This window comes from Haliotis cracherodii, unplaced genomic scaffold, assembly GCF_022045235.1.
Source record: "Haliotis cracherodii isolate W230 unplaced genomic scaffold, xgHalCrac1.p SCAF_3, whole genome shotgun sequence".
In the NCBI taxonomy this organism is placed as follows: domain Eukaryota; kingdom Metazoa; phylum Mollusca; class Gastropoda; order Lepetellida; family Haliotidae; genus Haliotis; species Haliotis cracherodii.
The window spans coordinates 2,867,092-3,011,270 of NW_027266286.1; the positions used below are offsets into that span (position 1 = coordinate 2,867,092).

The 144,179-nt window shown below is 40.8% G+C and overlaps 6 protein-coding genes across 10 annotated transcripts; 3 read left to right on the forward strand and 3 right to left on the reverse strand.

Annotated features, from left to right (window-relative positions):
- Positions 1–2,741: 2,741 nt before the first annotated feature.
- On the reverse strand, positions 2,742–5,720 carry LOC139473785 (ras-like GTP-binding protein rhoA). The gene is made up of 3 exons (XM_071256543.1): positions 5,609–5,720; positions 4,195–4,367; positions 2,742–3,777 (listed from the first exon to the last, which is right to left on the reverse strand). The coding sequence occupies exons 1-3, from the start codon at positions 5,631–5,633 to the stop codon at positions 3,346–3,348; spliced, it is 630 nt and encodes a 209-aa protein (XP_071112644.1). The 5' UTR covers positions 5,634–5,720; the 3' UTR covers positions 2,742–3,345.
- A 9,083-nt stretch (positions 5,721–14,803) lies between these two features.
- LOC139474621 (ras-like GTP-binding protein rhoA) lies at positions 14,804–17,554 on the forward strand. Its single transcript, XM_071257705.1, has 3 exons — positions 14,804–14,892; positions 15,580–15,755; positions 16,556–17,554. The coding sequence occupies exons 1-3, from the start codon at positions 14,868–14,870 to the stop codon at positions 17,015–17,017; spliced, it is 663 nt and encodes a 220-aa protein (XP_071113806.1). The 5' UTR covers positions 14,804–14,867; the 3' UTR covers positions 17,018–17,554.
- Positions 17,555–21,515: 3,961 nt separating this feature from the next.
- LOC139474669 (charged multivesicular body protein 2b-like) lies at positions 21,516–28,197 on the forward strand. Its single transcript, XM_071257765.1, has 8 exons — positions 21,516–21,693; positions 23,197–23,288; positions 23,557–23,598; positions 24,084–24,185; positions 24,666–24,716; positions 25,015–25,117; positions 25,593–25,699; positions 26,402–28,197. Exons 1-8 carry the CDS (start codon positions 21,660–21,662, stop codon positions 26,507–26,509), a joined length of 639 nt encoding a protein of 212 aa, XP_071113866.1. The 5' UTR covers positions 21,516–21,659; the 3' UTR covers positions 26,510–28,197.
- Positions 28,198–29,961: 1,764 nt separating this feature from the next.
- LOC139475873 (protein Son-like) lies at positions 29,962–57,129 on the reverse strand. Of its 5 annotated transcripts, XM_071259082.1 has the most exons (14): positions 57,038–57,129; positions 55,694–56,551; positions 53,566–53,927; positions 51,733–51,798; positions 49,854–50,162; positions 49,517–49,614; positions 48,910–49,070; positions 47,395–47,706; positions 42,533–42,643; positions 41,815–41,937; positions 36,135–36,282; positions 34,779–34,847; positions 33,733–33,848; positions 29,962–33,221 (listed from the first exon to the last, which is right to left on the reverse strand). In XM_071259082.1, the coding sequence occupies exons 2-14, from the start codon at positions 56,525–56,527 to the stop codon at positions 33,105–33,107; spliced, it is 2,826 nt and encodes a 941-aa protein (XP_071115183.1). In that variant the 5' UTR covers positions 56,528–56,551; positions 57,038–57,129; the 3' UTR covers positions 29,962–33,104. The 5 variants fall into 5 exon arrangements, 3 of the variants coding, with proteins under 3 accessions (XP_071115183.1, XP_071115184.1, XP_071115185.1); XR_011654029.1 differs by lacking the exons at positions 29,962–33,221; positions 33,733–33,848; positions 34,779–34,847 and adding an exon at positions 38,541–38,630 and having other exon boundaries at positions 36,198–36,282; XR_011654028.1 differs by lacking the exons at positions 29,962–33,221; positions 33,733–33,848; positions 34,779–34,847 and adding an exon at positions 38,541–38,630 and having other exon boundaries at positions 36,218–37,716.
- A 17,730-nt stretch (positions 57,130–74,859) lies between these two features.
- Positions 74,860–105,213, reverse strand: LOC139475934 (mannosyl-oligosaccharide 1,2-alpha-mannosidase IA-like). Its single transcript, XM_071259147.1, has 11 exons — positions 104,576–105,213; positions 100,543–100,758; positions 97,616–97,696; positions 85,930–86,024; positions 85,280–85,403; positions 82,620–82,713; positions 81,738–81,853; positions 80,374–80,482; positions 79,757–79,861; positions 78,252–78,424; positions 74,860–76,793 (listed from the first exon to the last, which is right to left on the reverse strand). Exons 1-11 carry the CDS (start codon positions 105,197–105,199, stop codon positions 76,584–76,586), a joined length of 1,947 nt encoding a protein of 648 aa, XP_071115248.1. The 5' UTR covers positions 105,200–105,213; the 3' UTR covers positions 74,860–76,583.
- A 17,085-nt stretch (positions 105,214–122,298) lies between these two features.
- Positions 122,299–126,450, forward strand: LOC139474548 (GSK3B-interacting protein-like). Its single transcript, XM_071257606.1, has 3 exons — positions 122,299–122,510; positions 123,997–124,196; positions 124,828–126,450. Exons 1-2 carry the CDS (start codon positions 122,313–122,315, stop codon positions 124,159–124,161), a joined length of 363 nt encoding a protein of 120 aa, XP_071113707.1. The 5' UTR covers positions 122,299–122,312; the 3' UTR covers positions 124,162–124,196; positions 124,828–126,450.
- The last annotated feature ends 17,729 nt before the right edge of the window (positions 126,451–144,179 follow it).

The following is a 144,179-nucleotide window of genomic DNA, read 5'->3' on the forward strand; positions in this document are numbered from 1 at the left end:
AACATTTTCTAGCTGATTCTGTAACAAATTTGAAGTTAACAAATCCTCCCCTGAACAAACCATCATCTACAAATAGTCAAGTTTCAACAAAAACGTTTGTCTTGATAGTAAACAACGCTGGGCTAATGACACTTCTCTGTGGAGTACCATTATCTATGATGTGCTAGTCTAACGTTCTGTGCCAATACGCATGTTAATATAGACATGTCTAACCTCGCCGACAGCCCAAACCAATCTCCCACATAGCGAAAATTATTTCGATACGAGTTGCGTCCCTTACATGTACTGTCACGTGAGACACGATGTTGGCGCGAAGAAGGAAAGTGCGAGGCTGTTCAATCAGACGTGAATCTTTCAACCGAATACAGAAAGCAAGCATAGAGGGATTTTAATGTCGCTTCAAGATGTTGCAGGACATATGACAAGGTGCGAAGACACCATTGCCTGGTTCCATTGTTGGTTCGCGCACGCTTAGTCCAAACAATGTGCTACAAGTATGTAGAATATCCGCTTATAGGTGCCACTTGCGCAGCGTCCTCAATTGCGAATGTGACTAAAGACGGAGCTCAGTGTCGCCCAATCGCAGCCCCCCCCCACTCCAAATAAAATTCTTGTCAACTATTATAGAATAGACTGACAATAGCCTTCAAACATTTGTGTTCAAACAAATTCGATTGATAACAATGTGCTTCCTTTTTCATTCTCTTCCTTTTACCTTTACAATGACGTAATGTGATTTCACAATCTCTCTCTCTCTCTCTCTCTCTCTCTCTCTCTCTCTCTCTCTCGGCAGTATTTTACAGACCGCTGTTATATGGCAAGACTGGTGCTGGGTATGGTGTTAAACGATAAATAAACAAATAATAAACATCTAGCTAGTAGTGCACGTAGCAATGGCTGAACAACTGGTTATGGGCGAAAATAGATCCCAGAGTGCAATGCGTGTAGCACGAGCTGACAACAGTGTGGATCGAGTTGTGAAAATGTACGACCTGAGTGTCATCGTACAATACACAGCTGGTTTGATATAACTGTTATATGGCCGTGTTAGTAGTGAGTGATTATGGTTTTACGCCGCTTTAAGCAGTATTCCAACAGAATGACGTCGGGGGACACTAGAAATGGGCTTCACACATGGTACCTACGTCGGCAATCGAACCCGGGTCTTAGGCGCGACGAGCGAACGCTTTAACTACTAGGCTATCCGACCGCCCTGCCGTTTTGATAACTTTCACTCATCCCATATAGGTGTGTAACCACAGTTCCGAAAGTTACAAATCTAGCGGTACGTTTTACAAAATGGCAAGAGAAATGGACAGAAACCAAACACTAGATATCACGTGTTATAGTTAATGCTTGTCTAAGGACAAGCTCTCGTGTCCCGGGGAAGAAGACACACACACCCCACACACCACACACACACACACCACACACACCCACACCCCGATGACGTCACGATGATCTACAAAACATTTTGTTGCAATTCATTGTGGTGATACCATATATTGGATGATAAATATTAGTATCAACCTAGAGATGAAAGTATCACATGATTAGCACCCATACCTCAAAGATTGGGTGCGTTAAGACTGACGATGGGTATAGCTCACATTTAATGTCCCGGTGCATTCACACTATAGCCACGTTTCCTTTTGACTGCATCCTACATTCGACACCTAGCTATTAAATTTGATACGCCCATGTCTTTCAGTAGATGGAAGAAACATGTACTCCAGCGACCCATGTTGTATAGCTTACATAGAGCTCACTGCTTCGTGTGTATACTGTCTATAGAATATCTTGGGCGTGAACCCCCCGCTATTGAATATGCGCCATTCATACTGCAGCGCGCGTCGTTGCCACGCCAACAAACTCATTGCTGAAGGAGAAGACGACACACCCAACTGTTACAATGACTCGACTATACCACGCACATGAAGCGTGATTATTTAATCATTCGATTTAATATTGACATGCTTCAGTTGAAAAGTGCAATTCAAACATGCTCGTAATGTAAATTGAGTTTGTATGCTGGCAAAAGACACACAATAATGATTGTGCGATGCAGTGAGTGAGTATGGTTTTACGCCGCTTTTAGAAATATTCCTGCAATATCATGGGCTTCACACCTAGTGTACGTATGTGATTAGCTCAAAATCATGAAGTAAAACAAATACACTATGTGAAACAAGGATACCGACATTCACATTTGTTTGTTTGTTTGTTGTTTAACGCCGCACTCAGCAATATGACGGCGGTCTGTAAATAATCTAGTCTGGACCAGACAATCCAGTGATTAATATCATGAGCATCGATCCACGCAATTGGGATTGATGACATGCATCAACCAAGTCAGCGAGCCTGACCACCCAATCCCGTTAGTCGCCTCTTACAACAAGCACAGTCGCCTTTTACGGCAAGCATGGGTTGCTGAAGACCTACTTAACCCCGGATCTTCACGGGTCCAGTATACCGACATTCACAGTATGCGACGTTATTTAATATATCTTATAGATGTATCCATGTTAAACTGCGGAGCGGTATCTCTGTTGTATAGCACTATAAAACCTGCATGCTAGCACTATAAAACCGACATTAGTCCGAACTAGTAGAAGCAGACACACACACACACACACACACACACACACACACACACATACAGACATTAATACAACAAAGTTAAAGGTGTATGGAATAATAATAAATTTCGTGCGAAAGAAGATGTTCATTAAATTATTTATTCAATGTGCAATGTAAAACAGGTGCTGTATAAATAAATAGCCTACATCGGGAATGCATAGCACAAGAGCATTTACAGCCAATGAGAAGGGAAATAATGATTCTTCAAATTCTTTGTGTTCGTGCTGCTTCCAGTGAAAAAGTCTTGAAGTATAAATGCACAAATCATTTCAATCTTAAGTGAACGAGATCATATTGTCAATACGTGCACTTAATAATCACGAATATTGTTGTACCAAGGACTCGCACGCCTTCCCTGGTATACCATAAACACGTGACACAAACTCCACACACGGTCACACCCGGTGGGTTGTGAAGCTTATCCAGGAGCACGTCAGAATGTTGTGGATTTGTCCAATCGTTTTTCATTCAGTTGACTCCACATCATACAGATACCTGACTAGGTGCTATGTGTACCTGTGTTTTCGTCGCGACCCGACATGGTTTTGTGGCGATCCGACGAAGCGCTGTCTTTGCCATTTTGACAACACCATTGTTGCCAGTATCTCTTCCTCAGGACACCAGGGCGTTTTGAATCGCCCAACACACGGACACCTTCGGCCATTTTCAAAGCCAGCAGACAACTTGATCCAAACAACGTGAATGTCAGTTACCTCTCTTCCGAAACCTTCGAAACAGTTTCCGACTCTTTTTGGACGTCATAGACGCCGTGATGGCGTTCTCAAACACCTGCCTGACACCTTCATCTGTCTTAGAGGAGCACTCCAAATATCCCACAGCTCCTATTCTGGCAGCCATTGCCATTCCTTCTCGATATTTCACAGGTCCTTGCTTGATACAGGTCACATTTGCGTTTTCATAGTCTTCCCTCAGGTCCGATTTGGTTCCTACCAGTATGATTGGTACATTCCCGCAGAAATCTCTCACTTCCGGCACCCACGTGTGTTCCACGTTCTGGAGACTGTCTGGGTTGTCCACGGAGAAGCAGACGAGAATCACATCAGAATCTGGGTAACAGATGGGGCGCAGACGATCATAGTCCTCTTGCCCCGCCGTGTCAAACAGCGACAGTTCAACCTGGGCAACAAAGATGATTCATTAGACAATCTGAGTTATTGTTATCTATATTACTGAGGCCGTGAACGTCTCTTTCAACTATATAACGAACGAGAAATGTTGAAGTGGATATCTCAAAATTGTAAATATGAATAACCTTTGTTGACATCGATTGCAGAAAGTACATTGTTTTGACAATATTTTACTAATTTAGATTTGGTTATATCCGATTACTGTATCGTAGACCAAAAATCGTTTTGAGGTTGGCGGGAGTTGTGGTTTTCTTCAGAAAAGGGTGGATCCTTACTCATAATATCAATCACTGGATTGTCGGGTCCAGATTTTAATAGATACGCACCGCCGTCATGCAGCTGGAATATTGCCGAGTATGGCGTTAAGCAAAGAAAGCAAACTCTCTCGCAAGGACAGAATACGTACTGTTTTATTCTTGTAGAGTACCTCTGTGACGTCAGAGTCGAACACGGTGGGGAGGTAACCGTTGGTGTGGAACACTCCTTTGTTGAATCTGTACAGGAGGCAAGTCTTGCCGCACTCCCCGTCGCCAACAACCACCAGCTTCTTCCGGATGATGGAGTGACCCTCCTCAACCTCTGTAATATAAACACTTGTTTATACAAACACCTTTACAAATGTCATATAATAAGAGTGAGTGAGTTCGGTTTAACGCCGTTTTTAACAGTATTCCGGTTATATCACGGCGTGCAAGCTTCATGTGGGAGGTGAAGCATGTCTCAGACGCTTACCACTTTAGTCAGGCCCATGACTTCGGGCATTGTGCTGACAAACCTGACGAACCGGGATTCTAACTCACATGCATAGCGAATTGCGGCGCTTTAGACGATTGGGTCATCCGTGCCCCTTTTAGAACAAGTCCTTGACATTACAAACAACTCTCAGTAATATATACAACAATCATTGTTTATGTCGAACCTTAACAATACAAACACCTCTGAATAGTAAACATCCACAAGAAAAAGCAGCTGTAGCATTAAAAACACTGACACATGTGGGTGACACCCTTTATTGAAAGGAGGATTGGGTGGGGTGGGGATATATGGTGTGGCCTTTTCACTGTGACCTGTCAGTTTGGGTGTATTACAGGTAGAGATGACATAGCATGATATGTGTACAATGGGTTACAATTTACACCAGCGTAGACAGCTATGTCCATATGAAACTCGACTATCTCATTTCTATGTCAGCCCAAACAGCTTGTGATTAAACGTCTACAACACTTTCACAAAACAATGTGATGATATTAGTGAGTGAGTGAGTATGGCTTTTCGCCGCTTTTAGCAATATTCCAGCAATACCACGGCGGGGGGACACCAGAAATAGGCTTCACACATTGTACCAATGTCGGGAATCGAACCCGGGGTCTTCGGCGTGACGAGCGAACGCTTTAACCACTAGGCTACCCGACCGTCCCTATGTGATGATAAGCTGTTCGTGGCAATTATCAAAAACTCCCATTCGTAATGGCGTAGAGGTGTGGCTAATGTAGATGTCTTTGTTATCTATGTAAAGTATATATTAAATATAACAATATTATTTCATAACCACTAAGCTCTATAAATCTGGAATATTACTTATTTTATAAATGTGTTATGCAAGTCAACACTGCTGGGTCTAAATTGAATTCCGATAGTCCTGTTAAGAATCAAAGAAAAGTCTAATTTACATTAAAATATTATCTCTTCACATGTGTAGCTGAATCCCAAACCAAGCAACGCCCAGATTTTGCAGCTTGATAGGTGTTGCTATCTACATTACAAACATTAAACAAACATTCAAACATGGTATTACACATCGTATTTAAACTGAAACTCACCTGAAGGTTTCACACATCGAAACATTTCTTCTATATTTAATCCCCGCTAGAGTATACATCGGTACAGCCCTCCTCGCTTTGTCGTTGACTGACATGAATCCCACACCTAGCCGTCTCCGGGGTATATATGCTACAGCTGAGTAGCCCAAAATAGCTCGCAATATCATTGGCTCAATGGCGACCATGTTTATTTCTATCGCAGGTAGTCGCAAGATGGATATAAGCAATAATACATTCATCCGAGGTTAGTAAGATACTGCAAATAGTCACACGTTTACTAATCATACTAAGTATATGAACGTATTTATAGTAAAGTTTCATTAAGGCTTGTACACGTTGAGTAACTGCTGGAATTGTCGCCGGATGCAAAGGGAGCTAACTCTAATTCGAAAGGCGTTTCCCTGAGTGACTTCGCGCTGCCGGGCCCTGGTTTGGGTGTGGTTGTTTTCGCATTGTTCGTGTTGAATGATGACACGTGGAGCCGTCGGCTGAGAGATTTACGACAGGATTTAATGCATACTGACTGACACAAAGAATAACATAAGCAGAGAGGGAACCGCCCTGTCGGAATCCTATACATAATTTACATGCTCTGTCTGCACAAATTATTTTATTCAAAAGGAAAATGATAGTTTTAGAAGTTTAAGTGATACTCCCTCTCTTGGATTTCTTTTGAATTATCGGAAGATGCTATCGAATTATTGGGACCTTGCTATGCTTTTTCTCCGTGGTCTGGTGAATCGCTCCCATCAACGTATTTATTAGAGCGTACAATAATTACAAGGGTGTTGTTATTAAACCATAGGATCTAAAGTAGCTAAACATGTTTCGTGTGTTCACTGATGTCAACAAAGCTGGACATGGTGTAACTTATTAATATACGTATTCCCATGTGAGACGACCTCATCTTTATAATAAGCTTTAGGTTTTTTTCTGATTATCAATCATGTATATGTCAGCTATGGTCTTAACAACGGGGTTAATTAATCATGATGTGTCATTGACGACAGTTTAGTATGAAGGGCAACGTACATTAATGTGTAAAATTTATTCCAGCACGTATGCAGCCCCTGGCTGTTCATAATTGTTTAATTTACATAATTTAAATCCAGAATAGTTGACATGCATACTTTGTCATAGGGCGAGGCTGAATTATAGTGTGATGATGATGATCATGATGATGATGATGATGATGGCTTTAACGCACACAGCCCGGTGTGGCCCCTCATGCACCGAAAAACTGGGGTGGTGCACCTATGCATGCACGCGCGTCTATAAGACAGATCCGGGGTGTTTGTTTGCAGACATCAACACAATGGATATAAAAAAATGCGCGTCAGATGAGGTTATTTTGGTGGTCTTTTGTATTTTGGTCGTCATTTTAGGACTGTTAATTTAAGGAATATTTTTAACATTTAAGACAACTGTTGAACCATGTAACCAAATTGTGAACTTACGTCACATGAAATAGGAAGGTCTAGATTTCTTGGAGGGAGCCGAATGTAGACTACGACATCGACATCGCCATTATGAAACTTGGTTTAAGACGATGTTCACGTCGTCCGACATGTCGGAATATACCGAACAATGTTGGAATAGTATAATATGTCGGGAATATACAATTTCATAACTGTCCAGCATGTTGGGCATGACGATTTTGATGTAGTGAAACATATTGATATGTGAGCGAATTAATTTTGTATAGTGTCCTAATTATGTAACTGTCAACATTATTTCACGAGACCGATAGTCCGTATTTCTGAGTGTAATCTATTCTTTATACCACCCATCGTCATTTTTCTGAGAGAAAATTGGCAAAATGCAGGACTCCTCATCTGGAGCAGCGACATCAGCTCGTGAATGTTCGAAGCCCGTTTCTGGTTCCCACCGCCGTCGTATTGCTGGAATATTGCTAAAAGCGGCGTAAATCCATACTCACTCACTCACTGTGACATCGTCGTGATTAATGAATGACGCCATCTTCCATTATTTGCGACAATGCTTTCATATGACGTCACGTTGCTATGGATCTCTTCGCAACCAATGAAAACAATAGAACAATTGGAAAGAACAAGCCAATCAGCATGAAGACAAGATCATATGGCTCATTGGAGAGTTACTACATAATTATTTTCTCACTTTTGTATTAAAATGTTCCCCTACGCAGACTCCCTGGTCTATACTATAGTATGGGGTTACGACAGTCGTAACACTAAAAAGGCTTTGTGGATCTGCGCCCTGGGATTCCCCAACCTTAGTGGAGGGTACGACGTCGTATTGCAGCACGCCTGTACGTCTGCTCACCTCTCTGCTGAATGAAACTTACATCCGCCATGTATGACTTTTATTACTAAAAAATATTTAAAAGTTTACAGTATGTCATGAACATATTTCACACAAAAAGGGTGACGGCGACTTTAAACATATGACGTGCAGTGTTAAATGTTCTGGATGTATGACAGTCGGAGGTGGTTATGGCATGTGGTCTCGCAAAGGCGGAGATATTCAGCAAACATGGCGGCGAATCGTGTTTGTTGCTGGGAGGTTCCAGTTGACGAACTTGGTTGCTGGAGCTTCTAGATCCTCTTGGATACTGAAACATCGGGTGAAGAAATACGAGATGATCATCAAGGGTGTGATTTCGTTAGAGTTTTGCCTCTATTCATCTAGTGATGAATGGGTACCCGATAGGGCAGATGGTAATGTGAAATGTGTTGTTTGGTTGCATACTCCCAGTTTAGGAATTTAGCCGCAGGTGGACTTTCTAATCTTCCTCAGTAGGGGGGGGGGGGGGGGGGGGGGGGGGCACGGGGGGCCTAGTCGACTAAGGCGCCGCGATTCGCTGTGCAGAGTTGCGTCCCTTGGGCACGCCAGAAACCTATGATTGTGGGTCCGAATCCCAGTTCGCCCCGATTATGTTTCTAGGTTTGTCAGCACCATACCCGTGCTCGTGGGATTCACCGAAGTGATAAAGTCTGATACCTGCATCACTTCGGGCTTTCCTCCCACATCAAGCTGATCCGCCGCGATATAACTAGAATACTGTTAAAAGCGGCGTTAAACCCAACTCACTCACTCAGTAGGAGTGATCGTGAAGTTTGAATGTAGATATAAATATGGCCGCGCAATATTATATTATAGTGGATGGTATATACACCCTGTCGTTTCTGGGTGAATGTAGGTATTATATTACGGCAGCGCAATATTATATTTGTGTGGATCGTATATGCACCCTGTCGTTTCTGAGCGCAATGGCATTTACATCCGTGACGAAGGGAGTACCATCGAAGGAATATATGTGTTCTTTGAGGGGTTGTCACGAAATTTTCCTTATCAACGAAATGAAGTTGAAATCGTTTTAGAAAGCTGACCTCTGATTGGCTCAAGTACCCTTGCATTCTTAATTTACATTTGTTTGTGTGTTTGTTGTTTAACGCCACACGAATGTGTTTGGGGATGGTAAATACCCTGTAGTGGGAATAAACATTCTATTTAGCGAGCATCGGTGAGCTAAATGGCCTGTCCTCATCTGGCCTACACCTCATATCGCCCACACTACTATCAAAACAAATTTATGGATGAGTGCACATCACACTTGTACCCTTATCCCTCAAGTAAAATGAACTCTTCCAACAAGATAACACAGAATGTAAATGACTTTTGATACTTTATTTCATTTTGTATATGAGATCATCTTCACAACTCAAATGTTTTCACAACATCAAATATCATAAATACACATATATTATCATAGCACTGTACAGTTATATCCATCATCTTCGTGTTTTATAACATTAGCGCTACTTCATTACTAGCAACATTACTGTAACTTGATGAAATGTCCAACTGCATCCAGAAACTGGATCACTGATCTGCCAGCAGCAAGCTGCTGCTTCAGTCTCTCGATCCTTGCATCTCGGTCCACCCAGTCCAATCTGCCTTCTTGACCGTCTATCTGCTGTCTCGATCTTCTTGAGTTCTTTCACAAACTGGAATATGTTGGGATGGGCTCTCGGCATTCTCTTCTTCAGGCCGTTGTGGAAACCTTCAAGGTGGTTGTTGGAGCGTGGACCGGTTGATTCCACAGGGCTCGAGGGAACCTGGCATTGAAGTCCACCCATGTGCTGGTGACGTAGTCGTTGAACCTGGTGATCTGCTGCCCATCTGGTCCTTGCTCCATCACTTCAATCCAGGCATCTTGAACTTCAGCTAGGGGTAGAAGCGGCAACGCTGCAGCTCTTCTGATGTGGGTATGCACTCCTGGGTTGTCGGTGTAATCTCGGGCCAGGCCTCTGTCCACAACTTGTCTCCACAGAGCCTGGGCGTAGTGGGAAAAAAACATCCTCTGTTAAAATGCTCAGGTTGGATTATATCAGGTAAGGTAATGTATATACAAACTTTTAAGATGAGTAGACCTGTTAAAAGTGGATTATAACAGTAATCCTGTACAAACAGTCAAAACAAATTCAAGGATCAGATACCACTATGAAAACATCGGATTAGTTCAAAGGCCCATGTACTCAGGTCATTAATTCATATTAATGAATGAAATCATTAATGGGTTAATGGACAGTACCATTGTACACAACAGGGGTGTGGAAGTAACCATTTGTATTTAGTGTAGGCCAGATGAGGTGTAGGCCAGCTAAATACATAGTGTATACACCAAATACGGGATATTTACCCTCCAAAACACACAAGCGCGATTACATCCTTGTCATATACATGAAATGTCATTCTTAAATTCTGTCGTCCTGAAACCAATTCTCATCTCTTAAAAAAAGTTCCTCGAAATTTCAAGTTTTCATTGAATGTACGCTTTAAAATATATTATGTCAGAAAGTCAATGATTAGTCAGTCTGACAGTGACAACAGATGATATTAGTTCCAACTGAAACCTGGTTTTTAAGACAGTTGCGTTGCTCCATACAGTCAAACTGACAATATTCCTACAAGTGCCCTTTATTAAAGAGAAGATACTCTAACCTTAGTCGATGACACGTCACGTTTGTTTGTTATCTTGCCGAGAAAACTACCCATATAAAACTATAAAAAGAATTGAAGGATTGGAAAGAACAAGCCAACATGTAAACATATTTATGATGTTTGTGTGCTGATATGAGGTATGATATGAAAACTGCCATATGGTATCCTATTCATCATATACCATAACATCAAATTGTACAGCGTATCTATTTGCAAACGAATGCAATACATTTTCACCATGTTTGGAAGACATTGTCACGGGAAAGCTTGCCGAGCAGACGAGAAGAGGACACACTAAGGGACGTAACTCAAATTCAATTTCTTTCCGCTCGGGCTGATATCCGTCGCCGGTTCAAAATGCATTGCTATCTATATGCTGTCTATATCCTGGCGCTATCGCACATGCACATAATGAACTGTATCTATTTGCAAGTTAATGTCATACATTTTCATCTTGGAAGACATTGTCACAGGATTGTTGTTGTTGGTTTGTTGTTTTACGCCGCACTCAGCAATATTCCAGCTGTATGACGGCGGTCTGTAAATAATTGTGTCTGGACCAGACAATCCAGTGATTAATATCATGAGCATCGATCCACGCAATTGGGATCGATGACATGCTTCAACCAAGTCAGCGAGCATGACCACCCGATCCCGTTAGTCGCCTCTTACGACAAGCACAGTCGCCTTTTACGGCAAGCATGGGTTGCTGAAGACCTATTCTACCCCGGATCTTCACGGGTTCATTTCACAGGAAACGGTCATAGGTCAGGTAACGGGGTAACCACACCCGTATCACACACCCTACATACCTGATATGGCTTGTAAATATATTCAATGGGCGATCGATATCGGCTCGGCTGGTAAGAAATTGCAATGATGTCCCTGAGTGCATCGTCTGCTCGTCTGTTCGCCTATCTTCCCAGACAGGATGTCTTTCAAACAAGGTGAAAATGTATTGCATTCACTTGGATATATATGTTTTTTTACAAATTGATGTTGTGGTATATCATAAAAAGGTTATATATGTGTCATACCCCAAATCTACCCTCGACCCCCATATCTACCCTCGAATCCCTTGGGCCCCCGGGCTGATATAGGGATCTCGGGCTGATATAGGGATCTCGGGCTGATATAGGGACCTCGGGCTGATAGGGGTAGGATATCAAAACTATCATACGATGGCCTCTAATTATTACGCACGTGGTGAAGAGAGGTGCATCCAAGGGATATTAAGTTCGTAAGTCACACGTTTGTTCGTTCTGATATCTGCAAAACATACACATCTGTTTGGATGGGCATATATATCAACAACGACACGTTAACGGAATTATTGATTTTGAACAAACCTGAATATCTATACAGATCATCATATAAACTGAAAACAGACGGATCCTTAAACATTAACAGCCCCCTAATACACTGAAACCCTGACATCCGGATATTATTTTGAGCATGTTAATGTTTGATGAACCAATTATACCTCAGTCAGGACAACCCGGGCGATTTCCGGTAACCATCACCATTCATGTAGACACTGTATAATGTATGTTATACGATATATCAACCTACAACAGAGATGCCAACAAACAGATACATTGTTCAATATAATTATCCTTTATTTTAATGTCTGTATTGTTTGATAATCATTAGGCATTTCTTAGAAGTTGGCGGATGACAAAGCAGACCCAATTGATGGATAACAACTTCTTTATTTTACTGTAATGGCGACGTTTCGGTAAAGATCCTTATACCGTTGTCAAGCTTGATCTTTACCGAAACGTCGCCATTACAGTAAAATAAAGAAGTTTTTATAAATCGGGTCTACTTTATAATTTCTATGTGTTAAAGTTTTTAGCCGTCATAACAACAACCACATCCAGTGGACACGGGTCTGTTGCCGGTTGGTGAGTTTGTTAACCACTTAAATGACGTGATGCATTCAACAAAACACTTCCTACTCCAACCATGAATTGCCATGAACACACTGGAGATGGAGCTGTAGACGCAGATACAGTATGGTGGGTTAATCTGTTTGAACAGTGTACGTATTAATGAACTCCGGCGTATGGAGCAGGCCTGTCCTCATCTGGCCTGTCCTCATATCGCCTACACTACTATCAAAACAAACTTATGGATGAGTGCACATCACACTTGTACCCTTATCCCTTAAGTAAAATGAACTCTTCCAACAAGATAACAAAGAATTTAAATGACTTTTGAAACTGTAATTTCACTGAACTTAAACAGTTTATTTTCGTGCCACGTGTTTTTTTTTACATTATGTTACAAAAGTTGACACTCATTGATTAAATAAAACATCCGGCCAAGTTGGCCTTTGAGACACGTACTCTGTAGCTATTATTCCCTGTAAGTATTTGTCACTGAAGGCATCAGTAGACCTAACCATTTAATCCACAGTTCTATCTCTCCATTGTCCAACCGTCTCTCTACCAAGACAAAGAGACATGCAAATGAACAATACCAAAACCTGGGGTCATTAAACATGTCCTTTACCAGTAAATATGTCAGCATCTACTTAAAAGCTCCAACGACCTAACAAAAGCAGGCAAACAAATAACCTTCTTGTGGATACCCGCCCACGTAGGAATATACGGTAATGAAAACGCCGATAAAGCAGCTAAACCATCCCTCAAAATCCCAGAAATAAGCTTAAACTTACCCATCTCAAAATCAGAAATTAAAAGTGTAAACAAACAAAAAATCACAAAAAAATGGCATAACCTATATCTAAACTCAAATAGCCAAATCAAAAGAGTGCTCAGCAAACCACTAACCAAACCAAAAATTCTCCATCCATCAAAAAAAATCGACAGAGTAATCACTAAACTCCAAACAGGACACACCAACCCAAATAACCACCTAAAAAAATTTAAAAAACACACTACAGGTAACTGCCCACACTGCAAACAACCAGAAACCCCAGAACACGCACTCATCCACTGCACACACTACCTAACACATCGAACCGCATTACAAACCACCCTCAATCTAAACAAGGCTCTCACTCTAGAAGCAATACTAAACCCACAAAATAAACTAGAAAACTTCAAGGCCTTAGGCGTATTCTTAATAAAAACGGAACTAATAAAACGCATCTAAAACCATAATAACCTACCAAATCAAAATCACATAAACAAACAATCATCCACCATACCCAGCTCCCTTAGTTCTCCTCCCCAACCCCATCGGCATCTATTCCAAATCTCAAAATTCCCAAATTCTATATAAGCAACCCCTAAAGCCCCCTCTTGGGTTGCACAGACCACCCTCGCCCCTTTCGGAAACACATTAAATGGCCTGGCCGGGCCCGTGTGCGAAATACGCATCAGTCGGAAAGCGCACGTTAAATCTCCAAAGTAAGTAAGTAAGTAAGTACGAAGAGAAACATGATTAACTTTTAGTCAATGATGTATGTTGCCGTTATTAAATTTATTCGACCCGTGAAGATCCGGAGTAGAAGAGGTCTTCAGCAACCCATGCTTGCCGACTATGCTTGTCGTAAGAGGCGACTAACGGGATCAGGTGGTCAGGCCCGCTGACTTGGTTGATGTATGTCATCGTATCCCAATAGTGCGTGGATCGATGCTCATGATGTCAATCACTGGATTGTCTGGTCTAGACTTGATTATTTACAGACCTCTGTCATATAGCTGGAATATTGCTGAATGTGGCGTTAGATAACAAACAAAAACAAAATATTGAATTAATTCAACCATCGTTTCGTTACCCTCGATACCCCAAATCGTGAAACATACACCATGAAGTAAGTGTATGTTTATAGATACGTGAGACCCACTATTACCTTCACGTTGACATATAATATGCGGATATCTCATTTGTTACCAATCTTAGTTGAGCGGACCCATACCACGGACATCCTGTTTATGGATACTAATATATATGTTACTAAATATAGCTGTGACGATATGGTACAGACATTTGACTACATGCGTCAAACAGGTATGTTCTAGGGTCGTGGTTAAGGTTATCATAACGGAGCACAATACGATTGCAATCACCTATGCAGGACCACCATTCGCGTTCCTTGGGTTTCCCCTCTGTTAGTCGGTACTAAAAATAGAACAACTTAAAACAGCAGCCAATCAGGGCTTCGGATAAATATAGCCACGCTCGTAGTCTATAAGTAACCGGCTCGTGGGCTGTGAGTTTATTATCAATACATCCAAGAGAGTGACGACATCGCTTCAACATTATACTGGTTTAGACACTGATATACGAAAGTTCGACAATGTTCTGCTGTGTGCAACGACAAGGTAAGAATCCGTTTTAGAGGTTATTTTAAATTGTTGAAGAAAATTACAAAATTATACACGATCAAAACTTTTACATTTTCTAAACATGTATTATACTACATATGCCGTTTTACTGAATTGTTACTAGTGAAACGTATCAAATGTTTTGCGTTAAAAAGATAACGTTCTTATCTCATTTCGACGCTGATTAATGGTGAGATATTGTCGTATTGTAACATAAGAAAGGGTTTTCACATACATCCGATATTATACACACACACACACACACACATATACAGACACACACACACGCACGCACGCACGCACACACACACTCACACCCACGCACACACACACACACACACACATTTCTGACTGTTATAGGAGGCGACTATAGTGGGAATCGCTGCTCGTCTGTTCAGCCACAGATTTGCTGGTCCAGACTAGGTCCAGATTACTTACAGGCCACCCTGACATGACGTGAATAGTGAAGGCTGCGGCGCTAAACAACATTCACTCATTTTTTCATATGTTAAACTGTTATATAATGAATGTAAATAGGATTATAAGAATAAAGGATCAACCGTTTGATCACTACTTTTTTAAAATAAATTTTTGTGCACTTTTTCATATTGATGCTCACACCCCAGTATTAAATCGTTTGCACCTAAGGACCCACATGTTATATTTCGTCGTCTCGTGTTCCAGTGTCTCTGGAGGAGGTGGTGAGTCGACCCCGCAAGAAGCTGGTGATCGTGGGGGACGGGGAGTGCGGCAAGACCTGCCTCCTGTACCGCTTTGCTAAGGACGAATTCGACGAGAAGATCTACATCCCCACTGTGTTCGAGGTGGATGTCACAACAGTTCATCACAACAACTCCGAGGTGAGGATGTAATTCACAATAACTCCTCTGTCTTAATCCTTCATATTTCTGTACGAATTATCTCATAGTACGTCAGTATTACAAAAAAAGGTTTTCTACAACAATAAATGCTGTTATTGAAAAAATACTCCTGTTAAACAAATAACTAACTTGTGGCCGAGTCTTAAAAGTGTTTCTTGTGTGTTGGCTGTCAGTGGCAATGGTATTGAGTTCTGCGCTGTTGAGATGTCGTAATCAGCAAAGTTGTTTATAGAGAAGAAATCACATTAGAAATTACCATGTGACATTAATACATATTTACAGTTTTATCTTATAAATTCAGATCGAGTTCAGATAGTTAAATCGAACTTGAGAAATCAGTTACTCCGTATAACCTACATCTTCCCGAAGCAACGGATTTAACTGATATATTTAACATAGCTTTCGGCCATGGGAGCCGTGCCAATTTACACTTGCCAGAGGGGTACTCAAAGTACGTGATCTAAACTACCAGTTGTAGGACTTTCATTTTGTGGAAACCTTTGTGGCTGAGTGGGTTAGATCGCTGACTTTGTGTGTTGCCTCACTCTGGCAAGTGTGGGTTCGAATCCCGGACTGGACTCAACCCCCCAAAAGTACGAGAATCTGTACTTTACTAAGAAAGTGTTATCCCAAATATAACATCGGTTACATTTGACCACTTTCTTAATGGCATTGTGTATTCACGGACTTATAAAGTCAGTTAACTCCCTTGCCTCGGGAAGATGTATAACCTGACGACAATGTTGTAGATCTATGCTAACATGTCGTTGCTGTATCAGGTGGAGCTGGTGCTGTACGACACAGCAGGACAGGAAGACTACGACCGACTGCGGCCCTTCTCCTACCCTGACACCGACATCGTCCTCATCTGCTTCTCCGTCAACAACCCCGACAGCCTGGAGAACGTCTCCTACAACTGGGCTCCCGAGATCCGACACTTCTGCGGCAATGTGCCCGTGCTGCTGGTGGGGACAAAACATGACCTGAGAGCCGAGACGACCGACAAAGACTCCGTGGACTCCACCAAGTCCAAGTCCATGTCCAAGTCCGCGTTCACCACAGTCCAGCAGGGGGAGGAGATGGCGTACCGGATAGGCGCCGTGGCGTACATCGAGTGTTCGGCCAAACTGAACGAGGGGGTGACGGAAGTGTTCACCAGAGCTGTCGCTGAAGCTATGAAAAAGAAGAAGAAGAAGACTAAAATTGGCTCGAAGGGATGTCCTTTCTTTGCAGTTCGATGATTGAATTGATTTGAGCTGATTTCCAGTCAACACATTTACTGACAATGACAAATAAAAATGAACAGTGTTCATGTGTTCAAGGTGGCTTAGCCTTGTGATCAAAGTGTTCGCCTGTCAAATCAAAGGCCCGTGTTCGCTTCCCAAAATGGGTAAGCTTCGTGGAGACAATTTTGGGTGTCTCCAATGGATATTGTTGAAGTACTGTTAAAACCTGCCTAAAAACGTACTAACTCACTCACTCACCTGTTCAATACTCAGGACGGATTTCAATTTGCAAAGTATGGCATCGTGGTAATATCCAATGATACATATCTACAGGCTTGCCACAAACACTGACGTTTGATACTGAGGAGAGAATGAAGAAGAAGGTTGGTACATCATTGATGACATCGTGCTACAAATAGAATGAGCTTCATCTCTGGATGCCCCATCGACTTGATTTAGCGAGAGTAACACGTGTGTCAAGTGTGTGCTATGGACAGGAGTATGCGCTTCCTCCAACAAGATGTTAAAGGGCATACATGGTTTCATACAGTGTGTGGGGGCATGGGTGGCCCAGTCGTCTAAGGCGCCGCGATTCGCTGTGCAGAGTTGCGTCCCTTGGGCACGCCAGAAACCTATGATTGTGGGTTCGAATCCCGGTTCGCCCCAATTATGTTTCTAGGTTTGTCAGCACCATACCCGTGCTCGTGGGTTTCACCGAGGTGGTAAACGTCTGAGACCTGCATCACTTCGGGCTTTCCTCCCACATTAAGCTGACACGCCGTGATATAACTGGAATAATGTTAAAAGCGGCGTTAAACCCCACTCACTCACTCACTCACTCATACAGTGTGTCGTGTTCGCCGTTGTTTGTTGAGGCACACCTTTTTAAATCCCATTCTTTCGTATGCCACATTCCCTTTTACGACAATCAAAATGGCAATATCCAAAATACCATTAATGCTTCCAGTGACGTTTTGGTGTAATGTAAATGGCGTTACATATTTATTTAAGAATAATCAAAACACCATTAAAGCTTCCCATGACAAAATGTGACGTGACATTTCCCTGAAGTCTTTCATTGAGGTTGTATGTATGTTGTAAAGTATCTGTGATAGTGTGCTTGTGACTTGTGTCTTTTCCGTACAATTTAATGTGTATTCGTCCATCTGTGTAATGGCTCTTGTTTATTGTTGTTAAAAATAAATTATTAATTAAAATTTTATTAAAAGACCTCTTTTACTTCTTACGGTTACGCCCGCCGTGATATTGCTGGAATATTGCTAAAAGCGGCGTTAAATCAAACTCACTCACTCTTACGGTTACGGGGCCACGTGTGGCCCAGTCGTCTAAGGCGCAGCGTTTCGCTGTGCAGAGTTGCGTCTCTTGGGCACGCCAGAGACCAATGATTATGGGTTGGAATCCCGTTTCGCCCCGATTATGTTTCTAGGTTTGTCAGCACCATACCCGTGCTTGTGAGTTTCACCGAAATGGTAAACGTCTGAGACCTGCATCACTTCGGGTTTTCCTCCCACATTAATCTGACACGCAGCGATATAGTTGGAATACTGTTAAAAGCGGCGTTACACCAAACGCACTCACTCACTCTTACGGTAACTGACGACCAGCCCAGCACTGAACTACTCCTGGAAATCTCATTAAGTTAGATCGTTTACCTCCATGCGATACCTTAACGAAGAGAGGTACAGTATCCGTGAAGAGAGTTTGGTATCGGTGTTAAAAACTGATTTTAATGAGATTCCTACTACAGTAACTGGATATCATAAAAATGACCCTGGGTGATTAAATATGACCTTGAAGGTCAAGGTAACTACTTTTGAAATGTACAAACAGCTCACGCCACAAATGATTTGAGATGCTGTGACAAACAAACTGGATGTTAAACTGACTTCACAAACCCAATTTCTGACAACTGCATGTTTCTATTCTTTTTCCAAAATTAAAATCATAATTCAAACTTTGGGATGGATCTTGTGACAAGCTCTAAACACGTTAAAATACATGTCTCATGGTGTCTGGGGAGAAGAGGTTGTCTAGTTCAATACATTGTGCCGCTGTGGCAATCATTTGGAATGTTTCTACACAGAAAGTTCACAAGTTGCGGCCAGAAAGTCAAAGAAAATGTCCTAGAAATATGATATTGATATGTTCAGTATTTTTTAAGAGCGGTTTTGTTATAATTTCACTTTGACGATATAAAAAACAGACACTCGAATTCCTTATTTCCCAATTCCTGTTAACTATCTCAATACATATGATATTCATATTACCAGTTGACATAAATTATTTTGCTTCAACAAAAAGGACTCTCTTTCGAACCATACAATTCTTCTGGCAAAAAAACCAACAGGCACCAGTCAAGCATTAAGAAAACTCCATATACTTTCCTTTCTCATAAAACATATTGAAAGATGTTTGTAAAATAGTCAATCCAATATTGGTATATATTTGTTTTAAGATCCTATGAAGTGCTACGCTTATATATCTCATGTACCTGAGTTACAGATATATGTCTACTGAATTGAAATAACATATATATTTAAAACTAGAAGTTATCTCAATGCAACACATATTATAATGTGTAGGCATGTAAATATTCGCAAGAGAAAACATGTCCAACATATATATTTCAGATCACAAAGAAGTCTATACGTCATTAGGATGATTCATTGACCTTTCAACCTACAGTTGAAGCAGTCTAGAGAATATAGGAAGATAAGACCTGGAGCTGAATCATTAGTAGATAATACATGCATGGTTACAAATAAACACATGAAATCGGTTATACAATCATAACTAAATATACCAGTCAATCAGCAGTGTTTTATATCGGAAGATATACATAGCAGTTGCTATAAGGGTGTGTTGAACATCGACAACAGTAAGGCAAGACAAGGTTACCTCCCTTGGTCCACTGTGGGCGTATGATCGCAGCATGTCTTTTTAAAAGAAATAAACGGCTTGTCACGCTTTTACTTTCAGAGTGTGTAATATGGATTGGGCAATGTATACTTGTGCTCTCATTCACTCTATCGTGACGTTATAGTGTGGGCTACAGAATGAGTACCGGCAAAGGCATTTGAAGTCAATACATGTACGCTTAACACATGCAAAGGTTGTGTGTGTTGGGGTGGGGACTTTGTAGACTAACATCTGGTCTCTAAAATGAAAATATTTTACAGAAATCTCAATAAAATATATTAAAAAGTAGTCCATATAGACTCTCTCCTGGAAGTGTAATAATCTAGACTTGCCAACTAGTATAGACTTGCTGGGCTGTATTAGATACATGTGTTTCAGGGTCTCACGACAAGATGTCCACTTCTAGTCTGGGGGATGTTAGCCGGGGCGTTGTTCCTGTAATTGTGGAATCATAATTCGACTGATGTAGGTATTAACATTTGAGTGAAAACAGCATGGGTCTTGAAGGACATGAATCAAATTAGCCAGGACTGCCAATTGACCGGAGATAAGACCCCCCTTTAACATACCCCATCCTGTCCAATAAAGAGGTGCCTGTTTGTATATATATATAAAATCAGATAGCTTCGCAAAGAATGCAGTGTGATTTATTTAACTGACCTGTGTGTATCATGAACTCAGTATATTCAGTATGTAGTAGTGGGGTGGTATAGCGGTCTGTGTATATCATATACTCAGATACTCAGTGTATATGGAGAACAGGTTGTTTTCTCTGATCAACACTGAGTGTGTGTGTATATATATATATATATATATAAAATCAGATAGCTTCGCAAAGAATGCAGTGTGATTTATTTCACGATAATACATTGTTCTATCGTGACGTCATCCTTTGGAGATTCCAATAATTATGCGCTCGCAACTGGATGACGTGGTATATTGGAAGAGGTCGTTTTGAGAGGGGAGTGCCTAGTGAGTTGTTCCCCATAGATGTACATGGGCGGATACAGCTTTTTTGAAAAGGGGGGTGGGGGGGTGGGGGGGGGGCACAATTAAGATCTATTTATTGTCTTGGGTGGTAATTTATAAAAAGGGGGGTGATAATGAGTGATAATGTTTTTTGTGCCGTTCTTGTAGAAACTTTGCCTCTTGGTGGGCCTTAATTTGGACTTTACCTTCTGAGCACGTTCTGACATAAGGACGTTTTGACCTGCTCGATCCCGACCTAGTTATTAAGAACGTTCAAACTCCCACAACTGAAGGTGAGTTATGGGGTGTATTCTTATGATAAAAGATACAAATAATAAGGTTCAATATATATAAATACTCCACTAGGCTACTGCGTCATCTAAAAATCTTTAAAAAATCATAATCACCGTTCATTTATCAAGAGAGAGAGAGAGAGAGGGAGAAATCACATTACGTCATTGTTAAGGTAAAAGGAAGAGAATGAAAAAGGAAGCACATTGTTATCAATCGAATTTGTTTGAACACAAATGTTTGAAGGCTATTGTCAGTCTATTCTATAATAGTTGACAAGAATTTGGAGTTACTTCCCCTACAGGTGGCGCTGTCGAACGTTATTGAGACACTTCCGGGATTTTGTCGTCAGAATCACATGAAGTTTGGTGGTTCAGTTAAAGTTGACTAACAGGTGTTGCGAATTAGTAATTGCGACTGCTACCGAGAACAACACACGCACACGCACACAGATACGATGGATTTCTTCAAGAAAAAACCTACGGTAGAACGTAAGTTACCTTTATCAGCCGATGATTTTTTTGTGTTTTTCACTCTTCAAATTTCGCTGAATAACAAACTGACAAAGTATTGGGCCGTTGTCCTGAAAACTATTAAACGGGCGGATTTTCAATCCTTAATTATTCTTAGTTTTAAAAGTACAGTAAAGTACGGTTATAACGAACTCAAAGGGACTACTAATTTTAGTTCGTTATAACCGTAGTTCGTTATAAGCATATATACAATATAACAACAGCATATATATAGTTGGGACCAAAAATGTCAGTTCTATATATCCGTCAGTTCGTTATAAGCGTGTTCGTTATAACCGTAGTTTACTGTATCATAACGTTTATCCTCTCGTTACATTTCATTATACCCAGGTAAACACAGGTAGATCATTGTTATCAGCGGATACTATAAAATAGATGGTCTTTGTTGTCAGTTATCAATTATCAAATCATATCAGACCATGGTTATTGAATCCTAAAGAATACTGTTGACATTTTATGCCTTGGGTCCATATATGTTGCAAAATTGTTATATAAACAGGTGTATGTTATTATCATGACATTACCATGATAACTGACAGCTAAAGAATGTGTAAATATTTAGGGCTGTTTATTTGCTAAACAAATAATTAATCTTGCCAATAAGATAAGGGATAAACAAATAAACATCTTACCAATGCATGACCAAGGCTATTATAAAGTTCCATCAGATATGATCATGAGGATCTTGATAATCACAAGCACAATCTAATCAGAATAAAACATTGTCTTACTGTAGGACCCGATCGCGGCTCTCAGCTGGACAAAACATAATCTCACAGACTCATAGAAAGTAGATCCATGTCATGTGTGGACCTTCAAAATAGTTTAACAAGAAGACGATGATAACCCCCACACCCTTCTAGATATGTGCGTAAAATCACAACTCCGCCCAGTTAAACAAAACATAGTCTTACAGACTTGTGAAACGTAGACTCATCTCTGGGATACTTATTTCATGTTGATGTTAAGTATGGTACTGAATCTACTTATCATGATTTGTCATGACTTTTGCTATTCTTTTATTTAAGCATTCTCATATAATAAGGGTACTCATTCAATAGAAAATGGTATTAAAATATTTGATGGTGTACATGTAATATCCAAAACATACATTAAATTTAACAGGTCTTGTTTTCCATCTTTACTTTACATATTTTTTCAAGGGTGGTGGGGTATGGTTAAAGTGTTCACCAACCATGCGAAGGTCTGGGTTCAATGTGAGAAACCCATTTCTAGTGTCCCCAGCAGTGATATTGATGGAATAAAGATAAAAGTGATGTAAACCCCCACTCACTCACCAATGTGTAGGCTATATTTCGGGTTTGTGCACCACATTTCTACAAATTTCATGAGTTTTATCGTCATAAATGTTACAGATTGCTTTCTTTATTTGCCTCATTCGGGGTGTTCTTCATTAAATGGATGTTATTTTTCATTTTATCTTCTAATCAATGTCATCAGAGCAAATTCGCCAAAATGACAGAGTGTTGAAGAAACAACAGAGAGACATTGCCAGAGACAGAGGTGCACTGGAGAGAGAGGAGAAGAAGCTGGTAATTATCTAGAATAGGTCACAGGCATGATTAACATTAGATTTTCATCCAGGTTTTTCAAAACAGATAGGGCGTATTAATTTTTACATTATTTGGTTATATTTTTTTAACAATTTGTTCAATGAATGTAATTCAGATGAGGCATGAAGGTTTGGTATGACTACATGTATGGCGTGTGTCGTGAAGTAAAGACAGCTACACACATTGTGATTTCTTCGTCTTTTTGATGTATGGCGACAATGTGATGAGTTGATATTTTGTATTTCAGGAATTGGAAATAAAGAAAGCTGCAAAACAAGGAAATAGACAGGTAATTCATCCTTCATTTTGTTGAAGATATACATTCACTGAAATGTTGCATCTACTGTATGTGTGTTGTGAAGAGACAGGGAAAGGCACAAAATATGGAAAAACATGTTGTCAGAACCATGTCACATCAAACACTTGTACGACGACTGACAAGTGTCCAATAAGGATTTGCTTTTTAATCCATGAAACACCAAAACGTTGTGATGAGTATACAGAAATAGTATGGTAAAGTATAGGATGTCCTATCAAAAATTGTGTAGTACCAGTAAATGGTGTTTCTCTCATACAGGTAACAGACTAACTCTTTCTTTCTTGCCAACACCGTTCCTTTTTTGTGGATAAAAAATCTGGCTTTTTAAACAATGAATTATATTTTTCATCCGACATATCATGTATATATATATATGATTAGTCACACCTGATTAGGCTGTCATCGTATGTCCATTCAGACAATTTTTCTTATCATTTCATTACTTTCTTTCACAGGCAGCAACTATCCTAGCAAAGCAGCTGGTACAATTACGCAAACAGAAGACAAAATCCTATTCTATGGGTTCCAAAATTCAGTCTATAGGAAATCAACAAAAGGTTTGTATCCATATCTCGTGAGCCAACATTCACTTCATAGTTCCCAGTGGTAACAGAGCAGAGTAGAATGTGTGAGCAGGCGACATCAGGACATTAGGAGTAGACATGTGGTCAGTGAATGTTTGCATTGTGACTCCTCTATACAGCTGCATGTACTTCACTTGGTTTAGAGGGGCAGTTGGGTAGCCTAGTGGTTAAAGCGTTCGCTTGTCACGCCGAAGACCCGGGTTCGACTCCCGACATTGGTACAATGTGTGAAGCCCATTTCTGGTGTCCCCCGCCGTGATGTTGCTGGAATATTGCTAAAAGCGGCGTAAAACCATACTCACTTGGTTTAGCTACCATGATAAATTGTAAATGCAAGATTAGTTCTCACAGCTTCAGAGTTTATTGTCTTCTGTTGAGATCGGGGACTTGAAGTAGCAGCGACACATGTTGGTCAGAGATGCATGAAAGTGATATGTCCCTATTCCTTTGCAGTTGATGAACTCTAACATGAAAATGGCCAGCGCCATGGGAACGACCACTAAGGTAAGTTGATGCATGTCTCCACTTCCAGTGGAAATCTCGGGCACTGGGAAGTTTGATCTTGTGCTACGACTGTCATATATCCAAATCATGGGATTTATGGTGATATGAGTGTGTCATATTCAAAAATAATTTTACTTTCGCATTTTGTAAGACATTTGTTTCCCACTGAATATCCATATTGTGGAGATGCAATGTTTGGTCCTTGTTCCGAATATTGCATGATGTGTGACATACGATGATGTTTCGGCCCGTGTTTCGAATATTGCATGATGTGTGACATACGATGATGTTTGTGCAGACGATGACCCAGATGAACAAGGTGATGGATCCTCAGCAGACCATGAAGGTGATGCAGGAGTTCTCCAAGGAGTCCACCAAGATGGAGATGTCGGAAGAAATGAGTACGTTCAAGCTGCCTTCATTTGTCCTAGGACAAAAAGATCAGCCACAATTTGTCAGCACTTTCCTGAATAATCATATGATTACATGATTCAACTGTTTGTGTGTTCGATCGAACGTTCTCAACGATTATGATCTTTGGTTTTGTCAGGATCGTACACTAGGTTCAGGGCGGCGTTAACGCCAGCTCACAGACTCCTGGAACTGAAATCTCTACTGTAGTCTTCCTCAGCAGTTAATGGACTTGACATTGCGATTGTAAACAATTATTACTTCGGGGGATTTTATGTTGTGTTATTTTGTTTTTCTTTTTTATTGAAGTTAGTTAGTGACATCACAGACCACACCCATCACGTATACAAGAGACTGTAGGGCCATCATGTTACGTCTTCAACTGTTAGTGTTATGCTGTTGTAGATTATGACCTGTTTCATCTTCATTGTGGAGTTACAGTGCTATGCTTTCTATGTGTTGCAGTCAGTGATACCCTGGACGACATCCTGGATGAGTCTGGTGACGAAGAGGAGCAGGACGCCATTGTTAACCAGGTGCTGGACGAGATCGGCATTGAGATCTCCGGCAAGGTGAGAGCCCACTCCAGCTTTCAAGTGTCAATATTGAATTTTATCTCCTTGTCATCATCCCAGAATAGGAGGAGATATAGATACAGTAGACTACGTTTATAACGAACACGCTTATAACGAACACGCTTATAACGAACTGTCGGATATAGCGAACTTATTTTTAGTCCCGGCCATGTGATGTGTATATGCTGTATATACGCTTATAGCGAACTACGGTTATTACGAACTAAAATTAGTGGTCCCTTTGAGTTCGTTATAACCGTAGTTAACTGTACATATATATGGTGGACTAAGTTGAGATGAGGCATACTGTCGTTTTTGTGAAGTCTACAAACACTTCATTAGTAGACACGATGTAAGAAATCTGACAGGTTTTTGTTTTAAAATATATAAGTTATATGCTTGAACATTATTTAGGGACTGGTCTTTTACTAAAGGGAGAGGTGGTTATGGAAAAATGTAGCATGCATTTGGGGTGGGAGTGCCGGGTGTATGAAAAAATGTTACATAAAATGGTAGAGGGGCGGAAAGTAGGGAGTGTCAGCAAAATAGGATACAGTTCAAAGTTTCGTTTTTTTGTTGTTGTTTATGTTGAATGTTGCTGAGTGCAGCGTTAATCAACAAACACAATATGTACATGATTTTGACCCAGATCAACCATTGAGGGAAGAGGAGTAACGCATATTAATGTTTGTTTTCCAGATGGTGAATGCCCCCTCAGCACATGGTGGAGCCTTAGGAGAGTCTTCGAGGAAAAATGCAGCAGATGATGAGATTGAAAAACAGCTGGCAGCTCTCAGGGACTTGTAGTTGAACTTAGCCATATCATGTACCGTGTCGTGTGTCCTCATGGCTGACAGGTTCTATGGGAGACAACTCTGTTGCAATCTATTCATCACACACAGAGGTCACCACAAGCAGCAGGGGAGACACGACAGTTATCCTGATGTTGTATTTTGTTGTGGAAACTTCACATCGATGAGACAAGTCATCATTAGACAACTGCCTTTAAGAACATATTATGTTATTTAAATGTTTGACAGGATAACAAGGCAGGACAACATGCAGTAAAACATGGCAGATGCTGCACGGCCAGACATTAAATGGATTGTCTAACAATTAAGTCATATCTTTACTACCATTTGAAATGTAAATTTATTCCAAATGAATAGTTCCATATTGGTAAGTTATGGTTATCAGTGTTAGAAATTGGCACTGGTCCTGTAGTCCTTGCCAAAGTGCCCAATAGGTATCATAAGGACAAGAAGAAATTTTCCGGTTTTTTTTAAAGGGTTTTGCTCTGTTATCATTATACGGACGAGTGGACTAAAAATGATAGTTTCTACCGCTGGCTATGACAAGATGAACATGTCACACCCATCCAGGACAGCGAGTTTGGGGCATCCCATGTGTCCTGTGTCGAGCCTTCTGGTGTGGATGCCTCTGTTACACTTCGTCCATCACTCTGCTTCACACATCAGGACGTACATCACTGAATCACCTCTCCAGAACAAGGGGGAAAAAACTTTCGCTGTTGTGTTGATCATGACAATTTGTGATGTTGAACAAGGATGTGATTTTTATTCTGTGTTTGCTTGCTCTATTGAATGATTCAAAGTCATTTTAATGTCTGGGTAATTTGTGTATATATTAGAGATGTAAAGCAGTTTATTATGTACCAACATGATTAGGCTTGTCAGGACTTGAGTGGCTGTATTGTCACAGTATGGGGATTATTCCACCCTCTATTGTGAGGTGTTCAGGTCCACTGTAGTTGAAGATGTCAGATGGTTCGTCTTGAACGTGCAGTGCATGGAACTGCCACACGGAGAAAGCAGCTTTCAGCAGGAGGAATACTGTTCAATGCAACTTAAACCCACCTTCTCTATTGACTTTGTATCAGATTAGATGAGATGGAATACATCAAAGGGCATTATACTGATTATCCTAGTAGGTACAATTTTTTTAATTTTTTGTTGTCAAATTGGGTTTGTTGAAAAAATATGTTTGATATGACCAAGCAGCTTCTTTTAGAAACTAATTCAGTGTTTATAGGTTTGTTCCTTTGACCAGCTTGCCTTAAGTCTGTCGAGTGGGTCCTACTACACATCCTAGTCACATCTGTACAGTCTCTCTCTCACTGGAAGCACCCTGCTGGGGACATCAGTATTTTGTTAACTTATTATTCCCAATAATAATCTCCCTTAGTTATTGCCTGTTTTGTAAGCACTGGGTTTTTGTTATTTTTTTGTTGTTTCATTTGAGACTTACACTTGACTTAAACTTTGGATTCCATTTTCTAGGACTATATCTGGGGTAAGATGCCAGAGGTGAGGCAGTTCCCCGAACTTTAGGTACATTGTGATCCTCTGTGGTGCGATATGAATTTCACATCAGAAGGTCATTTATCAGTACAAAACATGTTGGTTTGTTTGTTGTTTAACGCCGCACTCAGCAATATTCCAGCTATATGACGGCGGTCTGTATAAATAATCGAGTCTGGACCAGACAGTCCAGTGATTGATATCATGAGCATCCATCCACACAATTGGGATCGATGACATGCATCAACCAAATCAGCGAGCCTGACCACCCGATCCTGTTAGTCGCCTTTTACGACAAGCATAGTCACCTTTTACAGCAAGCATGGGGTGCTGAAGACCTATTCTACCCCGGAATCTTCACGGGTCTCAAAACATGTACCAATATATATATATGTATATATAGATTATATTATATATATATTATTATATAGATATATATATATCGGTACGTTTTGTATTGATATATGTACCGATATATATATATATATATATGATAAATGATCTTCCGATGTGAAATACATATTCGTATCGTTCAGTATATATATTATATGCTCTTCAAAAAAAGAACCTGGACACTGACTTTCAAAATGTAATATAATGCGATTGTTTCAAAATAGGACACAGAAACCATAATTAAAACACTGTTTGAAGATCAACGTACACAATGTTCAAAACATTAATCGTGTCACCTAGACAGACACACATACACGATACAGTTAATATCAGTATCGGTTGTGCCCACCACATGCATCAATCACCGCTTGACACCGGCGACCCATAGATGCAATCACATTTTTTTTACAGGCGGTTGCGTTTGGATGAAGCTGTAAAATTGATCCCCAAACGCTACGTTTATGTGCTTTGCATGTGTTTTCGCGAATTATAGACACATCATCTTTCTGTTTGACTTATTTGGTTCTCTTTTAATGTAATTATTTTAGATATTTGGCAAAAAGTGGTTTTACATCTATGTCAAGTTTCTTTTTTTGAAAAGTATATATATATATACACATATGCTGAACATTAAACTGTATCTTCTGTAGCTAAGGGTGACAGTTAAAGGATCGGAACATTGAACGTTAAACTGTATCTTCTACCTCTTTGTTCAAAAGGTCGCAACCCAGTGTTTTATCGGCTTAGATGGGCTGCTATTCCTTTTCTTATGATCTCCGATATGAGGTATGAATTGTATCGCAATAAAGAGTAAAATTACTGCCCTAAACATGAAGTTGGTTTCATAAACACATCATGTGAAGGACCTGTTGCCATGGTTACCTACACTATGTGTAGAGCGACAGTGTTAACTAATGTATGTTAGTGGGTTAAGTAAACAAATAAACAGTTGTTTATTCCTGCAAAATTGATGGATTATTCAATCAACAGATGCAATATTAGTGTGTATATATATGTGTGTAAATGTGTACATTTTGCCTCTTACTTATTATCAGAAAAATAAATAATTTTAAATTGAGTTTTTGTCAGTTGATGTTTCAAAGACAAGAGTCAGGGGTATGGAAACTGAAAATGTTTACTTTTCACCATGGAATTCAGGTTAGAATTTGTCCCCAGCATCATATACTGGTTGTAGGAGGTTACTTAATGGATTCGGTGGTCAGGCTCGGTGATTTGGTTGATAGCATGTCATCATGCCTTGATTCCTTGGAGCATTGGTCATAATATCAATCACTGGTTGTTTGGTGCAGTTTGGTCCTCCGAGTGTTTTTCAATAAAACACAACTTTCAACGATGGTTTGATAGTCAATAGACTAGGGCATGGTATTTCAACACATGAGAATACCCCCAAAACTTTACAGTTTTAAAAATAAGGGCATTGTTATCCAAGAACCTGCCAAGGTTTGGCAGACAACACACTAACTTCCTTCAGTAAAATGCCAAACTTGACATTGAGCAGTTTTACCTTGACAAAGACACAACACATTTATTATTTCCAGTTTTAATAACAAATCATTGCAGAGGCCAACTAAATATTGGTAAAAGAAAATATCTTGTGACCTTGGAACACTTGCCAGATGACAAAACCAGATCACTCTTAGTTTCGGACATTGTTTATTCCTCACAATATACAGAGATGCATCCATTTTCACAGAAACACTGACCCACAGAACAATTAGGCCAAAACTAACCTGCTTAATTTGTCATCATTTTCTAGTGTCATTTAAAACCGTTTTAGATCCATGTTAAGAGCAAAATCTTCAAAGTGAAGTCTGGCACTCCCAAGACGAATATTTACTCCCCAGTCAGGTGTTATTGCAACAAGGTCTGGATGCATCACTGAATATATACTGTCAGGGCCTAGAGCGGAGGAGATGCATGAAAGCTTCATGATAATACTGATACAATTATAGTATCATAGGCTGATGTACTGATACGAAACAATGCCTTCTGGTACTGCACAGCACGTTTTGGTGCAAAACATCTTGTCTGCAGTATTTTCACCAATGACAATCAGCCAATCAGATGACACATACTATTTTGGCTGACAACCTTGCAAAATGGTGGCAGCAGACGGCAACATGCCCAGCCAGCCAATACAGGGACATTGTGAACATCATGTCCACTAGACGAACCATCTCCTATATCATTTATCACACAATACCTTTCTCTCCTCTAATGTTTTTCTTCCTGCTTCTGATAGAGTAGCTGGACTTGCTTTTTTATGAATAATAGGTTTGGGTTTCCTAGACTATGTATATGCCAGTCCCAGGACTACACCGACATCATCAGCTTGAGTTGTTTCTGTATCAGGATACAATCGTGTCATACCTTCATTATCATGATGCGTATCATATCATCCTTCACCACAAGAACCCCATGAAACTCCCCACAGTAAAATAATTAGGGGGTGAAACGATACAGCAAGTTCACTATACGATACGCAATTCAACACATAGGTAACAATAAGATGCATGTCGCGATACACATATTTCAGCAAATTGTGTGAAAACTCCTTGACTACAAATATTTCAAATAGAATCATTTTCAAAGCTCCTATTTTTAGTAGACAACTTAAAACGCTAATTACAACACAATTTGCGATATTTGCTTGACAAAATTGCAAGGTAGTCAATAAATGAGTAGTAATTACAAGTAATATATTTTAGCAAATTTAGTGTATCATATTGTATCGATACACAAGAAAACTTACAGTGCACCGATGTATCGTTTCACCCCAAGAATTGATACTTGCAAACAATGACATGGATATGATCCTCTATTCCAAACAAAAGAAAGTGGACAGGGCTCACCAATCGAAAAACTGAAGACACCAGCTTCTGACAAGTACTGAGTTGTCAGAAACTGGGCTCTTATATCCAAGTTCGTTCACAAGCATATAGTAAATAATGCCCATTACACATGTACCACATCACCTGCTAACCTTTCTGTACTGCGGAACCCTTGATCGGGATCTTCAATTATTCCATAATACCGCGACTAATTACTCCTGTGTAGTGAGTGAGTTGAGTTAAACGCCACTTTGAACAATATTACAGTTATATCACAGCGTGTCAGCTTAATGTGGGAGGAAAGCCCAAAGTGATCCATATCTTATGTTAACCACTTTGGTAGAACCCACTAGCACAGGTATGGCGCTGACAGGCCTAGAAAATATACAGAGCGAACCAGGATTTGAACCCACGATCATAGGTTTCTGGCGTACTCAAGGGATGCAACTCTGCATGGCAAATTGTGGCACCTTATATGACTGGCCCCCGTGCACCCTACACCCATGTTAATCTATCTTTATCCTTATCAGAAACCGAGACCTGGTGACCTCAGCTATGTGCACAGTCATGCTGTAGATGGTCTTCGAGGCGCTGACTAATGTCCATGCTCGTTCTCACATCCATCTAAACAAACTACAATAAAACCGCCACGCATGACATCATCACCTTGCTTTCAACATACACACAATCCTGTACAATCAGTTTTGATTCCATCTCATCCACACTATGTACACTACATTTGAACACAACATCTCCAGACTATTGAGATGCATATCGACTGCCACATCCACCATACGGACGTACATTGCAATGCTTCAGCAATATTATGGGTACACTAAAATCATCATTCATGGTCCACACCATGACTTAACTCAACTGGTCCACAGCACCTGGGGGCCTGAAGGTGTACATGACATGAGGAAGCAGCAATGGGTCCCTACAGAGTTCCTCGAGTCTCGGTGTCTAGCCTTGCTGAGATTGAGCCACACACACACACACTGATGTGTGAAATGAACCCGAGTCCTCATTGTGACCAGCACAGAGACCATTAGTCTACCCAACTGTCTCTCCCTCCCCAACCCTCCAGATGTATACAGTCACTATTATTCATGTAGGGACAACAAGCTATTTCATCTACCTTCCTGTCTGCTGCACATCAGTATATGCTAACACATCAGTATATGCTAAGACATCAGTATATGCTAAGACATCAGTATATGCTAAGACATCAGTATAAGCTAAGACATCAGTATAAGCTAAGACATCAGTATATGCTAACACAGCAGTATAAGCTAACACATCAGTATAAGCTAACACAGCAGTATAAGCTAACACAGCAGTATAAGCTAACACAGCAGTATAAGCTAACACAGCAGTATAAGCTAACACAGCAGTATAAGCTAACACAGCAGTATAAGCTAACACAGCAGTATAAGCTAACACCTCAGTAAATGCCTCAGTGCAGTGCCCCTACAGCGATGTTCACATCACGCCACCTCCTAGCCACATTAAGCACAACCTGTATATTTGGTAACTGGATCCAGATACCCAACAACCTTACTCTCACTTTCATTTGCCCAAAAGGAGCACAAGTCCCAGGACGTTTCATTCAAGCCCTCTTCTTCATCTGCCAAGTCAACATTAGTTTCCCCTAATTCTACCAAGACAATGGGTCACTCAGTCCATCTCACCTGGACATGGGCTCCAGGTTGTGGGGCATAGTACCTCCTTATACCCCGGGATCAAAACAATATGTGTCGAAGTACTCGATAGAAATGTGTACATCACTCTTTTGAATGTTCTCCATTGTCAGTCGGGGGAATCAGTCGTGGGGTTTCAGTCCCGGGGTATCAGTCCCAGCTCCTGGAGACACACACTGGCCGCCTGGGCCTTGGCTAGCTTCTTGTTGGCACTTACTGCTGATGACTGGTACTCTACGCCGTTTACAATCACCTGAAACAGTAGAGGCAAACAGATGAACAATCACCTGAAACAATGGAACAATTGCCTCAGACAGATTAACAATCGCCTCAAACAGTGGAACAATCGCCTGAAACAGATGAACAAATTCCTCAAATGGAACAATCGCCTGAGACAGGAACAATCATTTGAAAAGGGAAACAATTACCTGTCAAGGGGGACAATGACACAAAACAGTTGAATAATTACCTGAAACAGTGAAACAATTGCAGGAAAATGTCTGGGATGTAATGTCACACAATGTGACTACCTGATTATCATTTGAGATGCCTGTTGTGAGGAACACACCTGAGGAACACACTGAACACCACCCAATACCTAACGAACTGCTGGCTCCCTGCACCAAGGATGACAACGAGAATGGATCCCTTGACATCCACAAATCTTCAACTCACATCCCATTCCCTTCTTTTTTGCCTTCCAACATTTCAAAAAGACCAAATCAGAGGTCTATAGATCAAAATCGATATTTATTTTCACTAACCTTGAAGAGGAAGCTTTTCTTGTGGTCTGGGCCAGATTCTTGCACAATTATGAAGTTAGGCGGTCCCCATCTTCTCTTGTTGCAGAGTTCTGTGAGAGCTGACACTGGGTGTTTACCTGAATGCAAGTCAAATAATAATAAGCAAGGTCCTGAAACCAATCATTTACTTTCTGTTATTATTCTGAATTCTTATAGAATTGTTCCAAATACCATATATCAGTTTCATGGAGGATTAATTGGTATCAGTTGCCAACAAAGGAATCAATCATGAAACTGTGATCGATTATTTTCCAATCACATACATATTATTTCTATGATTTGTTTGTTTTGTTTGGTGTTTAACACGGCACTCAGCAATATTCCAGCTATATGACAGAGGTCTGTAAATAATCAAGTCTGGACCAGATAATCCAGCGATTGACATCATGAGCATCTATCCACGCAATCGGGATACGATGACATGCATCAAACAAGTAAGCAAGCCTGACCACCCGATCTCACTGGTCGCCTCTAAGGACAAGCGTGGTCGCCTTTAACAGCAAGCATGGGTTGCTGAAGACCTATTCTACCCCGGATCTTCACGACAAGCACGGGTTGTTGAAGACCTATTCTACCCCGGATCTTCACGACAAGCACGTGTTGTTGAAGACCTATTCTACCCCGGATCTTCACGACAAGCACGGGTTGTTGAAGACCTATTCTACCCCGGATCTTCACGACAAGCACGTGTTGTTGAAGACCTATTCTACCCCGGATCTTCACGACAAGCACGGGTTGTTGAAGACCTATTCTACCCCGGATCTTCATGACAAGCATGGGATTCTGAAGACCTATCCTACCCCGGATCTTCACAACAAGCATGGGTTGCTGAAGACCTATTCTACCCCGGATCTTCACAACAAGCATCCCTTTGGTGTTGAAGGTGGCGGCTTTGTGTTCCAGAGCATAGTAAAATATTTATGGCTTCTGCAATCTTGTTATTTTGTGGTCACTCTGACACCTGACAAGTCCTTCACACATTCCACATTAGAGGTGTGGCCACTCACCTGATAAGTCCTTCTTGACACGAGCCACCGTCCCCCCCTTCCGTGTGTTCTCCCCCTCGGATATGAGACCTGTAAGCAATACAACTGTCAATAACAAAAATCCTTGTCTGATAAAAGCCTACAGATACAAGAGTCATCAGGAAATGACATATTCCGCCAGTCTGGTGCAATTTGGAAGTAGAGTTTGGCTACTTATACCTCACTTTTGGTTCACTGCCATTGGTTACCTTCAATTCAGTGAAGAATAAAATAACGCTGTTCAGTATTTTTCAAAATCCCCAATCATCAAAATGCACCAGTTAACCACCATACAGATCTGTGTAGCAAGTTTTGTGTAGGAATATTCAACAGTTTTGGAGTTCTGCTCCAGAAACGAGCACGACCCTCATTTTCAGTAAAGTCCAACTTGCCGTCATAAAAAATCACAACAATCTTTTTTCAAAATCCCCAATCTTCAAAAGGCACCAGTTCACCACTAGACTAATCTGTATAGCAAGTTTCATCTAGAAATATGCAACGGTAATGGAGTTCTGCTCCAGGAAAAGAGCACAACCCTCGTTTTCATGAAAAAAAAATCCTTCCCCAATAAATCCCAGATCATCAAAAGGCACCAGTTCACCACTAAACTGTCCTATTTAGCAAGTTTCAGGAAGAAACATTTCATGGCTTTGGAGTTCTGCTCCAGAAATGGAAAACGGATGGCTGACAGACAGACGGACAGACATGTTGATCACTATATGCCCCTATTTTTCAAACTGGGGGATAAAAACACAAATCATGGATGACAGCACAGATATTGAACTTGAATGATGAAAAAACATAAGTTTTGACTGTCAAGAGTTGTCACAAGCTCCAGACAGTCACAAGTGATGGGGGGAGTTTGCAGGGTGCATATTCACACCAGCCAGATGTATCTATATATCATTTCAAAACTTGCAAAACCTCCAAGACTTCATCAAGTCCTTTGTGTTCATTTGGAAAAGTTACAGATAGTTTGTAGACTTGTTAGAAGACAAGCTCCTCCTACTGTGGGTGAGGTGAAATGGGGTTTAATGTCACGTCCCAGATTATTGCACTTATATAGCGACGTGCATGCATGTGTGCGTGCATGTGGCAGCTTGTACTAGTCCAGACTGATGCCAATTCTAGTGCTAGCTCACTGAGATACCATGCCGCAGTTTAACATGAATACCCCACTCAGACACAGTATACTGACTCCGAGCTGACCAGTCCTTGTTTTAGCCACTTAATGCCGAGCGCCAGACAGGGTAACAACAAGTACCACCCTCCTACTGTGTTTGTTTGTTTCTTATTTAACACCGCACTCAGCAATATACCTTTTACTGTGAGTCCTACCTTTTCTGTCCACCTTGAAGTCCAGCATCAGCGGCTCCTTCGAGCCCTCATTGTTCTTCCCAAGCCCTTCCCCTGGCCTCCAGCCCATCTTCTCCAGCAGCCACTTCCCGATACCCCCCTGTACTGGCGCCGCCTTTTTCAGCTGGTCCTGACAACACCAAGCAAAGGGAGATAAGCCACTTTAACCTCAAAGTACAGACCACCTACAACTCTACCCAACAATGGCCCTACAAGCAACACAAACATACCGTCTCTAGAATAGGAGAGACGGGCATCGTTTGTGACAGTGCCTTGAATGCTTGATTGACTTTTACAATATTCTAACTGCTCAAATGAAATTATTGTCTCATTGTAGAATGTTACGTTTCTTTTGTTATTTTGAAATATTTACAACATATGTAATACCTGTAGTCATGGCAATTGTTTTAATAAAAACAATTTACAAGATGTCAATGTTGAGATGATTTCAGTCTAATCGAACATTCATAGCATGATAAATCAAAATGCATGCATAGAGACAATATTTAGTTTTTTGCCATAATTTATATGAAATTTAACACACGACACTTTTTGTAAAACACACAGAAATTCTTTTTGTCTCTATTCATGCCAAAACCGCTATACAGAAGCAATGTAAAAGTTTAACTCACTCACTCTGTATGCTAAAACTGACAATATTTACTGCAGCACTGATGCAGCATGATACAAAACTCATTGATACGACATCCTGCATTCTTCACTGATAGTATCAATTTCCATCATATGTTCACAACCTAACACTGATAAACATTATTTTTAGGAACAAGGTTAGTCCTGCTTAAAATAATATTAATATTTAGCATTTAAAAAAGTTACATAAACAAATCACAGCTTTAGAAATTGGCTCTAGTCCTGTAGTCCCTGGCAAAATGCCCAATAGTAAAGGTATCATAAGGACTGGTAGAAATTTGTCATTTTTAAGGGTCTCGCTATATGTTATCACTATGAGGACTAGTGGACTGTTAGTTTCTACCACTAAAATCACAATTTTGGAATAATTTCTAACAAAAAATGATGCCCCATGATACATATCAAGTGTTGTGATACAGATCCTATTGAGATTTCAGCATGTCATTCCAGCCCAGCTCTGTACACATTATAAACATCACTTTCATCGTCAGCAGTATCAGCTACATCATCTCAACCTGTCGTGGACAGGTAAACCAGTGGTTGATGGCATGAGCAACAGGTCTTGCCATCAAGGGACAATGACCCACGAGGTCAGCCGTGCCATGACAATATATCACATATGGGGTACTGGGCCATATTCTGCCTCAAAGAGACAAGCTTCATTATTGTTCATTCACCAAGAACTGAAGTGAAATCAGAAATGCATATAAATAGAATAAACTTTCTTTCAAGATCAATAATACTGTTATTCATACACACACATGGAAAACGTCATTTGTACAGATGACAGCCGATAATATCAACAGCCAATCACAAAGGCACACAGTGTGATGAACAGGTAGATTCGAACACAACAATAGGCACTGCTTTTGAAGGAACCTTCTACTCGAAAGGCTGTCTCGACAATCAGTCACTGAAATGAAATGATGTGTGTTCCTTCTCACAGCACTAACACCCAGTTCCAAGCCAATACTATAACATGATGCTCTGTCTTCTACAGACTTAATCAAATTAAATTATTATTAATAAACTTTAATATCAAATCTATGAAACCCAGCATATTCAGGGACTTATCTAGAACCGGCATCTAACAGAGACCCAGCTTCTGACTTTATTACAGAGTGACTAGCCTGGACTCAATTATAGGCTGGCGTGTATAAACATCTAATATTCGAAATACGGTAAGCTCAATTTGCCTGCCACTTAGTTTGGAGTCCTAGAGAAATCCCTGCTATTACTTATATTAATCACTATATATAGAAATATATTATCATTAAATAAGATGCCATGATCCTTGCCTTCTCCAGGTTATATTGGTCATTATGAACTAATCAAGTCCTTCACCTTTAACTAATGTTCTGTAAGGCTAAAATAAATAATAGTCTTGGTTCGCAGGCACCGCCCGCATCATCATAAATTTGAAAGTACCAAAAAATCCTTAAATATTCCAAGTCCAACGGTAATCAAATACTGTATTCCCTTTCTGTAGGGAGGCCTTTTTCCAGGTTGATTGTACACAATTGTTTATAGATTACAGAACTGTTTAATGGTTACATACTAGTTTGAACAACCCCCCAAAAACGAAAACGACACCGCCCTCCTGCACTAGATTTTCAAAAACCATTGCCTGAGAACCAATTCTTTTATTTTTTTAAGCCTACCATTTAAACGTATGAATCTGGAAGTGCCCCTGTATAGTTTGAAGGTAACTGGGTGTTTCGTGCAGCGAGTACTTACCACCAGCTAGGCTCCAGTACCACCTTGTGCTGTACCTCAGCACTAGTATCAACGTCAACCTACACGCCTGTGTTTTGTCAAAACAGAACCCTGCAACAAGCTTCCAGCTGGTCATACCAATCAGAGTTGTCTCCCCTGAACTAAACTTTTGTTGTTCTTGTGCAAGCCTATTACAGACAGTCTTCATCTGATCTTATTTCAGGATGGGAAGTGAGAATTACCTTTTCCAAAGAGATCAGGACTAACGTCAGCTTGAGGCAAGCCTAGGAAATAAGTCTATAATGTTTTACATGGACAACAGTGGCATCGAATACACCAGAGGTCCTTTAGGTGGATAAATTCCTCAGTAGCTGACCATTACAGTAGTTAGTAAAAATAATAAAAATTTGAAGATTTTCTAATATATACAATGTCATGACGACAGAGACACCTATGCAAAGCTATCAAGTTTTTGTCACTTTGGGCAAAATATATGCAAAAGAGAGATGCAAAATATGCAGTGTTCATTTTCAGGGGAGACAATTCTCAGCAGCCTGAATGTGGAGAGGTGGTGGTATGGCAGTATTCAGTGGTACTACGACTGCCCCTGGATTCTTGTCACAAGATTCTCATCAAGGGGATCTGTATGGACGCAGTGATATCAACAGCCTGACTCAAGTGCATCAGGTTGTCAAATTAATATCTAATTTTGAACAGAACCTATTTCTAGGATGTCTGTTTTATATTTACATAATGAAAGTTCATGTAGATAGTTCGGACACTGCCTCCATACAGACAAACGACATAAGGACTCCCAGTATTTGTGTAAATCACCTGTTAAACTAGACCTCCCACCATCAGTACATACATCTCTACGGAGCGGATACACAATATAGATATATACAGTGATATGTACAAAACAGAGTAGCTATATTTTCAGTGATGATAAATGTTCAAGCGCAGGTTATAAGGAGTTGATAGTTTCTGTATTAATTCTGAACCATTTAGGTTGAGTTACAGAGATGCATCTGCATGATAAAATAGCACTGTTTCCAAAACAGAGAAAGCTCTATGTTGTACAGGGAAGCATGCAGAGCTCCAGAAGTTCATGTCACTACTCACTTCAACTACACTATCAAGTCACTACTCACTTCAGCTACACTATCAAGTGAATAAATACATTCAGTTATGGAGTAGAAAGCTTCACTTCTTACAGAATTATTTTTATAGCTATTTGAAACAAAGCACTAAATCTAGTGCAACTGATCATATTTCCAAAAAGAATTTTATGATGAGATAAATGTAATAGTCTCCAACACAGATAATTTCCATAAAGACATACTATATGCAAGACCTGCCTGATGACCGAGACTTAGAGATACTCTCAATTTAAAGCAATATTACAACCATGTCGGGATAAGGGTATCCATCATTAGCCTCACAATATATACCTTAGCAGGGCTAAACATTATCTGTCTAACTAACTAATGCCTAAAACAAATTCTAACCGTTACATCATGATCATATTTTTTTCAGTTAACCATTAATCAAATGTTTTTACCCACAAGTCGTGAAAATGGTTGTTTTTCTCTTGGTATAAGCAAGAAGTGCACAGGAAGTCTACTAGAACCAGAGACTATACAATAGATATGGTCTCTGCTAGAACTAAATAAGTGTGACATTTAAAAATGAGAAGCAGTATTTTACATGAAACTTTTTTCCGCTGGCTATCGTTACTTTTGAGCCCTGTGTGTGACAAGCGAGTCGCTAGCCTATCTACCAACCTATGAGTGAGATAACAACTATGATAGAAAGAAGAGAGGAGAGATGTAAGTGATGGGAGGCCTGGAATAACAGGTGATCCGAATGGTTCAGCCAGACCGGTAATATGCCTCCGTGTCCCCACCCACAGTCGATACAGCGAGAGAGGCATGTTACCGGTCTGGTGGGTCGACAATCTCTTCACTTCCTGGATGCTCGGTGTACCTGGAATGAGACACTTCGAAGCATTCGCTGACATTGTCTGCAAGTACTGGCTTTGCTCTCTCACGTTACCATAGCTTGCAGTATTCAAACAAATTTCCTTAAACAGACAAACTTTAGGTTAACCTCCTCTGAATGATTTAATAATCCAAGAAGCTGAACTAGATCACAAACAGCCTTTTGTCGTTGGTGTCACCAGCACAACCACATTTAATTAAAAGGAAATTTGCAAACATAGCTAATAGTATTCAAACAAATTTCCTCAATGGGCAAACTAGTATTTTTCACATTATCAATAACCAGCATAACCATGTTTAGTATCTGAAGGGATTTGATGTTCTTCCTTTATCAATGACGGAAAATATTTTATATGTCAGACCATGATTAAATCAGAGACACAATATAAGCATCAGGTCAATGGGTTTACTGGATCCCTAAGATCACATTCCCGGTTTTTAGCCATAACCCCAAATAGACCCAACAATTTGAAAGGAACATGACACTCAAACAATATATATCCAAATTTGTTTAACACAACTGTTTTCTAAATACAAGTTTCAGTGGCCAAATCCAGAAGTACCTGCCTTCCAATGTAGCCAGTGACATGTTCCAGAGTGATATAGCAAAGAGATCACTGTTGTCTCGTACAATGATAGTGTCCGAAATAATTGCCTACCATCCTGCCTGTGGCAGGTAACTTTTCTGTTGGGCTGCATGAAATTTTCCTCCACCTGACTATCTGGCAGATGATTTTAAGACTAGTTATGTATTCAGTTTTATTATAATTCCATGTAGATTCTCAAGTAATTGTTAGCATAATTTCAAGTGAATCAAGACGTGATTTGTCTCTTAGTTTTTGCAATTTTTCAAAACTTATAAAACTTTGGAAGGTGATTTCGAAGAAGGGCAGGTAACAGCCTGGTTCACCTACCCTACGGACTTGTTGGGTTTTAAAATTATTTCAAACGCTGCAATGATACAATATGGAAATGCATCCAGAAATTTTCTCAAAATACACACGAACCTACATTACATGAGCTACGAATTTAAGTATTATGTACCACCAGTACATATAATTTAAATCAATATTATCATTTAGGATACAAAAAGGTACAGTTTAATTGATATTAAAGATGACATTAAAGAAATATTTTACGTAACTTCAGCTCTGCATTAAATACCTTCAATCAAATTTAACTTAACCCTACATATCAATTCCTAACTCACATGTTGATGAAGATGCGACAGTTTAGAGAGCAAAGTCAGTACAAGGCCCAAATGCCATCACAGGTGCATGCCATGGGGGGTGTACCTTCTTAAACCACGCTTGATTTTTCTTATCTGGTCCTGCGAGCTCCAGCTGGGAGAGAGGCTGTACTCCGGTGCTGCCGGTGAACTGGCCAGGGAGGAACTTGGACTGGGCCCACTGGCTGGACTACAGACAAACATACACAGTGTCAGGTATTTCAGGAAGAGAAACTACCATATATGTCCGCAGATAAGCCGAATTTTGAGGACCAGAAAAAAAGATTCTGTAGAAATGGGTCGGCTTATCCACGGGATACACTATCAGGAGATCTTTGTTTAGCGGTAACGAAAACTAAGATCTGATATTAATGAGAGATTGGGGGGGCAGGTAATCAGCTGTAACCAGTGATTGTGTGTCATGTTCATTCAGTGTGGATCACTGCTCCAGCCACTGGTTTGTTACACTTCCACGTTACAAACAGGTCGTAAGAGGCGACTGACAGGATCAGGTGGTCAGGCTCGCTGACTTGCTTGATGCATGTCATTGTATCCCAATGGCGTAGATTGATGCTCATATTAAACACTGGATTGTCTGATCCAGACTCAATTATTTACAGACAGCCGTCATATAGCTAGAATATTGCTGAGTGTGGCGTTAAACAACAAACAAACAATCTAAGCTAATTAGTAACACAGAAACACGCATACATAGGATGTTACAGTCTCAGTTGTCATGGATGTAAGGAAACCGATCATGAAATAAGTTTTCCATTTTTATTCACCTTCTCCTGGGCTTTGTGCATAGAGCAGAGGGCCTGGACATCGTACGGGTTTTCTGTGAGCTTCCGCACCAGGGACAGCCTCTCCGACACGATAGCACCGATGTCAATAGGCTGAAATGTAACCATGGAAACACTTGCCTCTTTAATCTAGAAACCATGTTTGATAACAGCACCAACACATGTATTATTACAGGTGACCTGTCATGAGTGAGTGAGTTGGGTTTGACGCCGCTTTGATCAGTATTCCAGTTATATCGCGGCGTGTCAGGTTCATGTGGGAGGAAAGTCATGCTCGCTGACTTGGTTGATGCATGTCATCATATCCCAATTGCATGGATTGATGCTCATGATGTCAATCACTGGATTGTCTGGTCCACACTCGATTATTAACAGGCCTGTGTCTATTTTCACAACAATATTCAGCCTACCTCTGCAGGGGGGTCGGGGAGGACTTTAACTGTCATCATATCTATTTTCACAACAATGTTCAGCCTATCTCTGGAGGGGGGTCCGGGAGGACTTTAACTAAGTCATCATATCTATTTTCACAACAATGTTCAGCCTACCTCTGCAGGGGGGTCGGGGAAGACTTTAACCCTTCTACACTCACTAAGTCATCATTTCTATTTTCACAACAATGTTTAGCCTACCTCTGCAGGGGGGTCGGGGAAGACTTTAACCCTTCTACCCTCACTAAGTCATCATATCTATTTTCACAACAATGTTCAGCCTACCTCTGCAGGGGGGTCGGGGAAGACTTTATCCCTTCTACCCTCCCTAAGTCAACATATCTATTTTCACAACAATGTTCAGCCTACCTCTGCAGGGGGGTCGGGGAAGACTTTATCCCTTCTACCCTCACTAAGTCATCATACCTATTTTCACAACAATGTTCAGCCTACCTCTGCAGGGGGGTCAGGGAAGACTTTATCCCTTCTACCCTCCCTAAGTCAACATATCTATTTTCACAACAATGTTCAGCCTACCTCTGCAGGGGGGTCGGGGAAGACTTTATCCCTTCAACCCTCCCTAAGTCAACATATCTATTTTCACAACAATGTTCAGCCTACCTCTGCAGGGGGGTCGGGGAAGACTTTATCCCTTCTACCCTCACTAAGTCAACATATCTATTTTCACAACAATGTTCAGCCTACCTCTGCAGGGGGGTCGGGGAAGACTTTATCCCTTCTACCCTCCCTAAGTCAACATATCTATTTTCACAACAATGTTCAGCCTACCTCTGCAGGGGGGTCGGGGAAGACTTTATCCCTTCTACCCTCCCTAAGTCAACATATCTATTTTCACAACAATGTTCAGCCTACCTCTGCAGGGGGGTCGGGGAAGACTTTATCCCTTCTACCCTCCCTAAGTCAACATATCTATTTTCACAACAATGTTCAGCCTACCTCTGCAGGGGGGTCGGGGAAGACTTTATCCCTTCTACCCTCCCTAAGTCAACATATCTATTTTCACAACAATGTTCAGCCTACCTCTGCAGGGGGGTCGGGGAAGACTTTATCCCTTCTACCCTCCCTAAGTCAACATATCTATTTTCACAACAATGTTCAGCCTACCTCTGCAGGGGGGTCGGGGAAGACTTTATCCCTTCTACCCTCCCTAAGTCATCATACCTATTTTCACAACAATGTTCAGCCTACCTCTGCAGGGGGGTCGGGGAAGACTTTATCCCTTATACCCTCACTAAGTCATCATTTCTATTTTCACAACAATGTTCAGCCTACCTCTGCAGGGGGGTCGGGGAAGACCTTATCCCTTCTACCCTCCCTAAGTCAACATATCTATTTTCACAACAATGTTCAGCCTACCTCTGCAGGGGGGTCGGGGAAGACCTTATCCCTTCTACCCTCCCTAAGTCAACATATCTATTTTCACAACAATGTTCAGCCTACCTCTGCAGGGGGGTCGGGGAAGACTTTATCCCTTCTACCCTCTTTAAGTCAACATATCTATTTTCACAACAATGTTCAGCCTACCTCTGCAGGGGGGTCGGGGAAGACTTTATCCCTTCTACCCTCCCTAAGTCAACATATCTATTTTCACAACAATGTTCAGCCTACCTCTGCAGGGGGGTCGGGGAAGACTTTATCCCTTCTACCCTCCCTAAGTCAACATATCTATTTTCACAACAATGTTCAGCCTACCTCTGCAGGGGGGTCGGGGAAGACTTTATCCCTTCTACCCTCCCTAAGTCAACATATCTATTTTCACAACAATGTTCAGCCTACCTCTGCAGGGGGGTCGGGGAAGACTTTATCCCTTCTACCCTCCCTAAGTCAACATATCTATTTTCACAACAATGTTCAGCCTACCTCTGCAGGGGGGTCGGGGAAGACTTTATCCCTTCTACCCTCCCTAAGTCAACATATCTATTTTCACAACAATGTTCAGCCTACCTCTGCAGGGGGGTCGGGGAAGACTTTATCCCTTCTACCCTCCCTAAGTCAACATATCTATTTTCACAACAATGTTCAGCCTACCTCTGCAGGGGGGTCGGGGAAGACTTTATCCCTTCTACCCTCCCTAAGTCAACATATCTATTTTCACAACAATGTTCAGCCTACCTCTGCAGGGGGGTCGGGGTCGGGGAAGACTTTATCCCTTCTACCCTCCCTAAGTCATCATATCTATTTTCACAACAATGTTCAGCCTACCTCTGCAGGGGGGTCGGGGAAGACTTTATCCCTTCTACCCTCCCTAAGTCAACATATCTATTTTCACAACAATGTTCAGCCTACCTCTGCAGGGGGGTCGGGGAAGACTTTATCCCTTCTACCCTCCCTAAGTCAACATATCTATTTTCACAACAATGTTCAGCCTACCTCTGCAGGGGGGTCGGGGAAGACTTTATCCCTTCTACCCTCCCTAAGTCAACATATCTATTTTAACAACAATGTTCAGCCTACCTCTGCAGGGGGGTCGGGGAAGACTTTATCCCTTCTACCCTCCCTAAGTCAACATATCTATTTTCACAACAATGTTCAGCCTACCTCTGCAGGGGGGTCGGGGTCGGGGAAGACTTTATCCCTTCTACCCTCCCTAAGTCATCATATCTATTTTCACAACAATGTTCAGCCTACCTCTGCAGGGGGGTCGGGGAAGACTTTATCCCTTCTACCCTCCCTAAGTCAACATATCTATTTTCACAACAATGTTCAGCCTACCTCTGCAGGGGGGTCGGGGAAGACTTTATCCCTTCTACCCTCCCTAAGTCAACATATCTATTTTCACAACAATGTTCAGCCTACCTCTGCAGGGGGGTCGGGGAAGACTTTATCCCTTCTACCCTCCCTAAGTCAACATATCTATTTTAACAACAATGTTCAGCCTACCTCTGCAGGGGGGTCGGGGAAGACTTTATCCCTTCTACCCTCCCTAAGTCATCATATCTATTTTCACAACAATGTTCAGCCTACCTCTGCAGGGGGGTCGGGGAGGACTTTATCCCTTCTACCCTCCCTAAGTCAACATATCTATTTTCACAACAATGTTCAGCCTACCTCTGCAGGGGGGTCGGGGAAGACTTTATCCCTTCTACCCTCCCTAAGTCAACATATCTATTTTCACAACAATGTTCAGACTACCTCTGCAGGGGGGTCGGGGAAGACTTTATCCCTTCTACCCTCCCTAAGTCAACATATCTATTTTCACAACAATGTTCAGCCTACCTCTGCAGGGGGGTCGGGGAAGACTTTATCCCTTCTACCCTCCCTAAGTCAACATATCTATTTTCACAACAATGTTCAGCCTACCTCTGCAGGGGGGTCGGGGAAGACTTTATCCCTTCTACCCTCCCTAAGTCAACATATCTATTTTCACAACAATGTTCAGCCTACCTCTGCAGGGGGGTCGGGGAAGACTTTATCCCTTCTACCCTCCCTAAGTCATCATATCTATTTTCACAACAATGTTCAGCCTACCTCTGCAGGGGGGTCGGGGAAGACTTTATCCCTTCTACCCTCCCTAAGTCAACATATCTATTTTCACAACAATGTTCAGCCTACCTCTGCAGGGGGGTCGGGGAAGACTTTATCCCTTCTACCCTCCCTAAGTCAACATATCTATTTTCACAACAATGTTCAGCCTACCTCTGCAGGGGGGTCGGGGAAGACTTTATCCCTTCTACCCTCCCTAAGTCAACATATCTATTTTCACAACAATGTTCAGCCTACCTCTGCAGGGGGGTCGGGGAAGACTTTATCCCTTCTACCCTCCCTAAGTCAACATATCTATTTTCACAACAATGTTCAGCCTACCTCTGCAGGGGGGTCGGGGAAGACTTTATCCCTTCTACCCTCCCTAAGTCAACATATCTATTTTCACAACAATGTTCAGCCTTCCTCTGCCGGGGGGTCGGGGAAGACTTTATCCCTTCTACCCTCCCTAAGTCAACATATCTATTTTCACAACAATGTTCAGCCTACCTCTGCAGGGGGGTCGGGGAAGACTTTATCCCTTCTACCCTCCCTAAGTCAACATATCTATTTTCACAACAATGTTCAGCCTACCTCTGCAGGGGGGTCGGGGAAGACTTTATCCCTTCTACCCTCCCTAAGTCATCATTTCTATTTTCACAACAATGTTCAGCCTACCTCTGCAGGGGGGTCGGGGAAGACTTTATCCCTTCTACCCTCCCTAAGTCAACATATCTATTTTCACAACAATGTTCAGCCTACCTCTGCAGGGGGGTCGGGGAAGACTTTATCCCTTCTACCCTCCCTAAGTCAACATATCTATTTTCACAACAATGTTCAGCCTACCTCTGCAGGGGGGTCGGGGAAGACTTTATCCCTTCTACCCTCCCTAAGTCATCATTTCTATTTTCACAACAATGTTCAGCCTACCTCTGCAGGGGGGTCGGGGAAGACTTTATCCTCCTGGGGTACACACAGTGGTACACTCACAGCAGCTGTCTGGGCCACTGGCTGAGCTGCTGTTGTATGAGTCACCACAGTTGCTGCTGCTGCTGTTGTTGCCACCACAGGTGTAATGGTTGCAATGGTTGTCGTGACTGGGGCTGTTGTCTTCTCCACCGGCACCCACTGGTCCTCCTTGGCGCGGTGCTGGCTGCCGCTGGAGACCGGGAACTGGAGGCGGAGCTGGGCGCACTGGGTGGCCTTGGCCTGAGGGGTGAGCACTGGCAGCTGCTTCGAGTTCTGCAGGCAGACAGACGACCACCTGACTTATACAGGGAGATATACCAACTCCATACTGACAGGGATATATACCACCTCTGTACTGACACAGGGAGATATACCACCTCCGTACTGACACAGGGAGATATACCACCTCTCTACTGACACAGGGAGATATACCACCTCTCTACTGACACAGGGAGATATACCACCTCCGTACTGACAGGGAGATATACCATCTCTGTACTGACACAGGGAGATATACCACCTCTGTACTGACACAGGGATATATACCACCTCTGTACTGACACAGGGAGATATACCACCTCTGTACTGACACAGGGAGATATACCACCTCCGTACTGACACAGGGAGATATACCACCTCTGTACTGACACAGGGAGATATACCACCTCCGTACTGACACAGGGAGATATACTACCTCCGTACTGACACAGGGAGATATACCATCTCTGTACTGACACAGCGAGATATACCACCTCTGTACTGACACAGGGAGATATACCACCTCTGTACTGACACAGGGAGATATACTACCTCCGTACTGACACAGGGATATATACCACCTCCGTACTGACACAGGGATATATACCACCTCCGTACTGACACAGGGAGATATACTACCTCTGTACTGACACAGGGAGATATACTACCTCCGTACTGACACAGGGAGATATACCACCTCTGTACTGACACAGGGAGATATACTACCTCCGTACTGACACAGGGAGATATACCATCTCTGTACTGACACAGGGATATATACCACCTCTGTACTGACACAGGGATATATACCACCTCTGTACTGACACAGGGAGATATACCACCTCTGTACTGACACAGGGATATATACCACCTCCGTACTGACACAGGGAGATATACCACCTCCGTACTGACACAGGGAGATATACCATCTCTGTACTGACACAGGGAGATATACCAGGTATATATATGTTTTTTAAGTGGCAACTGAAAAGTTGCATTTATCAATCAATATTGTTTCACATAAATAAAGAATTGGCAGGTATCACACATTGGGGTCAGAATAATCACTCTCCACAAGAAAGATATCAATTTTTTGTGCATGTTTTGCCATTTTACTCCAGAATTCAATCACTCTTTTCCAGCCAATAGGCCTCGCAGTGGAAATTATTTGCATGCATTCTTCATGTATACAGGACCCTGTGTTTGAGATGGACTCACCCGTATGTTCATGATGATGTTGGGGAGCGTGGATGGATCCCTCAGCTTGAAGGGGTGGTTGATGAAGGGGCCCTCCCCCTCCTCCCCATCTGAGTGTCGCCCATACTCGCTGTCACTGTCGCTATCACTGTAGCCTTTCTCAGAGATCTTCTTACAGAAATCTATAGGAAATATCATGGGTTACATTCCTGTCAAAGTAAAGCGCTCCCTCAGGAAATCGGAAAGTATGTTTGGTTTAATGGCCTTCTGTATTTCGGTTATATTACAGCCTGTCAGCATACTTTTGACATTTACAGCATTGGTGCAACCAACAAGCACGGGTGTTGTGCTGACAAACATAGGAACATTATCGTGATAATCAGTGTGAATTGAACCCACAATCATGTTTCTGGCAGACCTAGACACCTGGACCCCTCCCTCTCAAAAATGCTGGACCCCGTCTTGAGTGTGTTAAATCAGAATTATTCACCAATCCTGTAGATAGCCTGAACACAGAACCCTTTCAGTCAGGATTTCTACAACCCACTGGTGTCAATGACGAAAAACACACATTGCTCACAGAGTCCAATCTTTCCGTTTCTTATGTTCCTGCTTCTGTTGGACTAACCTGTCAGTTCCTCCACCGACTTGCCCCCAGCTTTGAGAGTAGCGAGATCCACATCCGCTCCCTGTTCACCAGCCTTCACAGCAGCCAGCACATTGGCACTGAAACAGCACAAGACATACAGCAACCTTCCCTTGTCAACGAGTCCCTGTCAGAGTCACAACCCTAACATGTTCATCTTCCCATAGCTGACATTATGGAGTTATATTTTGGCAGGACTTGAAACAAAGTACATTTCTATCCCAGAGTTCACTTATGTATCAGAGCATTCTGGAATCACGGGTAGCAATACAAGCATCGTTTTGTCAAAATAAACCAATCATAACTGATTTCAACTCACATGGCTATTTTCCTGAGCTTGGATTTGTCTATTTTCACACGTAAATCTTTTTCTCGATCAGCATCCTTTATTCGGTCCCTCTCGCCACCTCGCTCTCTTTCACGATGCCGGTACTCTCTGTCATGATGTCGTTCATCGCGGTCTCTCCGGCGGGATTTCTCATGTGACCTATCTCGGGACTTTGACCTTTCTCTGGACTTCGACCTTGACCTATCTCGTGACCTTGACCTGCTCCTTGACCTCCGATGATGTCTGTCTGATCTAGGATGTCCAAGGCCTCCATAACTCCTGGCATCCCGCTCATCGGTTCTGAAAATGCAGATGTTATCATTACACCATGTAAATATTTACCAAAGAAACATTTAAATATTTTGTATTTTAACAACAACAGACAAGGCTAATACAAACAGTTTCCAACTATAGACAAGGCTGATACAAACAGTGGCCCGTGAAGATGCGGGGTAGAATAGGTCTTCAGCAACCCATGCTTGTCGTAAGAGACGACAAACAGGATTGGGTGGTCAGACTTGCTGACTTGGTTGATGCAGGTCATCGTATCCCAATTGTGTGGATCAATGCTCATGATGTAAATCACTGGATTGTCCGGTCCAGACTTGATTATTTACGGACCGCCGTCATATAGCTGGAACATTGCTGAGTGCAGCGTAAAACAACAAACAAACAAAAAAAAAAAAATACAAACAGTGACTTGTCCGGAGACAAATGTCATTTGGAGATGTCCATAATTTGGCAAGTATCGATAGAACTTTCTACTATACATTTGTATACCATCACCAATTTTGAAAAATATCTTCAGGAGACTTTAAATGACTATGTGACAAAGTTTGTTAGTTTGTTTGTTGTTAAACGCCACTCATCACTATTCCAGATATATGACAGTGGTCTACAAATAATCGACTAGTCTGGATCAGACAATCCAGTGACTGACATCATGAGCATCGATCTACTCAATTGGGATTCAGTGACATGCTTCAAACCAAGTCAGTGAGTCTGACCACCCGATCCCGTTTGTCGCCTTTAACAACAAGCATTGTCGCCCTCTTACGACAAGCATGGATTGCTGAAGACCAATTCTAATCTGAATCTTCAGGAATGCTATGTGAAAAGCCTGGACCGTACACGATCTGAAACCCTTTTCTCTCAAAAAGGCAAAACTCTGTGTCCACAGATCCACGGGATCTCCTAAAGCTTTAAAGGGAAACAACACTCCAACTCTCAGTCATCTAGTTGGCACAGTCTTAATTATCCCGCTTAATCGTCAGATGCAAATGAACATGGCTAGCATCATCACACATACTACAAAGAAGTACTATTAAACTGATGAACACTCAGAATACTTGTGTTCCTTGCAGTCAACGGAAGCACTTCTCGGTGTATTGATAAATGTCATGATATTTGTTCATTAAGCAATATTGAAATGCCCTATTGTTGTCATAGATAAATTTTTCCGTTCAGTTATTAATTTACCCTTTCACTGGACAGGCAGCATTTAAAAAATCATTTTGTTGTTCAAAAACAACCTCATGGTGTCAGGCACTGTCACAGTGCTCTTAAACTGCTGATTTCTGCAAGTTCAAAGATCCTTTCGTGAATCCGTTCAATTGGCCTGCAGCCTAAAAAATTCTTAAGTAGAAACTATCGACCCTGATTCCCAAATTGCAATCACAGGTCAAAGCATTGGAATGTGTTTTACACTTGCCCCAAGTAGAACTTGTCACCTTTGACTTTTTATCATCACCTATATGTGTCTTGTCCACTTACATGTTCTGACTCTTGTTTCCTTTCCCCCTGTTATGACTGACACTGTTGATACACACAACACAAGCCAGGCTAAATACTGTTGAGGAGACACGCCTACCTCTCTCTGTGTCGCTCTTTGCTTTTCGTACGAGACCGAGTCCGCCTTCTTTTGGGTGACTTAGATCTGAAAAGATTCCAGCATAGTATCAGCGTGTGAGTCATGACCTGTAACTTATCAAATTTGGACCAGTTTGCTCAATAGCATATATCAGTTTTTCAGGTAAACTGCTTATTTGTGTAAAATTTGCACAATATATCAGTTCCAAATACCAGGGTTTTACCTTGAAATGCAAAAGTGGGTGTCCAGGGGAAATAAACTAATAAATGGTTTCCTTCTATCTATCTCATGTATAAAAAAATATTTCCTACTACAGACTCCATGTCGTGTACCATGGCTACGGCTGTGTAAGTGTAATGCAACATGCATCATGGGAGCAGTGTTGACAAAACAAATGCAGCATCATTTTGTTATTTTCTAAGATGCTCATGCAGAATTTTCTCCTATTGACTTGTTTTTTGTGTGGATTAGATAGATGCTTCATGAGTGATATTCCAGCAATATCACAGCGGGGGACACCAGAAATGGGCTTCACACATTGTACCCATGTCGGGAATCGAACCCGGGTCTTCGGTGTGACAAGCGAACGCTTTAACCACTAGGCTACCCGACCGCCCCAGATGCTTCATGAAGATTACATTCTGATTATTATTATTATAACAGAGTCACATGCATATATTTCTACTTTATCATATAATGGCAGGGTTGCTCAGCAGGATTAAGCCAACAGATAAAAACTATATCCATTGGGGTCATATGCGGATAGAGATGCAAATATCAAAGGTCAAGTAGGGACTACTTTCACTGATTATAAACAAACATAGCGTTGCCCGCGTCATTCGCCGATCAAGTCAGAATTAACCATCGGGAATCTGGATAAACTACAGGGATAATTGCTATCATTATCAAAAGAACAGTCTAATATACTGAAAATCAGTGTCTAACTGTGACGTAGCTAAGGCATTTTATAACTTTTGGCAACTTTGGAGATGTAAATTTCGAAACAATTTTGCGAGGGCACGAGGCCTAGCCGCGAGAGGCAATTAAAAAACAATTGTTGTTTTGCGTATATGTTCCTTCACCACTGTATAAGAAACAGATTTCAGTTGGAACTATATTGGCTACTGTCACTGTCCGACTGACACATAACTTACCCTGTGACGTAATAAATATAAATGCGCGCATTCCAAGAACATGAAGAAAACTCGCAATGTTTCGGTAATGTTTGTGAGAGAGGGAAAGTGATTTTGAAGCACAGAATTAAAGAATGACATTATATGATAAAGAGGTTATCAGGCTTGTGTGTTTGGGGATGGTAAATATCCTGCATTAGGAATAAACACTATAGTGTAAATACATAGTGTTTATTCCTAATGCAGGATATTTACCATCCCCAAACACACTCGCATGATAACCTATATGTCCATTTCAGACCTAATCTGAAATTGCTGTTTTCATTTGAATTGTACTCCTGGAAAGTTGTCAGTACGTCACTGGGAACACGTTTTAACCCCAATAAGGGGATTTCCCATAGTGGCAGAACTTTCGTTTGGGGGATGATTTCAGCAGTTGTTTTCTATCGTCTGTTTTACGCTTTTTCCATTTCCAAATCTAATTTTGGTCAAGTATTTGTGATTAAGTATGCCCCAAAGTATTAAAATCTTTAAAATTGCTATCTTGACTTGCCCTTTAATATGTGAAGTCAAAGTTTAAGGAAATTATAACTTTAGACAAAATTGACGAAACCATCACTGCCCTGTCTCCAGCCCTGTTGCCCCAGACATTAAGGGCACCTGTCCCCAACTAACGGTGATGTACATTATTTCATTTCACCTTGATCGAGAGTGTCTCCGTTTCTCAGAACTCTTGGATTTGTGGTCCTTCTTGTCTTCTTTCTTCCTCTCCTTCTTTTCTTCTTTCTTCTTCCCTTCCTCCGACTTTTCCTTTTTCACATCTTTCTTCCCTTCCTTCCTGTCCTCTTTAGAACTCTTATCTTTGGAATTTTTTCGTTCACCCTTAGCGCTTTTGTGTTTTTTCTTCTTTTTGTGTTTATGTTTGTGTTTTTTCTTCTTCTTTGACTTGCTCTTTCCTTCCTTGTCTGAGTTGGAAAGTGACCCTGTTTCTATAAGACCATCCTCAACTATTTCACTGTCCTCAGACTCCTCGTCGCTGTCGTCGCTGGACGAAGACAAAACCTCACCTGGAAACACACCAAATTACCAAAAATATCTGATTACCAAAATACACAGATTTTTTTTCCTTTCTTCAACTAAAAATTATCCTGATTATCTCAGTAAATATGGAAAACAGACATAGAAGTTGCTTTATTAACCATGTTAACTAAGCACCGTGAATTACTATATGATAAAAGGCTGCCAAATGATACTTTCAGGTGCATATGCAAAAAAAAAAAATCCAACATTGGTCATGTTGAGGGTTGCACCCATCAAGTCTGGGTGAGACATGCCACTTGATGATGGCATCAGCAATGACCCACACAATCAGGTGATGAGAACAATCAGCAATGACCACACAATCAGGTGATGAGAACAATCAGCAATGATCACACAATCAGATGATGAGAACAATAAGCAATGACCCACACAATCAGGTGATGAGAACAATCAGCAATGATCACACAATCAGGTGATGAGAACAATCAGCAATGACCACACAATCAGGTGATGAGAACAATCAGCAATGATCACACAATGAGGTGATGAGAACAATAAGCAATGACCCACACAATCAGGTGATGAGAACAATCAGCAATGACCCACACAATCAGGTGATGAGAACAATCAGCAATGACCCACACAATCAGGTGATGAGAACAATCAGCAATGACCCACACAATCAGGTGATGAGAACAATCAGCAATGACCACACAATCAGGTGATGAGAACAATCAGCAATGACCCACACATTCAGGTGATGAGAACAATCAGCAATGACCCACACAATCAGGTGATGAGAACAATCAGCAATGACCCACACAATCAGGTGATGAGAACAATCAGCAATGACCCACACAATCAGGTGATGAGAACAATCAGCAATGACCACACAATCAGGTGATGAGAACAATCAGCAATGACCACACAACCAGGTGATGAGAACAATCAGCAATGACCACACAATCAGGTGATGAGAACAATCAGCAATGACCCACACAATCAGGTGATGAGAACAATCAGCAATGACCACACAATCAGGTGATGAGAACAATCAGCAATGACCACACAATCAGGTGATGAGAACAATCAGCCATGTCACAGAGCCTTCCCCCTTCCCCCTGACTCCCTGACTGATGGAGTTTCTGAGACCTTTCCTGATCCAAAGATGCCTCAGGCGACCAGGGCTCCTTTTCAAAAAGTGATCTCAGGGCTACGACTTCCAGGAATACCTATAGTTTACAACATAGACTTACGATAGCCATTGTGCAAAGAACAGAGCCATGTTCCACAAAACAGTCTTAGCTAGGGCTGAGTATCATTATACATCATAGAGATCGATAATCGCTTACTAAATATCAATCAATTATCAATAAAAGTATCAGAGAAGGAACTTGAAGCAAATATACAAGAAAGTCACGAAAGAAATCTTCAGATTTCACGCCATTGGTGAGCAGGAACACATTTATGCATGGAGTCTTTTGTGGACATTTGAGATATAACAATAACAGTTGACAATTGACATTATTGGCAATGACAAGTCTGTTTGGGTAAATGTAAACTTTATTTCATCACAATGATTTATGTGAGGTCTTATCAATGGCAACAGTTTCGACAATCGTTAATATTTCTTCCAATCAACGATAATTCCAATTATTAATCTTTTTAGCCAGCCCTAGTGTTAGCACTACATGCACTAAGGCAATTGTAACTCCTATACCTTAGGATGCAGCACTTAAAACAACGGGGCCCTGAATCTGAATGTTACCATGGTTACCAGATGTCACCTCACCTTCCTCCAACACCGCCTTCTTCTTCTGGTCCGTCATGTCCCCTGAGTTAATCCAGTCTCTGCTCTGCTTACTGATCTCCAGCTTGATCCCCCCCACTTTATCTTTCCCCTCATTCACTGTCTCGTCAGTGTCAGCCTTCCCCACCTCAACCCCATGGCTCACAACTTCAACACCAATCTTAACTTCACTCTCCTTCCTAGATTCACTATCCCATCTACCTTTCTTACGTTCACTTTTTGTTTTCTCTTCCACGACATTCACACTCTCTTTTTTTTCTTCACAATCCCACCGCCCCTTTTTCTTGCGTTGGTTCTGTGAAATAGTGTTCCCATTAATCATGCTGATTTCCTCGTCTAACAGTTTACTCATCTCTTCCATGGAACTCACAATATCAGGGTCATTCTGGTTTAGTGTGCTCTGTTCCTCCTTCTGTTTCGAGGCAAGGAAATCTTTGAATAATTCATCAACAATAGTCTGTGAGGGAGGTAATGAGAGTGACTTAGTCCCAGCACTTGATGGACTGGAACATGAGCTTTGGGAGTTTGCCAGATTTGGTACTGTTGAGGTAGACTGATTCCTAACACCAGCCAGGTGGGGGAATTGTGCCATAGGAAGACCCTTCTGTTTGTCATCTATCGTTTTTAGTTTGCTGGCTGGATGAGGGTGACTAGATGTTTTTGTGGTAACTACTTTGGTTACAAGTATACTAGACGGCTGATTGGAATCCTGCAATCTTCTGAGCTTTGACTTTTTCTTCTCACTTTTCTGATCGCCAGCTGTCTCCCCCGGGAGGGGAATGGCATCTAGAGAGGGGACAGATGCACTCATACTTAACTGTCCCCTTCTGCCAACCTGTAACCAAACAGAGATCCAACTGTGAAAATTGATCACGCTGATGGACAGATTAAACTGGAGAGATTTTCTTACTCGCCCCTCTTATTGGGAAAATATAAAGATGAGCATGAATTGCATGATTACTGAACATAAGGTGAGGCCATTAGAGTACAAATTTTCCAAAATATATGAAGTAGTCGAGTTGGTGGTCTATCACCTCAGGTAGAAACCATGCTTTTCGAAATGTCTGCTTTGTGCCAGACAATGTTTTGTTTTCATGCAATGCACTTCTTGATAGGCCCACTTTAAATACAAGAACTTGTGCGGACATTTGCACTGATTTGACGTAACAGAACATGTGATTAAGTCATGTTATATGTCCATGTCAATCTCGAGGCAATCCCTGACCGATCGATCTACTTTACTGGAGTGGAGAATAAAGTAGGCTAAAGTGACAGTTGATTGATAAAATATGTGCGTGTTAAGTTATTTAATTCTGTTTACCTAAAGTGACGGATTGGAGTCCCAAACAACATAATGACAGGCTGCATTATAGCAGCAATCACATATTCACGCTTCTTGAAAACAGAAACATGGCGGAAATACGCATCAAGGTAGGTAACTCTATGCTTCTTGATTATCTCCCCTTATCCAGTAAAGCTGGGGATAAGCACAGGGCAATGTAACTGCGAGTGTCTTTGTTATAATTATTAGTTACATTGTCCTGTGAGACAAGTTTCTCACACGTACACTTTCAGGTCCCAGATCACGTGAGGTCATGACCACGTTCGTCATGAGCATCTTGTGTGAAACTGAGTGAGTGAATGTGGTATTACGACGCTTTTAGCAATATTCCAGCAATATCCCGGCAGGGGACACCGAAAGTGAGCTTTAGTCCTACGCGTTGCATCTATGTGGGGAATCGAACCCAGGCCAACGGCCAAGATTGATAAACGTCACAGTCAAAGAAAGACAGTTAGATTTTTGTAACTGACTGGGAATGCCACATTGACCCAGAAAAAACAATAGGTCTAAACAACAACAAACACTTTAGAGTAAACTAAGGCATTGATTTAAAGAACACACACACAACACACTCGAAACATTGCATGCTGACCATGCCATTTGCACATGGCAAGGGGAACATTCTTGATTTCGACACTTAAAGGGGCACTGATCTAACGCAATTCCCCGGGACTGGTTGTTGCCTTTGTTATTGTTTTTCCCCAGTGAGTACCCGGATGTAGAGCAGAAATCTAGACTAGCTCGCGACCTCTGTTGCGCCATTCGTAAGCGCATTAGTCACTTTTATGGATACCGGTAGTAATAAGAGCGTATCACATTGATCAACAAAATGAAATACAGTTTTCGAGATAATAAGGAAATGTAGGTATCTTTGTGGGTAGCATCGGTAATGGTGACGAAGTTTTGATAAGTCACTTGCTCGGTAATTTTGCGATTTTCGTTTACACTATTTTGACTTGCAACACAAAGTAAATATTTCATCTGAGCATTGCTTTTTTTATAGTGTGTATATTTTTTTACTGTCAAAATGTGTAACATATTTATTTATTCAGTTATTTTACAAAGTGACTGAAAAACATTTCCATCTGTATTATTATGATAACGAATTCCAAACATTTTGATGTTTAATGTCATCACCAAGAGACTGAAAATGTTACGTTGAAAAGTACATTTCTATGTTGTTTGGCTTCTAATCCTACATAATAATCTGTTGTGATGTTTGTAGGCCCTTTTGATCGTCTTAATCAATCTGGACAGATTTTTTAGTAAAAATGACTGAAATATTTAAACATTTTAAAAATTGCCTGAGAGTATCACATTTTACAAATTGACGGTAATCTATACACGCTTACAAAGGAAATGACCTGTGAAAACAACGCCTATCGCGCATTGAAGAATTTCCCAACCAAGACGTAGAAAAACAAGAACGAATCGGTTCAAATGAAGGAAAACAAAATGCAAATACCATATTTACAACTTACCAAATTTATGTGTATAAATAGGCAGCTTCCTTATTCGAGGAATGTATCCGTGAATATCCACACAAAGGAATAATATCCCACTCGTCTGCAGCTATACAAAATAACTTATTCGATGTCACGTGTCTCTGTAACTATCAAATATTCTAAAAGATATATATCGTTTCGGGTGTCAAGTCTCAAGGGTCGGCTGAGAAAGGCCACGTGATAACTATTTTCATTACGTCGACGGTTCCTAAAAAATCCATTGAGTTTGATAACAATGAGCAACCAATCAACGTATTATCAGTTAACCCTTTGAACAAATTGTATGTTGTTTTTACATCGGCACTTCACGCCATGATATGAGTGTATTCCCTTTGTTTTAGTAAACCTAGACATGTAAACACTCACTTTTGACATATCCACTGTGCAAGATAACAGTGATTAATCAATCAACGTATTTTCTGTTAATCCTTTGATGACTAGGAACGATCCGTTGCTTTACAACAACAAAAAGTAACTCAACTGATCATTCATCTCTTGCTGGGCTGCCACGTGCATATTACATAACCTCACTTCAAACCTGGATTTAGATTGAATAATTACCCCAGACACAATAAATGCCAAATGAGAACCTTTGTCAGGTAATCTAAGTGGTGCTACCACTAATTGTACCTGTAATAAATTCATTAACTGAGCATCAAGTGAATGACGACAAATACACAAGTGTAGGGTTATACGAGAAAACGTGGATGACAACAAGGGAGTAGTAATCGTATTATCGACGCAATCCGAAATCCGAAAATGCTTTCACTGCATGGATACTTTTTTTTAGTATTAAACTATAACCATCTGGGGTATTTCCAAATGACGACTTCCGATGAGCTCCGCCGTTCTTTTTGTCTGTTTGTTTAGGCTGAAGAAATTAATTAACATGCGCCCTTTGTCGAATCTTTATAGATCACATTTAACCAATCAGTGTTTATTCAAAAATGCGTAAAACAAATATTGCCTCCAGCCTCCAAGTTTATTTAGCTGTCCTTGCAGACGGTAGCCCAGTCTCTGGTCACGCTCAGGTGCGTTGCGTATCATCCGGGTACTCACGGGGGAAAAAACAATAACAAAGGCAACAACCAGTCCGGGGAATGGCGTTAGATCAGTGCCCCTTTAAGTGAAAGGTCGTCAAATTGCTCTGATCCATTTGTCTAATAGATTTTCGTTGTCTACAGTAGCGGTCTGTAAATAATCGAGTCTGGACCAGACAATCCAGTGATTAACATCATAAGCATCGTTCCACACAATTGGTTGGTTGGTTTGTTGTTTAACGCCGCACTCAGCAATATTTAAGCTATATGACGGTGGTCTGTAAATAATCGAGTCTGGACCAGACAATCCACTGATTGACATCATGACCATCGATCCACTGAATTGGGTTCGATGACATGCACCGACCAAGTCAGCGAGCCTGACCATCCGATCCCGTTAGTCGCCTCTTACGACGAACATAGGCACCTTTTACGACAAGCATGGGTTGCTGAAGACCTATTCTCTCCCTTATACGGCAATTCACGGGTTGTAAACCAAACGCTTTTACCACCACAAGGCTCACAATATATACTTTCTAAGGGACCGACTATATGAATTTCGTTGATGGGTGTCTTTGATATCTTATCTTGAAAATCAATAAATTTGCTTTCTTTTTCGGCAAAGATTTATAACATTTCAAACATGTTAGGGTCATGCAATCTCATTAAAATCAGATCTTAGTTCTCGCTACCGCTAAACAAAGATCTTTGGCTAGCGGTAGCGAAAACTAAGTTCTGTTTTAATTAGCTGGGGGTCATGTGGTTGCAAGTTCATTTCCTACCCTAGTGTTCATCGAAACAATATGGTTTTACACAAAATTATTCAGCCATAGATTACAGTTCACAAACTGTTGCAGGAATGAGAAATGGCTGAATAGACATAATCAAATTAACAACAGTTCTTTCAATTATTTTCCATTACATAAAAAAACCTCGGTATACTGTCCTTTGACCCTCAGTTAATACATTTTTACTCGTGTGGTACTTCATACATATTTTCATAATTCTTTGATATTTGTTTTCCCTAATAATCATTATTATTAAAACGCATTAAAATGTTAAGGCGCTTAGCACCTCATGGTCGACCATCCACTGTATTACATCTCAATTTTGTTATGACGAATTCCGCTAAAAATTACCATTTATTATTACAAAATCATTTGCGAAATTTTGAACAAATTCCAAGCCATATAACGGAGAGGGGCGTCAAAATCGGCTCAACATGGTGTATCCATGTAGTGAACTGGTGTGACGAGTCAACGCTTTAACCTCGCTAGACAAACCCCACCGCCAATGGCTTTGTCGGTTAAGATTATTTATATAAACAAATGTAAAATCAGGTTAGAAGTGCTGGATATTTCATGCAGGTGTTCACCAGAATAGTCGCGTGATGTCATGGTTACGAGTTTAGCCAATCGGGAAACACTTCCGTTGCACGAGTTTTTCCTGCGCGTAATCCAAACTCTATGGATCGAAGCAGACGACGCTTACTTTATCAAATGCACCGGTGCATGTTCAATTAATTTCAACAAGTTATTTAGAATTCATTTAAAATCGAGATCACAATGGGCTTAGACCCCTATTTCTCATGTTTATATTATTCACGCGTTAATTTGAACGCTGCGTTTAAAACGTTGGTATGTCATGTGCATTATGAAGACTTTTCACGAAGAGACATTTTTCAGCTTGATTTCCTGCCCTGTCGTATGTTTTCACTCTGGAGAGGACGTTGAACAAATCGACATGGTAAGTGCAGCAATATGTAAGTAAACAATCTGTTGGTGAACATATATTTATGTAAACGATTAATTGCTGTGGCTGTAACGATTCGCAGATGATGTGATGTTATATTCGATACAAAACAGCACCAGGCCGGTAAGGGTTTCTCTGTCATTTTGTGTGTGTGTGTGTGTGTGTGTGTGTGTGTGTGTGTGTGTGTGTGTGTGTGTGTGTGTGTGTGTGTCAGTGTGTGTGTCAGTGTGTGCTTGCGTGCGTTTGTGCGGAAGGGGGTGCGGGAGCTTGTCCCATGTCGTCAATGAATGAAGCATATTATTTACTGTAAGAATACAGCACGTACATAAAACATATTGATTCTAAATTCTGTTTATGTTCTCACACCTATGTCGTTGGTGTTTTCAACTTAACCAATTACACAATTATAAGTATATTTCAACCGCATTACGACGGAAAGACCAAGGATCGGTTTCACACATTATACCCAATTTGGGTACAAGATCCGGATTTTCGTCACAGGAATGAACGTTTTAACATGGTTTCAAGACCAGTGATGTAAACAAGAGAAAACCGTTTCGTTGCCATCATAATTATGCGGTGTTAAAATACCATTTCTATACTCCACCCAAGCGAACAAGTGGTATATTATTTATCAGTATTTTTTAGATAATGAATGAATGAGTATGGTTTTTACACCGCTTTTAGCAATATTCCAGCAATATCACGGCGGGTGACACCAGAAATGGGCTTCACACATTGTACCCATGTCGGGTTTCGAACCCACATTATACACACACCGATTTAATGTTTTTGATATATTTTCACAAGCAGAATTTTGTCCAACGCCTCCACACATTGGCCAACAATTGCAACATATGCATACATACAGAATATTTGCTGCGAAATGGCCGTTTTAACCATTCACTGCATCTCTATCAAGTCCAGCTCCGCTCTGAAAGGTGTAGTAACATCAATACATGATATTTTCTCTGTGAAACCTGCAAACTGGTGCTTTAATATCAATAAAACTTAGTTATTAATTGCAATAAATACGAATTTAGCTCCGTCGATTCAGCAGTCTTACTCCGACGAGGGTATAGTTGTTTGGTCCGCAAACTAAGTACCAGTGTCTAAATAGGAAGGGTTGAGGTTAGGTGTCACTTTTTTATCAACAAATCTTCACAAGGTAGGACTTTGCTAAACCCCTGCACCCATTGACCGACATCTACATGTATACAAATATTTTTTTTCAAAAAACGAATTTAGATTCAATATAATTGATTTGTTTGGAATTTTGTTTTGTCAAAGATTAATCTAACATATTTGCTGTATTTTATAATGAAATTTGAAATTGCCCAGAATACTGTCGATGCATTTTATGTTCAGAAGAGTAAAGCTAGATTGTTTTTATATTTTGATGTATACAGCTCGAACAGAAGTTTGTTACTGATCGTGATATAAAGATCAGCTGTTAAGGTCATCGGTTGTTTTGCATTGATCACTGTGGTGTTTAGTTGCAGAGTTTAGATCTGCAATGGCTCTGTGAATTCTTGAACTTATTTTGTCTAAATGGGTCGAGTTAGAAAAAGAATGTGCCATTTAGTAATACTTTTAGTGTGAAGGGATTTACAATTTGGAATATAAATTTAGAAAATTTGGAATTAGATGCTATTTTATATTAATGTTTTCGTCCTCTTGCTAAGTTTAAGAGTTTTAGAGTTGGCGATGGCAGATAATAGGGCAGATAATATAAGTAATGTGTTGAGGAAGGTTCCAGTTCTTACCCTCAGGGCTACCTTTAGGGATTACTTAAGAATGGGCCTTCACTTTGTGTGCGTTCACTGAAGTATGAACCTTCATAGAGTGTCCAATCTGAATGAACGTCGGGACTCGGCTGGCGCCAGCAATGACGGCGAGTACGGTGGCTGGTATGTTCCCGTGTTGTTTCAGGTGAACAATCAATTTGCCTCTACATGTGTTTGTGACGGGTGCCACCGGTGGTGCCCCTTTTCACGTACACCTGTATCATCAGTTTCCTCGAGTGATTAACACATAAACACATGCTCATGACATTGTCGGAATCGTAAAATCGACTCTGCTTTTGGCAGAGATTTCTGTTGAATGTGGTAAGGGTATTGTCGCTTTTATGTATTTGAAGAAGAATGGGGGTAGGACTTGGTGAATTGTAGTAGGGTCGGAGGCTTCAGATGAGACTTCAGTGGTGGAGGTTGAAAGATGTTGGCGAGTCGGACGTTGTGCTGATGCTGATGCCGAGACGTTGCTGTCGCTGATAGTACTTGCTACGGCCGATAATACCATGAAAAATGAATGAATGAATCATAATGAGTGCGTCTTTTAATGTTTTGGCTCCAGCCCAGATGCGTGAAACCCTATCATGATCAGTTCGTCTCGTATGTTTTAGCTTCAGTTGTGACATCCCACTTCCTACAATGACGGGTTAGCCTTTAAATGTATTAGTTCCATTTAAGACGCGCCACTTCCTATTATGAATTTGAGTTCGTGCGCCGAGAATAGGGATTAAGGCTTTCCTAAGAAGTTTGACCAAGTGATGGCCACATAAGTTAAATAATAATTGAGGAAGTAGTCCGAAAATATTGATATGAGTTGGACGTATCAGCAAACGTGTGCATGGGAAGCGGTCATTGCCATAGAGGTTGAGACACGTACAGAAAGATAATACTGACTATGCTCCAAGGATATTGTGTAATTTTCTAGATAGCTGCGAGCTTCACCTGTGAGACTGATTGAATACAGCACCTTACATTTAACTTAATATAACACAATAATTACTATTACCACAGTTAACTATCATATAAATATTGAGGAAAAAATGACCAATTTTACAACTATGACACTATTAAAATGAGTTGTACTTTAAGTGTTTTAGCTCGAGTTGAGATCCATCAAAGATGACGGCATACTTTGCCATAGATATTTTTCAAACAAATAATCTGTTTTACTTTCAAAGATTGACGTTTCATTTTGTTATACTGTGTGAATTAAATTGACACTACGAAAAAACACGAAGAACGCATCTTAGATAGCACGTTAGAAATGTTCTTAATCGCGACAGCGATCCACATAACTATGGAGTCGATAGCTTACAATATATTTCTATCCGTCCATGCTGAAGAAGTGTGAAACAACATACCTTTTCGATAATTTGGGAAGGATTAAAACGGAAGGTGTCGGCAGGCTCTATAGTGCAATGCAAGCGGAGTTGGTCTCAGTGCGGAGCTCCAGCTCGCCTCAAGGCGTTTCCTACGAGTGGCGCATCCTGCTCGAGGTCGTCCCTACAGCAGCACTTGGAATACCAAGCTTTATAACAGTGTAATGGTAACACATATACAGTAATGAACAACAATGGACAGACAATGACGTTGCTCTGGACATGGGACTTCTAGGGGGTGATGAACCGACACAGCTCAGGGGATGAACAGTTAAGGCAATAAATAACATTCTATAAATAACAGTATTGAACGGGAAGTGATATAGTAGCCCAGGTTGGCGGACAGCCAATATACAATGAAATGTTGGTGAGGATTAACAATGGAGATTAGCGCCTAATACATAATGACAATTAAGTTATGGCGACATGGACATGTCATGGCTACAGGGTAATTAGCCTTTTAAATCAACTGTTCTTCAGACAATGGTTGTCGTAAATCAGTTGCTATGACAACTCACGGAAAATACTATTTCAGCAAACCAATCATAGCGCCATTATCACAGTTTCAATGAAAGGAATCAAATCGAAATCGAAATTTACAGCACATCGTACCCATAAGCGGTTGACCCAAATGCAAAAAAACCCAACATTGCTGCAATCAGTTTAGAACCCGTGAAGATCCGGGGTAGAATAGGTCTTCAGCAACCCATGCTTGTCGTAAAAAGGTGACTATGCCTGTGGCTAGAGGCCACTAACGGGATCGGGTGGTCAGGTTCGCTGACTTGGTTGATGAATGTCATCGATCCCAATTGCATGGATTGATGGTTATGATGTCAATCACTGGATTGTCTGGTCCAGACTCGATTATTTACAGACCGCCGTCATACCGCTTGAATATTGCTGAGTGTGGAGTTAAACAACAAACAAACAAACACTGCATATAATGTGTTGGTCTAAAATGTTACAACCCCGATTGTGACGCAACACTTCATATAATGAGTTGGTCTCTAATGTTTCAGGTCCACTTGCGATGAACCACTTCATATAATGAGTTGGTCTCAAATGTTTCAGCTGCAGTTGTGACGCACCACTTCATATAATTAGTTGGTCTCTAGTATTGTAGCGCCAGTTGTGACGCACCACTTCCTACTAGTATGAACTGGGTTTTTTTTATGATTTATGTCCAGTTGAGACGCATCACTTAGGCGAAGCAGATTATTTTTCCAGACAGAATCATTTTTTCAATATTATGGCGTAAACTCAGTGCTACATTAACTCCATATAGTTTCTAAAGTCACGGTGACTTTGACTGAAAGTAAGCATGTCCTCCTACAATTGTAGGTTATACCTAGACGACCAAGGGGCCTGAACATGGGTTACACATTGCAACTGTCCGTGTCACGTGGGCTCCATTCTGAGAAAGCCATGCTATGCTGGACTTTCCCTGTGAAGTATGTGGTCAGTAGATATAGGGGTTATTTGCTGGTCCGAATGTTCCGAGTAGGAGGGAAAGACCTTCCGCATTCATGGTGAAGTGTAAGAATGAGTTGCGGGTGCTGTCCGCACCCAATGATACCCCGGTTACCGTAGAAAGTTGTAGTGTCAGCTGAGGTCGTCTGGAAGTCTGATCTCTATAGCACATATACTGGTAGATATTAAAAGGTTCTAAGCTTCAGGTTATAATGAAGAGATACACTGTCTCCGTTTGACCATTAATTTAGCACAATAGTCAGTGCAAAGATTTGGAGTTATGGACGTCTGTGGTGTGTACCCGTTCCGGCAAGTAACTTTGTAGAGATTTATAGCGATTTGCGTATCAGTACCAAAGGATCATTTTGAAAACAAAACCAAGACTCCTTATAGTCTATATTGAAATGTACTACCCCCAGTAACGGTGATTTAGATTTTTAATGTTTTAGATCCAGTTCAGACGTGCAAAATCCCATTTTAATAAGTTGGTCTTTTAATGTTTCAGATCAATTTGAGAAGCGCCACTTCCTGGTATAATGAGTTGGTCTCTCATGTTTCAGCTCCGGTTGTGACACGCCACTCCATATAATAACTTGTTCTAATATGTTTAAGCTCCGGTTGTCACGCGCCGCTTCTCATAATGAGTTGGTCTCTTTTGTTTCAGCTGCAATTGTGATGCACCACTTCATTTAATTAGTTTGTCTCTAATGTTTCATCTCCAGTTGTGACGCACCACTTCATAACACCCGTTCCGGGGTAGAATAGGTCTTCAGCAACGCATACTTGCCATAAATGGCGACTATGCTTGTCGTATGAGGCGACTAACGAGATCGAGTGGTCAGGCTCGCTGACTTGGTTGGTGAATGTCATTGATCCCAATTGCGTGGATCGATGGTCATGATATCAATCACTGGATTATCTGGTCCAGACTCGATTATTTACAGACCGCCGTCATGTAGCTGGAATATTGCTGAGTGTGGAGTTAAACAACAAACAAACACTTCTTATAATGAGTTGGTCTCTCATGTTTGTGCACCAGTTGTGACGCAACACTTCAGATAATTAGTTGGTCGCTCATGCTTCAGGTCTGATTGTGATGTGACACTTCATGAGTTAGTGTGGATTGTTTCATCCAGTTGTGACACGCCCCTTCATATTATAGTTGGTCTCCAAAGTTTCAGCTCCAGCTGCGATACACCATTTCATATAATGAGTTGGTCTCTATGTTTCAGCTCTAGTTACGATGCAACACTTCAGATAATGAGTTGGTCTCTAATGTTTCATATCCAGTTGCTATGGACCACTTCATATAATGAGTTGGTCTCTGTTTCAGCTCCAGTTGTGAGACACCACTTCATAACACCCGTGAAAATCTGGGGAGAATAGGTCTTCAGCAACCCATGCTTGTTGCAAAAGGTGACTATGCTTGTCGTAAGAGGTGTCTAACGGGATCGGGCGGTCAGGCTCGCTGACTTGGTTGATGCATGTCATTGATCCCAATTGCGTGGACACTGCTTAATACTGTCTACAAACTGAAAAAGTTGGAAGAATGATATTGGATGATAAATAAAATCTCACCCTCGTGTCTTTTGATATCAAATATATCAACACTCGTTGATAAAAGTGGAAAAAAATCCTCGGCAAGCCTGGAAGTTTTCCCACTTTTATCAACTTGTGATGATATATTTGATATCAAAAGACACTTGGGTGAGATTCTCTATATCTTATCCTTACTCAGTACTCTAACATCTCAAAGGAGTGAATGCCATTTTCCCGCAATATTCCAGTTGAATGACAGTGGTCTGTGTATAAGCCAGACATAACACTGGTTGATATAGCCTGAGTTCCCACGTGGTCCAAGTGCAATGACTGCAGTCAGCCAAGCCATACAGCAACCCATGCTTGCTGTAATAGCTGACTAAGGGTATCAGGTAGTCAGTGAGCTATCAGGTGGTCAGGCTTGCTGACTTGGTTGATGCATGTCAAAACGAACACACACATGATCCTCAGTGGAGTCTGCCCATGACAGAAGAATGTACTCAGGACCTCTTTGGTCTTCTTAAAATAATATGAACAATACAAGCCAATTTCAAGTGATTGTACAGTTTATTAATTGTATCATTACAAGTAAGTTGATTCGTAAATATTTTAACAAATTTGAAAAAAGAAACCTATAACACACTATATACAAATATACACCACCAATACCAGCACAATATAACAATAACGTCCATTGTGATTAAGGAACTGACTATATGATAATTAGAGGGGTGGGGGGGATGTTGTAAACTATAATTTTGTCCAAGAAATTGCTTAAAAAAAATACTTATGCTTCAGACTATTGGAAACAATTATTTGGATTGCTTGCCTCAAAACATACATTGTTGCAAGGTGTTTTTTAAAACAAAATATTTAGGCTCGTAGCTTTCTTTAAAAGAATATCAGGTTTTGCAGGTGTAGCTGAAAAACATCTATTCTCCATACAAAATCCCAGCCGCCCCTCTGAGATATCAAATGGTAAGAGCTTAAATGAGTGTCAATGATCTGGTCACTGTGCTCCAATAGATAACATAGAATAAATACAAGCAACCTGACACATGCTATACACAGGAAGCCAGGTTTATGACATATTCCCGAGGCAAGGGAGTCAAATGACCATAAAAGTAGAGTTTTCACCCTTGACAAACTAGGCCGGAATTAGGGAGTTATATTTTGGCTGGACTCGCGAGTCTATGCATAGGCCAATCAAAAGCGGGTACAAAAATAAACATCCTGTTCGTAAACAGTCATGCAAATGTCGGTCAAATGCAGGTTTTGGAAAAGATGTGCCAAAAACTTGGCCTCAACAGATATTTCCCAAATCTTTTTATGTTTTTAATCAAGGTGCTCAAGTGATTTGATGCACTTCTCAAAGTAAGACTCGTTTTATCAAAATATAGATTTTGATTATCAATCAGATTGTCTTGACTGGGTGCCACCATTTTGTTTGAAGCAAATACAAGTGATATGAGAGGTGGAATCTGATTGGTCAATAGGAGGGACACAGAAGGGACATTACTCGTAATAGCCACTATTTGGGCTGTAATCAAGGCCAGGAATTCCAGCCTAGTTCAGCAAGGGTGGAAACTGACCTTTTATAGTCAGTTAACTCCCTTGCCTGGGGAAGATGGGTTAATGACGGACTCCCCAGCTGCAGCATACAGTGCGTTCACACATTCAACACAGAACAACAGCAGATAGATTGTCACATAAAATCTTTTTCCGAAGTTCAATCTGAGAGAATGACCATTTAAATTTTATAAAGAAATAGACTGCAAGATATATTAAAATGATCTGATGAGATAATTTCACACATGTCAAAGAGTTATCAATATTAGACCTTCAAAATCTCAAAAACTTCGAGATAGACACATTGCAGTATAGTTTAGTTTTTCAAATATGACACATTGCAGTATAGTTTAGTTTTTCAAATATGAATGAGATTGATATTTTCATGTTGGCAATAATGGGCATTCAAGCCATAAAATTATCATTAAGTGCAAATGCCAACAAGACGTAACTTCATGGCTGACTTCTTAAACAAAGCCAAGGAGCCTTGTGCGTGGATCTTAATACTTTGTTTTAATTCCAGTGTACCAAGGTATGAAATGACCATGAACAGTCAGACCTAAACCGGAAACTGACGATGCACAGTATATCAAAATCTATTCAATGAAACGTCAATGAATATGAACCAAATATTAGAGATAAAAATTTGAAAATACCAAGTAGAAATACTAACAGGATTCTGTTAAAACCAATTATTGCCTCGAAGTTTGTGTTTTTTTACATAAAATATGCCTGTTAGGCTCACACATTGATGATGATAGAAGTAGGATGCTTCAGTCCCAGCTTCCATGGAATGACAACGTAATAACCCTTCAACACAAACAGTAACATGACGGAGTTGGAGCTTAATGAGGCCTATAGGGGAGTACAGCTTACCAGTTTACATATACATGTTCCCATACTCTGTACAGTCATGTCCAGCCCTGCCTGGGTATAATTAACACATTACTAGACATGAGGTATAGGTCATGGGCCATTCACACTGACTATCATGATTAGAAAGTGACTACAATTTGTGATGTGATATGTAACGTATCACTCGGTGATATTGAGGCTTTGGTGAATCGCTCTAAACTACTGTTACTGCATCAGAATGAAAAGATTAGAAACCAATTTCTCTTGAAGGTGTTTCCATAATTAGAGTACCTTCAGTTTCTTCTTTGAGTGAGTGAGTGAGTGAACTTGGTTTAACACTGCCCTGAACAATATACACGTCACATCAGCTTGACATTTGAGTGAAAGAGTTTGGTTTTATGCCGCCTTTAACATCATTCAATTAATATAACGGCGGGGGTCACCAGAAATGGGCTTCACACATTGTACCCATGTCAGAAAACGAACCTAGGTCTGCGGCATAATGAGCAAACACTTTAACCACCAGGCTACCTGACGTTTGAGACAACACCAAGGTCATGCAGGTTCTTGACATTACCCCTAAGGTGTAACCCATGAGCTAGAGAGTATGGTGCTGACAAACCTAGAAACAGTCCGGCACTTGAACCAATGATCATAGGCTCCTGCCAAACCTAAGGGCTGCAACTCTGCACAGCAAATTCTGGTGCCTTAGACATTAGCCCACCAGTGCCCCATTCTTGAAGAAGGCAGTGCATAAATCTCACTTCAGACAAAGGTTTCTTTGACGCCATAAAACATACAATGAGTGAATTACATGGACATAGAAACTATACATATTTTCTCAAAAGGAACACTGTCACAATGTCATTGGGGTTTTGAAGTAACTTAATTCTACGAGAACAAAGGCCCTTCAACAAGATACTACACCAATACTATAAAAATAATAACCATGAAGAATAATGCATTAAACTTGAATCTTATTACTTGTACAAGGGTTACAGGTTAAAGGCTCGCATCAATATTATATTACTGATTGAAGAAAACATTCTAAACTTGCTATCAACAGAGCAGCAGTTATCAGTGTCTCAATTAGAAATGACTCCCCAAACATCTGTCACTTCTTGCAGCGAGCTACCCACCTTGAATAATTATAACTGAATGAATGACATGTCAAACTCTTATTAGAACGCCGAAACTATTTGAAAATGTTTTTCTTGTATATGAGGTGATTGTGAAGAGATTCTCACGCAAGTGTACATTTCTCCTGAAGAAAAACAATTTTTTTCTCATTTTATGGATGAACCTATCCAAATTTGTGATTTCATTAATTTTTTATTATAATGTTTAGATTTATTTTAAAGGAAAGAGACCTCAAAACAACTCTTCTTAGGACCTCATGTATATTGGGAGATAGACCACTAGACCAATAGATCTGTGAAGCAAGGGCCTACCTTACTGGAGGTTCAAGTACTTGTTGAAACACTTGTCTCTTGGATCTGCTAAACAACATGATTGCAGAAAGGCCACACAAACAGGGCAGTCTAATTTCAACCCACTACAGAATCTCTTGTTTAAAATTGCAAACACTATTTACAAACTAGAAACACTATACATGGAAACCACAGCCAGATGATAAAAGTAATTGATTCATAAAAACAGACATCTGCTCCCGTCAGGACGAGACTGTTGGAGATTCCACACACAGAAGCCAGCACTGTATTACACACCTAGTTTATTGAAGTACTTCTCTCCCATAATTTATCTTTCATAACAACATTAAGTAAGAACTGATAAATACTAAAGTCAGTCAGAACTGCTGTGTTGCATAACCTAACATCTCTACAACAACAAAATATCATTCAAGGTTTTTTGAAATTTAATTAAGTGATGTTGTAGCTGTTCTGTTTCCAAAATCTAAATGGTGACATCGACAAAGGTTCTATGTACACCAGTGCCAACCCTAAATTGAGTGCCACTTTGAACAGTATTCCATTCATAAGACAGTATGTCATCTTGGTGTGAGAGCAAAGCCTGAAGTGACGCAGGTCAAAGATGGTTGCCACAATAGCCCAAAATTGAGCAAGCTTAAAATGAGTAATCTTTAAAAAACGTCTTTTTCATATTACCTGGCAACATCCATAATTATTAGTTGAAGGAGTTATTAAGCAATGTAGAAACTTGGCCGAGCAAACATGGAAATGATACACACTTGTAAGTAATGACAAAACCCAGTCATGCTGTCCATGTTTTAGCAAAGTTTTCGTAATAATTTTCACTTATTCGTATTGGCAGAACTTGGTGCAAAACATTGTGATGGTTGGCATCTCTGTGTACACAAGTCTTAGTCAATGCTACCACTATCAACTGACATCAACTTCTTATGGAAATTATTACCCAACATGATTAAACAGCTACCTTCTATGTACAGTCTACTGGTGAATATCAGGGTAAACAAGAGATCTATGTGAAGTGAAGTTCATCATCTATTTCCTAGGAGTACATATATACCTACCACAGAGCCATACAGCAGGTGCTTGCCGACACAGCTGGCACACGTAGTTGCATAATTGGAGCAAACACAAGACACTGATCCTTCCACCAAGCAGTGGCCATGAAGTACATTACTGTGGTCCTCTGCAGCATCCAATACATACAAGGTATTATTACTTGTTAAGTTAAACAGAAACAAAACCCAAATTTTCCTAAAAATAATAATGTTCATGCCAAGCTTGTCAACTTATTTCAGTAACATGAAAGTTCTTGTAGGAAGCAATCTTAGAACAAAACCTATTATTATTATTATTATTATTATTATTATTATTATTATTATTATTATTATTAGTCCACTTGACCGTTAAAAAAACTGTAGTTTTTAAATTGTGACTTTATCAGTTTTTCTAAAAACACTGGTCCTTGAGTTTAGGAAGATCTCTGAATACAAAGTGATTAAAACAGAGGCCTGACCCTGATAACGTAGTTGATCCAGATACATAGGGGGATCCAGAGGGCCCCCCTCCCCTCCTTTGAAAAGCAGTGTAGTATTGTGTAGGCAGTACCATTATCTGAGAATATTTTGATATTTTGAACCGCTCCCTTTTAAAAATGTTGGATCTGTCCTTGAGATAGAAGTTTAAGGAAGCTGTATGAATATTGGTTCTTTGTCACCCAGCTAACATGTTCACAGCCAACCTGAAACTTGGAAACAAGTTTTACCTACCTAGAAATGAAATCTACCCAAAATTCATTCAAAATCACTGGGTTAAATAAATACCCCTTTTATATTTATTTTAATATATCTGTATACCTATTTAAGCCTGGTGGTCAAGTGAAACACAAAATACAAATTGTTCCCTATTCTCCCTTATTCATACTCAGAGATAGAATTACAAGAGTCAGGATTGACACAGTTTACAACAATATTTCAGTTATATCAGTGTGTTGTTTGGCAGGGAACCTGAGGGGACGCAGGTCAGACACTTGCCTCCGTGGTGAAACCCACAATCAAGTTATGATGCTGAAATGCTAAAACATGGAATCCTATCCCCCCCACATGGATATATCCTGATACGACCAAGGGAAGCAACTCTGTAGTGATTTATATTAAGAAAGTTAACAGCTTTGGGGTAAGAACTTCTGGTTTATTGCATAGAGCGACATTTCAATGTACTGGTAGGTTCTTACACCGTTATCAAGCCCTCACTCAAGCTTGATAACGGTCTATGAATCTACATCGAAAATTCGCTATATGCAAAAAACAAAAAGTTTTTATCCATAAAGTTGTACGCTTTCTAACTTACCAACTTCTAGGATGCCAATCAAACAGTTAGCGATTGAACCCACCACATGCATATCCTCATACGACAAAGGGATGCAACTCTGTAGTGATTTATATTGCCTTAAAGCATTGATCCATCCTAAGACTAAAAGATCTACCACAGCTATCGCCAGAAGTCAATGGAAAAATCACATTCAACATGAACAGGTTACAAACCAATTAATTACAAAAGGTAGCATGAAAAAGTTGTAATCTAAAGCCATGAGAAAATGTTGTTTATTTCCTGATCATCAAAAGAGAATGGTGGCTTCATCACACTGGTTATAGTAGAATATGACAGGACCATAAACCATACTTCTCAAGCAACCAATTACCAACAGAAACGCGACCTTTGAACAAGAAGATAGTTTCGATGTCAGCACTGTGTACCTTCGGCAAACATCAAGGGTGATCTTTACATTCTCCAGACTGACAGCAACAGGAAACATGACTGTTATGGAATGGCAGATGAACTTCTATAGAGGTATGAACATGGCTTTCTAGGATATGCATGAGGAGATCTACACGTTCTGCAGAACACTGACGACTGAGTTTCCTTGTCTAGTCCACAAACACAACACACACTAGACTTTCAAAAATAGGTGTAGGCACCTATTGCAGTTCAACTGAAAAGAACTTTCATGACATCGATTACAGTCTTTGAGTGAGTGAGTGAGTTGGGTTTAACGCCGCTTTTAACAGTATTACAGTTATATCGTGTCAGCTTAATGTGGGAGGAAAGATCGAAGTGATGCAGGTCTTTGACGTTTACAACTTTGGTGAAACCCACCAGCACGAGTATGGTGCTGACAAACCTAGAAACATAATCGAACCCACAATCATAGGTTTCTGGCATTCCCAAGGGACGCAACTCTGCACAGCAAATCGCGGTGCTTTAGACGACTGGGCCACCCATGCCCTCGATCATTACCAAGGACACACAAAAACATTTCACTTAACATCTTACACTGTAGTCAGCAAGATGGCCTACAACATGTAATACTTCTTGAGCTGGCAAATCTGTGGTTGACAGCATGAGCATCAAACAATAGTGACACAGTAGACATGAATTACACTACACATTCTAAATGCCCCATATGAGTATTTAGGATAATATTCTTGTCATCCAAGCACTGTGTTTTCCCTTAAATAACCACCACAAGAATGAGTAGAAAGGAAATAATACTAGCACTCAACAACTGCTGCAAGGCACCAATACCTTGCTTGTAAACATCTTCCACGCCGACACAGATATCACATAGCAGACGACACACAACACATGACAACACATTTTTGATTACTCAGTTGTGACAGACCTTTTGTACAGTAAAGCCCTGCCAATCCAGACTGTGCAAGTCAGCAAAAAAGTCTTTGTAAAGAATAATTTGTATTTATAGCAATACATATTTGTGTCAGCCATCTGCCTGGAGTCAAGACACACACCTGTCTGACAGGTCCAGAATTACAGGTGTCTGGTCAAACAGGGTCTGGACTTATAGGTGTCTTGTCTAAGAGGGTCCAGAATTACAGGTGTCTGGTCTAACAGGGTCCAGGCCTAGATGATGTCTGGTCTAACAGGGTCTGGATTAAGAGGGCTTCACTGTATTATATCCTTAACCTTGGGGACACAATCCTAAAATTTAGGCTGCATATCTGAAGAAATTAAAAATCTTAAAACTACGAGGTGGTGGCGGAGACAACCCTACATGGTGTATGCATGTGTACATGCTGTCAGCTCCAGGAACTAGAGAAAGGGTTTCATCAAAGGACGCAACTCTTGAGGTAACAAAATCCGGGCAAAATCCTCATCCCTATACATGGAAGGAAACATGAGAGTTAAACTTTCAGTATATCAGTCATGTTACTGCATGTCAACTTTATGACGGAGGAAAACTCCAAATTTTCCAGGATGGTGACAACTTTGGTGAAACAAAAGCCCGGGCATAATAATCAGGTCAAATCTGAGATCTGAACCCACATTCAGCTGATCCAGGAAGGACAAAGGGGCACAATCCTGTAAAGTGAAATTGCAGCACCTAGACCATGGCTACCCAGTCTCCTTTACAACTCCAAGGTAAAAAGACACTCATACCTTCAGCTGTATACGAGGTATTGCTATTTCAATTCTTACAACCCTGCGAAACCTAAATGATAAGGCAATCATTGTGGGGCCATTGACCTGAAATAATTGTGGGGTCATCGACCTGCAAGTCGATCACAGGTATCGTGTTATATTGAAATGTTACTTTTGTGACTCTTCTCTGGGAACACAAGTGTTTCATTCATAAAACCTGCCATTTCTTTCAAAGGAACATAGACCACTTATTTTTCATACATGATCATACAATATATGGGCTAATAATAATTACAATATCATCACTGACGATACTACAATACAATTATAAACTTGTGTTAATAATCACACTTATACATCTCTTTGCTTCATCTACAGATAACGTTGTTTAACACATATATTATGAAATAATTATTATACGTATATACATATATTTTAATTATTGATTTAATCAAACCAATACTACCCAGGTACGTATAATACATGACGATGCTTCTCTGTTCACAGACAAAAACACAATATTAATATGGTGATAAATTATCAAGTCTCCCAAACCCTTGCACACTGCGCCATCAACAGATATTTACACATACAGCCATTCAGAACACATAGGAAATGCCTAGAATACTCCACCGACAACATGCACTAGAAGTTGCTGGTAAGACTTTCTTTCAAGAAGACCAAGGTTTTGTGCACATTTCAATGACGTTCAAATTTTAAGTAGAGAAAAACAATTCAGGACAAGATGGGTAAGGGATGTGCCTCAGTATTTAGTACCCATTTATTTAGAGGTAAAAGATCATCCTCGGAGAAAATAAGGTATAAATATTTTAGTGTTTCAGCTAAAAAGAAGCTCTGTTGTACATCGTCCTGTGGGGGGTTGATCTGGTAGACATCTCGGATCCCCGTGAAGCCGCCTTCCACACGGCACCATTTCTCCAGAGCCTGCAGGAAGAAACATTACTATAAGCATGATCAGTGGGACAATATTCCCTGGCAACATCAGGAAAGGGTAATTCCTGTGTTTTAAGGATCCCAATATAATCCAGCTTCCCTCCCCACAGATTATCACAGATGGGAAAAAGCTGAACTTTTAATAGGCATCACTCAGTTTCAGATATTAACAAAGGTTTAGATTCGGTGGGTTTCCTTGGGTTAACCTGATGGGGTTTCATTCGGGTTAACTTGATGGGGTTTCCTTGGGGTTTCCTTGAGGTTAACCTGATGGGGTTTCCTTGGGGTTAACCTGATGAGTGAGTGAGTGAGTATGGTTTTACGTCGCTTTTAGCAATATTCCAGCAAATTCACGGCGGGGGGACACCAGAAATGGGCTTCACACACTGTACCCATGTCGGGAATCGAACCCGGGTCTTCAGCGTGACGAGCGAACGCTTTAACCAATAGGCTACCCTTTTTAACCTGATGAGGTTTCATTGGGGTTAACTTGATAGGGTTAACCTGATTGGGTTTCATTGGGGTTAACCTGATTGGGTTTCATTGGGATTAACCTGATGGGGTTTCCTTGGGATTAACCTGATGGGGTTTCCTTGAGGTTAAACTGATGGGGATGATTGGGGTTAACCTGATTGGGTTTCCTTTGGGTTAACCTAATAGGGTTTCCTTGGGGTTAACCTGATGGGGTTTCATTGGGGTTAACTTGATAGGGTTAACCTGATTGGGTTTCCTTGGGGTTAACCTAATAGGGTTTCCTTGGGGTTAACCTGATGGGGTTTCCTTGGGGTTAACCTGATGGGGTTTCCTTGGGGTTAACCTGATGGGGTTTCCTTGGGGTTAACCTGATGGGGTTTCCTTGGGGTTAACCTGATAGGGTTTCCTTGGGGTTAACCTGATTGGGGTTTCCGTGGGGGGGCCTCCGATGGAGGTTTTCTCACATTCTCAAGCTGAGGGTTATCAAATGATTGGATAGGAAAGGAGATGAGTTTGTGAGGACACCAGGAAGATTATACATGACCATGGTTACAGAGAATCAGCTTGCAAGAATATATCCTGACCAATGTTCCTGTTTCGGGGCTAGACTTATGGACGAGGTGCAAGTTACTTTATCAAGTCAGTAGTCAAGAACTGTGTATATGTAAATATAGTTATATACATATACTACTCTTTGAACAGATTCAGTTATATCGCTGTGTGTCACCTTGTTGAGGGATGCTGGCCTGAAGTGATACAGGTCTCAGATGTTGACCACTTTGGTGAAACCCATAGGTATGGGTAGGGTGCTACCCAAACTAGAAATATAGGGCAAACCGTGATTTGAATCAACGGTCATAGGTTTCCAGCATTAATGGCTGGAACTCTGCACAGATCTTGGTGCAACACATGGTGGATATGTGTATGGTGGATATACGTGGTCCAAGTGGTGTCAACGTCCTACTCGTCACTGACCTGCACAGCCTCCCAGGCAATGTCTCGGTACTTCTTGTCCTTGGTGAACCTCCACATATAGAAGTGAGTTTCTATCACCTCAGGGCGCAGGATATAGTACTTTTCATTCTGTCTTGTAGCTTTGGCTTCTGTTGTGCTGTCAAATCGGAATGCCTCAGGGCCAAGTTTCGTAGCTGAAGACAGAAAACAGTGGTCAAATCATGTGACAGAGGGAGTGAGTTAGTTGGGTCTAACACTGCTTTGAACACTATTACCTCTGTATCATATTTTACCTCTACTGGGAACTAAATGAGTTTGGTTTAATGCAGTTTCAACAGTATTTCAGTAATGTCTGTGTGTCAGCTAGATGTGGGAGGAAAGGTGAAGGTGTTTCTGGTCGTGGATGTTTCTCACTTGGGTAAAACCCACAATTACAGAGATGCTGCTTACCAACCTAAACACACTATCAGGAGAATCGGGGATTCAAAACACCACCACAGACTTCAGGAACATCTAAGGTACACACAAGAAATTGCAGTTTGTGGCCATCTGGGCACACGTCATGATGCAACGTATGGTGTCAAGATACAACGTATGGTGTCATGATACAACGCATGGTGTCATGATACAACGTCGTATGGAGTCATGATACAGCCTATGGAGTCATGATACAACATATGGTGTCATGATACAACGTATGGAGTCATGATACAACGTATGGTGTCATGGAACAACGTATGGAGTCATGATACAACATATGGTGTCATGGAACAACGTATGATGTCATGGAACAACGTATGGTGTCAAGATACAACGTATGGTGTCATGATACAACGTATGGTGCCATGATACAACGTATGGTGTCATGGAACAACGTATGGTGTCATGGAACAACGTATGGTGTCAAGATACAACGTATGGTGTCAAGATACAATGTATGGTGTCATGATACAACGTATGGTGTCATGATACAACGTATGGAGTCATGATACAACGTATGGTGTCATAATACAACGTATGGTGTCATGGAACAACGAATGGTGTCATGGAACAACGTATGGTGTCAAGATACAACGTATGGTGTCATGATACAACGTATGGTGTCATGATACAACGTATGGTGTCATGGAACAACGTATGGTGTCATGATACAACGTATGGTGTCATGATACAATGTATGGTGTCATGATACAACATATGGTGTCATGATACAACGCCGCCATGACAGTTTTATGGTTGACAGAACGTGCAGTAAAACAATTCAATCAAAGTTATTCTGATAAAAACTTATCCAATGTAATACAGAATTAATGAGGTATCTTTTTTGTCTAGCAAAACGGCATGTTTTTCCCAACATATTTTGGGATTGAGTAAGAAAGGATCCTTTTCAATCAAAGTCTTTATACCCAGAGAAACTCCAATCCCAATCCCATCAAACACTGCTTATCAACCAATTAGGCTGCAACCGACTCTCCATTTAATTTTACAACACTGAATCTGATCAGCCTGCTGTTGTCAGGACTTACGTGATCGGTCATAAGACTGGTAGCAAGTCTTGCTTATCTCGGCACCAAGATTGAGATATTTCTGTTTGTCATTGGAATCCTCAGCTCCCAAAGCAAACATTCCACCTGGAAAAAAGCAAATGAAAATCTTTAAATTCCAGTAATTCACCACAAGGATTAATAAGACCAGTCTGCCACTAGTCCGAAACCTTAGTTCAGTCAAATGTCATTCTATAAAAATTAGCTTATGAGAGCTGTTATGTTTAGCGTAAAGTGTAAAGATGTAGATGTACTAGTTTGGGCCTGTACATTCAAGAGATAGTTTGAGCCTGTACATTTGAGAGCTATTTTGTGCCAGTACATTTGAGAGATCATTTGGGCCAGTACCTTCAAGATATTGTTTGGGCTGATACATTCAAGAGATAGTTTGAGCCAGTACATTCAAGAGATAGTCTGAGCCTGTACATTTGAGAGCTATTTTGTGCCAGCACATTTGAGAGATCATTTGGGCCAGTACCTTCAAGAGATTGTTTGGGCTAATACATTCAAGAGATAGTATGAGCCAGTACATTCAAGAGATCGTTTGGGCTAATACATTCAAGAGAGACTGAGACTATGATGTAGAGTTTCCTCCCTACCAGCAAAGCAGGACATATGGTCCATCTTGTGCTCCAGACGCCCGGACTTGTATTCAGCGAAGTACTTGAGGCCTCCGCTGGACGTCTGGATCAGCTTGTCCTCAATACCCTGCAGGACAACAGTACATGGTGAGTGTGTATTACACCGCAGTATTCCAGCAATATCAAAGCCTGGAAACAGTCAATACCCTGCAGGACAACAGTACATGGTGAGTGTGTATTACACCGCAGTATTCCAGCAATATCAAAGCCTGGAAACAGTCAATACCCTGCAGGACAACAGTACATGGTGAGCGTGAATTACACCACAGTATTCCAGCAAGATCAAAGCCTGGAAACAGTCAATACCCTGCAGGACAACAGTACATGGTGAGTGTGTATTACACCGCAGTATTCCAGCAATATCAAAGCCTGGAAACAGTCAATACCCTGCAGGACAACAGTACGTGGTGAGCGTGTATTACACCACAGTATTCCAGCAAGATCAAAGCCTGGAAACAGTCAATACCCTGCAGGACAACAGTACATGGTCAGCGTGTATTACACCGCAGTATTACACGGCAGTATTCCAGCAATATCAAAGCCTGGAAACAGTCAATACCCTGCAGGACAACAGTACATGGTCAGCGTGTATTACACCACAGTATTACACCGCAGTATTCCAGCAATATCAAAGCCTGGAAACAGTCAATACCCTGCAGGACAACAGTACATGGTCAGCGTGTATTACACCGCAGTATTCCAGCAATATCAAAGCCTGGAAACAGTCAATACCCTGCAGGACAACAGTACATGGTCAGCGTGTATTACACCGCAGTATTCCAGCAATATCAAAGCCTGGAAACAGTCAATACCCTGCAGGACAACAGTACATGGTCAGCGTGTATTACACCGCAGTATTACACCGCAGTATTCCAGCAATATCAAAGCCTGGAAACAGTCAATACCCTGCAGGACAACAGTACATGGTGAGTGTGTATTACACCGCAGTATTCCAGCAATATCAAAGCCTGGAAACAGTCAATACCCTGCAGGACAACAATACATGGTGAGCGTGTATTACACCGCAGTATTCCAGCAATATCAAAGCCTGGAAACAGTCAGGTCTGGATTAATGGAGATCAATGTAGATACAATTACATACATGCTGCAATAGGTTGAATAGTGAATAGCATAGACCACATTCCCACACCATTCCATTATCAACCAATCAGAAAACAGCAGTCCATTAGTTGGTGTGACCTAATTTATTTTCGGTTTATGGATACATAAACACATAAAGAACTGTTAGTTAGGTAATTAAATGGAATCACTTGCAATTGATTTATGACAACATAACCTGCGACACGTATAAGGCTCATTACCTTCACTGCTTCATCGTACATGTCCTTGGCAACGGTGTCCGTCTTGCCCGACATGATCCACTGCTTCAGGAGGTACTCGTAGAAGCTGTCTCCCAGAGCCCCAACTGACACCGCCACTGCAACACAAAATACATCAGGATCATAAAGTTTATATGTTTGTTTGTTGTTTAACGCCGCACTCAGCAATAATCCAGCTATATGACGGCGGTCTGTAATAATAAAGTCTGGGCCAGACAATCCAGTGATTGATACCATGAACATCGATCCACACTATTGGGATACAATGACATGATTTAACAAAGGCAGCTAAACTGACCACCTGATCCCATTAGTCGCCTCTTCCAACGGGCATAGTCGCCTTTTATGGCAAGCATGGGTTGCTGAAGACCTATCCAAACCGGGATCTTCACAGGTCGATAATCATAGTCACACATATGAATTATATTGGTACACCGAGTATTTGCCGGAACAATCCAAAGCTTTGTCTGCTGCCTATTACCCAATGAATTAAAAACTAGCAGAACGTTCCAGCAGACTTAAACATCACAGCGGACTGTAAATAATCGAGTCTGAACCAAACAAACCAGTGATCGATGTCATGGGCAAGGTCCAGTGCTGTCAGGGTCACTGAACTGAACCTCTTATGATAAGCATGGCTTACTGGGGACCTTTTCTACACCAGATTCAGAATGGCGTGATTAATGAGCAACAACAACTACTGTGCGTGATACAGTGACTGGTACAGGCTGTGAGGTTGTGTCTCTTCAGCATTGTTCCAGCACTGTCAGGGTGTCAGACTCCAAGAACCAACACAGGAGAAGCAAACATGTCGCATTTGTTCATACAACAATCAGGATCTCAACTCCATTACAATGCACTTACGCTGCCCCCACTTGCCAGTCCGAGGGTTCAGGTAGTTAGGGTACAGCCCGTTAGGCTTCTCCAGCTGTCGCAGCACCTCCCGGATCTTCAGAACCTGCATCATCAGACATGTTCATCAACATCATCAGACATGTTCATCAACACCATCAACATCAGACATGTTCATCAACATCAGACATGTTCAGCAACATCAGATATGTTCATCAACACCATCAGACATGTTCATCAACACCATCAGACATGTTCATCAACATCATCAGACATGTTCATCAACACAATCAACATCAGATATGTTCATCAACATCATCAGACAAGTTCATCAACATCATCAGACATGTTCATCAACATCATCAGACATGTTCATCAACATCATCAGACATGTTCAGCAACACAATCAACATCAGACATGTTCATCAACATCATCAGACAAGTTCATCAACATCATCAGACATATTCATCAACATCATCAGACATGTTCAGCAACACCATCAGACATGTTCATCAACACAATCAACATCAGATATGTTCATCAACATCATCAGACAAGTTCATCAACATCATCAGACATGTTCATCAACATCATCAGACATGTTCAGCAACACCATCAGACATGTTCAGCAACACCATCAGACATGTTCAGCAACATCAGACATGTTCAACAACACCATCAGACATGTTCAGCAACATCAGACATGTTCATTAACACCATCAGACATGTTCAGCAGCACCATCAGACATGTTCATCAACACCATCAGACATGTTCATCAACATCATCAGACATGTTCAGCAACATCATCAGACATGTTCAGCAACATCATCAGACATGCTCATCTTCACCCACGCCAACATGGTTACGTAATAGCCATTCCATAAGTGAGGTTTATGTCCAACACGAGATAAACACATGTCACTAAAAGACCTACACATTACTTACATCAAACTCATAGTAATTCTATCATTGCATTAATGTCACATTACAATAGGCATGAAAGCATCTCCCTCTTTGCTGGCTCTGCTTGAGTGAAGTAAAGGTCATCACATTAATTACAACCACATCAACATGAAGATGTGATATTTAATATTTGAGCCACTCTACATAAATCCCTTCTATTGACTATATATACATACACAATCATAGGAAAAACCATACATCCAGCTCAACTGAAGTGAAGATATTTTGTAACATCACAGACTCTCTATGCCAAATGGTCAAAACATACAAAGCCCAAACAGTTCAACAATGTATTTTTCTGAACAAACTGAGAGCGTATTAAATGGGGGTTGACAAATACGCAGTTTATCGCATTGAGTGGTGTGGTGAGAATTGACATTTTCCCGACCATGACCCATGTCTGGAGATGAGATAATCTGCACGTTTGTCAATCATTAAATGTTGTCTTATTTAATGGATGCCTTGAAATAAACAGCCAGCATCTATAAACACATGATCAGCTGCTTGTAGACAGGATGTGTGGGCCATCGATGGAAAATTACGAAAAAGATGAATAACTTGGCAGAAGATGCTCAGGAACTCGTAAGCTGGTCACATAATGATAATATCAAGTGTCCACAATCAATACAAAATAACATGTGCAACATATGTTATTGGTTATTGTGCCCACCATCATGACCATATACCTACTGCATTTCAAACTGCACAATAAAACCCTCAATAAATAACGAAATAAGGGAATAAATCACATTTCTACAAGTTCATTATTACTAATAATTGCTATTTTCACCCCCCAAGAACTATCCGGGTCACCATGATAGCCAATTATTCCCCACATTTCTACTAAAGCATGCCAGATGGAACTTAATTCCAAACACAGGCCAGCTGGACCACAACATGGTGGCAAGACCTGCTGACAGAATCACCACGCAACACAGCTGCATGAATACATGTTATCTCAATATCAGTCAGGAAGCTTACATTACAGTCTGTCGTGATCACAATGCATGTTATCTCAATATCAGTCAGGAAGCTTACATTACAGTCTGTCGTGATCACAATGCATGTATACATTTGTCTACAGCCTGATCACCAATACATCTATTGGAACAAGATCCACCCATTACAAGTATACAGGGAGATTTATAGGATTCCAAATTAAACATGATTAGAAAATTACATTGTTTTGTTCCAAAAAATAATTTAGAGGTGTTTTAAAATTGCATTCAGATTTCAATGCAAATAAAATAGATATAATAGTGAGCAAAAACACCTCTTCCTTTATATCAGTCACCACTACAAAGCCAAAATGATAATTGTCAGCCTGTGCCAATAAATCCCTGGTACATGTCTGACCCCTTGCTTCAAACAACAGGCTGTCACTGTCTACTGCAAGTGAGTGAGTGAGTAAGTCTAGTTTAATGCTGCTTTGAACAGTCTTCTTGTTCTATCATAGAGTGTCAGCTGTGTGTGGGAGAAGTGATGCAGGTCTCAAGATGTTTACCACTCCTGTGAAGCCATTAACACGGGTATGGTGCTGACAAACCTAAAACATAATACCGGGATACAAACCCACGACCATTACACCTAAGACAACCGTGCCCACTGTGCCACTTGGCTCCCCCCTTGGTCTAGTGCTGAGGCATCGGTGTCCAGGGACTCCTAACTGTTTAGTTTCCAACACTGAAACTGAAAATGTCAGCTCACCTTCTTAAGGTATGTATCATCCCCCGTAATGGCCGACAGGTAGGCGAACTCCAGATGCAGAGATCCAAACTCAGCCAGGATAGAGCAGCCACCAGACGCCCAACCCCAGTTCCGACTACTGCCACTGTAAGCAGTCACAACAAAAATCACTGAAAAATCACATTAATTCCGGACTAAATTCATCTCACCCCTTCAATATATAATTAATAATATCACATATTTCATGGTGAAACAATAATTCATACACATCTTCACCTAGAAGTTCTCATATAACTTATAAAACCAGTTAAAACAATAAGTTTTATTTATTTTGACCTTCTGAGTAAATAAAAAGATGAGCAAAATGGGAGTTTAAAATTGCATTCAATATTGTTGTACTACTAAAGCGATGTCAATACACACAATGCTGGTTTTAGAGTGCTATTCCACTGAATTACCATGCCACAGTTTAACATGAATACCCCACTCAGACTACATTCTGAGCCAACCAGTCCTTGTTTTTCCCCTTAAATGCCAAGCACCAGGCAGGGTAACAACAAGTAACATGTTTTAACATCTTTCGGTGTGAAGCAGCCGGGATCAAACCACTGACCTTCAGCAACTAGACCTCGGAGGTAGTTTAAACAAAAAGTCCTAGTAAGTGCACTAACGTCTTGATGTTGACCATGGACTGTGGGATGCCCGTCGGGGTGTTGAAGGCTGGGAGCAGCTTATCTGCAATATCCTTCGCCTTGTTCTTGAACATCTGAAAACATAAACATCTCATGACTGCAGGCGTGTACGAAGTACAGCAAGCAAACAGCATCAAGTGAAGGTTTTAAACCGCCGACCTTATAAGGTTGGGGGTATACATGGTATATAGTTATACCCGTTCCGTCCGTCCGAAAACTTTGTCCGCGCGATTTCTCTTAAACTATTCAGTGAATTCATCTTAGTACATATAATCTGTGTCATATGGAGGGGTGCAGTCAAAAGAAAGAAATTGTTTTTATTAATTTTCCATTTTTTTATGATTTTATCAAAACTCAACCTTATCCATCATTTAATTTGAAACTACTGACACACTAGGCGGGTCGGGGGTATTAGTGAGCCACGCTGACTTTTGCCGTATCACACCTTTCTGTACATCATCAAGTCTAGTCAAACCAGCGGTTGATAGAATGAGCAATGATCAATGCCTTGGGTAACGGTCAATGACTCAGAGTAATAATCAATGCCTCAGAATAATGTTCAATACCTCGGTTAAAGATCAGTGCCTAAGGGTAACGATCAATGCCACTGAATAACAATCAATGCCACTGAGTAACGATCAATGCCACTGAGTAACAATCAATGCCACTGAGTAACGATCAATGCCACTGAGTAACGATCAATGCCACTGGGTAACCATCAATGCCACTTGGAAACAATCAATGCCACTGGGTAACAATCAATGCCACTGGGTAACGATCAATGCCACTGAGTAACAATCAATGCCACTGAGTAACAATCAATGCCACTGGGTAACAATCAATGCCACTGGGTAACAATCAATGCCACTGAGTAACAATCAATGCCACTGGGTAACAATCAATGCCACTGAGTAACGATCAATGCCACTGAGTAACAATCAATGCCACTGGGTAACGATCAATGCCACTTGGAAACAATCAATGCCACTGGGTAACAATCAATGCCACTGGGTAACGATCAATGCCACTGAGTAACGATCAATGCCACTGAGTAACAATCAATGCCACTGGGTAACGATCAATGCCACTTGGAAACAATCAATGCCACTGGGTAACGATCAATGCCACTGGGTAACGATCAATGCCACTGAGTAACAATCAATGCCACTGAGTAACAATCAATGCCACTGGGTAACAATCAATGCCACTGGGTAACAATCAATGCCACTGAGTAACAATCAAAGCCACTGGGTAACAATCAATGCCACTGGGTAACAATCAATGCCACTGAGTAACGATCAATGCCACTGAGTAACAATCAATGCCACTGAATAACAATCAATGCCACTGGGTAACAATCAATGCCACTGAGTAACGATCAATGCCACTGAGTAACGATCAATGCCTCAGGGTAACAATCACTGCCACTGGGTAACGATCAATGCCACTGAGTAACAATCAATGCCACTGAATAACAATCAATGCCACTGAGTAACGATCAATGCCACTGGGTAACAATCAATGCCACTGGGTAACAATCAATGCCTCAGGGTAACAATCACTGCCACTGGGTAACGATCAATGCCACTGGGTAACGATCAATGCCACTGGGTAACAATCAATGCCACTGCGTAACAATCAATGCCACTGAGTAACGATCAATGCCACTGAGTAACAATCAATGCCACTGAGTAACAATCAATGCCACTTGGAAACAATCAATGCCACTGGGTAACAATCAATGCCACTGGGTAACAATCAATGCCACTGGGTAACGATCAATGCCACTGAGTAACAATCAATGCCACTGAATAACAATCAATGCCACTGAGTAACGATCAATGCCACTGGGTAACAATCAATGCCTCAGGGTAACAATCACTGCCACTGGGTAACGATCAATGCCGCTGCGTAACAATCAATGCCACTGAGTAACAATCAATGCCACTGAGTAACAATCAATGCCACTTGGAAACAATCAATGCCACTGGGTAACAATCAATGCCACTGGGTAACGATCAATGCCACTGAGTAACAATCAATGCCACTGAATAACAATCAATGCCACTGAGTAACGATCAATGCCACTGGGTAACAATCAATGCCACTGGGTAACAATCAATGCCTCAGGGTAACAATCACTGCCACTGGGTAACGATCAATGCCACTGGGTAACAATCAATGCCACTGAGTAACAATCAATGCCACTGAGTAACAATCAATGCCACTGAGTAACAATCAATGCCACTGAGTAACAATCAATGCCACTTGGAAACAATCAATGCCACTGAGTAACAATCAATGCCACTGAGTAACAATCAATGCCACTGAGTAACGATCAATGCCACTGGGTAACAATCACTGCCACTGAGTAACAATCAATGCCACTTGGAAACAATCAATGCCACTTGGAAACAATCAATGCCACTGAGTAACAATCAATGCCACTGAGTAACAATCAATGCCACTGAGTAACGATCAATGCCACTGGGTAACAATCACTGCCACTGAGTAACAATCAATGCCACTTGGAAACAATCAATGCCACTTGGAAACAATCAATGCCACTGAGTAACAATCAATGCCACTGAGTAACAATCAATGCCACTGAGTAACAATCAATGCCACTGAGTAACAATCAATGCCACTGGGTAACAATCACTGCCACTGGGTAACAATCAATGCCACTGGGTAACAATCAATGCCTCAGGGTAACAATCACTGCCACTGGGTAACGATCAATGCCACTGAGTAACAATCAATGCCACTGAATAACAATCAATGCCACTGAGTAACGATCAATGCCACTGGGTAACAATCAATGCCACTGGGTAACAATCAATGCCTCAGGGTAACAATCACTGCCACTGGGTAACGATCAATGCCACTGGGTAACGATCAATGCCACTGGGTAACAATCAATGCCACTGCGTAACAATCAATGCCACTGAATAACGATCAATGCCACTGAGTAACAATCAATGCCACTGAGTAACAATCAATGCCACTTGGAAACAATCAATGCCACTGGGTAACAATCAATGCCACTGGGTAACGATCAATGCCACTGGGTAACAATCAATGCCACTGAGTAACGATCAATGCCACTGGGTAACGATCAATGCCACTGAGTAACAATCAATGAGACTGGGTAACGATCAATGCCACTGGGTAACGATCAATGCCACTGAGTAACAATCAATGAGACTGAGTAACGATCAATGCCACTGGGTAACGATCAATGCCACTGAGTAACAATCAATGCCACTGAGTAACAATCAATGCCACTGAGTAACAATCAATGCCACTGGGTAACAATCAATGCCACTGAGTAACGATCAATGCCACTGAGTAACGATCAATGCCACTGGGTAACGATCAATGCCACTGGGTAACGATCAATGCCACTGAGTAACGATCAATGCCACTGAGTAACAATCAATGCCACTTGGAAACAATCAATGCCACTGGGTAACAATCAATGCCACTGGGTAACAATCAATGCCACTTGGAAACAATCAATGCCACTGAGTAACAATCAATGCCACTTGGAAACAATCAATGCCACTGGGTAACGATCAATGCCTCAGGGTAACAATCACTGCCACAGGGTAATAAACACTGCCGCAGGGTGTATCAATGACGATTGGTAACAATCGATGACTCAGGTACTATCAATGCCTCAGGTAACGATCAATGCCACTGGGTAACGATCAATGCCTCAGGGTAACGATCAATGCCTCAGGGTAACGATCAATGTCACTTGGTAACGATCAATGCCTCAGGGTAACGATCAATGCCTCAGGGTAACGATCAATGCCTCAGGTAACGATCAATGCCACTGGGTAACGATCAATGCCTCAGGGTAATGGTAATTGCCTCAGGGTAACGATCTATGCCCCAGGGTAACGATCAATGCCACTTGGTAACAGTCAATGTCTCAGGGTAGCTAGGTGGTATCAATGCCAGAAATCAATACCTTCAATTTATTGTAAAAAGCGATCATGTTGATGGAGCTACTATCATAACCGGTCCCGCTGGTATGTGCAGCCAGTTCTGACATACATCTGTAGACAGGGGTCAAAGTTGAGGCATTTGCACCTCCATCACAGAAAACTTCAGTCTTAGCTAAGATTGCGATATTAAATCAAAGCCGTCAAACAATTGCATTAAGGTTGGTTTATGCAAGTGGAATATGACTTTGATATGATTCTTGTAAAGTATATAGTTAGCACTTAATACTGATTAACCTGTGCAAGTTGGCCAAATCAAACACAACCTATGGTATTTTTGGAGGCTCACTGGTAAATCAAGGCAAGTTAACAACTCTAGTCATTATTATGATTATGGCACCGCACAAACATAAAACCTCAGTCCTACAACAGACCCCATGTAGAGGTCATCTTGCTATTATTCATAATTAACACTGTTCAATAAACTACACACTGTAGTCAAGTCCCAAGGCAGCAGGTAGGGAGCAGATCAACGGTTCATATCGGATACTAAAGTGTTGACACAATGATACTTGGTCTGCTGTCCCAGCTGACTGCCTGTGTCCACTCGCACACCCACGGCTCAGTCCGCACTAGGGCTGGCCAAAAGATTCATAATAGGAATTATCATTGATGGGAAGAAATATTAACGATTATCAATATGAAATTGTTGTCATCGATAATAACTTACAAAAACTATTGTAGTGAAATAAAGATTTGTTTTTGTCTATCATGTCAAATGCCGAAAACGGAAACCGTTTGTTATCTTAAATGTCCACAAAGTAATCCATAAATAAATGTGCCACACTCACCCGTGGTGTCAAATATGTTGTCTTTCAAACCTTTTCTTGCGTTCTCAAATATTAAGCGATAATTAATCGATATTTAGTTAACGATTATTGATCTCTGTAGTGTATGTATCGACAGCCAGCCCAAGTCCTCACCTATTCACACGATTCAAGAGGGAATGCTCACAACTTCCATTGTTTGAAAGAGTAAAGTACATGCTGTGATACTGAAATAAAGTTTCCTAACATAAACGTAACGTATAAAAACAATCCACGGAAAATTCTCATCCTTGCATATTATCTGGTTTCCATGGCAACTGCCTGGGTAGCAGTTTTTTTAGGCAGTTGTGTTCTGATTCCCCTTTTCCTCCCAATGAAAACCATAGTATTGCATACAAAGTAACACCAACACGATGCAAGGATGTTTTTAAGTACTGGCTCTATCTGTCACAGATCCCATCTCCTCTTAACTATCACACTGATTCAGTGTCCAGAGCAATGATGAAAATTTAAACTGTTACACTGTACACACCCTGATTACACTTTGTCCAAGTGGAGGGACAACACACTGATGCATCGGTGGATCCCATTTTTTACTTCTCAATACAAGTCACAGTCACACACTAAGTAAAATGTATTGATTCTAACCAACATGTTAAAGTTAAATGTTTCCTTGAAAATAGTGTTACACCAAACACTAATTACTAGTGAAAATGAGTAGTAAATATTATCATCCTTTGCACCATACCTGACACTGCCAACTGTTAATCATTAGTGGTCCAGGTATGAAAAAGATGGCTTACGCACCACAGATAAGTGCACATGCAAGTATCACGATACATATCAGATCGTGAGCAAGGTATCGTGATACATATCTGATCACACAGTGAGTATACTGTCCCAGCCCTATTTTGTCAGCAGGTAAACTTGCATCTTACCTATCATTCAACATGCCAACCCCAAACCCCAGAAAAAAGTTTTTATCTGTTTATCCAACATCAGACTTTTGAGCTGCCCCCTAAACAGCTGGCAGAGAGACGTTGCTGACCTGTGACACACTTCATTACGTATGCATCTGGTGACTTTCACCCACACACCACCATCAGCACCACGGGGAACGTCAACGTAATGTCACTTGAAATTGATAGCTGGCATATAGAATAGCAGGGACCAAAATATCAAGATACATATTCCACATACAAATATGAGCAAACATGGAACTCATGTCGCTAGATTCTGTGACCTTGGCCACGATTACAAGTGTTCTAGCCTAGTAATTTTCTGTTGTGTCTAGTGAGTGTAGTCCATAAAATAACACTAAACACTACTGAAAATTATGCATAGAGCCATGTTCGGGCGAGTACTCTGTAGGTGAGATGAAATTGGGTTTAACGTTGCGTCCAAGATTATTGCACTTATATAGCGACGTGCATGCTCTATGTCAGCTGTAAGGCCATTATTTACTGTTAACATCACAACAAACGGTAGAATGATGTTAGGACTCAACCACATGTTCCAGAAACTACTGGAATAAATGTTTTATCCACTGGACGAATAACGTATATATATACATATACATCCAGTGAATAATTTTAAACCCCAACAAGACAGTCGGCAATGACCCGTAAGTGTTGCCTGCCCATCTTCAAAGTTACCAGCCCGCATTCAGACATAATAAACATGATAAATATTGAAATATCGTGAACAAAACATAAGAGAAAAATTGCGTCTTGATTCAGTTGAAATAATACAAACAATTACTTGGGAATCTGTGAGGAGTTAAGATAAAGCTGAATATGTACGTTGGCTTAAAATTATCTGCCAAATAGTCGGGCAGGTGGAGAAAAATTTCATGCAGCCCAACAGAAAAGTTACCAGCCACGGGCCGGCGGGGAGGCAGTTATTCCGGACACGGTATACATCATGATACATGTCAGTGTAGAGTAATAATGATCTTTCTCAGGACCATAACAGTTTTATTTTCCATAGAACAGTTCAACACTGCTTGTAAAATGGGTCCTATCCCTTGACATGCACATCCTCACACAAAGCAGTGCTTGACATGAAGAGGCCCTTAGGCTTTCTACTAAGGAATGCCGCAAACCTACATTATTTATTCATATACAAGATCCTACACAAATCACACTGAAACAAACTATTCTATTCAACATCAGTTTGTAATATTCCCAGGAACTTGATTCTAAACATGTTTCAGTTTTAAATACACATCAGCCCTGAACACTTCAGAGGATTTCCCTGGAGAAGAATGACAGATACATACATTAACCTCATGCTCTAGGTTAAAAGTAGGGGAAACTGATGCAATGGTAATGTATTGCAGATAAGAAAAAACTATTGATTTTGTCTATGTGAGTGTGAAAGTCTAACATCCCCCATGGAAGATGTGGCACCACAATCAATACTGAACCCTGACTGGAACCTGGAACTGGGCCTCTAGCATACACACATGTAGAGTGAGTGCGTGAGTGAGTAAGTGAGTGAGTGAGTGAGTGAGTGAGTGAGTGAGTGAGTGAGTGAGTGAGTGAGTGAGTGAGTGGGTGGGTGGGTGGGTGGGTGGGTGGGTGGGTGGGTGAGGTGAGGTGAGGTGAGTGAGTGAGTGAGTGAAACCATATCACAGTGGGAGGCAATGTTAAATTATCCAGGAAATGACGAAATCACTGAAATACAGCTCTTTATATACTCACTGCCAAAAGAAACTCAATTACCATACATGGTTAATTACTTTATATATGCAGACTTACTCATATTCAGGAGATATGTGATTGGTTAGATGCACAAACGAAGAAACTGGTATGTTGTGTGAACCAACACTCATGAACGCATCACGTGACGTCACAGATCCATGACTCGAGCTGCATCATTTGTCTCGTGCAGGATCAGTGTGTAAAGTTTGGAAATCACATGCAGTATAATGTGATGAGAATTATGACTGATTGTTAGTTTTGTCATTAATTGGTACACATCTCTTCTTAACGTACATACTTCTCTGTGTTTTTCCACGGTTTGCGTTTCTTATCGTGATAAGCATATATTGTTATCTCAAATACTTTAACAAAGAAAACCACAAAAAACAAAACATTTTTACATGAAGGTATGGTTACATTTACAGCGGTAAAAACTAACCTTTTTGGCCCACTAGTCCTTATGATGAAAACATATAGTAAATTCCTTAAAAATGACAACATTCTACTGGTCCTTATGATACCTTAACTATTGGGAAGTTTGGCAAGGACTGCAGGACTAGTGCCAATTTCTAACCCTGATTTACAGTGCGTCCTCAAACACCACATTCTGTCTCGCATACAGGTGGCGCTATGCTACTTCTGCTATTACGGGAGGTAACTGTATTAGTTCCTGTTCTATTATAGCGTATCGTGTAGAGGTGTAACGATACGGGAGGGTCGCGCTACGATACATATCGCGATACAGGGGCCGCAAAACGTTACGTATCACGATACAGTGTTTACTGGTACAAGCTAAGCCAAGTTGATATCTTTCTGCTATCTAAAAGATGTGACAAGTACAGTTGAAGAAGATATAAGGTGTTTATTTACTGTTATAGCAAATTGTCAGCAATACAGTATGTTTTACTGAAACAACAAACTGGCTTTGAAATTGTTAAACGTATTTCATGTTTAAAAGTACCGTATTTTCTTGAGTATAGTGCGCACCCATGTATAATGCGCACTCCATCTAGCAGGTTCAATATTTTGGAAAAAAAGAAATTTGAATATCATGCGCAGAAAAAAATTACACCGTACCCTTTCAGCGAAGTCCGGCAAACGAACGGGTGATGAGAAACTTCGTCAGTACAAATTCGAAATTTGAGATAAAAAATCACCAGGCATGTTGATTTACCATTTAAATTGTATTTTTTGTTCAGCTAGGCATTGTTTTATATCCAGGGATTAAGATTACCTTGTGTATTTTCTCGTAAACTAAGCCGGACACAGCAATCAGCTGTACACACGTTTTCTTGGAATCTACCGGTGATTCGGTCAAGACACACCCAATGATCAGTGATGATATAACTTTACAGGATTTTAATGCAAGGATTGGCAAAAGTTGTATCTGAAACTATTTTTTTATCAGGAATAATATATTCCAATATCTTGTTAATTTAGATGCAGCTTTTACTAAACATATTTAAAATAATAATAACCCTAAGCGAAGCAGCTGATCGCTATTGCGGGGCATTATTTTTCACATGGAACCAGTCTGACCAGTCACCGTCAAGGCTCCCATGCACGTGATTGCGTGATCGCGAGAATTACGTGTTGACATAGAATCGTTCAACAAAAACAAATATGACTTTTAACGAATCAAAGTATGGCATTTATGATATATGTATCCATTCTCTGTCAACGAAAGTTCGTTTCAAGGCGTCAATAGCGGTAATCTGACCGTGGTTGCTGTTAATAACGTTGAGTTGTGCGATCTTGAATAAAATTAATGAAATAAGTCCAGATATACAAAGAACACTTTTTATAGCCAGAGAGTGTAACTACATGAATAAGTTGCGAACTTCAGTATTGATTTGTTGACATGGTATTTCCGGTGTTACGTGCACGGTAATGTCTTTCCATGGGGGAAAAACATCAAAACTCATTAAGTAAAACTGTGTTATGAAAATATCGTATGTATCACGATACATGCTTTCCAAATCGATGCATCGTATCGTGGGCTGTGCATCTGGATACAATACTGTATCGCCGTATCGTTACACCACTAGTATCGTGATCTCACAAATTGATGATTCAAGTATCGTGTGTACCTAGATATCGATATCGTAGAAATAAGTGAATTGTTACAACCCTGAGGTCGTATATCATAATCTTGGAAACAATTATAAATAACTAGGTTTATAACATGAAAACAAAGTAAAGTGAATTAATGATTGTCAATAATTTTTGTTATAATTCTGATAGAGTAAGGTTATATCATTGACGTCATATCGCTTGGTCTTAGTATCTGCAGAAGACAAATAAAACAGGTTTACTTTTAAATCTTTAAAAAACACAACTAAATCATGATTGGTTGGTTGTTTGGTTGTTTAACGCCGCACTCAGCAATGTTCCAGCTATATGACGGCGGTCTGTAAATAATAGAGTCTGGGCCAGACAATCCACTGATTAATATCATGAGCATCGATCCATACAATATGGTTAGATGTAAACATAGATTATCTAATCATGTTACAACAAGAATGTTTAAAAGTTAGAAATATTTCTTTCAACTTTTGTTTTATTGTAGGATTGATATTATGTACGTGTGAATTACAAGTTAAATGTCTTGGCATTATTCCAGAGCAAAATTCAACTAAAATCTTGAAAATAATGAAAACTTAGTGTACTGATTAATATTCTGCATTTCTGTGATAAGAGACATTTGGGGGAAATATTTCTGCAATAGCAGAATTAGTCTGGGGAGCAATATATTTGTGACTACTGGATGCACATTTCTGTGTTGTGAAAAACCCCGAGTACTAATTCATGTGTCATGTTGCAGTGATTATCAACATGATCAATATACTCATTGTTATAATAGTTTCAGGGCAAGCAATGTGTGCATCGTGACATGTTCCAATGGCAGCATTAGACATTGGCACTAGTCCTGTAGTCCTTGTCAAACTGCCCAATAGTAAAGGTTCCTAAGGACTACCGGTAGTAGAAATGTGGATCAATGCTCATGATATCAATCACTGGAATGTCTGGTCCAGACTCGATTATTTACAGACCACTGCAATATAGCTGAAATTTTGCTGTGTGCAATAAATCAGTGAATAAATCAGTAAGGAATGTTATTGTAAACAACATGAAGCTATGTTTATTGGCTTACATGGTTAAAACTGGAATCCAGTCTACCCAAATGCATCAAGATAATACACAGCTCCACGTAACTTTTCTGATCAATTGAGTTTTTACTCGATTGTTTCTGTTCTAATTGGGTTATTGTATTTTTCATTGGGTAACCAATAGTGTTTCACTCATCTATTCATCACTCTATTGGGTTTTTCCTAAAATGAGTAAGCATTGTGAGATTAAAAAAAATATGAAATAATGTTTAAGATGTATATGACGGTTTAAAACGTAGGCTTGACTCGGAAAGAAAAGTAGCTCATAATTGTGTTTTGGAAATTAGCTTCGTTGAACGCATGCTCAAAAAGCTTCTTGGGTATTTACACGCACTGTTTTCAAATAACTGAGTTTTTCATTTAATGCATGCGTTTCTGTATGCAACTTAATTGAAAATAATTGGGTTTTGAATAATTTTGGGTGGTATTTTACGTAAATACGCAGCTTATCTGTAGCTCTGCACAAGGGTTGTACTGTAGAATGTGTTGCAATATCCTGGTATACAAGCTACATTGCACATGTGACGGTGTTCCATCGTGGCCCTAAACTAAGATGTTGTGTATCCAAATATGAGATGTAACAGAAATAGAATTGAGTGAGTGAGTTGGGTTTAACGCCGCTTTTAACAGTATTCCAGTTATATCATGGCGTGTCAGTTTAATGTGGGAGGAATGCCTGAAGCGATGCAGGACATTTACCACTTTGGTGAAACCCACGAGCACGGGTATGATGCTGACAAACCTAAAAACAAAATCGTGGTGAACCGAGATTCGAACCCACAATCATAGGTTTCTGGCGTGCCCAAGGGACGCAACTCTGCACAGCGAATCGTGGCTCCTTAGGCGACTGGGTCACCCGTGTACCCTAACAGAAATAGAACTTTTCATTAGGTAAGCAACACAATGGTAAACAACATAGCTAGGACAATGTTACCATGGCTACAGTCTGCACCAGAAAAGTGTTTTTTCAGGATAGCAATATTAGAACAGAAACAGAAACACTATCTTACCGTGTCCCCAGACAGAGCATAGGAAGCCAGCAGTCCACCAACAAACCGGATGTTGGTCTCGAACACAGATAATTCAGTTGACTGCAAAAAGAAAGAATACATATAAATAGATGTATAGAAACGCAGAAAGAAATGATTCAAAACTACATTATTTCATGTATGAGCATTGGCCACTGGCTAATCTACTATGCAGTCCAGCCATAGCACAGCAACCTTAAAATAATCAAGTCCAGAATAGACGAACCAGTGAATGAATGCATGAGCATCGATCCCTAGCTTCGGGTTGGGATCACACGTTATGAATTAACATGATTAAGCCATAGAGTCTGATCACTCCATCGTAAATACACTTTTTAGTCGGATCAAACGAAAAAACACGAAGGAGCTATTCTAACCCAGAATTTGGTTTTTAACAGTGATGTTTAGAGTTTTAGCCCACATAGCGTGTATTGGGGGGCTTGAATATGGGTTTTCATCATCGGGTGCAAACGCTTTAAAAGTGGAGTAAACACTTTAACAGCTGGGCCACCCGTGTCCCCTTCCCCCAGAATCCTGTTGGAGTGGCCTGATTAACATGTTTAAGGAAACTGAAGCTGGGCTTCCATGTCACTCCAAGAGTGAGTGAGTGAGTGAGTGAGTGAGTGAGTGAGTGAGGTTGACACAGTGTGTCAGCTTAATGCGGTAGGAAAGCCCAAGTGATGGAGGCTTTTGAGATGTACCACTTTAGTGATACCTACGGGAGCAGGAATAGTACAGACAAACCTTGCAAATTGGGGTGAACCTGGCTTCAAACCCACAATCATAGGTTTCTTACTTGCCCATGGGATGCAACTCTGCACAGCAAATTGCGACTGGGACACCTGCCCCCCTCCACTTAAAACTTAAGAAGGGTGGACATATGCTATCTGAGTGGCGTGTTTAACATGTCTAAAACTAAAAATATTTCATCAACATGATCAATACTTTTCCAAAATCAATAAGTGTTGTTACAATTTTCATGAATGGTGATTGTCACCATAATACTTCTGATATTTCGACATGCACCATAACCAGTTTTATTCATGCTGAGGATCCAGATTGAAGTCTGCTGAGTTACCATGGTAACAAATAGGACAATGTTAACAAGGCCAAACTACATCAATCTCTTTCATGAGTGGACATGCACGGTCTACAGGGTAATTACAGGAAACACACACACTTAGGATGATAGGAAATACATGAAACACATGGAGCCAGTGCACGATTATAACACTTCTGCAGCAATATCCAGTCAACACCAGCGTTCAAATATGTCCCTTCCCATCGGTTCGTGGCAGGTAGACCTTGTGTCTGGCCCTAGTTTCAAAGTTGTATGGGTCCTTATGGCCAGCAGTAAATTAACGTGTCAATATATTTGTGACAATTCGCTGCAGTTTCTTTATATATGATGGCATGGACACCGTTCCACAAAGCGATCTTAGCGCTACGACTATCGTAAGCCAGTGTTAAAGTATGGGAGTTACGACCATCTTAGCGCTAAGATTGCTTTGTAGAACGGGGCCCTGGAGAGTTCAGTCGGGACGTACAGCTTCTCAAGTCTGTGGGTCCTGATAGCAGCCTGGGATTTCTTTGAATACCAACATTGGTCAACACCAGACATGGATAGAAAATGAAGGAGTTCCGGGGGTAGGAAGGCTGTGCTGCTTGAATGGTTGTCTGGAGACTCCCCATACAGTGTTTGACCTTGACTTACAAAACTGGGGGACCAAGGGACCCAAATAATTAATGGTAACATATTTTATCAGTGCCATAGTGATTTCAACCAATACTAACTACAATCTTATACAATAATATTGAACCCTGGACTTTAATGTCATTTTCAACACTGCCAAGCAATGCCATACATGGAATATGTATAATACACAGCATATTCTAATATTACAGGGAATATGTATAATACAACACAGGATATTATAATATAACATGGAATGTGTATGATACTACACAGAATATCATAATACTACATGGAATATGTATAATACACAGCATATTCTAATATTACATAGACTATGTGTGAGTGAGTGAGTTAATATTTAACGTCACATCTGCAAAATTTCAGCCATATCATGACGAGAAGTTAGACATTAAAAAGACATATATTTTAAAACTTTATAAACACCTGTCATCGAAGGACAGTACGATAACTAGCATATCACAGATTATATGTATAATACTACACAGTATATTATAATACTACACAGAATATGTATTATATGATATGGAATATGTATAATACTACATCACATGGAATATGTATAATACACAGAATATCATAAGACTGTATGGAATATGTATATATCCCACCTGGACATATAAATGCTACAGCACTGTACATCCCCAGTGTACACCAGCTGCAGCCCCCCCCCCCCCCCCCCCACCCCCACCCCCTCCCAGCACACCAGGTGTTACCACAGTCAATACTGTACTGGATTTATCATATAACTTTTAAGTGTTTCATACAAGGAACAGGCATTGAAAGTTACTTCTTTGTAAATAACTTCATTGATATACAACCCCTTCGGGACAATAGAAATAGCCTTCACACACAGTACTTCAGTAGGGAATCAAACACTTAGTATGACAGAATCAAACACAGTACTGCTAATTTGAGTATATTTGCCTGTTGACATATTCACACTGTGTGAGACCAACTGTTGTTTGAGTACTTAATCCTTATTGCTTTAGCTTGGTTTTTATTGCCTAGTGTCAATAAATCCATAAACTATCAGTGCACCTTAATACAACCAGTCTGTCTATTTATTTATTTTACGAACTCATGGGTGTTTATTCATATCCGCTTTTAATCCGTTTTGAGAATTATGAGAGCCGTGACATGCTTTAACCACCAGTCTCCCCAACTTCCCCTGAAGACACAGATCAACACTTACCCCATCAAAGTGGAAACTTGTAGCAATCCAGTCTCGGGCCTTCTTGAACTCCTCATTCATGCCCATCAAATACAGGGTATCGATGGCATCAACAATTGTGGCTCCCAGAGACAGGGTTCCAAAGATACTAGCGGTGTGACCTCGTTTTGAGATGGGTCGAAGTTCATTTGCCCCCCAAGCATGTTTCTCATAGTTTGACCAGGCATGTTTCATCATCTGCAATATATCAACCAATACATCAACCAATACATCGACCAATACATCAACCAATACATCAACCAATACATCAACCAATACATCAACAGACAACATAAACAACATGAAAAACATGCACTTAGGGATGTCATCGTATATCGCAAAAATGATACATTGATAAATATTGATACATGTTGATACTGTATGTTAAAAATTTATGAATATTGATAAAACTTCACTGCCACAGGTTACCAGGGTTCAGATAGACAATAAAAAGACAGAAAATTCAATTCTAAATGCTTGATGGATCAGCCTAGTTCATATGGAACATTATTTTTAATAATTGCAGGACCAGATCAAAGAAGAGGTTAAAATTGGAACACATACAGTACACTAATGTTATTAACCTATTGTGGTACTCTGAGTCGATATATCGCTTGAAACACCTTTAGAAAATACACTCATACTGACGAGTGGCAGCATGTGCCGGCAAGGAAGAAATGAACAAATGCTTGTCCTACCAGGCGAGTACAAATTTCAATCAAATTCATTCATCTCTAATCATTTTCATCAAAAGTATGCTGGATAGTTGATTTCATGTTATATCTCATATGTTCCCAGTAATGATAACGCAATCCATGTCGCTTATATCATAAATAGATGTCATACTTGGCAACTGCTCTGTTGAAGAAATAAATAGAAAGTGTGTTTGTGCAGCAAGCTTTGAAACAAGTTCTTAAAAGGAGGTAAGTTTAATTATTATTTTTGTTGTAAGCCACTCGATAATGATGCTCAAATGTCAAATGTCAAAGCGAAAGCAAATGATTTAGTGAGGGCAACGGCTGATGTAAGTATTTAATTGTGGCAATGGAGGGGTTCATGCGAAAAAACATAAGCAAATAAATATCCTCAACTCAAAGATATATTGACAGAAAATGGTAACAATTTAGAACATATAACATTACATAATGTTAGTTTGTCATTTAATGCCGCACTCAGCAATATTCCAGCTGCCTGTAAATAATCGAGTCAGGACCAGACGATCAAGTGATTGATATCACGAGCATTGATCCCATGCAATTGGGAAATGATCATGACATGTCATCAATCAAGTCAGCGATCCTGACCACCTGATCCTGTTAGTTGCCTCTTATGACAAGCATGGGGTGCTGAAGACCTATTGCAGTACGGGTTCAAAATAGTATCTACTTGCCCTGCAGGACAAGTCGGGCTTAAGAAAAAGTTCGAGCCCTGCTAAACATTCCGATCAATGACATTCCTAGCTGCAAAAATCTATTCGTAGTTCAGGGTACAATTTCCCATTGACAAGACCTAATATATGACGAAAGTGGGAAGATGCACTTTTAGGACTGGGTCAAAATCTCTTTGTTTGCAAGAAATCATAATCTACGAAAACAATGATCAAACTAACAATGACTGAGATCATGTTTTGAGGAGTTTTATTTTCTAGTCAAGTATGTGGTCACCAATATATTTACCAAAATGTGAAATGAGTCAAATTTTCACATACTGTTTTGAGTCACTGAGTATTGTACTCAAATGCTGTTTTTGTTGTTGTTTAAAGGGGCACTGATCTAAAGCAATTCCCCGTGACTGGTTGTTGCCTTTGTTATTGTTTTTCCCCTGTGAGTACCTGGATGATACGTAACGCAACTGAGCATGACAAGAGACTGGGCTACCGTCTGCAAGGACAGCTAAATAAACTTGGAGGCAATATTTGTTTTACTCGTTTTTGAACACTGATTGGTTAACCGTGATCTATGAAGATTTCGACAAAGGGCGCATGTTAATTAATTTCTTCAGCCTAACAAACAGACAAAAAGAATGACGGAGCTCATCGGGTGTCGTCATTTGGAAATACCCTGATTGTCATAGTTTAGTAATAAAAAAGTATCCATGCAGTGAAAGCATTTTCGGATTTCGGACTGCGTCGATAATACGATTACTACTCCCTTGTTGTCATCCACGTTTTCTTGTGTAACCCTACGCTAGTGTATTTATCGTCAATTCAGTTAATGAATTTATTACAGGTATAATTAGTGGTAGCACCACTCAGAATACATGACAAAGGTTCCCATTTGGCATTTATTGTGTCTGGGGTAAATATTCAATCTAAATCCAGGTTTGAAGTGAGGTGAAATGTGTGTTATGTAATATGCATGTGGCAGCCCAGCAAGAGATGAAAAGTGCCGATGTAAAAACAACATACTTTGTTTAAAGGGTTAACCGATAATACGTTAATTGATTGCTCATTGTTATCTAACTAAATGGATTTTTTTAGGAACCATGGACGTTATGAAAATAGTTGTCACGTGGGCTTTGTCAGCCGACCTTTGAGACTTGACACCTATGTGAAACACCTGAAACAATCTAAGTGATCAGTTGAGAAACAAACACGGGTTATAATATCCCGAAACTATATATATATTTTAAAATATTTGATTGTTACAGAGACATGTGACATCGAATAAGTTTCTTTGAACAGCTGCAGACGTGTTCCTTAGTGTGGATATTCACGGATACATTCCTCGAACTAGGAAGCTGTCTAAAATTATACACATGAATTTGGTAGGTTGTAATTATGATCTTTCCTTCATTTGCTGTAGCATTGGACAGATTCATACTTGGCCTTGGTTGGGAAATTCTTCAATGCGCGATAGGCGTTGTTTTCACAAGTCTTTTCCTTTGTGAGCGTGTATATATTACCGTCAATTTGTAAAATGTGATTCTCTCAGGCAATTTATAAAAGGTGTAAATATTTCAGTCATTTTGACTGAAAAGTCTGTCCATTTCTTTAACAGATTGACTAAAATTGATTAAGACGATCAAAAGGGCCTAAAAACATCACAATAGATTATTATGTAGGATAAGAAGCCAAACAATATAGAAATGTACTTTTCATAGTAAAATTTTCAGTCTCTTGGGGATGATGTTAAACATAAAAATGCTTGGAATTCGTTGTTATAATAATACATGTGGACATATTTTTCAGTCAATATGTAAAATAACTGAATATTAAGTGAACATTTTGCACATTTTGACTGTATGCTCAGGAGACATATTTACGTTGTGTTGCAATTCAAAATAGTGTCAACGAAAATCACACAATTATCAAGCAAGTGACTTATCAAAACTTTGTCACCCTTACCGATGCTACCCACAAAGATACCTACATGTCCTTATTATTTCCAAAACTGTATTTTATTTTGTTGATCAGTGTGACCATACGCCCTTATACTATCAATAAAAGGGACAAAAGCGCTTACGAATTGCGCAGCAGAAGTCGCGAACTAGTCTAGGTTTCTGCTTTATCATCCGGTACTCACGGTAAAAAACAAAAAAAGGCAACAACCAGTCCCGGGGAATTGCTTTAGATCAGTGCCCCTTTAATGCTGCACTCAGCAATCTTCCAGTTGCATAAAGTGGGTCTGTAAATACTTAACCAGACAATCCAGTGACTGACATCATGAGTATCATCACTGCAACTGGTTTACATTGTCATCATGACATGCATCAACCAAGTCAGCCAGCCTGACCACCCAATCCTCTCAGTCGCCTCTTACGACAAGCATGGGTTGCTGAAGACCAATTCTATCCTGATCTTCTCAGGGTATGGTTGTCTGGACTAGAAGAAACAGTGATTGATATCATTCAACATCATCTCTGGCATCAAGTGTATGTTGTTGAGAACCATATTCTAACCCAGAATCCCTATGCATAACCCTTCTTTGTAATATGTATTAGGATTAAATATTGCCAATTCCACGTAATCAATATCAATATAGGAATTGTTCAAACATGTATTACAAAAGCCTACCTCTTTTACTTTCTCTCTCCTCATCCTGTTTTCTTCATCATCATGAGACCCCCCGGCTGCTTCATCAGGCAAAGCATGCCCACCATGCTCCTTTTCAACTTCAAGCTGTTTCTTCATTTCTTCTTGTTTTGCTAAATTGTCTTCTTCTTTCTTCTTCATCAAGATTATATTCTTCTCTTCCTGAACTTTATCTTTCATGACCTGAGCATCCTCGGGTTTCATATTTAACTTATCTCCAAGAACTTCATTCAGTTTTTGCTGTTCCCATGCCACATCGATTTTTTTTCTAAGTTCCGCCTTGTCAACTATCTTATGAGGATCGATCATATCACCATGCCTCAAAACTTTGGCCCCACCCAGAGGGTGGCCGTCTGCACCAAGTTCGGCCTGTGGGAAAAATATGACGTTTCCAGCTTCTTGGATATGTTTTCTCATTTCGTCCATTGTAACACGGTCTCGGAGATCGGGTAAAAAGAAAAATGCCCCAAAACATACAATTCCAAATGTTAAAAACACTAATAAAATTATGTATTTCTCTCTTAAACGCAGTGTTTTGCGTCCTTGAGGTACAGGCACACCATTTACATAGCGTTGATAGGTGGGAAGAACACTACCCGCTGCCATGTTGTCGTCTTCGTTCAGGCCCGCAGCGAATGTTGTCGTGTATTGGTCGAAATTTATAAAGGGGAGGTAATTGCTTTCAAACGCTCTCGGGAGACTACACGTACGAACGCCCGAGAACTCGGTGACCCATATAACAATCTGCCTCATCGCTGTTGACTCTGGTCATGCCATGCAACGTAGGCACTGGACGGCGCGTGCTTTATATACCATTGATTTTCAAACTGTGAACATCAGTTATCACGACAATCCCGAGGTGGTGCATAATGCTTCATCTAAATAAAGACTGAATAAGTTATTTTTATCAAAGAATATGTATTTTAAGCAACATTATTCACGGAGAAAAGTATACTTATATTGATATGAAATGGCATTATTCAACTTATATAACAACAGAGAAGCGAAAGGTTACTCAATGTAATTCTTTACTCAAATCTACAAACGCGAATACGGGAAAACAATTAAATTACATAATTATTATTTGGATTTTTGAAAACAGTTTCAGAACAGAAGCCAATTGTTTCTACGCATATGAGATTTCTATATGAAATATTTATCAGTGTGTAAATAAGATGGGGGGTTTTCATTTTGATGACGGGTTGAATTATAATGGCATGTTCTAGGCAAATTATTAACATATTCTAATCATTTAATGCAATAATCGCGATATGGCTGCAATATTGCCGATGCGATGTAAAATTTAACTCACTCACTCACTCATTTAATGCAATAAATATATTGACTTTCTAAGGGTTATATATTTATATTTTGGAATTTGCTAATGGCGTGAAAGAACATGGGTAGTGCCAGTTTCTTTTGTTACAATAACCCCGCCTCTTTTCCATGGCATTCTTTATCCATGTATAAGGGCAGTTTCAGACCTTCAGTATGAATTCTGTATCTGAAGTCAGTGACGTCCATGTATATGACATGGAGAGCATGCATTTGCACATACCCGGAGGTGAAGATGTATTGTTAAAAGTGCGTGAGTTCGTTTTTATGTCGCTATAAACAGTATTCCAGTTCTTCTGGGAGTTAAGGCGGACATGATGCAGTTGGTCTCAGACGTTTACCACTTTGACGAAAAACACGAGCACGGGAGTGTGTGGTGCTAACAAACCTAGACACATCATCGGGATTCGAACCCACGATCACTGGTTTAAGTTTGGCGTGTTTCCCGACTCTGCGCAGCGCATTGCGGCGCCTTAGGCGACTGGGCCCAACATAACATGGGTCGGGATCACTATAATATTATAACTGCCAGATTTTGTCCACCAAGACAACTGGCGCCGGTAGTTGTGCCACCAGGCTGGTCCACGGCTTGTCTGTCAAGACCACAACGCTCGTGCCCACAGTGCACGTATCCCAACTGGACTACCCCCATCAGAAAACGTCACCAGCCATGAGTCCCGACCTTTCCCCCATAGAGCACATCTGGAACGTGATAGGACGAAGTGTACTCCGACGTCAAGGGCTACCTGCTACATTAGCCGAAATGGGCCACGCATTGGGCATATAGACTTTCTGTAGTCTTCCTGGTCTGCCCAATCGGGATTGATCAAGTCATCTCAAACGTCCATTTTTTTTACTACACCTTTCTCGCCTTTCTTTGTTGTTTGCATCCACCGCGAACACCGCGTTATTCGTAAACGGCCATTGTTAAATATACCTCATACAGAATCTATCATACAATTCAAACAGAATCTATATGTTAAGAATGTGGTCTTCATTCAGAGGATAAATAACACTTCTTTTTTGTATGTAAGAACTATATTCACTTGAGAAATATTTTTTTTTTACCTCATTACAGAAATATTATACAGGTTATATTACGTTTGGAAAAAATTATTTAAATCATGCATGATATAATAATGTACTACGCTTGATAGCTTTATATTTATGTAAATTATTTATAATGAGATCGACAGAGATGTAACACTCTGGTCATGTGACCTAAACTATTATTTATCTTACAATTGTACTGAACTGTGGCTTGAATTACGAAATAAACTTGATTGATTGATAACATGTTCTGCATATTGGCATGTTACACCTAGTCCTTCCTTTTTCTTATCTATCCACTCCCATCACCCGAGGGGGCACGGGTGGCCCAGTCGTCTCAGGCGCCGCGATTCGCTGGCCCTCATCTTGGTTAGCGGTCAACTCACAAAATTTACAAAACAATCAGTTTCTTTCACCAGTTGGTGTTTTCCATATGTTGTACAGTGAGTGAGTGAGTATGGTTTTACGCCGCTTTTAGCAATATTCCAGCAATATCACGGCGCGGGACACCAGAAATTGGCTTCATACATCGTACCCATGTCAGAAATCGAACCCGGGTCTTCGGCGTGACGAGCGAACGCTTTAACCAAAAAGCAAGTTCGAACTGAAAATCGTTAACTGTGCCGTTAAGCTCACACCTAATGATATTACAAAATGACTTTTATATATTGCATATATGCTTCCCTTCACGATGTTCGAAATGTTCTATGGAAGCGTATTAGTGCCACAGTCTAAAAATATATATCATCTACGTAGATGCAAGTAGATGATACCTACTCTTACGTAGATGATACTATAATCTACGTAGATGATACTGCTCACGTCTACGAAGAAGATACTTTCATCTGGGTATCAATATTTTCTCGAGTAATTGATAAGTACGATTATAATACCACATACGGGGATGAAAGTATCATTTACGTGGCTGTCCAGCAAAGTTACGCTGACCCCAAAAAGCCTGTTACAAGACGTGCAAGGAGAACATGATCTCGAACAATGTCGGCCCCTGGCGTTTGTCGATCAAAATGCCATTAATCCTAATGAGTTGTGTTCTCCAATGAGTTGTTGTGCCATCCACACCATTACACCCCCATCTCGGCCATCGTATTGTACACCATACTGTCTACATAATGGTGTAAGAAAAATATATTACTATTTTTCACGATACTTGCACTTTAAATATACTACTATTCCTACGAAACTATTATCCTACACGGGTAGTCGGGTAGCCTAGTGGTTAAAGCCTTCACTTGTCACGTCGAAGACCCGGGTTCGATTCCCGACATAGGTACAATGTGTGAAGCCTATTTCTGGTTTCCCCCGCCGTGATATTGCTAAAAGCGGCGTTAATCCATACTCACTCTCACTCACTATCGTCCTCCATGAAATGTGTTTCGTTATAACCAAATTGCTTGTTATTGAATAAAGTTAATTGTTATCAGTTTTTACTTCACAATGATTAATCTGTGGGTTCGGGAACCCGGGATTAAGAACCCTTGCCTCTAGGTACTGCATGGATTACATAAAATCGAACGTATCTGAAGACAACGGTTATGTTTTTCACACCCGTAAATACACGTACAAGCTAAAATTAGCCTTGTTTGATTAAAATAGCATCTGTACTGTTATTTAAGATACGAGGGTCATGCTCGAGGGTTACCATTGCGTTGGTAGATGTTGCACAAAGGTGAGAAGGGATAGACCTAACAACGCGTCGCGCTGATTAATGATACAGGCGTATTCCTATGTACACCAGGGCTCAGTGTACAGTTCTCGATAGGAGGTGACATCATAACTTGATGGCTTACGGTGAATATATACACGTTTACTTTATATAGGTACGAGTAGATATATACACAAGGAACACTGTTTGCCAGTTCTCTGACACCAAGCTGCTGATTCAACATGTTGTTCCTCCAGTTACATAAGTAATGGATTAAATGTTCAGATAATATAGTACATTGCTGTTGCATGAAATCTCCCCCCCCCCCCCCCTCTCTCTCTCTCTCTCTCTCTCTCTCTCTCTTTTCATTTTCATATATAAAGCCATGTCACTTGACATGGATTAAGTAATAAATATAACAAACAACAGTGCATATGTGCAATGACGGTATGAAAGTGACCATCTAGCCATCTCATTATCTTTGTTTAGCGGTAACTAAGGTCTGATTTTAATGAGATTGTCATCTAGCCAGTTTGATTTAGTGGCAGTTGGAAAAATAACCAAGTGATCTTTGTAATGTTCAGTTTCACAAAAAGGTATTTACCACTTTGCACGAATTCAATAAATATGTCCTTGAAGGTTCTGTGAAATCGGCTCTGTACCGAATAATAATGAGAATGAATAACGTCATGAAAAGTACAAGTTCAATATCTCAGCAAATATTTCTCATAAAGAAATTTGAAACCAGGAATCTAACTTCACCGCGCGTCTCAAACGGTACTTGTTGGAACGTTTGCCCTTTTAAGCACGATGGGTACTCCTCCCATGTCGACCGCCACCGTGGCCTAGCGGTAGAGCGTCCGCCCGGAGAGCGGTAGGTTTTGGGTTTCGATCCCCGGCCACGTACGTCATACCAAAAGACATGGACGGATGATACTAGTTGATATCCTGTCTGGCGCTCGGCGTTAAGGGACTAAATAAGGACTGGCCGCCTCGGAGTCAGTATACCGTGTCTGAGTGGGGCATTCGTGTTAAACTGCGGCATGGTTTCTCCATTAAGAACTTGAAACAAATGACAATTTTTGTCGTTTAGATTTTTGAAATTACGAGTCTAGCTTTCATGTGTGACTCGATAACCCTACAGCTCAGGTTTGTCTGGGCCTAGCTGTATCTATATGTCTGGCGTGGCCTGGACACATTGCAACGATTCCCCACACAAATAACTTCAAAGATCTACCTCGCTTTCCGACATATGCGTATTTCGCGCGCACGAAATATTTTCATCTCTGGACCAAGGCTTATATAGCCAAAGTAACCCGACATGGATAAGTCATAAATATATATAAACAACAGTAATTGATCAGTGCCCGTCTCTTTCGGAGTGGCAGACAGTCAATGTAGTACAATACCATGGGGATTAACAATTGGGGTTAGCATTTTATAAATAAGGGCAATTAAGTGATTCAATGTATATATAAGGAAAGATTAATTGCTATTGATTATGAAATTTTGGACAGTGCTCTGTGGGATGATTCTGGGCAATCTAATGAGTTATCGTTTGTCCTTACCGCTGTTGTGAACACTATGTTTATGCGGAGAAAATGTCATCTCTCTCATTATTTCTTAGACTATAAATACTCTTAGTTGAATTGAATTAATAAGGTTGATGTGATATGTTTGTGATATGTTTGTATCTGCAAATATTTTTAACCACTATTTTTAATATGTTTTGATATTTTAGCACGTTGAGAGCTAGTATTGTATCATTAAGTTGATATTGTGTCTCATTGGCCTCTTAGGCCGGACGGTATATAATTTTTCTGTAATAATTGTTTCAATTCCATTTTAACATATACCGTGTGACACATTAACAAAATATTATCTTATCTCATCTTTGATATTTAAAAATGGATCCCTCAAAGAGCGAATACGTCGGGCATCGGAAATATCACCGGATAATATGTTCTAACATGTCCGAATTTATATGGCGACACCTTTTCGCAGCGCAAAGAGAACCGAGAACTACCCCTAGTGCCACTGAGAAGATAACAATATCCCGTTAGCACGCCAATGTGACGTCATGATCATGTACGCGCGTCAAGACGCGTATTATTATACTTTCTTAATCAGATTATTCTGAGTCATGCTTGTCTGAAACAACATCGTGCACATGGCATTTGTTTGGGGTAAAGCCGTATGTTGCTATGTCTATATATTGTCGGAAGAATCACGAAAGGGACTTCACCAGTAATTATAACATGATAGACTATAGGCAATGACTCACAGTTTATTCACAGTTTATTCCCTCAAGGGAGGCCACCCTACGTATGGCTCTCACTTCCGACCATGTGAACACTCCCGCGTGATCTGAAGGAGAGGAGTGACTGCTTGTTGTTGTTGTTGTTGGCCTGAGGATGGTCGGCTTACCGTGCAGTCGACGATCTGTGGGTACTCTCGGGCGAAAATAGATCGCCCTTGTCCCCTGGCAGGTTGGAGGTGAGGTGAAACAGGGTTTAAAGTCGCGTCAAGAATGTCATGTTAGAAGAATACTTAACATTTATATATTCGGGAATATTATGGGTGATGGGTTCTGCTTTTAGTAAACATAACAACACAATGCGGCACCACCAATTTGGTGATATAACTTCAATAAAACTTCCCGTTAATTGAACGCGAAGTGCCAAACTAAAAATGCAACCTTAGTATTCCAAAAGCTGTACCCTACTGGAGCCGACCTGGAGCCGACCTGGAGCCGACTGGGCGCGGATCATCACAATAGTTGCTGGCTGTTCCACCTCCAGTAAATATACTCACACGCCAAAGAACGCAAGTGGTTTTAAGCAAATAGGTAACAAACACGGAACCATAAATTGATACGAGTTTTAGCATGTAGTGAAGCCTGATGGTGTTATCAATATTTTTGGTTGCATTTTGGAAGCCCCGAGTAAAAACGCAAGATAAAAAACGAATCGCCAAAACGCACCATTTCAATGAATATGTGGGTATCATGCACCCATTTCTCGCGAAATCGAAAATGCACGAACTGTCACGAACTGTAGTGGGTATGAAACTGTGGCCGATTCTTGGACCTACAACTCCTTGGTCAACAATGTCACGCCTAACTCAAATTCAGAGAAACCAGGCTATCGGACGTTTGGAAGCTGGAGAGTCTGTCCAAGATGTTGCCCGTCATTTCAACGTTAACATAACCACAATTTACCGTCACCTGCATCGATACAATGCTACACAGACCACAGATGACCTTCCTCTGAGCGGTCGTCCTAGGGTCACCACACCTCGACATGATCGGCAGATTACCCGTCAATACCAGCGACATCCGTTCCCAACTGCAAGTGAAAGTGCTCGACAGACCATCGGAACACATAATCGACACATCAGCCGGGACACTGTGATCTGACGTCTCCGTTCCAACAACCTCAGATGTCGCCGACCAGCACGTCGTCCTGTTCTCCAACCACGGCATCGACAAGCACAATTTCAGTGGCGTCATCGTGAGTGGAGGCGTGTCATCTTCTCTAGTTAAAGTTTTTTTTTGTCTCCCATGCAGACGGAAGAGACAGAATTTGGCGGCGACGAGGTGATCGTTTCGCTGACAGAAACGTTGTGGAAAGAGATCCATGGGGTGGACCAAGCGTCATGATATGGGCAGGGATTGGACTTATGCGAGACTTGGACCCATGTGCTTTCTGAATGTTGGTCAAGGTCGGGGACTGTCACTGTCCAGCGGTATATCGACCAAGTGATGAAACCCCACGTTGTTCCATTTTTTACACAACATCAACAACACATTTTCCAGCAGGACAACGCTCGTCCCCATGTTGTCAGAGCTACCATGGCCTTTCTGCAACAACACTACATCCGTGTTCTACCGTGGCCAGCCCTCAGCCCTGATCTGAACCCCATCGAACACTTGTGGGATGAGGTTCAAAGGCGTCTGCGCAATGTGCGCCCAGTCCCTACAACTGCCGATGACCTACGCACAGCTGCTCTGGATGTGTGCAGGAGGATCCCTAGGGCCTTCACAAATCGCCTGATCCACTCAATGTACAGGAGATGTGTGGCAGTGATCAATGCTAATGGTTGTCACACCAGGTATTGACTAACATTTTGGGTATTGAGCCGAAACTGTGTAAGCTCTCAACATTTGAAAAAAACCAATTATGTCATCAGCTTTTTAATCCATTAAACTGTCTTCAGTCAAATTTTTGTCAATCTTGCCCTATTAGTATTTCTTGTCTTTACTTTTGAAAATACATAACATGCATACTGCATCACTTGCGTTTCTTTTGCATGTGAGTATACATGCCGAAATCACTACACCTAGTTAAAACAAAGGCAAGTTACCCATTGATGGAACGGATTAGGATGGAGTAGGGATTGGATGAAGAGGAACAAGTTGACAAAGATGCACCATGTTAACGTGAAGTTGGTTTGTTCAAGCAAGTATATTCATATAGCAACGACAACATGATATTGAAACAGACTAGAAACATACATAAATATATGTTACATATAAAAAACCCTCTAAAAATAACAATCTTGATTATGTTATTAGCAACATAAACAATCTGGATCGTTACATCATCGACTGGATGAACGGGAAACCATGCCAACACATGCAACGTGATCACCTAATTAAGAATTTGCTGAAAGGAATAAACAATGATATGACATGTTTACATGTATAGTTTGTTATATGTATATAACCACTCCCGCGTGCTCTGAAGGAGAGGAGTGACTGCTTGTTGTTGTTGTGATGTTGTTGATGTTGATGTTGTTGTTTTTGGTGGTGGTGTTGGTGGTCTGAGGATGGTCGGCTTACCGCGCAGTCGACGATCTGTGGGTACTCCCGGGCGAAAATAGATCGCCCTTGTCCCCTGGCAGTTTGGAGGTGATGTGTAACAGGGTTTAAAGTCGCGTCAAGAAGAATACTTAACCTTTATATATTCGGGAATACTATGGGTGATGGGTTCTGCTTTTAGTAAACATAACAACACAACGCGGCACCACCAATTTGGTGATATAACTTCAATAAAATTTCCCGTTAATTGAACGCGAAGTGCCAAACTGAAAATGCAACCTTAGTATTCCAAAAGCTGTACCCTACTGGAGCCGACCTGCAGCCGACCTGGAGCCGACTGGGCGCGAATCATCACAATAGTTGCTGGCTGTTCCACCTCCAGTAAATATAAAACTAACATTTATCCCGGGCTGAATGTGTCATCGTTAATCGTTGCTCACTTTGTCGACCTCTGGGATTACTCAGTCTGGTTCGTGATATACATATGTCTGTTGTGTAGTATTTCGGACTATGTGCGTGTGTGTGTGTGTGCGGGCGCGCGTGTGTGTGTGCGGGTGCGTGTGTGTGCGTTCGTGGGTGTATGAGAGATGTGGTTTTGTGTGTGAGTGTGTTTCTAAAATACATCCTAACCCCTGTTATACTGAAAAACAGGGCGTTTGTTGTTTAACTCCGCACTCAGCAATATTCCAGCTATATGACGGCGGTCTGTAAATAATCGAGTCTGGACCAGACAATCCAGTGATTGATATCATGAGCATCGATCCACGCAATTGGGATCGATGACCGTGCATCAACCAAGTCGGCGAGCCTGACCACCCGATCCCGTTAGTCGCCTTTTACGGCAAGCATGGGTTGCTGAAGACCTATTCTACCCCGGATCTAACAGGCCACCATGGCAACACATGCAACGTGATCACGTAATTAAGAATTTGCTAAAGGGATTTAACAATGATATGACATGTTTACATGCATACGTTATTATACGTTGGCTAAAGGTTCGGGACTGGCGTTATTTCTGCTGCTGTCTCGCCAAATCAGTACGACAAACACTCGTGTAATAACGACAGCACCACAGCGGATAGCGTTGTCTCGGCGGACTGACGGTACAGGTTCAAGGATACAGCTCCGCCTTCAACGATATAAACAGCACCGCCTTGTGTAATCAAACAGTCATAACCGCCACTGTTTGGGCACACTTAGCCCTGGATGATATGATCCCACACAAATCGCTTTAGTGAGTCGTCTTGCTGTTTACAGAAGATATCAGGTCATCTTAACACTAACCTACATACAACATACTATGGAACATAGCATGGCCGGGTTTCTTTCAGAACGTATACAAGCCAGCATTAAAAACGCAACAGTGTTATAACAGCAATATCACCATTCCCAAACCCAGCCCTGTTTATGAAATAAATGATGGTGATTATCGGAATCAAATTTTAATGCAGGTATACTTACGGGCTAAGATTTTCTATTGAGACGGGTTATTTTGTTTCAGTCAGCGCTTAAACACATACAATATTTACTCTAAGGAATCTAACAAAACTTCAAGCCCGACATTGTTTACAGAGCCTACATGCTGCATGTCCAAAGAGCGATTTATTTAAAAAAATGTACCCTTCCTTCATAAACTTTTTGTTATGGTAATATTTTATGTTATACTGGATTAACACCAATTGCAGCTGGTTGCCACGTGTAATCAGTGACTCCCTGAAGATACTTATGTAGCCTTGCTCCAAGGCTGTACTGAGAGAATAGCCCATGTATGTGTAGTAATTCTATATTCCTTATAGGCTAGATGTGTTGACAGTATAAGGACTTGTTCTTGTTATTTACATAATCTAGAAAATTTGATTATGATTTAAACTTAGAATTATCGCCTTAGAGACTTGTGCAAGGTTAGCACTGATGCTGTTTATGCTGTCACTCAAGGCATGAATAAGTTTTTTGCTGAATATCAAAGAAGAGAAGCCGTTCACGTTATGAGACTGAAGCCAGTGTAAACTGAAATTATTAGTTCCTCAGACGTTTTAGAAATGAGGGACAATTTCTCAAAAACAATATATGATGGAACGTGTAGTGCAAATGGATGACTGAGGGTGCTAGCCTGTATTTCCCCTTCTGTCATATTGACATACTTTCTGCATGTTATTTCCAGGAGATTTGTAATAACGCACGGAGAGATATAAACTGAAACATTACGGAAATACAGTTTTAATTTCCTTCCATATTTGTATGTAGCATTCAACCATTTAATAATACAAACAAATCATTATGATGAAAGTGTTTGGTTTTGTTTGACACCCTTACCTCCCATACTTTAACATAGACTAACGACAGTCGTATCTCCCATACTTTAACATAGACTAACGACAGTCGTATCTCCCATACTTTAACATAGACTAACGACAGTCGTATCTCCCATACTTTAACATAGACTTACGACAGTCGTATCTCCCATACTTTAACATAGACTAACGACAGTCGTATCTCCCATACTTTAACATAGACTAACGACAGTCGTATCTCCCATACTTTAACATAGACTAACGACAGTCGTATCTCCCATACTTTAACATAGACTTACGACAGTCGTATCTCCCATACTTTAACATAGACTAACGACAGTCGTATCTCCCATACTTTAACATAGACTAACGACAGTCGTATCTCCCATACTTTAACATAGACTAACGACAGTCGTATCTCCCATACTTTAACATAGACTAACGACAGTCGTATCTCCCATACTTTAACATAGACTTACGACAGTCGTATCTCCCATACTTTAACATAGACTAACGACAGTCGTATCTCCCATACTTTAACATAGACTAACGACAGTCGTATCTCCCATACTTTAACATAGACTAACGACAGTCGTATCTCCCATACTTTAACATAGACTAACGACAGTCGTATCTCCCATACTTAACATAGACTTACGACAGTCGTATCTCCCATACTTAACATAGACTTACGACAGTCGTATCTCCCATACTTTAACATAGGGCTACGACAGCCTTTCCTCCAATACTTAACCTAGACTTACGACAGTCGTATCTCCCATACTTAACATAGACTTACGACAGTCGTATCTCCCATACTTTAACATAGACTAACGACAGTCGTATCTCCCATACTTTAACATAGACTAACGACAGTCGTATCTCCCATACTTAACATAGACTTACGACAGTCGTATCTCCCATACTTAACATAGACTTACGACAGTCGTATCTCCCATACTTTAACATAGGGCTACGACAGCCTTTCCTCCAATACTTAACCTAGACTTACGACAGTCGTATCTCCCATACTTAACATAGACTTACGACAGTCGTATCTCCCATACTTTAACATAGACTTACGACAGTCGTATCTCCCATACTTAACATAGACTTACGACAGTCGTATCTCCCATACTTTAACATAGACTCACGACAGCCTTTCCTCCAATACTTAACATAGACTTACGACAGTCGTATCTCCCATACTTAACACAGACTTACGACAGTCGTATCTCCCATACTTTAACATAGACTTACGACAGTCGTATCTCCCATACTTTAACATAGACCTACGACAGTCTTACCTCCCATAATTTAACATAGACTTACGACAGCCTTACCTCCCATACTTAACACAGACTTACGACAGTCGTATCTCCCATACTTTAACATAGACTTACGACAGTCATATCTCCCATACTTTAACATAGACTAACGACAGTCGTATCTCCCATACTTTAACATAGACTTACGACAGCCTTACCTCCCATAATTTAACATAGACTTACGACAGCCTTACCTCCCATACTTAACATAGACTTACAACAGTCGTATCTCCCGTAATCTAACATAGACTTACGACAGTCGTACCTCCCATACTTAACATAGACTTACGACACCTGTAGTGCCTCCTCAGCCTACATATAAATAGAGGGCTTGTACCTGCAGTGTGTCATTGTGGTTGCAGACGCTGAACAACTCGAGCAGTTACTGCTGAACAACTGCTGGAGCAGTTACATAGAATCATTATTTTCTGGGTTTTGGCGACCATTGAGCGTCCTGGCCAGTTTTTGATCGCTCAAAGGTGGCAGAAAGGTCGCAGCCCTGTGTAAAGGAGCATTTAGGCAGAATATAGACAATCTTGTCTGCCAGAAAAGAGGTAACCTCGTTTGACTCGGTCACTCAAATTTTACTCATCGAACGCACGTAATAACTCAAGGCAAAGCCATTCGGATAAAGGCCTTTCACTGGCTGTCCATATCTGACCACGACAGCACGCGACACCCTTTCACCTGCAGTTCAATCAGCCGCCGCCACCCGCCACAAGTATATCCACAAGTTTCCACCGCCAACATCCACTCATAACACAACAACACCGGCATTAGTCCGGACTAGTACAAGCAGCCACACACGTACATGCACGTTGCTATTTTTGTGAATTAATACTCTAAACGCGACGTCAAACACTATTTCACTTCACCCCACCCAACACTTACAACGTAGAATTGTTGTGGCATACACTCTCTTGTGGTTTGTTTGTTTGTTTGTTTTACGCCGTACTCGGCAAAATTCCAGCTATTTGACGGCGGTCTGTAAATAATAGAGTCTGGACCAGACAATCCAGTGATTTACATCATGAGCATCGATCCACACTATTGTGATACGATGACAAGAATAAACCAAGTCAGCGAGCCTGACCACCCGATCCCGTTAGTCGCCTCTTACGACAAGCATAGTCGCCTTTTCTAACCCGGGTCTTCATGGGTCTCTCCTGTGATAGTCTGAGTTCACTCCATTGGCATACAGCGTTGTAGATAATGTATTAACTTGCAGCACATAGATAAACAAGCAAAATAACAAGACCAAAAAAATCGATGACATGCATCAACCAAGTCAGTGGACCTTACCGCCCGGTACCGTTAGTCGCCTCTTACGACAAGCATAGTCGGCTTTTAAGGCCAGCATGGGTTGCTGAAGACCTATTCTACCCCGGATCTTCACGGGTCCCACCACTAAGAAAACATTTGTATAAATACATGACATGATTGTGGATGATCGATGACACACCACGCGTCACATAGCCAATACAGTGGGCATCTCTCTTGCAACGTTGAGAACATTCTGAGGTAATGAACTGGGCAGGACAAAGGTTTCAGCACGCTGAGCTCGTATCTCAACAGCAGATGGCAGAGAGGGCGACGTGGGGAACGTTATTCGGATGCTTGTGTTGTTGAGAGAGACTCGTGGGGTGGTCCGAGCATCATGGTATGGGGTGGAATTGGTCTTGCACAGAGGGTCGGCCCTGTGGTCTTCCATAACATCGGTCCAGGGAGAGGCAATGGTGTCACAGCGGCTCGGTACATTGATCAAGTCTTAAGACCACACGCCATACCTCATTTGGCACGTGGCCGAAACCACGTGTTTCAGCATGATAACGCCGTGCCCACACTGCGAGAGCAACAAGAGACTTCCTCCAGCAGAATGGCGTCAGAACAATGCAGTGGCCTGCCCTCGCTCCCGATTTAAATCCCATTGAACACCTGTAGGACGAGATTCAAAGACGGCTGAATGACGTCCGACCAAGGCCAACGACTGCATGTGAAGTGCGTCAGGCATTTTCTCAGAGCCTAGTGTTGTGTTTCACTTTAAGAACATTTGACACTTTAATTTCAAGTTTCGTCTTTTTAATATGTCTCAAAGTATGTTTACAGTGTTTAGACAAATACGGTTTCTCATATATCTATCTATGGTGACGTTTCTTTTGCGGTTCAGTATAGTTAGGATATATTTTGACACAGACCGGCATCGGTGGGTGTTTCCAGCAGAACAAATACAGGCAAGGTAAAAAACATGTAGAAATTTTATGAGGGCTTCAAACACATTAAATATTATAACTGTGTACAAATGAAAAAGGTAACCATTCAATCTCAAACGTAATATCATTGATTTTCCTTGTACCATATGTTTCGTTTACGTTTCTGATGATGATATGCAAAGACAACGTGGTATCCTTCGTGCTAGAGATGGAGACATGTGTAATTGTTACGTGTCGATTCTCAAATTGAAACAATTTGTTAACCCAGTAATCTGCACGTAAACAAATTAAGCGTGAAAACAACATCCAACCAACAAATGGTATACAATCCAAAATTGTATTACACAATTAACTAGGTTTACAAATCAATAGAATTACTGCACAGCACTTACAATGAAGTACATAATAGAGCGGTAGTACAATGTGAGTGTGTGTGTGTGTGTGTGTGTGTGTGTGTGTGTGTGTGTGTGTGTGTGTGTGTGTGACCAAACATCTTGCCAATATCGAGTGCTGCAAAGTCTGTGTTTATCAATAAGAGAGAGAGACGCTGAAAGCTATAATGTAACCAAGCCATCCCATCGCCCCTTTTGCACTCAGATTGTAGTAACCTTTGTTTATTTTTATTCATTCATATCACCATAAAAATTGCAGCCGTTATATTATATTTATTCAGCTTTCACTGGTTCTGACAATACCGACACGGACAGTACATCAGCTTTCCTATTTCGTGGCCTCAGTTGAGCGTGATACCCAGGTGTTTCCACACACTGCATACACCCACAGTACACGCCCACAGTACACGCCCACCGTGCACGCCCACTGTACTCGTCCACAGTACATGCCCACTGTACTCGCCCACCGTGCACGCCCACCGGCACCAAGCTGCTGATTCAGCATGTTTGTTCCTCCAGTTACATAAGTAACTCCCCCCCCTTTTCTCTCTCTCTCTCTCTCTCTCTCTCTCTCTCTCTCTCTCTCTCTCTCTCTCTCTCTCTCTCTCTCTCCCACTCCCTCTCTCTCGCTCTCGCTCTCTCTCCCTCTCCCTCTGACGGAATTACATACAAACTTCCACCTGTCGTGTGGGGTGTTGTATTTAATAAATAGTACATAATAGTACAGTATTATATTACACATCCGCTGAACTTGTTTATAGGCATTAATACTCTAGGCTAGCTGTTCGATTATCAATATCGATAGCAGAAAACAAGTAATCGATATTATAATGTACGAAATAAACGAGTGAGTATAGTTTTACGCCGCTTTTAGCAATATTCTAGCAATATCAAAGCCGGGAACACCAGAAAAGCTCTTCACACATCGTACCCGTGTGGGGAATGTGGGGGCTTCATGGTGACGGCGGACGTTTCAAACAGGAGACTTACTCAGCGCTCTACGGACTAAGTATTCATACGTCGGGCCATAGTTTACTGTTTTGAACGTATGGCTGTGTTTAGCTAAACCTGGGTGTCATTATATCCGTAAGCCTTATCTCAGTGTAATAATTCGGTCAGCTGTATGAGATCTGCAACGATAAACTTACGGTACTCTGGATGAAACAGAACAGAACAGAACAGAAGTTTATTACTCATGAATCACTAACGGATGGATGGATTAGTCATGTCTTGACATGGAAGTTAAAAACCCGACATAAATGTGTCAAGAAATAAACGACGCAATAGAGCAATTAAAATACAACCTTAAGCAAATATATTGACCTTTTTATTATTAACATGTTTTTGTGCTCCAAATTTTGACAGCACGTTGGATTCCATACATCTGATCCCCGAACTCGCGAACGTCTATCAACGTCAAACGTCATCAGTGGCGTGGCAACGATACAACACTCTGGAAGGTGACACCGTCAGACAGTGTGTTTCATACATTCCATTGTGAGAATGTCCAGATTGCTGACTCATCTACAAGCACGTGACATACGGTTGTCCGGTAGACAACAGACTTGATCGTATGTAGCTATACAAACTTTCGTAGATCGATGCTCATTATGTCAATCACTGGATTGTCTGGTCCAGAGTCGGTTATTTACAGACCGCCGTCATATAGCTGGATTATTGCTGAGTGCGAAGTTAAACAACAAACAAACAAACAAACTTCACTTTACACAACTGACGTGATCGTATGTAGCAATACACACTTCACTGTACACGACAACAGACTTGACCGTATGTAGCAATACACACTTCACTGTACACGACAACAGACTTGACCGTATGTAGCAATACACACTTCACTGTACACGACAACAGACTTGACCGTATGTAGCAATACACACTTCACTGTACACGATAACGCAAGTTGCGTCAGTCATTAAAGGAATTCACAGAAGGACGTGTATAAAGATTGCGGGGGCTTATTTCTATTTCGCTTTTCTAATAATCCCTGCTAAACCTTTTGTTTAATTTTAAAACTAGATTTAAGAATTCTAATTAATTCCAGTCGAAGAGGATCTACCAAATTGTAATAATTAACTAAATCCTTTAAATCCTTGAGTAATAATACCTTGAATCTGTATACCTCGTCACAAATGCAAGAACAACACTCTGTCTAGTTGTGTTGTTGCTGTTGTTGTTGTTGTTGTTGGTGGTGGTGGTGGTGGTGTTACTATGTGTCTGTGTCTGTGTATTTGTGGTGGTATTGTAGGGCTGGGAGGAGTCCAATTTTACCCCCCGGGTACACACCACCCTATTACCCGACCCTACCCGGGTACCCGCTGTAGATATCAAGAGATCGGTACAAACTGTCCGATTGGGAAAATCCGGGTCCTGCTCAGTACCCACCCCACCCGAGTACCCGAGTTACCCGTCCCAGCCCTATGGCGATCAGGTGGGATGTGTACATGGGTTTCTGGTCGCAGGGACAGTATAGAGAGCTCCGCGAACGCGCTATCGCTGTAAGGAGCTTGTTCGTGCAATCGCAACCTTCGTTTGCGTCGCGAAGTATTATCACAAAAATCGAATGATGCCGGAAAACACCGATACCCTCCGATTGCTGTGAAAGGCACGATGGCGGATTCTCCAGTGTGTAACGAAGATCATATTTTGAAGATCGAGGCCCAGGAGGCCGTGAGAGAAGTAGCATTTGCTGTCAAGTCTGTTGAAATGTCCAAGTCTCTCCCAGTTACTGCAGAACTGGTCTACCTGAATCTCAGGACAAAGGAAGATGTACTGTATTGTGTAGAACTTTCAATCAGCGGTTTCCGGGTGTGTATAAAAGTTTTGGCACTGTTTTTAGTATTAATTTGGCTTTGTATTTACGCTTTACACGGCCCAAAGAAGACTAAAATGTACGCACTGCAACTTAATATTGTCATCAACCACAGGATGATGTTGCAAACAGTGCAGGGATGTAATATATTTGTTATTCAGCAACCTGTCCTAATTTGAGTGAATAAGTGTGATAAACACCACAAGGGAGATAACTCTAAATGAGGGTTCGAAGTAAACAGAATCACTGCACCCTGTATTTAGTTGATTAAGACATAAAGCACGATTTTCATGTCCATTAGACAGTAATAATAGATGCTCACTTCTATTCTGAGAATATGGACAAAGTAAAAGAACTGTAAATATAAACAATTTGCATTTATTCATTATTGATTGAATCTATATTCCTCTGAGTATAAATTACATCCTACTAACGCTGTTGTCGTCATGGTTATGACAGATATGTACACCAGGTACGTTTCATTATTATGAACTGGAATGCTGTTGATCAGGTATTTATTTATTGATGTTGCACACATCTAAACATTGCTGGTCCGAATGCCATCTTTCTACCATCATGACCATAGTACTTCTTGTGCAATAAATCAAGTAGATTTGTATTGACAAGGATGGATACACAGCTTTACAGGCTGTGGGGGGGCTCTACAGGGGCTGTACCCCCATCTAATGCATTTTCAAGCAGGAGAGCCAGGAAAGACTGGAAGCGTGCAAATAAATGCTCTTGTCACTGTCAGGGTATTCTTTTATTCTCACATTTTCAGATTTTTAAAAGTTATTCTTTTCACAAAAATGTCGAGTTAGCAGGATGAACTAGTTTCATGTCAAGTGTTTTCGCTACAGGAAACTGTCATGGAATTTCAACCCAAGCCACTTTCACTCCCTAAACTGGTAATGATTCAAAAGCAGACTCACCCTCGTGGCGTCTCTAGCCATGCTGTACCTTCCTAGTTCCTCACTAGGATCCATGTTATCCTCACAGTGTTTCCCCCACCACAAAAAAAACACACACTTTTCTGAGATAAAATCATGTCCCCTCTGGATCTCCCCTCTGGATCTACCCCCCTGGATCTCCCCCCCGGTCCTCCCCTCTTGATCTCCCCTCTGGACCTCCACTCTGGATCTCCACTCTGGATCTCCACTCTGGATCTCCCCACTGGACGTCCCCTCTGGACCTCCCCCCTGGGCCTACCCACACACACCCTGGACCTGACCTGTCCACCTCCCCTCTGGATCTCCCCCCCCCGGTCCTCCCCTCTGGATCTCCCCTCTGAATCTCCCCCCCGGTCCTCCCCTCTGGATCTCCCCCCTGGACCTCCCCTCTGGACCCCCCCCCCCCCCCCCCCCCTCCCCTGGACCTCCCCTCTGGATCTCCCCTCTGGACCTCCCCTCTGGATCTCCCCTCTGGATCTCCCCTCTGGATCTGTATGATGTGGACTGAATGTCAATATTGTTTCAATTTCAGATTGTGGGGAAATCGTTTGACACTGTCATGGAAGATGAGCCTTCACGTTACTACGAGACAATCTATCAGCTGCTTGACACTGTCAGCCCCGAGTATCGGAACACTTTCGGTGACACTCTGGCAATGAGGCTGAAGGAACTCCAGGAGAAGGGAGACGACTCTTGACAAACTACCTCAGTTGTTTTTCCTTTTCTGTCAGTGTAAGAAAATGACACCTTGATAATGGTAGTCTTGCATTTCAGCGCTCCTTGCTTTCAAAAGTCTTAATAGTATCTGTTTTTCAAGATATGTCTGCTGGGATGTGAGGTAAAAGCTACAACATTGTAGGCCCAGTAAATGTCAGTGTCCTCGTACTTCATTTTGTTTTATATTTTATTTTGGGGTGGTCGGATAGCCTAGTGGTTAAAGCATTCGCTCATCACACCGAAGACCTGGACTCGATTCCCCACATGGGTACATTGTGTGAAGCCCATTTCTGGTGTCTCCCGCTGTGATATTGCTGGAATATTGCTAAAAGTGGCGTAAAAGCATGCTCACTCACTCACTTATATTTCATTTTATTTCAAATCCTGGTAATAATTACACAAAATACATCAATAATAATGTGAACATGGTGAATAATATTAAAGAATCTGCTTCAAAGAAACTGCAAGTTCCAGGAATCTGAACATTAATAATATGTAGTAACACAGTGGGTTCAGATTTGGTTATGCCCATCAAATAAAATCTTGTCGGATTAACTTGAAATTTGTGGAAAGCAGTAACCATGGTAAAAGCTTTATATATCATCTGGTGAAGATTTATGACATTCAACATAATTTTTTCTTTCAGATTGAAAATAAGATTGCCAAACTACTATGTCTTTCCCCATCATGAAGACTTCCAACGCTTGCTGTGTTACAACCACATGTGCCTTACTCTGAAGGAGAGTCCAGGAGACGCCGACATCGTTGTGAGGACCATGTTGTAGTCAGCTAGCACACCCTCACTCTACAGCTGCTTGTTGAGTTCGTAGATACTTACCTTACATGAAATATTCACCATAAATCATTTTGAAGTATTCTTCCTTTCTTTATTAGTTCTGTCAACACATACTACTCAACATTTGCTCAGGACCACACCTTTTACTAAAGATGACTATTTTAGTTTACATGATAAACACAATTGAGACCAAACTTTCAGCTTTTAACCAAAGAAGGGATAGAGAGTGAAGATTTCTATTATTCAAGTGAACTGATATTTATGTATTTGTCTGAATACCCATACTTGGTCACTGTGCTTGTGGGGGCACGGTTGGCCCAGTCGTCTATGGCGCCATGATTCGCTGTGCAGAGTTGCGTCCCTTAGGCGAGCCAGAAACTTATGATTGTGGGTTTGAATCCCGGTTCGCCCCAATTATGTTTTTAGGTTTGTCCGCACCATACCCATGCTCGTGGGTTTCACCGAAGTGGTAAACTTCTGAGACCTGCATCACCTCGGGCTTTCCTCCCACATTAAGCTAACATGCTGTGATGTAACGGGAATACTGTTAAAAGCAGCGTTAAACTCACTCACTCACTCATTATGCTTGTGTTGTGTCTCTATGGGTCAATGTGTAGGATGTTAAGTCCAGAGCCGGACCAGATGCAGTAGCCCTTTAGTCTCTGGCAAATACAAACAAGATGGCTTTTTTGAAGATATTTGCTTGATTGAGTACCTTGGTGAATTGTTACTGTTTACAGTTAAATAGGGAAGAGTAGGGCCATGTGTAATTCAGATGGTGTCATGAGCATGTTGAGGGAAATAGTCTTCCTCATGGATGCAGATAGTAAACTGATATACCGCCACCTTGCCACTGAGGATATGATTCTGAAATATTCTGACCAGTGAATATCTGGGTTAGAATAGGTCTTTAGCAACCCATGTTTGTCGTTTGAGGCTACTAACAGGATCGGGTGGTCAGGCTCGCATGGTCTAAATAGCACTGATTTAATTGGTTCCAATCATTAGTGTCGGATAAAGCTGATTGTCGGAATACGAGTGTCGGATTAACGCACTCTCATTAAAAGCAGATCTTAGTTCTCACTACAGCTAAACAAAGATCTGAAGACATCCCATTATGGGTCACGTCAGAACGACCTTTCATCCGACCAATCAGTGCGTTGCTCACCAGATTATGAAAGTAACAGTCGGAATGTGATTTCTAATCATGCAATCTTGAAAACTTTAACTAGGGGTATTCCGAACGATAGTTACGAGTTTAAAGACTGAATCCTTACAATCTAGACCATCTATTAGCCATTCCAGAATGTTTTTTTGTTCAGGTTTCAAATTTGTAATCGAGAATTTGTCAAAATATGTTTCGAAGCGTAGTCGCCAATTTGAAGTTTGTGCCGTAAAGCGCGAGAAAGCTGCCTTCTGATTGGTCATTCTATTGGTCATGTTGGTTGGTCAAAGTTCGTGCAAGGTAGGTCTGACGTGACCCGTAATGGGATGTCCTCAGATCTTTGTTTAGCGATAGCGAGAACTAAGATCTGATTTTAATGAGATTGGGACTAAAGAGACTTGACTGTATACATGGTATATATAACATGCATGAAATACAGACAATTTCATTACCAGTATTAATCTATTGTAATAATTTGTTTTCATGTAACATTTTAAAAATGTCAGTGGTATTTTGTATGGACTACATCGCGACATGGTGCAATAATCTTCATATATCATCATAACAAGAGGTCAAAGTGTATTTGCTTTGCCAGTGAGTGATCTCGTGAGAACACCTACTTGTTCAGTACCTATATGACCACAGGAAGTAGTGACATAATTGACGATGATGATTACACAATGGTTGTGATACACTTGTTCCTATTGTCAGTTTTAACTGAGGTTGAGATGGTCTGAGGGAAATCGGTTATTTTAACCTTGACCTTGAACCATCAAAGAGTTTATATGGAATTTTCATAATGTACATATTAAACAGATGATAGTTGGTAGTTTTATTGCTTACTTAGACAAGTTAGATGCTTACTTAGATCCTTGTTCAGATCCTGGGATGGATAGTCTTTCGTTTGATATCTAGGAACGAATGTAATAATTTAGTAAACACGCAGTTACCTCCCTTGGTACCGGATGTTTCAAGCTGCTTGCTGGTATGTAACCCCTTGTTATTCTCCAGGTACCATCGCTGCCTCTGGTGTGCCTAGGCGATAACAAGAATCTGGAAATTTAACCACTACAATCCTAAATGTAGTTACATTTATATTTTTGTGTGTGTGTCTTTGGGAAGCCATTGTAGTGAAATGGGAACAGATTAAGACTTACTGAGATTGGAGACTGACGGAAAAGCACCCACCTTCCCCCTACATTTTCACTGAACTTATTATAAATTCATGATAGTGAAAGAAAGTGAATAGTCCAACTGACAAACAAACAGTAAAGCTAGGGGGTGTATTTGGCATTACGTTGGTTGAAAATTCATGGTTGTCGGCCACCTATACTTGTGTTTTACTGCTGTTAGTGTGTCACATGGAGGGATTGTCTAACTCTGAACAAAATCCTACCAAGCCCAAGTCAAGTTTCCGTGAATTTTGGTATGAGGTGATCTCCAAACTGAAATGTAACCCAGAAATCTGTTTGTACAGAACTAAATTGTGAAATCTGTACGTAACCTCAAAAGATCAATACCTTATTAACAGATTAACTTGAAAAGTACAGTTTTAGGTTGACAGTCACAAACAGCAATACGCAGGGTCAATTACATGACAGCAGCAGGTAGTGACAGGCCCTGTAATGAATGTCCAGAATTCGTCACTGTCCGCAGCTTTAGATCCATCCACAACGGCATTCGACATATTATGAGCGTTTCAGTCATTGCCACTGACAATTACCACAAACCCCTGACAATCTCCATGGCCACACTGTGTGTGTGTGTTCCAGAAACATTTTGTTCCATGTAACCAGGGAAACAATACCCAAATATCCAAGAATATTCTGTACTCAGGTTGAGCTTCTCACATCTATGCTGATGTCTTTTATGTTTTCATTATCTAGAGAAATTCGTCACATAATCTCAAGATTTTTATCGCATGTTTTTGCTGTGTAGGCTCTGGTCTCAGGGTCTCTCTGTTGCCGTGGTTACCTCATTCTCAGTTACCACTGTTGCTACATCTTGTCTGGTACTACAACACTTGTTTTATAGACTGTTTTGTCATGGAGAGGGGTGTTTGGAAAAACAACTTTTGAGACAATAATTCATGGATCTGAGTCCTGCCAGACACACATATTGTGTTCGTGGTGGGTGGATTGTTTACAAACTGAATGGCTGTTTAAGTAAGAATAAATATTTGTGTATCTGAATTATTTTTTTTATGCATCTCAACTTAGTTAGGGTCCGTTGTTCTAGAAAATTCTGATACTGTGTAAAATTGAGGATATTTGCTAATAGTTTTGAAGCAATTATTTTTTTCTTTTCTAAAAGCCATTTAAGGTTAGATAAAGTCACTTTTAGAATGTAATTAAGATCTGTTCTATTTGCTGTTGGTTCCGATCTGTGGATCAGTTAACCCAACAAGAAAAGAAATGTTGCCAGAATCATTTATTGGTGACCGAATGTGAATTACATGTACCAGTGAATTGTATCATTGAATTGTATCACTGAATTGTATCACTGAATTGTACCAGTGAATTGTATCAGTGAATTGTATCAGTGAATTGTACCACCTTGCGTTGTCATTGTGTGTGAGTGCTAGTCATACTTTAAGATTTTCCTTTTTGTTGATATTTTTTGTCTTGATTTACCAGATCGCAAATTGTATGAGATGTTGATATGAATTATGATTTATTATCAGTTAGTCACATTAAACCTGCTCATTACAGTGGGTCTTTGAGTATTCTGGAAATCCTGACTTTGGCTAATGATGTTTGATGAAAGAAGATAGAGGTGTTGAGTTGAGCGTCCACTCACCTTTTTATTAAAGTCTTGTTTCCACCCTTGCCACATCAAGGCCACTTTCCTGTGCTAAATATGATTGGACTATCACACATATGGATAGTCCAATCAGAGAATGTTTCACAAAATCAAGATCCACGACTGTACACCTTCGTATGAAGGTGATTTACCGCTGCCTGTCTTTGTTGACACGAATTTGTCTTTTTCATCTTTTAAACAACTCAACGATAACCTATGTTCTTGTGTCAGGGATAAAATCGTGAATGTTTTTGTTATCTTATTGACTAGGTCATTGCCTATGGCAGTCGCCATATTTATGAAGCTATACGAGATAAGGGCGATCTGATTGGATATCCAGTTTTCATTACAAGGGGCACAACCTGTGATCTACGCAAGGTGGCACCAGGTTCGAGCCAAGAAAAGTGGACTTGGTGTGGCAAGGGTAGAAACTAGGCTTTCATATAGGCAAGTGGACACACTTGCCTCGTGAAGATGCGTTCCACTGTATATGATGCTAACAGGATGATATCTTGTTGTGTAAGTGTATCGCTGGATCCATGCAGGGATTAAATACCTTTCAGCGATAGAAATCAGCACTAAAGTACTCACGGAAATGAAAAAAAAATGTTTTTCTCAATTTAAAAATCGACACAAAGTGTTACGTAGCTGTAAATACGAAATAACAAAACAACTTGAAAAGTACTAGTCTGGATTTGCTAGTTTGATCTCAGTGAACAATACAAAATGTACTTTACAAGAGGTAATTTGTCGGCACTTTCAACATTCAAAATAAGTCCAAATTGACATAGCAGAAACAGACTATAGGCATTATGCACGTCTTCTCAACTGTCGCCAAGGTGTCATAGGTCACCTTGATCTACTTACAACCTGGTTATGCCCTGTTTCACATTAGTCTGTTTTTTTTCACATTTTTACACACTTTTACGTGTAAAAAGGCATAAAAACACTTGATACGCTGTATTTGTGCCACGGCCCAATTAGTACTAATTTAGTTGTATGAATATTTACATATTTTGTATATTAACTGCATTTATTTAAGATCTGAGGTCGAAAAAACAGTTTTTTTCATTTCCGTGAGTACTTTAGTCCTGTAGTCCCTGCCAAACTGCCCAGTGGTAAAAGTATCATAAGGACAAGTAGAAATTGGCCATTTTGAAGAGTTTTGCTAAATGTTATCCTTATAAGGACTTGTGGTCTAAAATTGGTAGCTTCTATCACTACCTTTGTGTGCAAAAGCTGTGTGGAATTTGATGCATTGATAAACAATAAAAAATTCCCGTTAGGACTAGAAAATTAAAACTTGAACTTGAATGTACCTTGGTGCAAGGATTGTGTGTTGTTGTGACTTGTCAGTAATGTCAGTGCCCCTTGTCTATGCAGGAACAGAAATGTACTATCTGATGTGCATGGCTGGGGTATCTGCTGACATAACCTGGAGAATTATATGCAATGAAACTTGTGTCCAGTGACGAGGGCAGCGTGCCCGTGCAATGGTTAGTTAATTGTGAGACCCTGAAGAATTACACAGTTTTTGGGCCGGGAAAACTGTTTCTTGAATTTGCATGAATTCTGTAGTTGATATACTAATACAGCAGAATTTTGTTGAATGTAGACAGACTTAGGAATTATTATGAAACAATTGAAAGTATGCTTGTGCGAGTTAACAGAGAAAGCTGTAACCAACCTATTATTAAAAATGTTGTTCAGTTTCGAGGTTTAGTCATTTTAACCATACAAATGCAGGTTTTCTCTCTTTATTTTGAGCTTTATTGCCTTTTTTTTTAAAATAGTGCGACTTGCTTGTGCAGCTACATAACTAACGTTAGTGTATGTGTTCCCATGCTTCACGAACTTATAGGCCTAACGAAAAATAGCCAATTGATGCCTCCAAAGCATCATTTAGAGGCGGCATCTCTGTATGTACAACCTGCAGAAGTAAAAACAATTTTGGTTTGCAGTTTTTTAAGGCATTTGTTAAACTAATTTCATTTATGTGGAACAATTTTCAAGTTTAAATGATCCCAAAATTAGTTTTGTGATTCATTTCTACTCACCCACTCACTACTGTGACCAATGCACGCTATCTTACGTTATGGGTGTGCTGTGTGTGATAGTTCAATCTCATTAAAATCAGATCTTAGTTCTCACTATTGCTAACCAAAGATCTGAGGATATCCAATTACGGGTCACGAGAGAATGGCCTTTCATCTGACCAATCAAAGCGTCGCTTACCAGATCATGAAAGTGACAGTCAGAATGTGTTTTCTAATCATGCAACTTCGAAAACGTTAACACGGGGTATTCCGAACGACAGTTACGGGCTTAATGACTGATTCTGTCAAAATATCATCCATCTCTCGCTTCTGTGGGATAATCATTTGAATGGAGGAGGCGTTGCACAGTATGTGGGAAGCGCTGCCATACAATCTCTACCATATATTGGACATTCCTGGAATGTTTGTTTGTTCAGTTGTCAAAATTTTAATCGATAACAGTGTCAACATAATTTTCAAGCCTTAGGCGGAAATGGAAGTCGTTAGGTTGAAATGAGTGCCATGAAGCTCAAGAAAGCTGCTTTCTAATTGGCTGATGTCGACTTCTTGTCAGTCATTTCAGTTGTCGGTCAAAGTTCGCAAAAGATCATTCTGACGTGACCCCCAATGGGATGTCCTCACATCTTTGTTTAACAGCAGCGAGAACTAAGATCTGATTTTAATGAGATTGGTGATAGTTAGTTTTATGGTTGATATCTGAGTATGCAAAGTTGAAATGATAGTTAATGAAGATGATTCTCTTGTACATACTAGAGACTATATTGACCTGTTAGAAGAGAAGACACTGTTGAAAGAGGAATCAGGTTATATTTTTGTATAATATATCTATAAGTAGTTCAGAGTCTGAAGTAGTTCAGACAATGTAGAAATTGTTTGTCTGACCCGTGTTGGGAAATTTCTTGACTTGATGCATCCATGAAGTTACGTCTGAGGGACCTGTCATTTATTAGTTTGAATGTGGATCGGTGAGAATTGGGCAGTTCATAAACAAATTGACCAGACTTGTAAAGAAATACATAATTTCGCAGAGTTAGTAAATAGTTTTATTTATTTGTGTGTTCATCATGATAGCAAAATATTTTGACAATTTTTTATAATTGTCGAGTGGGGAGGGGTGCAAGAAGTGTATTTTTGTATTCAATTTCAAGGATAAGGGACTTTAGCCACCATCTCATTGTAAATGACTGGTCCCTTGCAGTATTGAATAAGTGCAGCATCTAGAGGACCTTGTGATGTCATGCATGTTGTATTTTCATGTTTTTCTTCCATCTACATGTGTGATATGTGATTACCATGATTACTTTGAATTGCATCTTTATTATTTCTCAGAACATTGTGCCATTATGGATTCCACAAACAAACTGTGGCTGGTGGGAAGCGGGGAACGGGAGACTCAGTTTTCTATGGTGCTGAAAATCTCGATGCAGATTTGCGCCCCTTTTGCGTGACCCACAACTAGTTTTAGGTTCAAATCCCATATTCATCCTGACTGTTTCAAGGTTTGTCAGCACCACACCCGTGCTCGTAGGTTTCAACAAAGTGGTAAACATCGGAGACTTGTCTGTGACACTTCCATCACATCAAGCGGGCATATGTGTTCCAAATTGGTTAAGCCCATCTCACTCACTCACTCGTTCATTTACTGACATAAAGCTGGCCCAAGCTGTAGACCGATCTTCTTGTCACGATCCAGTGTGTTCCATCGTCTGTAAGGGTGTGGAATCAATAGAATGGATACTCTATATTTAATTTTTAGTTTTGATTTATAGTCTATTTAGTTTAGAATGTTTATCAGTGACCAGAATGAATTCTCTGATTTTTTAACTTATCCTGCATTGCTCCTTTGTGCAGTTAATGACTGATCCGGGATAGAATGGGTCTTCGGGAACATACACTTGTCAGAAATATTCCAGCTATATGATGGCGGTCTGTAAATAAGCAAGTCTGGACCAGACAACCCATTGATTGACATCATGAGCATCGATCTGCGCAATTGGGATAGGATGACATGCGTCAACCAAGTCAGCGAGCCTGACCACTTGATCCCTTTAGTCGCCTTTTTACGACAAGCAGAGTCACCCTTTACGGCAAGCATGGGTTGCTGAAGACCTATTCTACCCCGGAATCTTCACGAGTCAGATCCAGTATGATGTAGCAACTGTTGATTGGGGCCCTGCTTCTCTAGTTTGAACAACTTCTTCTCATCAGCTGGACCCATCACATCTTCGTCTCTGTCAAAAGTAAGCAGTAAATGCAGTAAGGAGTAATGCAGGGTAAAGTACACAAATTAAAAAGTCTAGATTTTACTAGAACTGATTTTGGAAGAGATGAGTTGTGACGTCCTGTGCTATTAAGTGTTGTTATTATCCCCCGCCCAACGAAGTTGGCGGGGATATAGAAACGGGCTCTGTCCGTCCGTTCTTCCGTCCTTCCGTCCGTACGTCCTTCCGTTCGTCTGTCACGTTTCGTTTCCGGAGCATAACTCATAAACCGTTCAATATTTTTTCATCTGACTTTGCAGGTCTGTCAGGTACATACTGAAATGGTGCCTTTTGCTATTGAGAAATTTTAGAAATTTTTATTTATTACGTTTCCATGGCAACAAGATGGACTTAGGTTCCAAACTCATCTTTTTTTTACAATTTCCATGACAAGTTCCAACTCGGTTAAAAATGTTTAGGGTTTGTTTAGATTCAACTATGTCATAAATTCTGCAACAGGGGCGGGGGATATAGCCAAGTTAGTGGCAAACTCTTGTTTTTGTTTATTTTGTTTATGTTCAGTGTTAGTACATTTTACTATGCATGATTTTAGAAACTGTTTATCAAGTTTGACTGTAGTACTGCCTTGTTGAGAATTACAGAGATTTATTGCTTATGTCATTTGTGTTTGAGTATTGAAATAAGGTGCCAAAAATGATTTATTCAAATTTTATCACTTTTGTACAGTGTTAGTCTTGATTCATTTAAGATAATAATTTTTTTCAAATTTGGATGGTGTGAAATCCAGCAATTAGAATTTTATTATTACAGTAAACTATGTTCATAACAAACTCAAGGGACCACTAAATTAGTTTGTTATAACCGTAGTCCGTTGTAAACATACATACAGCATATATAAAGCAAATGGCCGGCACAAAATATAGGTTTGTTTTATCCCCCAATTTGTTGTAGGTTTGTTCGTTATAAACATATTTTACTGTATTTTGAAATGTTTCCAATATTTAGGAATCATTGACTCTTCCCTGTAGTATTGTTTTGTGAGTTTGGGAGCCCACAATACTTACGTGTATGACGAAACGAGTTGTAGCTCTTGTCTGCTCTTTATATGTTGATTTTGATGTTTACCTTTAATTTGTGAAGGTGGCTGCGATATAGATCTGTATCTGTTTGTCACAGTGTATGGTGTAACTATTTATCTGTTTATGCATGACAAATATATATCATGTTGGAGAGACCGGAGTTTGTTTTTTCTTTCATTTGCAAGGGGTGGTCAGACTGTGATCTGGTTGATTGAGTGTCCAAATCACATTGCTGATTGGTGTGGTGTCCAATGACATGGTTGATTGGTTTGGAGTCCAGGGACATGGTTGATTGGTGTGATATCTGATGACATGCCTGATTGGTGTGATGTCCAATGACATGGCTGATTGATGTGGTGTCCAATGACATGGCTGATTGGTGAGGTGTCCAATGACATGGTTGAGTGGTGTGCTGTCCAATGACATGGTTGATTGGTGTGGAGTCCAATGACATGGTTGATTGGTGTGGTGTCCAATGACATGGTTGAGTGGTGTGATGTCCAATGACATGGTTGATTGGTTTGGAGTCCAGGGACATGGTTGATTGGTGTGGTGTCTGATCACATGCCTGATTGGTGTGGTGTCCAATGACATGTTTGATTGGTGTGATGTCCAATGACATGACTGATTGATGTGGTGTCCATTGACATTGTTGATTGGTGTGGTGTCCAATGACATGGTTGATTGGTGTGGAGTCCAATGATATGGTTGATTGGTGTGGGGTCCAATGACATGTTTGATTGGTGTGGGGTCCATTGACATTGTTGATTGGTGTGGTGTCCAATGACATGGTTGATTGGTGTGATGTCCAATGACATGGTTGAGTGGTGTGATTTCCATTGACATGGTTGATTGGTTTGGAGTCCAGGGACATGGTTGATTGGTGTGGTGTCTGATCACATGCCTGATTGGTGTGGTGTCCATTGACATGGTTGATTGGTGTTATTTCAAATGACATGGTTGATTGAGTGTCCGAATCACATTGTTGATTGGTGTGATTTCCATTGACATGGTTGATTGGTGTGAGGTCCAATGACATGGTTGATTGGTGTGGAGTCCAATGACATGGTTGATTGGTGTGGGGTCCTATGACATGGTTGATTGGTGTTACTTCCAATGACATGGTTGATTGGTTTGGAGTCCAGGGACATGGTTGATTGGTGTGGTGTCTGATCACATGCCTGATTGGTGTGATGTCCAATGACATTGTTGATTGGTGTGGTGTCCATTGACATTGTTGATTGGTGTGGTGTCCAATGACATGGTTGATTGGTGTGGAGTCCATTGACATTGTTGATTGGTGTGGTGTCCAACGACATGATTGATTGGTGTGGGGTCCAATGATATGGTTGATTGGTGTGGGGTCCAATGACATGGTTGATTGGTGTGGAGTCCATTGACATTGTTGATTGGTGTTATTTCCAATGACATGGTTGATTGAGTGTCCAAATCACATTGTTGATTGGTGTGATTTCCATTGACATGGTTGATTGGTGTGGGGTCCAATGGCATGGTTGATTGGTGTGGAGTCCAATGACATGGTTGATTGGTGTGGGGTCCATTGACATTGTTGATTGGTGTGGTGTCCAATGACATGGTTGATTGGTGTGATGTCCAATGATATGGTTGATTGGTGTGGGGTCCAATGACATGGTTGATTGGTGTGGAGTCCAATGACATGGTTGATTGGTGTGGTGTCCATTGACATTGTTGATTGGTGTGGTGTCCAATGACATGGTTGATTGGTGTGATGTCCAATGATATGGTTGATTGGTGTGATTTCCATTGACATTGTTGATTGGTGTGGTGTCCAATGACATGGTTGATTGGTGTGATGTCCAATGACATGGTTGATTGAGTATCCCAATCACATTGTTGATTGGTGTGATTTCCATTGACATTGTTGATTGGTGTGGTGTCTAATGACATGGTTGATTGGTGTGATGTCCAATGACATGGTTGATTGGTGTTATTTCCATTGACATTGTTGAGTGGTGTGGGGTCCAATTACATGGTTGATTGGTGTGGAGTCTAATGACATGGTTGATTGGTGTTATTTCCAATGACATGGTTGATTGGTGTTATTTCCAATGACATGGTTGATTGGTGTTATTTCCATTGACATTGTTGATTGGTGTGGTGTCCAATGACATGGCTGATTGGTGTGATGTCCAATGACATGGTTGATTGAGTATCCCAATCACATTGTTGATTGGTGTGGTGTCCATTGACATTGTTGATTGGTGTGGTGTCCAATGACATGGTTGATTGGTGTGATGTCCAATGATATGGTTGATTGGTGTGATTTCCATTGACATTGATGATTGGTGTGGTGTCCAATGACATGGTTGATTGGTGTGATGTCCAATGACATGGTTGATTGGTGTTATTTCCATTGACATTGTTGAGTGGTGTGGGGTCCAATTACATGGTTGATTGGTGTGGAGTCTAATGACATGGTTGATTGGTGTTATTTCCAAGGACATGGTTGATTGGTGTGGAGTCTAATGACATGGTTGATTTGTGTGGTGTCTAATGGCATGGTCGATTGGTGTTATTTCCAAGGACATGGTTGATTGAGTGTCCGAATCACATTGTTGATTGGTGTGATTTCCTTTGACATGGTTGATTGGTGTGGTGTCCAATGACATGGTTGATTGATGTGGTGTCCAATGACATGGTTGATTGAGTGTCCAAATCACATTGTTGATTAGTGTGATTTCCATTGACATGGTTGATTGGTGTTATTTCCAAGGACATGGTTGATTGGTGTGGTGTCTAATGACATGGTTGATTGGTGTGATGTCCAATGACATGGTTGATTTGTGTCCAATTATTAACTCATGCTTTCGATGACTGATTAAAGACTTAATAATTCAAAGACGGCAGCTTGAAAATTTTGTGGGTGTGTGAGTATAGTTTTATGCCGCGTTTAGCAATATTCCAGCATTATAACGGCGGGGGACACCAGAAATGGGCTTCACACACTTTGGCATAACAGAAATCTAAGATCGTGAGTTTAAATCGCACCTTCGCAATGATTATGTTTCTGTGTTTTTCAGCACTACAACGGGGTAGAATAGGTCTTAAGCAACCCATGCTTACCTTAAAAGGCGACTATGCTTGTCATAAGAGGCGACTAACGGGATCAGGTGGTCGGGCCCACTGACTTGGTTGATGTATGTCATCGTATCCTAGTTGCGTGGATCGGTGCTCATGATGTCTATCACTGGATTGATTTGTCCAGACTCGATTATTTACAGACCGCCGTCATATAGCTGGAATATTGCTGAGTGCAACAACAAGCAGCAAGTATTCTGATGGACTTGGATGCATGCAGGACAGGTGTAGTCCTGCCTGAGCCGCGTCAATTCGCTGTGCAGAGTTGTGTGCCTTTAGCATAACAGAATCTGAGATCGTGAGTTTAAATCCCACCTTCGCCATGGTTATGTTTCTGTGTTTATCAGCACTACGCCGTTGCTCGTTGGCTTCAGTACTTCGACGAAAGTCGTACACGGCAAAGACCTGCATCCCATAGGGGTTTCCTCCCACTTTAAGTTGACAGCAGTGGTCTTGCTGATATGCTGAACATCACTGGCCAAGGCTGAGTGAAACGTGGATTGGATGGTCTGACAGTGACTGCTGAGTGTTACTCCTCGTACCAGACAACGTGGGACTTTTACCGTCAACGGCCTCTCTGCCCGGCCCCGACTCCACCTTACACGCCTCCGTCATAAAGCTTGACTGTTGCTGTGTAAAACACTTGTATGTTGGGGGGCACGGGTGGCCCAGTCGTCTAAGGCGCCGCGATTCGCTGTGCAGAGTTGCGTCCCTTGGGCACGCCAAAAACCTATGATTGTGGGTTCGAATCCCTGTTCGCCCCGATTATGTTTCTAGGTTTGTCAGCACCATACCCGTGCTCGTGGGTTTCACCGAAGTGGTAAACGTCTGAGACCTGCATCACTTTGGGCATTCCTCCCACATTAAGCTGACACGCCGCGATATAACTGGAATAATGTTAAAAGCGGCGTTAAACCCAACTCACTCACCCACTCACTCACTCACTTGTTTGTTGTCCAACGTCGCACTTTGTTTTATTCCAGCTGTATGACGGCGGTCTGTAAAGGACCTGATAATACAGTGATCAATGTTCAATGATCCACGTCGTCAGTATGATGACGTGCAATCAGCCGAGTCACCAAGTCTGACCACCCGATCCATTAAGTTGCCTTTTACGACCAGCAAAGGGACAAATTCTAACGAGGAATTTCCACGGATTTGTGTAAAACACTAAGGAACTAACGAAAGAAAGTTAAAATGCGAAGTAAGCCATATACTTGTTGAATGATGACTCCTTTTGACGTACAATAACATTCCCTAATGGTATGTATCTACAAGCTTTACGCTTTGATGAGATAAGACCAGTGATTGACAAGATGTTTACACGGGTCATTCAATATTCCAGGCGAGACACTTCGAATTTTACCAACGCAGAGGGATAAATGTTATGCACTGCACGCTCTATCGATGGACAGGCAATAAATAGGGTTATGAAGACGTCAGTCGTATCACGCGAAAACTATTAATGCATCGCTTTAGACAGTGACTTTGTGCTATGTTTATACATACTTTATAAAAGATTGAACTTTGACCATTTAACATAAATGTGTGCTTGATTGAGAGATTACAACGAATACTACTAAACTATTTTTGTCCCGTGGAGCAAGCAACAGACCGGTTTTCTTGCACCGTGTCACCCACACGCTCCAAGTGCACAATTATACCTGAGAATATTGATTTCCAATTAATAGGAGTTCGATAGAGGATGGTCCTGGCAGGTGTACATTGTCAGACAGCGGTGATGGGAGTGCAAACTCGCTGTCTGCCTGTCACCACGTTTCTTTACCCCTGTGACCATGTATGTAGTCGCACCTGACGTTTTCAATACCACCTGTGGCTAAGGTACATGTCAATATAATTACAGGGCGGTCATGGGAGGGAGTCCATAGTATCTACTTACAAGGTTAACCAGTTAACTACCTTGTGTTAACAATTCTTACAAAAATGCGAGAAACCTTACACAAAAAGTGAAATATTTCGCCCTGAGTTACGTTTCTGTTTATTTGTTTGTTTGTTGTTTAACGCCGCGTTCAGCGCTATTCCAGCTATATGACGGTGGTCTGTAAATAATCGAAACTGGACCAATCTAGTGATTGACATCATGAGCATCGATCCACGCAATTGGAATATGATGACATACATCAACCAAGTCAGCAACCAATCCAATTAATCGTCTCTTACGACAAGCATGGTCGCTTTTTTTATGGCAAGAATGGGTTGCTGAAGACCTATTCACACAATTTACCCACACTTTATTCCAAAAGTGTGGAATCGAACCCATTGTACCGACGTGACGTGCGAACGCCCAAACCACTAGGCTAAGCCACCGCCCCAGTCAACAGATAAAACACTGACTGTGTTAGATTGCTCAATGACCGATTGGATACCCAGCCAGAAGTGTCGGGGATTAGCGTTTAGAGGTCGCCTATCCAGCCCCGAGTGTGTATTTATCAATGTCAAACATGGCAGGGTGTTTGGTTTCTGTTTTCACTACTGCTGTTTTCAACGTGAAGCCATATGGGGGAGAGGTAGTGGGTCAGCAGAATAGACGTCGATGTTGTATAGCGTTGTAAAGAATCAAACTCAGGCAAACTGATATACACTTGTCACCTCGCCCTTCTCCACAAACAAATATTCACCAATTAATATATTCTCTTCTCGCCTAACAAGCATCAAAAGTTTATAAGATCAGATAGGAAACGACGGATTTTGTTCAAATGTTTTGTTGTTTTGTTGTTTAATGCTGCACCCAGCAATATCCCTGCTATATGACGGCGGTCTGTAAATAATTAAGTCTGGACCAGACAATCCAGTGATTGACAACATGAGCATCGATCCACGCAATTGAGATCGATGACATGCATCAACCAAGTCAGCGAGCCTGACCACCCGATCCCGTGAGTCGCCTCTTACAAGCATAGTCGCCTTTTATTGCAAGCATGGGTTGCTGAAGACCTATTCTCTCCCCGGATCATCACGGGTCAAAATTAGTCAAAACCATACGATCCACAATATAAAAAGAAACGTTTTCAGCGTCGAAATTTACATAAAAAACAGTGCACCAGTGCTCCGTAGCCCACCTGATTTTTCTGGAATAACATGAGAAGGAGTATACATAGGTAAAACAAATCAGTCAAAGAAACAGGTTCCTACACAGCAGAAACCCCTGCAGCGTGTCTATTAAACTACACATTACATTACTGACTATGTATTGGCATAAACCTGTATCTTCATCACGCTTGCCATTGGGCAGTTGGCAGCCACAGTGCTCCAGTAAGGTCGAAGGTTGAAGCTGCGTACAATGTCACAAAACACTGCATGTGTAACGGAGCATGACATAAGCACACTGAATGTAGGACATTTCGTGATGACAAATTCAGAATTGCTTGAGCAATGGGCAAAAATAACACAACTACTGTTCTGAAAATAGGATGTGCAATCTGTGAGCACTGTTTGGTGACATTATTGCTGGGATCATATACACAATGTCAGCTTCATAAACCAGAAAAAGGGTTCGAGAAGGTCGAATGTCGTAGCTGGATAGATAATTAAAAGATGCCGAAAGTCGAGCTTAATTTATTATTACGGATACCAAATGCAAACATCATAATAAAGGACGCAGGAATAGGGAAAATGACATTTTCAATATGGCTGCCTTGGCGGCCATGTTAGGAACCAGTTCAAAGGTTTGGCGTCGGATAAAAATCTTAATTCCTTAAGTTTTGAGACCGGGCCATAAACACCCTGTTAATTCAGAGTTGTGAAGGGAAAACATAGGAGCTTGGTGCTCTTTTGCCATCTTGATAGAACAATTAAAACAAAAGGAAAACACAATGATGTTTAAAATATATGCTATTAAATGAAACACAGCATTTGTATTTGAATATTTCCTTAAAACTAGAAATGATTGGCCACACGTCCGTTGTGAATACAATTGCTCGCGAGAATTCAATTCTTTAATTACTAATTCTTTCGCTTATCATATATCTTTAATCATTCATTATTTCTCTTTATTTATATATCTGTCGACTGACATTGGGAGAGGAGCCGTATTTCCTACCAGGAATACAGCCCTACTGGCAATCTGGGTAATGCAGAAACAACAACAACAACAATAACAACAGCATCAACAATAATGGCAATAATTAAAAATCGAAAAAAGTGACAAGATATTTGTTTCTGCTATTTTTCACTCGTTAAACCAATTCATGTACAATATTAAATTATTTATAGACTCCTATCGCACCTGTGCTGTTGGTACAGTCATTTAACCTCCACAGATCGATATACAGGTTGAATACCACACTACAGAGGGTCGGTCACCCAGCATGAGAGGGGGTATACGTGATCCAATACGTTCAGATAGACAACCGATAAACTCGCTCACCCAGTTAATTACAAGTAGTCTCATTCGACGGTAAGAAAGCTCCCTTTAAGAGTCAATCGCCTCTGCGAGAGTATTAAACATTGATACTAGGTTCAGAACAGTTTTGTGAATGCAAGCGGGAAACTTCATTAATAATTAACTCTTGGGAGACCTGCTAGGTATTGACGGGCCAGCTGTCGTAGTCCTATACGTTTCATTGGTGTTGTCGGCTGTACATAAAACGCCCAACCGTTATACATACAAGTACGGCCAGGATATGCTTATTGCTGTTTAGATATCTCTAAATGTATTGATCCAGATTGAAGGATCTTATGATTTGCTGTTGAGTATAGAAAATACGTTTTTCTTTGTGTGTGAGTTGGGTTCGACGCCGCTTTGAACAGTATTCCAGTTATATCTCGGCGTGTCAGCTTAATGTGGGAGGAGAGCCTGAAGTAATGGAGGTCTCAGACGTTTACCACTTTGATGAAAACCACGACCACGGGTATAGTGTTGACAAACCCCAAACATAATCGGGGCGAACCGGGATTTGAACCCACAATCATAGGTTTCTGGCGTGACCAAGTAACATAACTCTGCATAGCGAATGAGAGTGAGTGAGTGAATGAGTAAATGTTATCTAATTAAAACGCATTTTACAAAACATGTATATGACTTTGATGTGCAATTTAAAACGAAACTTGTATGTGAAATCTATTACCTATATGGTATATACTTCATGTTCTGATTTTATATTATGTTCGATAAAATGAATTTAATCTTAGGTTTAAGGTCAATATATATTTAAAATAAAAATCGTATTCAATAACGTTATGATATTTACTTTATTTTTAAATTAAGTTAAAACTCACTAGGTGGCTCAAGCACTTGTAGTTACGATAAGTTGGACGGTGGGGTAGCCTAGTGGTTAAAGCGTTCGCGCGTCACGCCGAAGTCCCAGGTTCGATTCCCCACATGGGTACAATGTGTGAAGCCTATTTCTGGTGTCCAACGCAGCGGCATATATCTATACTCACTCACTCTGTACAATAATAAGTATGCAAGGGGCTGGTGAGACCGCTTGTGTGAGGTATTCAATCATACGGCCCAACACACCGGGTCTCCCACCCAGCGGTAACTCGTCAATGCTGATCCCCAGGTACAGTGACTATACAAGTATAATTACACTCAAGCCCCTCTCGAGCTGAGTTAACGCGGCGATACACTCCAGGGATTTCACGGTACTTGAAGCGCATACAGCGCCATGCACGTCATTAAACAATAGTAGGCCAGCTTTGTTACCACATTCATCGTCGCCTTTCTCTGGATTTGCTCGCGCGTTGATTTTGATCGTAATTCCAGTGTTAAGCGTATTTGGCTACCCAAGGCTTGATGCTGGGGTGAACTCTATCAACCTCCATATGGTCTAAGTCTGGCTCAAACAGTTTGCCATGTAAAGACAACTTCGGATTTAATGATTCATTGAGCCTCAATCTCATTAAAATCAGATCTTAATTCTCGCTGCCGCTAAACAAAGATCTGAGGACATCCCATTACAGGTCACGTCAGACCGACCTTTCGCTAACTCTGACCGACCAATGGAATTACTGACAAGAAGTCGACATTAGCCAATCAGAAGGCAGCTTTCTCGTGGTTTATGGCACTAATTTCAAATTGGCGACTACGCTTCGAAACACATTTTGACAAATTCTCGCTTAAAAATTTGAAACCTGAACAAAAGAACATTCTCAAATGACTAATATATGGTCTAGATTGTATAGATTCAGTCGTTAAGCCCGTAACTATCGTTCGGAATACCCCGTTTTAAAATTTTTGAGGTTGCATGATTAGAAATCACATTCCGAGTGTCACTTTCATGATCTGGTAAGCGACGCTCTGAGTGGTCGGATGAAAGGTCATTCTGACGTGACCCCTAATGGGATGTCCTCAGATCTTTGTTTAGCGATGGCGAGAACTAAGATCTGATTTTAATGAGATTGATTGAGCCTCGGAACATCGTGATACATTGTGCCACGATACTACCCCCCCCCCCCCCCCCTCCATAATCAAACTATCTTTGACGTACATGGCTCGTGTTGTCAGGCCCCGTGACTTCCTGTGTGTCATCGTACCTGTCACTATAACCAGACACAGAATTTCTCTCTCCCTTGAGTGTAATTTGATTCGACGGCCTATTTAGCGTAGTGTTGTTTGAATTGATATAATACACTGTATTATTGAGGATGGACGACAGTTGACAATATCCGACTTTGCGGTATCAAACCCGCGCTGGGTGTGTCGGACAACAGGCGTTGGTATTGTCCAAACCACATATGGGTTATAGACTACCATGCATTAAATATAGATGGCCTGAATCAAAAACAAACTAAA

Coding starts and splice junctions, on each gene's coding strand:
- LOC139474548 (XM_071257606.1), top strand. CDS start 122,313: ATGGCGGATTCTCCAGTGTGTAACGAAGATCATATTTTGAAGATCGAG. Junction 122,511..123,996: donor TTTCAATCAGCGGTTTCCGG/GTGTGTATAAAA, acceptor TTTCAATTTCAG/ATTGTGGGGAAATCGTTTGA.
- LOC139474669 (XM_071257765.1), top strand. CDS start 21,660: ATGGATTTCTTCAAGAAAAAACCTACGGTAGAAC. Junction 21,694..23,196: donor GAAAAAACCTACGGTAGAAC/GTAAGTTACCTT, acceptor CAATGTCATCAG/AGCAAATTCGCCAAAATGAC. Junction 23,599..24,083: donor CAAAACAAGGAAATAGACAG/GTAATTCATCCT, acceptor TTTCTTTCACAG/GCAGCAACTATCCTAGCAAA.
- LOC139475873 (XM_071259082.1), bottom strand. CDS start 56,527: ATGAGTGCATCTGTCCCCTCTCTAGATGCCATTCCCCTCCCGGGGGAG. Junction 34,848..36,134: donor CTTCAAGGTGGACAGAAAAG/GTAGGACTCACA, acceptor TATTGCTTACAG/GTCTCATATCCGAGGGGGAG. Junction 33,222..33,732: donor AGAAAAGCTTCCTCTTCAAG/GTTAGTGAAAAT, acceptor CTACTGTTTCAG/GTGATTGTAAACGGCGTAGA.
- LOC139473785 (XM_071256543.1), bottom strand. CDS start 5,633: ATGTTTCGATGTGTGAAACCTTCAG. Junction 4,368..5,608: donor TCGATGTGTGAAACCTTCAG/GTGAGTTTCAGT, acceptor TTTATATTACAG/AGGTTGAGGAGGGTCACTCC. Junction 3,778..4,194: donor TACTCTACAAGAATAAAACA/GTACGTATTCTG, acceptor TTTGTTGCCCAG/GTTGAACTGTCGCTGTTTGA.
- LOC139474621 (XM_071257705.1), top strand. CDS start 14,868: ATGTTCTGCTGTGTGCAACGACAAG. Junction 14,893..15,579: donor CTGCTGTGTGCAACGACAAG/GTAAGAATCCGT, acceptor CTCGTGTTCCAG/TGTCTCTGGAGGAGGTGGTG. Junction 15,756..16,555: donor TTCATCACAACAACTCCGAG/GTGAGGATGTAA, acceptor TTGCTGTATCAG/GTGGAGCTGGTGCTGTACGA.
- LOC139475934 (XM_071259147.1), bottom strand. CDS start 105,199: ATGGCAGCGGGTAGTGTTCTTCCCACCTATCAACGCTATGTAAATGGT. Junction 85,404..85,929: donor TCCATGGTCAACATCAAGAC/GTTAGTGCACTT, acceptor GACTGCTTACAG/TGGCAGTAGTCGGAACTGGG. Junction 81,854..82,619: donor GACTGGCAAGTGGGGGCAGC/GTAAGTGCATTG, acceptor TTTGTGTTGCAG/TGGCGGTGTCAGTTGGGGCT.